Source organism: Bubalus bubalis, chromosome 16 (assembly GCF_019923935.1).
Source record: "Bubalus bubalis isolate 160015118507 breed Murrah chromosome 16, NDDB_SH_1, whole genome shotgun sequence".
NCBI classification, from domain to species: domain Eukaryota; kingdom Metazoa; phylum Chordata; class Mammalia; order Artiodactyla; family Bovidae; genus Bubalus; species Bubalus bubalis.
In genome coordinates this window covers 1,572,422-1,716,147 of record NC_059172.1, presented here as the reverse complement: position 1 = coordinate 1,716,147, position 143,726 = coordinate 1,572,422, and the positions used below count along the sequence as shown (strand labels likewise).

Genomic DNA, 143,726 nt, shown 5'->3' with positions numbered 1-143,726 from the left:
GATTAGGTTTGCTGTACCCCTGAAATTATCACAACATTGTAAATCAACTATACCCCAGTGAAATTTTTTTTGAAAGGTGCCATTTCATATTCACAAGATTGGCAAACTTTAAAAGTTTGGGAATACCATGTTTTGATAAGGAGGTGGAGGCAGTGAGAACTCCTGTTTCCCACTGTCAGAGGTGTAAAGTGGTACAACCATTTAGTAAATAATTTGACAGTATTTAATAATGGTGAGTATGTGTATTCCAGAAGTTGAGCTATTCAGCTCCTAATCTATTCCCAAGAGACACTCTTGCACATCTGCGCCAGGAAACATATGAATAGATATTCACAGCAGAACCGTACTACTGTAGTTGATAGAAAAAAAAAAAAAAAAAAAAAACTAGAAATAACTGAAATGCACATAACCAGTTAATTTCTTCAGTGGATTCTATTTAAGTGTGAAAGTGAATTTAAAGCTCCATCAACTGGAAAGAACGTTAAAAAAATAGTGGAACAAATCACAAAAGACATATTCATTTATGTGAGACAGCAAGAGAGACACAGATGTATTGAACAGTCTTTTGGACTCTGTGGGAGAGGGTGAGGGTGGGATGATATGGGTGAATGGTATTGAAACATGTAAATTATCATATGTGAAATGAGCCACCAGTCCAGGTTTGATGCATGATACAGGTGCTTGGGGCTGGTGCACTGGGATGACCCAGAGGGATGGGATGGGGAGGGAGGTGGGAGGGGCGTTCAGGATGGGGAACACATGTACACCTATGGCAGATTCAAGTCAATGTATGGCAAAACAAATACAATATTATAAAGTAAAATAAATAAAACTAAAAAAAAGAGACATATTCAAAAGATTCATTTGTGCAAAAATCAAAAACACACAAAGCTAAAGAGTATGCTACTTATATGTGTGTGTTAGTTGCTCAGTCCTATCCAACTCTGTGACCCCATGAACTATAGCCCACCAGGCTTCTCTGTCCATGGAATTCTCCAGGCAGGAATACTGCAGTGAGTTGCCATTTCCTTTTCCAGGGTATCTTCCCAACACAAGGATTGAACCCTTGTCTCCTGCATTGCAGGCAGTTCCTTTGCCATCTGAGCCACTATACGCATATGTCCCTAAAGAATTTGTTGCCAGCAGATTATCAAAATACTTTTTCCTAGGCTATTGCCAACTGATTATATAATACGTTTTGAATATGGATTTGTATACCTGTCCAATCCTGTGATTTATTAATCATGTTAGTATCTTTCCTTAGTGCTGTTGATACCATGTACAGAATAAACTGGACAGTAAATATTTCACAGGAATTTTTTAAAAGGTTGTACTTCAAATGTCCAAGTGATGTGTTAAACCAGCTTTGTTAGTAAGTAAATAAATATAAATGTAAAAAAAAGTCAAGCTATATCTCCCAGTTACCAAACCTTTAAAATGGTAGTACTCAAATCCTTTTGAAGAATTAACCATAATACTGATTTCCTTGGGCAATAAGGAAAGAACGGGGAGGGTGAATTGATGTGACCTTCCGACAAAGCAGTTTGGCAGTGTATGTGGTGAAGTACATTTATAATCTATTTCCACTGCTGGGAATCTAGCATAGGAAAATATTTTAAGACTTTAGACAAAGTGTTTTGTGTATAGAAAAGTTTGTCATATTTAGAATAGTAAAAAAATTAGAAATCTAAATAGCCAGCAACAGAAAAATGGATTAAAAACTATTGTACAGTGAACTATCATATAGCTCCTCAAACTGTGTTTTCAAAGGTTGTTTAATGATATGCAGAAGCACTGACAGACTGCTTAGTGAAACATGAACTCATATGCAGCATGGTATATTTTGATTTTATAATTCAAAAGGCATGGGACATTATTATTAAAGGTGATCCTTACTAAATTTTTAATCTTTCCTTTTCTAAGGATACTGTCATAGAGGAGGCATGTTCTGGCACACCTGTTGATCAGTCTCTGTCTGACATACGAGAATGTAACAGCACCATTAAAGTTAAAAGTGAAGTCAGTGAGCATGAAACATCCTCTGAACGACAGAACCCATGTGTGAACACCAGTGAAAAATGTCATTTCACCTTTAGTTTGAATGAACACTTCAGGAAGTCAGACCGTAGTGTGTTTACAGCATTTGGTGGACCCAATGAGAATATCTATTCAGTTCTGAGTGCTCATGACTATTTCAGTGAAAGGATGAAAAAACATGTAAATAAGAACATCATTGTTTATGAAGAAGAAATAATAAAAGCGTATATAAATTTAGGAGTGCCTCTCAGATGCCTACCTAGTGGTTCCCATTTGAAAATAACATTTGGTCAAAGAACAAGTAACCAGAAAGATGATCAGTTATTACGCCCATGTGAAAATCCAGACACTGAATGCATTCTTTTTCAAGTTGTTGCTATTAGGAAGACCATAAAGAAGATTGTTGTGATTAAGGAACTTCATGAACGAGGAACTACACTTTGTGTCTATGCCTTGAAGGGTGAGACTATCAAAGAAGCCCTTTGCAATGATGGCCGATTTCTCTCAGATCTAGACACACTTGAATGGACAGTAATAGAAGGTCACAATAAAATTTATGGAAAACAGTCCATGGTGGATGAAGTATCTGGAAAAGTCTTACAATTGGACATTCTTAAACTGTCTATCAAGAAATGTACCCATAAAAAAATTAAAACAGAAGATGAAAATGCTACTGAAGATATCAGTCTGCAGGCTTTAACACAGTCTAAGAGCAAAGTCCATGAACCAGAGAAAGATGGAGAAACTGAAGATGTAGAACACAACAGAGAAAAAATTCTCCCATGTCAGAGTCTAGGGCTTGATATTAAACATAAGACACGCCGGTCCATTTCCAAAATTAAACGTTATTACAATAATAATCTCTACAAAAGACTTAGGAGAAAAACCACGCAAGTTAGGCGAAGGCTCTCTCTAGGTAGGCAATATGCTATTCAGAAAATCCAAAGGGAGACAACTAATCTCTGGGTAAAGAATTTACAAATATTGAACAAAGTTACGATGCATCAGTATCCAAATTTTAATAAAGAGGCACTTCGGATACAAAAGCATTTTCAGGAAAAACGGAAGAGAATGAAACTGTCAACGTTTAAACAATTCAGCATGTATAAAAATTACTTTGGAAAAGTGACTGAAAATTCTGTTTAAGTTGTAATGTGTGAACGTCTTGTTCATCTTAATAAGTCAGTTGGGTTCATGAAATGGGACAATAATGGAAACACAGGCAATGCTACTTGCTTTGTTTTCAATAATGGTTTTATTCTCACCTGTAGACATGTTTTACACCTCATCGTGGGAGAAAGTACAGAGCCAAAGTCATGGCCAGATATAATAAGCACATGTGCAAAGGTCACTTTTGCTTATAAAGAGTTCTGCCCTAACGATGTTGATTGGCTTTCCTTTGAGCCATGGTTTATGGTGTCTGGTGAAACTCTAGTTTCAGACATTCAGTTCAGACATTTATAATGCTTTCCCTATGTTTACCCAGAGAAGTTTCCTGCCAGAGGCGTGGAGCACTAACACACTTAGTTATGATACTTATTTTTCTAGTGGGTCTTCTGGCTCCCCAGTGTTTAATGCATCTGGCAAGTTGGTTGCTATGCACAGCTTTGGGCATTTTTATAGCCGTGTAAATAAGGCTTATGCCCTTATTGAATTTGGCTATTCTATGGAATCTATTCTTTGTGATATTAAACAGAAAGATGAGAACTTGTACAAATTATTACAAGAAGAGAAAAATGAGAGCCACAATGAAGAGAAAGATAATAAACAAGAACTGTCACCTCAAGAAAATCAGATTGAATCCATGCAATATTAGGAAAAGGATGCTGCTTTCAAAAACACATGCCAATGATTTAAAGTATTGGGATGGCCAAAAGTTGGTTTGGTTTTTTTCTGTATGATGGCTCTAGTAGTGCTTAGTTGTCTTAAACTTCATTTGAAACGATTTCATTAGATTGTATTAATACTGTGACAGCTGTTGTATCAGCAGGCATTTTTAAAAAAATCAAAATTTATGAATTTTTGTGTAGCCATTTTAATACTGAAGATGGAAGAAAACATTGTTGGCATATTATGCTTTATTATTTCAAGTAAGGTTAAAACTATTGAAATTTAAAAAAAAAAGATTTGTGCAGTGTATGGAGAAGGTGCTGTGACTGACCATATGTGTCAAAAGTGGTTTGCTAATTTGTCTGCTGGAGATTTCTCACTGGACAATGGTCCATGATCTAATAGACAAATTGATGTTAATAGTGATCCAATCTAGACATTAACCGAGAGCAATCAGTGTTATATCACGCAGGAGATAGCTGACATACTCAAAATATCCGAATCAAGCATTGAAAATAATTTGCACCAGCTTGGTTGTGTTCATCACTTTGATGTTTGTGTTCCACATAAGTTAAGCGAGAAAAACCTTGACTGCATTTCCATATGGAATTCTCTACTGACACCTAACAAAAACTTGCCATTAAAACAAATTGTAATGGGTGGTGAAAAGTGGATACTGTACAATAATACGGAATGGAAGAGATCGTGGAGCAAGTGAAATGAACTGCCACCAACCCCACCAAAGGCCAGTCTCTGTCCAAAGAAATAATGTGTGTATATGGTGGGACTGGAAGGGTGTCCTCTATTATGAGCTCCTTCTGGAAAACCAAATGATTAATTCCAATAAGTACTGCTCTGAATTAGGCCACCTGAAGGCAGCACTTGCATGAAGTATCCAGAATTAGTCAACAGACAATGCATCCTCTTACATCAGGATGACACAGACTGCATGTTTCTTTGATAACCAGGCAAAAATTGTTACAGTTAAGATGAGAAGTTCTCATTCATCCACCATCTTCATCAGACACTGCAATTTCAGATGTCCATTTGTCTTGGTCTTTACAGAGTTCTCTTAATGGAAAAAATTCAATTCCCTGGAAGACTATAAAAGACATCTGAAACAGTTCTTTGATCAAAAACATGAAAAGTATTGGGAATTATGATGAAAAGTATTATAAAGTTGCCTGAAAAATGGCAAAAGGCAGTAAATACATTATTCAGTAAAGTTCTTGGTGAAAATGAAAAAAAAAAACCAACTTTTTGGCCAACTCAACATTTGGGGCTGTTTCTTTAAAGTATAATGAACATTATTTCTCAATTAGAAAAAAACTTTAAGAGAATCATGTGGATGTACAAAACACATATTAGAGCTCAAATGAGCATTGATTTTTTTTTCTCTCATTGGCTTTTTTTCTTTTCAGCAATCTCAAGCATCACTTAAAATACTTCAGTTCGGTGGTACAGTACTTACTGGATGTGAGGTAGACTACAGGATGTATTGTACAACACAGGAAATAGAGCCGATATTTTATAACTGTAAATGGAGTGTAACCTTTAAAATTGTATAAAATTTTTTAAAACTATAATCAGACTGTGAAATGTTGTATTTGTTCTACTTGACCAGATGCGTAGCCTAAATTCTAATACTGTGGAAGAAAAGGAAAATGGATATTGGGTAAACTAGCAGCCTTATTTATTTGGGGGGGGGGGGGGGCTCCAAAATCACTGAAGATGGTGACTGCAGCCATGAAATTAAGACGCTTGCTCCTTGGAAGAAAAGTCATGACCAACCTAGATAGCATATTAAAAAGTAGAGACATTACTTTGCCAGCAAAGGTCTGTCTAGTAAAAGCTATGGTTTTTCCAGTAGTCATGTCTGGATGTGAGAGTTGGACTATAAAGGAAGCTGAGCACTGAAGAATTTATGTTTTTGAACTGTGGTGTTGGAGAAGACTCTTGAAAGTCCCTTGGACTACAAGGAGATCCAAACAGTCTATTCTAAAGGGTATCAGTCCTGAATATTCACTGGAAGGACTGATGCTGAAGCTGAAACTCCAATACTTTGGCCACGTGATGCGAAGAACTGACTCATTTGAAAAGACCCTGACGCTGGGAGAGATCGAAGGCGGGAGAAGGGGACGACAGAGGATGAGATGGTTGGATGGCATGACTGACTCAATGGACATGAGTTTGAGTAAACTCTGGGAGTTGGTGATGGACAGGGAAGCCTGGTGTGCTGCAGTCCATGGGGTCACAAGGAGTCGGACGCGACTGAGTGACTGAACTGAACTGAGCAACCTTAATCACAGCCCTACCCATTCAGCCCCCCTAGTACCTTATATACACTTCCTTCCATGACAAGAGGCACACCTGCTCACTCTCCAAGATAGTCCAGCATTTCTGGGTAACGTGTGTTTCTCTTCATCACACCTGAATGCAACTCCTCACGGCCCAGAGACATATCAGCCGATTCCTCCTCATGCTACTCACACACCTGATATACCAGAGTGGAGTATGGCCAGAATCCAGGAATTTACATTTTTATTCAGAAAAGAGGATAATGGAAATTTTGGCAGTTACAACCCCATAACAATGATCAGATTATGTTTTGTAGGAATTGCCAGAATGCTCTGCTCCAGTAGGGAGTCTGAGTTACGACTGCTGCTACTGCTGCTAAGTCGCTTCAGTCGTGTCCGACTCTCTGTGACCCCATAGACAGCAGCCCATCAGGCTCCCCCGTCCCTGGGATTCTCCAGGCAAGAACACTGGAGTGGGTTGCCATTTCCTTCTGCAATTCATGAAAGTGAAAAGTGAAAGTCAAGTCGCTCAGTGTGTCTGACTCTTCGCGACCTAGTTCATGTTATAACTCTTGGTTACTGCTCATTGGAGTTGGAACAGCCTTGTACATTGTCACTCAAAACCCCAGGTTTGTTTTTTTTTTTTCAGGGTGTTCTTTCCTGTCTGTTTTCTCCTGTGGCCATTTCCTTCTCTTCGCAATGTGTAGTTTTATTAAGTTAGGGTTTATGTACAGTAAAATACATCTTTTTTCTGTACAGGTCTGTGAATTCTGACAAATGCATTGCTCAAGTGACTACTACCCAATTAAAATGCTAAGCAGCATCTTTAATATAGATACACTGCTATCAGCATGCTTATAAAATTATAGTGATCATTTCAGTCAGTGTATACCTCCCCCTGACTTCTCTTTAATTTGTTAATTTTTGTTTGTTTCACATCTGGATCGTTTGAATCAGAATCCAGTTTCCACATTGTATTTGGTCATATAAGTCTCTTAAGTTGCTTTTAATGTGTAAATTCCTGCTTCCTATCTCTCTTTTTCAGACATTTATTTATTGGAGAAACTGGGTCATATGTGTCCTGTAGAATATTCTACATTCTGGACTCCACTCTTTCATCTCTATCATGTCACTGAATGTGTAGCTGTACTCCCTCTATTTCCTGTAAACTGGTAGTTAGATCTAGAGGGTTGATTATATTCAGTTTGGACTTTTTGCTACTTCCTAAGTGGTGTCAAGGGATATTTGGTCTTCCTGTTATATTTACAATGGGCCAGTATCTGATCTTCATTTTCATTAGCATCATGAAATTTAGTATAAATCCTACTGGCTTCCTGTAACTGAGTGTTGAATACAGAATCTCTGGAAAGTATACCACTTCAAAGTACTAAGCCAACATCATTTCCCATCTTTTTGAATTAAGTTTTAAAATGCTCTCCCACAAATATCCCCTATTTTTTTGATGATGGAGTTTAATTCTAAAAATTCTTTCTGCATAAAACTTTTTTCTCACATATTCTGCAAATTACCTTCAGATCATAGTAACTTTAAATCTGGTGTGGCAGTTAATGTTGTATGTCAACTTGACTGGGCCACAAGGTGACTGGATATTTAGTCAAGTGTTATTCTAGGTTTTTCTGGGAGAGTGATTTTGCATAAGATTAAGATTAAAGCAGATAGCCCTTCTTAATATGGGTGGGCCTCGTCCAATCAGTTGAAGGCCTGAATACAACAAAAAGACTGACCCTCACCCGATTTAGGAGAGAATTCTTCCTGTATGACTGTCTTTGAACTGGGACACTGGATTTTTCCTGCCTTTGGACTTGAAACATTGGTTTTTCCTGGGTCTCAAGACTGCCTTGTTCTCAGAACTTCAGATGCTGACTGGAGCACACCATGGGATATCCCAGGTCTCTGGTTTTCAGGTTCACCCTACAGATGTTGGGGCTTTCCAGCCTCCACAAACATGTGAGCCAATAACATAATAAATGCATACATGCATTTGTACATAATCTCATAAGCCAATTACCTGTAATAAATGTACATATCCTATTGGTTCTGCTTTACTGGGGAACCCTAATACACTAACAGGACCACTGCAATGAAGCACAGGGCATGAGAGAAATCTGTTAGCTTTCTCCTACCAGAAGACAAAGCAGAACAGCAGAGAAAATGTCATCCAAGATTCCGTTCAGTTCAGTTGCTCAGTCGTGTCTGACTCTTTGCAATCCCTGACAGCACGCCAGGCCTCCCTGTCCATCCCCAACTCCCAGAGTTTATCCAAACTCAGGTCCATTGAGTCAGTGATGTCATCCAACCGTCTCATCCTCTACCGTCCCCTTCCCCTCCTGCCTTCAATCTTTCTCAACATCAGGGTCTTTTCCAGTTAGTCAGTTCTTCACATCAGGTGCCCAAAGTATTGGAGATTCAGCTTCAGCATCAGTCCTTCCAATGAATATTCAGGACTGATACCCTTTAGGATGGACTGGTTGGATCTCCTTGCAGCCCAAGGGACTGTCAAGAGTCTTCTCCAACACCACAGTTCAAACACATCAATTAATTCTTCTGTGCTCAGCTTCCTTTATGGTCCAACTCTCACATCCAGGCGTGACTACTGGAAAAACCACAGCTTTGACTAGACAGACTTTTGTTGGCAAAGTAGCGTCTCTGCTTTTTAATATGACAACTAGGTTGGTCATGACTTTTCTTCCAAGGAGCAAGCATCTTTTAACTTCATGGCCGCAGTTGCCTACTGCAGCAATTTTGGAGCCCCCAAAAATAAAGTCTGTCACTGTTTCCATTGCTTCTCCATCTATTTGCCATGATATGATGGGACCAGATTCCATTATCTTCATTCTCTGAATGTTGAGCTTTAAGCCAACTTTTTCACTCTCCGCTTTCACTTTCATCAAGAGGTTCTTTAGTTCTTCTTTACTTTCTGCCATAAGGGGTGGTGTCATCTGCATATCTGAGGTTATTGATATTTGTTCCAGAAATCTTGATTCCAGCTTGTGCTTCATCCCACCCAGTATTTCTTATGATGTACTCTGCATATATGTTAAATAAGCATGCTGACAATATACAGCCTTGACGTACTCCTTTCCCAATTTTGAACCAGTCTGTTGTTCCATGTCCAGTTCTAACTGTTGCTTCGTGACCTGCACACATGCCTCACAGGAGGCAGGTCAGGTGGTCTGGTATTCCCATCTCTTAAGAATTTTCCACAGTTTCTTGTTATCCACACAGTCAAAGGCTTTGGCATAGTCAATAAAACAAAAGTAGATGGTTTTCTGGAACTCTCTTTTTCAATGATCCAATGCTGCTACTAAGTCACTTCAGTCGTGTCCAACTCTGTGCGACCCCATAGACGGCAGCCCACCAGGCTCCCCCGTCCCTGGGATTCTCCAGGCAAGAACACTGGAGTGGGTTGCCATTTCCTTCTCCAATGCATGAAAGTGAAAAGTGAAAGAGAAGCCGTGTCTGACCCTCAACCACCCCATGGACTGCAGTCTTCCAGGCTCCTCCGTCCATGGGATTTTCCAGGCAAGAGTACTGGAGTGGGGTGCCATTGCTTTCTCCTCAGTGATCCAATGGATGTTGGCAATTTGTTCTCTGGTTCCTCTGCCTTTTCTAAACCCCGCTTGAACATCTGGAAGTTTTCAGTTCACATACTGTTGAAGCCTTGCTTGGAGAATTTTGAGCATTACTTTGCTAGCGTGTGAGATTAAGGCAATTGTGTGTTAGTTTGAACATTCTTTGGCATTGCCTTTCTTTGGGATTAGAATGAAAACTGACCTTTTCTAACCTATGACCACTGCTGAGTTTTCCAAATTTGCTGGCATATTGAGTGCAGCACCACATCATCTTTTACGATTTAAAAGAGCTCAACTGGAATTCCATCACCTCCACTAGCTTTGTTCATCGTGATGCTTCCTAAGGCCCACTTGACTTCACATTCCAGAATGTCTGACTATGGATGAGTGATCACATCGTGATTATCTGAGTCATGAAGATCTTTTGTGTATAGTTCTTCTGTGTATTCTTGCCACCTCTTCTTAATATCATCTGCTTCTGTTAGGTCCTTACCATTTCTGTCCTTAATTGTGCCCATCTTTGCATGAAAAGTTCCCCTGCTGCTGCTGCTGCTGCTAAGTTGCTTCAGTCGTGTCCGACTCTGTGCGACCCCAAAGATGGCAGCACCAGGCTCCTCCGTCCCTGGGATTCTCCAGGCAAGAACACTGGAGTGGGTTGCCATTTCCTTCTCCAGTGCATGAAAGTGAAAAGTGAAAGGGAAGTCGCTCAGTCATGTCTGACTCTTCACGACACCATGGACTGTAGCCCACCAGGCTCCTCCATCCATGGGATTTTCCAGGCAAGAGTACTGGAGTGGGGTGCCATTGCCTTCTCCGGAAAAGTTCCCTTAGTATCTCTAATTTTCTTGAAGAGATCTCTAGTCTTTCCCATTCTATTGTTTTCCTCTATTTCTTTGCACTGATCACTGAGGAAGGCTTTTTTTATCTCTTCTTTCTATTCTTTGAAACTCTGCATTCAAATAGGTATATCTTTCCTTTTCTTCTTTGCCTTTCACATCTCTTCTTTTCACAGCTATTTGTAAAGACTCCTCAGACACCCAATTTGCCTTTTTGCATTTCTTTTTCTTGGGGATGGTCTTGATCCCTGTCTCCTGTACAATGTCATGAACCTCCATCCATACTTCATCAGGCACTCTGTCTTTCAGATCTAATCCCTTGAACCTATTTCTCACTTCCACTGTATAATCGTAAGGAATGATTTTGGTCATACCTGAATGGTCTCATTTTTCCCCCTACTTTCCTCAATTTAAGTCTGAATTTGGCAATTAGGCATTCATGATCTGAGCCACAGTCAGCTCCCGGTCTTGTTTTTGCTGACTGTATAGAGCTTCTCCATCTTTGGCTGCAAAGAATATAATCAATCTGATTTCGGTATTGACCATCTGGTGATGTCCATGTGTAGAGTCTTCTCTCAACGTTAATGATTGATATTTTCCAAGTCTTAGGAGCCTCCCAAATACCAGAACTCCAATTCTAGGAAGCTTACCCTTTGTAAATGAAGGTTCTAAATTTCACGTATAAGACAGGAGAGGTTTTGAATTCAACTGCTATTGGAATTTAGCAATATGAAAAATTAGTCTCAGAATTCTGGTACTGGTGGAACGGGTATTCAAACCAATCTTCCCACCCTGCATACACATGCAGGCATACTGAATAACCTGAAAATATAGACAAAAAATAGGAAACACTTGTGTGAAGATATCAAAGCATTATGAAAGCAGGAAGTACAGGACCAATATTCAAGTGAGAAAATAGGTTCAAAGGGTGAGCTCTGTTGTTCATGTTGCTTTTACATTAGAGGCACCTGCCATTTTTGGAGGAGATGGTTGAGCATCTGACTAGCTAACCAGACATTTGAAACAAATCATGAAGCTGAGGGAAGCAGAAGCAAAAGTTAGAATTTAAGGCCTATCAAGTGGTGGGGGGTCTAGTAAACACTGCAAAATTTTATATAGGAAAAAAACAACCTTCACAGGGACTCAAGTCAGAAAACATTCTCGACCCCAACTAAGTTAGGATGATCTAACCTGGATGATCCCTGGTGACTCAGACAATAAAGGATCCGCCTGCAATGCGGGAGACCTGGGTTCGATTCCTGGGTTGGGAAGATCCCCTGGAAGACAGCGTGGAAACCCACACCAGTATTCTTGCCTGGAGAATCCCCATGGACAGAGGAGCCTGGTGGGCTACAGTCCACAGGGTTGCAAAGAGTCAGACATGACTGAAGCAACTAAGCACAACACAGCACAGCCTAGGTTAGGTTAGTGACTCCCACCTAGCCATCTCCCAGAATGGATGGCAACGTCTCTTTGGAAGAAGGTTATATTATCCTAAGTCTCATTTTTTTCCCCTACAGGACAAAATTTGCTACTGAAAAATGAAATCTTAGACTCGAAAGAGCTTTTATGGGAAGTCTATCAAGAAAATTGGCAGAGAGATAGACTTGATGAGAAAAATGTGATGATATTCTTCAATCTAATACCAATATGTGAAGACTTCCCTGGTGGTCCAGTGGTTAAGAAGCCTCCTACCAATGCAGGAGACACAAGTTTGATCCATGATCTGGGAAGATCCCACGTTCTGCACGACAACAAGCCCATGTGCCCAGGCCACCACAGTGAGAGGCCCACACCCTGCAACTAGAAAGTCGCCCCCACTGGTCACAACCAGAGAAGGCTCACACGCAGCAGCAGAGATGGGGCAGCCCAAAGTAAATAGTAATGATAACATGAGGTACACACGATAATTATTTACTGGGTTATAATTACTAATAATCCGAGAGCCCAAAGTACTTATTCAACAGGCAAGCGTTCTTTCCTAACAACTACTTGAATAACAGAGAATTAGGTTCTCTCAACATCCGACTCATTCTTTCTCTGCCAGGCAATGTGGACTGACATTTCTTGCTTTAGTATTTACTGAAACTGAAAAGAACAACTTCACAACAAAAAGTGCACTATAACTTTAACCAGAAGGATACTTTAAGACATTTTGAGAACAGTGGACCCTCTTGTCAAATCCTGGAAGCCCACGGCTCCTCCTGCTGCAACCACACTCAAAGATTGCAAATCACATGATCCTGATGTTGCAACTAAATCTACACTGAACATTATTCAGGGCAGCTCCAAATTAGCTGAATCAGATCCTCAGACTTATTTTTTTTTAACTGGCACACAAGTGAAGACCGCCTCTCTCAGTGTCCTGTGCCACTGCTTGCGCATACCTGCCTTGTGACCACTACCCCTTCCTCTGAACCAAAGATGGGTCCAATTGAGTGGGCCAAACAGTGGTTCTAAGTGGTTCTAGTAACATTCTCCACGAAAACTGTAGGTATAGCTTATCACTGGGTTATACAGAAATCAGACACACAGACCCTAGGATAGTTCTTAGACACAGGTCAATGAGAGATGCAGAACAGCTAACCCATAAAGCATGCTCATGGGAAACCTAACCCAACAGATAATTGTGCTGGAACCATCTTGTTGCTGTTCAGTCGCTCAGTTGTGTCTGACCCCATGTACTGTAGCCCGCCAGGCTCCTCTGTTCATGGGACTTCCCAGGCAAGAATACTGGAGTGGACTGCCATTTCCTTCTCCAGGGGGATCTTCCAGACCCAGGGAGGGAACCCAAGTCTCCTGCATTGGCAGGCAGATTCTCTACCACTGAGTCCCCGGGGAAGCCCCATATAAACCAGCTAAAGATGAGGCCCCTATGGTGGAGTTCCTCCAGCACTCTCCTTCCTGTCTTTGCTGCACAATCCTCGTGGACTTCATCCAACCTTGCCAAGGGCAGCAAAGAAGGAAGATCAGAAAATGGCCCACACTTTGCTGGTGAAATACATGTTCATCCAGCCTCATTGAGCATATTGGCTGCAGCCCTTTTTGTTTGTTTGGTCAGCTGGACAATTAAGTAGAACTAAAAGACCGCCTCAATGGACATGGGTTTGAGCAAACTCCAGGAGACAGTGAAGGACAGGGAAGCTTGATGTGCTGCAGTCCATGGGGTCACAAAGAGTCAGACACGACTGAGCGACTGAACAACAACAAAAAGACATCCACTCACCGTGAAATCTGGCTATTGAGTCTATCACTCCAATCATGTGGTTCAACTATTTCCACTATTGCCTGCAAGGGAGGAGAGGGTGGTAAAATACATTAATTGCCAGGCTTCAGGGCATAGATATGAAAGTCGCTCAGTCGTGTCCGACTCTTTGTGACCCCATGGACTATACAGTCCATGGAATTCTCCAGGCCAGAATACTGGAGTGGGTAGCCTTTCCCTTCTCCAGGGGATCTTCCCCACCCAGGGATTGAACCCAGGTCTCCCACATTGCAGGCAGATTCTTTACCAGCTGAGCCACAAGAGAAGCCCAAGAATACTGGGTTGGGTAGTCTATATCTTCTCCAGGGGATCTTCCTGACCCAGGAGTCAAATCAAGGTCTCCTGCATTGTAGGCAGATTCTTGACCAACTGAGCTATCAGGGAAGCCCTCAGGGCATAGAAAATGTCTACAATTGGCTTTGACACCAGCCTGCTTTTGCTGTTGTTGCTACTATAAAAAGGCTAGGAAGGAAAATTAAGGTTGGTGTTTTGTGGCCCATGTACTTTGTGCGTGGAAGTTTTGAATCAGTACTTTTTAATGGAGACAGCTTGGCCAAAACTGTTACAGAATTTGGGGACGTATTAAAACAAAGTTTAAGGAGGAAAAGAAACTTCCGAATATGTAATATATTATATATGTAATATAACTTAAAATGTATCTAAGGACTCAGCTTACTCTTTTCAGGGCCAGAAGTACTTTGCAGGTATTTGGAAAGAAGAAAACACAGTCGGTCCTATGTATCTGCATATCCATAGGCTGAACCAAAGGATGGAAAATATTTGAAAAAAAAATTCTGTGAAATTCCAAAAAGCAAAACTTGAATTTGCCACTCATCTTCAACTATTTACATAACACTTAAATTATATTTGGGCTTCCCTGGTGGCTCAGACAGTAAGGAAGGAACCTGCCTGGGTCAGGAAGATCCCCTGGAGAAGGAAATGGCAATCCACTCCAGTATTCTTGCCTAGAAAATTCCATGGACAGAGGAGACTCGCAGGCTACAAACCATGGGGTCACAAAAGAGTCCGACACGACTGAGTGACCAACACTACTAAGTTAATGTAAGTAAATTCCTTAATTCTGATCCAAGAATCCCTTTCCATTTTTACAGTAATCCAGGGTATCACCAGTGATGGAGAAACGGGTATTTAAGACCTCCTCCACCTACCGACTCGACGGACATGAGTTTGAGCAAGCCCAGGAAGTTGGTGATGGACGGGCAGGCGTGGCGTGAGGCAGTCTGTGGGGTCGCAAAGAAGTCGGACGCGACTGAACTGAACTACCTAGTGAGGGTGAGGCAGGTCATGAGTAAACTGAAAGGAGGCTGAGTCAGCCCCAAGAGGCCAAACCAATCCCAGGGCTGGCTCCTTCAGAGCAATAGAAGGGTCTCAAAAGAGCAGGTCATAGAACGTCCCAGATCTCCCACTTCACAGCTCTCTGCTATCCTCTCCAGCTCCCAGAGAGGGGAAAAGCAGTTTCCAGAAGGCTTCAAGCTCTGCCCCAGAGACCTGAGGCTTGGGAAGCCATCTCCCAGCAGTGTTGCCATTGGGCGTGGTGGATGTCAATCTTCGTCCCAGCTCCGTCCCCCCATCCCCCAGCCCCAGGTCTCTGTCTACAGGCAGGGCTCCACCCAGGGCGAGGAGACACCCCTGAGTAGGCCTCCCGGGACTTTCCTGGGAGGAAGCTGTGGGCGCTGATCTCATCCCCTGCATGGAGGGTCACGGGGAGAGGACTGCCCTAAGTGGAACCGACTGGATGGGAAAGGGCTGAGGTGGGGTGGCGTCCTGGAGACTGAGCTGACAATAGGAAGGAAGATAGTTCTAGAGGCGAAAGCCTTGGGGCCAGGTTCTTCCTCTGCAAAATGGGGGTGCTAAAAGTTGTCCCCACTTTGCAAAGGTGGTGTGAGGATTTAAACATTGTTAAGAGTTGACTCATTGGAAAAGACTCTGATGCTGGGAGGGATTGGGGGCAGGAGGAGAAGGGGATGACAGAGGATGAGATGGCTGGATGGCATCACCACTCGATGGACATGAGTTTGGGTGAACTCCGAGAGTTGGTGATGGACAGGAAGGCCTGACATCCTACATTTCATGGGGTCGCAAAGAGTCGGACACGACTGAGCGACTGAACTAAACTGAACTGAACTAAGAACATAGAACAGTACCTGACAGAGAGAGCAGGGTAAAGTTTGTTCATTAGAAACTGGCTTTAAGGATGATGGAACCCACACAAATTGATGCAGTATTTTATTTTATTTTTTTTTTTACTTTGTCCCCTAAGACAAAACAAAAGCGAAAAGAAACAAATGGGACTCAATTAAACTTAAAGCTTTTCCACAGCAAAAGCAGCCATGGACAAATGAAAAAAAAAAAAATGCCCTACTTGAATGGGGGAAAATATTTTTAAATGATATAACTGATAAGGGGTTAATATCCAGAATATATAAATGGCTCATATAACTCACTATTAAAAAAAAACCAACCTGACTTAAAAATGACAGAAGAATTGAATAGATATTTTTTCAAAAGAAGACGTACAGATGGTCAATAGGCACATGAAAAGATGTTCAACATCAGTAATACTCAGTAAAATGCAAATCAAAACCACAATGAGATATCACCTGGTACCTGTCAGAATGGTTATCATCAAAAGTCTACAAATAACAGGGACTTTCCTGGTGATACAGTGGGCAGGAATCTGCCTGCCAATTCAGTGGACAGCTGTGAGCACCTAAAAGCCCATGTACCACAACTGAGCCCATGGGGAACGGAAATGACTGATCCCAGGTGCTGCAACTACCCAAGCCCACGCATCTAGAGCCTGTGCTCTGCAACAAGAGAAGACACCACAGTGAGAAGCCTGAGCACCTTGAGAAAGAACAGCCTCCACTTGCTGCCACTGGAGAAAGCTCTCAATCATAAATAAATAAATACATGATTTTTAAGTCTGCAAATAACAAACGTTGGTGAGGATGTGGAGAAAGGGGAACCAACTCGATGGACATGCATTTGAGCAAGCTCCAGGAGTTGGTATGGACAAGGAAGCCTGGCGTGCTGCAGCCCATGGGGTCGCAAAGAGTCAGACATGACTGAGAGAGTGAACTGAACTGTACATTATTGATGGGAATCTAAATTAGTGCAACCAACATGGGAAACATTACGGAGTTTCCTCAAAAAACTAAAATTAGGACTGCCATGTGATCCAGATGGTTATATATCCAAACAGAATGAAGACGTTAACCTGAAAAGACACAATATGTGTAGTCCAGTGTTCACATCAGTGTTACTTACAATAGCCAAGATATGGAAACAATCTATGTCTATCAACAGACAAATAGGTAAAGATGTGGTATATATATTGAAGTATTAGCCATAAAAAAAGATTGAAAGTCTGCCATTTGCAACCACGTGCATGGATCTGGAGGGTATTAGGCTTAGTGAAGTCAGACAGAGAAAAACAAACCATACGATATCATTTATATGTGGAATCTAAAACATAAAGCAGTGAGTATAAGAAAACAGAAACAGATTCACAGGTACAGAGATCAAACTAGTGGTTACTAGTGTTGAGAAGAAAGGGGGAAGGGGCAAGATAGGGATAGTTCAAGAAGCACAAACTACTATGCATAAAATAAATAAGCTACAAGGATATACTGTAGAGAACAAGGAATAGTCTCTACTATATTATATATATATATATTATACGTATAAATATGTAATATATATTATATACTATAAAATATCCAATATTTTATAACAACTTTAAATGGAGTAAAATCTCTAAAAGTATTGAATCATTGTGTTATATACCTGAAACTAATATAATATTATAAATCAACTCTACTTCAATAAGAAAGTAAAATGAATAAGATGATCCAGTCCAGAGTTTTGCACTAGGGTAATATGTTTTTTCATGTTTATCTATTTGGCCATGCTGGGTCCTAGCTTCAGTACGCAGCATCTTTGATCTTCATTGTAGCACGCCAGATCTTCCGTTGCGGCTCTCAGTGCTTAGTTGTGGCCTGTGAAATCTACATCCCTGACCAGGGATCAAACCTGGGCCCCTTGCGTTGGGACCATGGACTCTTAACCACTGGACCACCAGGGAAGTCCCTCACCATGGTGATATGGAAAAGATGCAGATTATCAGGCCTCACTCCAGACTTGTTAAACCATAACATATTGTGTGGGCTCTGTGAATTTGCATTTCTAAAAGTTGGGGAATCTCTGGTCTGGGACAATCTTTTAAATCGCAAATGGAGGACCTGAAAGGTACCTCATCTCTCCGAAGAGCTCCAGAAGGCTGTGAGGCTCTGAGAGTTGAAGCCTTAAAACTCTTTTCTCTTCCAACTAGTTCCGTGGCCTCTAGGAAATTTACCTGATTTCTTCTCTGTGAAATGGGCAAAGGGCAAAAAAAAAAAAAAAAAAAAATAGAAGAAGAAGAAGAAGTGGAAGAAGGGGGTGAAAACCCACAGGAAATGACTCACATTTGCACACATTCTCAGTAGACTAACTGGTTGTATTTATTACCATCAGAGGTCTTCTTACTTTACAAGTGGTGGTTTCAGCAATATCAGTGCTTGTTTCAAAAAGGATGACTTCACTCATGTTCATAGCATTCTGAGATCCATTTCTTAATTTCCAGGCAATATCTCAATATCTCAAAGCCTATCAAATATTAATAAGTCAGATGGAAATCAGGACGCTGTTCAATGTTTAGAAGTCATCAGGATAGCTCAGCTCTCTCAGCAATTTCAACCCTAGTATTCTTTATGGGTGGCTGAGCAGTAAAGAATCTGCCTGCAATTCAGGCGAGATGCAGGTTTGGGAAGATCCCCTGGAGGAGGAACTGGCAACCCACTCCAGTATTCTTGCCTGCGAAATCCCATGGATGAAGGAGCCTGGTGGGCTACAGTCCATGGAGGGTCACAAACCAGTTGGACACTACTTAGCGACTAAAACAGCTACATTCTTTATTACGTTTTACTTGTCGCTGAATATTTGTTGCTTCAGAATCCACAATAAAAAAAGAAAAGGATCAGCTGGATACTAATTCTCTGGTGATTGTTGCACTCTCTGCTCTCAGAGATCCAGAAACCTATAATGATTTCGGAGGAGGACAGTAAGAGGTGGACACTTTTGGGCAAGTTGGTTTCATTGTTACTGTTGCCCTTTTAAAAGTTCCTCTATCCAAACCCCAGAGGACCCACAGAAGAGGAAGCGGTAACAAACTACTTTAAGTGTATTGAATGCACGTTAAGTCCAGTTCTCCCAAATCATCACGCAGATTGTAGTCACCAAATAACACTCTTCAACCCTGTCATCTTATACACAGCGGAGACTCCTCTGTCAAGCTGCATCCAAGTTGTCAGCTTTGCGACTTCGATCCCTTCTCAAACACGGGGTGGAATACTGCAAGCTTGCTCTCCGCCTAGCGTGCGGAGCTTTGCAAGCCCTTTCGGACGGAGATGTGTAACGGCCAGCTTTGAGATGCACAGTCCTGGCAAACGTCTGCACTTTCAGACCTTTGGAGAATCGATTTGTGACGAGGTCGTCCACGTCCTCTGCACCCGAGGTTTCTTCCTAATTGTCTTCGTCGTGGGTCCGATCCTGGCGGCTGGGAAGGACACCCCAGGAAAGCGCCCGGGTGACTCCAGCCCCATCGCCCCCACCCACCCGCCGCGTCCTCCGTGAGCTCCAGCGGGCGGAGCCGCGCCTCAAGTGCTCCGCTGTGAAGTGTCTCCAACCATCCTCTTTCCGCTTTCCCAGTTGTCAACAGAATAGAGGAACCCGGAGAGGCAGGGGAGGGGGCGGGGGGCGGTGGGCGGGAGGCCTAGGCTGAAAGAAGCCAGGAGGAAATGAAAGAGAGTCTCCAAAGGGACCACTGAGCAAGGGTTCCGAAAGTCAGCAGTTCCGAAATCTTAGCCCACCTCCCTCCATGACTGCTCTTCTGAGCAAAGGTGGGAGCACGCCCCTCGCCAGCCGCCTGCGGAGCTGGGAGGACTGCTCTTCCCAAGGGAGCAGACACCCGGGCGGGCGCGGCACCCCAGCCCTGGGCGAGGGGCTCAGCGAGAGGGCCGGGCCCTGGGCGGCCAGGCCGGACCCCGGCCCGGGGCTGGTAGGAAGGGGCTGGGCTGGGCTGGGGCAGACGGGTCCGTGTGGGGAGCCCAGAAGGCAGTGGCTGCATCCATCATGCAGTTTGCCGGTGGGAGCTAGCTGGCGGACCTAAAGGAAGCCCGGGGCCTGCGCTCTCTGAGTCCTGCCCCTGGATGAGGCCACGGCCAGGCTCTGGGGAGTCCCGGCCAGAGAAGAGTGTGGAGGGGCCTGGGGGAGGGAAGGAGAAAAGGGAAAAGCAGAGGAGGAGGGAGGGGGGAGGGAGAGGAGGGAAGGTGGGGGAGAGAAGGGAGGAAGGGAGAGGAGAGGGGAGGGGGAGGAGAGGGGAGGGGGAGGAGAGGGGAGGGGGGACAGAGGAGGGAGGGGAAGCGGGGGGCAGAAAGGCAGACTGAGAACCATCGCTCACCTTGCTAACAGTGAACTGAGGCTGAGAGAGGCTGAAGGGAGTTTGTTGGTAAGCGCAGTCCCAGGAAACGATGAAGCCAGCGCTCAGGCTCTGCTATGAAACAGTGAGTGGAATCAGCACAGTCTGTAGGTAACTTCTTGACCAGAAATGCAGGAGCTAGAAGCTAAGCACTAAGGTGAAGAAGCCACCCAGGAAGTAAACACTCTACAAGTCTCTGTTTTCTTCAATAAATCAATGTTGTTGTTTTTTAGAACAGGACAGACTCAAAAATTAAAGACAACTTATGTATCCTTCAATTGCATCTTGGTCTGAGTAAATGAGTTTTGTGATGATATAAGAAAAAGTCCAAAATTTTTAAAGAGGGAAAGTGGCAATTAGGGTGAACATGTCCTGACGTTTCTAACTGTAAATTAATGTAAAACACAAGGGTGATATAAACAAGCAAACATAAGGGCGCATTACCCTGTGTGTGAGCATCAGAGGCTCACTGTGCCATTGGGAGAAGGCAAGGGCGCCCCACTCCAGCACTCTTGCCTGGAAAATCCCGTGGATGGAGGAGCCTGGTGGGCTGCAGTCCATGGGGTCGCTAAGAGTTGGACACGACTGAGTGACTTCACTTTCACGCATTGGAGAAGGAAATGGCAACCCACTCCAGTGTTCTTGACTGGAGAATCCCAGGGACGGGGGAGCCTGGTGGGCTGCCGTCTCTGGGGTTGCACAGAGTCAGACACGACTGAAGCGACTTAGCAGCAGCAGCAGCAGCATTGTACCATTCTCTTGTTTCTCTGTTTGAATATGTTCATAATCAAAAGTTATGAGAAATATACTTTCTGGGGCTTTGTGACCTCAAGTAAATAGTTTGACCTGTCTGGATGTTCAAAGTCTTTATCAGTGACATAGGATTAGTGTATCTCAGAGGGCTGTAAAAATTACATGAGGTAGTCTATGAAAAGCAGTTCTAAAACGGCAGAGCTCATAGGCCACCTCATGCTCTCATTGACATGTCTGTGTGAATGTTTCTTTGCTGAGGGCTTGCCCTGTGCCAGGCTTTGTGACACATGTTGGGACTCTGAAGACAGATGGCTGCTGCCGTCCATGGCTTTAACTTTCTAGAGGTTTACATCACTGCTGAAAACTTCACTATTTCATTTACATCGTTTCTCTTCTGGGGAGGTGTCAGCGGGATGACAAACGGGGAAACACCTCCTTAAAACTAAAGCTGCAGCTCTTGGGCAGACTCTCTAAGTTTGTTCTGTCTTCATGGCACAACAGAGTTCTCTTCCCACCTGTCTTCCTATAATGATATCACCTCGGTATTGTCTCCGTCTTAAATGGAGGCTGAATTTTAACATTGGTGTATCTAGAACACACTTTTCAATGCTCCAAGAGAAAATCCATCTGTAAGGTATTTATCCTGGCATCTGAATTCCATCTCTGCTTTGTAGGTCTGGCCTTGGGCAAGTTATCTAAGTTATACTTTCTACGCCTGCAAAATGAAGGTATACCTACGTGGTATAATTGCACTGGCAATTAGAGATAATTTTTGTAAAGTCTGGTGTGCTGCTCTATAAAAAGGAGGTTTTATTGTTCAGGTCATTGTAATTAGTGGATAAACTGTCTACATTCTAAATTAACATCTCTAAGGAAAGTGAGGGTGGAGCTGAATGGGACAGGTGTGTTAGGGGGTCCCTGTTAATCTTAGTCTCTATACAATTAATGATAGCCTTGAAGATACTGCTGTAACTTGACGCTTTCTGAAACATGTTTCAGCTGAATTGTGTGTTCATCTTCAAGCCATCGTGAGCTCTGAGCAGCCCTCACAGAAGGACTCAGCTGAAAAGTGTAAGAGCTGTACTGAACACTGCTTTCCTAAGGTATGTTTATAAACACTATTTGTGGAATATAAACTTAAACTTATTAAACTTAGCCATCCTTGAGACTGGGCTTCATAGACCTTCTTGCCAATAAATGACTTCATTGTACGTAGGAAATAGTAAATAATTTAAAATCTGTCTCATCCATTTTATTCTTCTTGTTTTAGTTTGATGGTGGCAGGAAGATGTTTTAATAAAACTCTTTGCTAGATCAAAGGAAACTTCAACCAAAAAAAAAAAAAGTTGTAATACTTCCTGAACAACAGCCATAAAATAAAATATAACGTATTAGAATAAGCTATAGAGTGAAAATAACATGAATGCTATTGCAAAGCATGGAAATATATGTCGTTCCCTAACATGGCTGATCTGTTCAGTAACAAGCATATCTATATTTGCACAGTGCTTCACAGTTTATAAAGCAATTTTTAAGATGTTTGTTCTTACCATAGCCTTGTTAGGCAAGAAGAGAGAATTTTATTTTCCTCAATTTGTTAATAAGAAGCGAGGAAAAGTGACTGTTGCCTAAGGCAGAAGTGGAATGAAGACTTGGCCTTAAGTTTACAAAAGTGAAGTCATGGCTATCCCTACTAACTGGACTCTGTTATCATATCAAACCATCATCTCTTTTTCTGAGTCTACAGTGCTCCTTGAATTTTTCAACAAGAAGACGAGAATTTTTTGGTGCAAATCATCACTATGCTCAAAAAAAGTAAAAATTTTGAAGTTGAAAATTATAACCAAGACCTGAAGTAACAAACACTCAGATTTAAGTATCTCTGTTTTTGATGCACTTGGGGAAAGTTGCTTCTTTCCTTATATTTCTCTGAAAACACTGCACCAGTGTAGCTGTGTTAAGAACTTATCTAACTGATAAGATAGGAAACTCGGCTTATATGTTGGATCCCAACTCAGATTCTGATTTAATTCTATTCCCTGGCCTTTTCATATTCATTCTGCGTTTCCATGAAAAACTTTGTGAATGGTATGCAGCAAAGAGAAATATAAAAGACTATTGTTGCACTCATAATTTTAAAATATTTAACATTTCTGTTTACCTCAGTGAAAACCAGCAGGATAAGTCCAATACTCCTCAAATGGAGATGGACTCTAAGACAAGTTCAGAGAATATAGACAACATCCAGGTTGAAGGACCCAGAGACCAAACTGTGTCCCCAGAAGAGACAATTTATGTTATCCTTGATGTAAACATCAAGCCAAACAAGCGAAGGAAGCACAGGCCCCGTGTGATGGGGGAGCTTGTGGGAGACCCTCAGCACTCTGAGGTTGTCAGAAAGGCAGTGGGAACTCGCCCTGGCAGAGAAAGGCTGGTGTACAGCGCAGAAGGAACTGACACATTCTTAAACCTTGGAATGCCTCTCAGGTGTTCTCCTGAAAACCGCCACGTGAGAGTTACCTTTTCTCCAAAGAGAAGCGAGACAGGGAAAGAGGAACAGGTATTTGGTCGGTTTAACAACACATCAACTGACTGTGTCAAATTTTATATTCACACAGTTGGGAAGACCAGAAAAACTCTTCTCAAATGAAGGGAACTTCACAAAGATGAGTATAAACTCTGCGTCTATGCTTTCAAAGGAGAAAGCATAAGAAGGCTGTGTCTGCGGATGGCAGACTTCTTTCCCTTCTGGAGAAGAGTGACTGGACCCTCATTGGAAACCTGAGCTTTGTTTTAGACAGCTCACAGTTGGCCGATGTCTTAGAGGGCGAGCTCTTTCAGCTTGAGGTTAAAAACAAGCATAAAAGCCAGGGCACCAGCTGCTTCGAATTCTCAGATTGAGGTTGAAAAAAAGCATGGACGCCAGGGCACCAGCTGCTAGAAATTCTGAGTCACAGGAAATAAAGCCTTGTGTGTTGAAACAAACAATCATGGCAGACAAGCACCCTAGTTTGGAAAGAGAAAGTGATAAAATTAGAAAAACTTTGAGAATAATTTGGATAAAACACAGGGGAAAAAATTGTTTGAATTGCATAAAACAGACTTTGGGAAACTGACCAAAAACTGTGCTCGGGTTGAAGTGCACAAACTTCTTTCTGGGCTCAGTGACTCAGTCGGGCACCTTTCATGGTACACCAGGAAGAGTACATGTTCTGCCACTTGCTTTGTTTTGAAAGGGTTGTACATTTCCACTCATCAGCATGTGATATATCGGACCGTGGGAGAAGACATAGAGTCACGTGAGAGTGCACGCACACATGGTCAGTGTGTAAAGGGGACATTTGCTTATGAAAAGGCTGAAGATGAACATAAGCACTGCTTCTCCTTGAGCGTTGGTTTGAGACATCTGATGTAGAGCTTGACCACGAAGCTCTGAAAGTGAAGACACAGGGACAGCCAGCGCCTGAGGGGCTGTGTGATGGGAACGACCCTGGACCAGACAGCAGCCCGGTGTGTGTTCTTGGCCATCCAGCTGGGGAGGCGAAGTCTACTGATGCCTGTGCTGTGATCCCTCAGGATCAGCGGGAAGAGAAATACTTGGAACACATTCAGGCTAGAGCTGCAGACAGGCGTGGTGCTTGAACGCAGTACATCCATATGCACACCCAGAAGAGTTTCCAGGAAATAGTCCCCCAGCCTGATGTGGCGACCCATAACACCGCTTCTTACTTTGGGTCTCTGGCTCCCCCATGTTTGATTCTGAAGGCTCGTTGGTGCCACGTACACTGCAGGCTTCGCTTATAAGTACCCACAGGGGATTTCCAGCATCACTGAATTTGGCTGTACCCTGAAATCCATTATCCATGATGTTAAGAAAAAACACAGAATGTGGTAGGAAGGACTATTTCTAAACCTGCCAGATTCAAAGAAAGGTGAGTATTAAGGATGAAAAAGAATGACAATTCAGAATACACCCCAGCTGTTCAGGGAATCATCTATGGAATTGTTATTCCACAGGCAATGATAACAGGTTTCTAAATTCTGTAATGGTCAATCTCATCAACAACAATAATAATTAATGTTACTGACTACTTCCTATGCACCTAGCATTTTTCTAGGTACATGAAGGAACTGGTTTTAACAAATCTATGAGGTGGGCTACTATACCTATTTTAAAGTTAAGCAATGTGAACAAAGATTAATAATACTCAGTTTTATGACAATAAAAGTAAACATTATTTTTGTTTTTTTCATCTTCCCTATCTCCCCTTCAGAGAAGGCAATGGTACCCCACTCCAGTACTCTTGCCTGGAAAATTCCATGGACAGAGGAGCCTGGTGTGCTGCAGTCCATGGGGTTGCTAAGAGTTGGACATTACTGAGCGACTTCACTTTCACGCATGGCAGAAGGAAATGGCAACCCACTCCAATGTTCTTGCCTGGAGAATCCCAGGGATGGGGGACCCTGGTAGGCTGCCATCTATGGGGTCACACAGAGTCGGACACAACTGAATCGACTTAGCAGCAGCAGCAGTATCTCCCCCTAAGTTCAGTTGCTTAAAGGCAGGATCCAAGACTTCTTCTTCTCATTATCCACAATGTCTGGCACATGGAAATTAAGGGCTTCGAAAATATGTAGGTTCATCAGTAGCAACACTTAGGGCTGCTGTTAATCTTAGGTGTGTGGGTCAATCGCTCAGTTGTGTCAGACTCTTTGCAACCGCATGGACTGTAGCCTGCCAGGCTCCTCTGTCCATGGAGTTTTCCAGGCAAGAACACTGGAGTGGGTTGCCATTTCCTTTTCCAGGAGATCTTCCCAATCCAGGGATCGAACCCACATATCTTGCATCTCCTAAATTGGCAGGCGAATTCTTTACCACTGTGCCACCTGGACTGAGTAGCTAAACGCTTGGTTAGAAGTAATCTCAAATGAAATCTTTTAGAATTTCCAAAATCCTCATATGATCCAAACCGTCAGGATATATGTTTCCTGAAATTCAGAAAGTAATATATCCATTTTCCATGTATTTATAGGCTACTAGGGGGGCTATCTTAAATACCATGTTACTTTATAGAGATGTCCTAGTTTTTGCCTGAAGTTCTTTTCCTGCTCCAGGATGCCGGCTAGTGCCCACATTGCGTTCGCTGTTAGGTCTGCTTAGACTTCTCTTGGTCGTGACAGTTTCTCAGCCTTTTCTTGTATTTTATGATCTTGACAGGAAGTGTACTGGTCAACTATTTTGTAAAATGCCCTTCTATTGGAATTTGTCTGATGTTTTTTTCTAATACTCATTGGACTGGGGCTGTGGGTTTTGGAGAGTAAGATCACAGAGGCAAAGTGTCATTTTGTAACCAAGAGGTGGAGGCAAGCTAAATGTCCATCGACAGACGAATGGATAACGAAGATGTGGTACATACATGTAATGGAAATATGACTCAGCCACAAAAAGAATGAAGTAATGCCATTGGAAGCAACAAGGAGGGACCTAGAGATTATCATACTAAGTGAAGGAAGTCAGAAGGAGACAAATGTATGATATTGCTTATCTGTGGACACTAAAATAAAAAAAAAACCGAATGAATTTATTTCCAAAATGGAAAGAGACTCACAGACATAGAAAACAAACTTACGGTTACCAAAGCCAAGAGGGGGTCTAGGGAGGCATCAATTAGGAGGTTGGTATTAACCTGGACACAGTGCTGTATACAGCATGGATAACAAACAAGGATACAAAGGGGACTAGACTCAATACGTCAGGATTCTTGTAATAACTACATATACGCTGCTGCTGCTGCTGCTAAGTCACTCAGTCGTGTCTGACTCTTAGCGACCCCATGGACTGCAGCCCACCAGGCTCCTCCATCCATGTACACATATATAGGAGAAGGAAATGGCAACCCACTCCAGTGTTCTTGCCTGGGAAATCCCATGGGCAGAGGAGACTGGCGGGCTGCAGTCCACGGGGGTCACAAAGGAGTCATACACAACTTAGTGACTTGCCAGGAGCCAGGACCTCCGCCCATGGCAAAGGTCATGAGGAAGGAGGCTCAACATACGCAAAGGCGGGATCGAGCCTCAGGAGTCCCCCTGGAAATTCTCGAGCATCTACCCCCAAAACCAGAGCCTGCCTACTTTACTACTTTGTGCTCTCACCTACACCTCTGACTTTACGGGGGGCTGTCCCCCACCACCTCTTTCGGAGAAGGAGTTAACCTAGAGCTCCAGTTGATAAAAACCCCTGGGCGTGACAAGAGTGTTTTAACCTACAAACTCCTCTGAAGGTTCTCTAGCCTGCCTGACAGGCTTGTCCGGCCACATGTGATTGCTCACAGCCTCCCAACCATGAGAGGCACTGGATGCTTTAAACCTTCTAAAAACAGGTTCCTTAGAAAAGTTAGAAAACCATTAGTATAAGTATAGTGGGCTAATTAGAAATTGTATTGGTGAAGGGTTTTTCATTTGTTGAGCCAATGTTTGTTGCTAAGTCTCCACATCCCCTGCCCTTACACACATTAATGAATATATAGAAGAAATAAGTATTAACCTTTGATATTAATCACATTAGACCTTAGGCTAAGCAAATTCTTTCCTTAATTAAAACCCACTACAACCTCACCCTATAGGAATGTAACTTTATCTGGTACCTTCGGAAAGTGGAGTCTTTTTTAAGAATAATCACCCCTGGAGAAATAAGTGTCCTGGTTGACTGACCGCTGTCACAAGGAGAGGGTCATAAATTGTCAGCAGGCCCCCTGGCCAGAAGATGATGTAACACCCCTAAGACCTCTGTATACATTTGTATGAAGCACCTGACTTTGATAAAAGTCAGGACTGCTGACCCCGCGTGACTTTTCCTTAACATCTCAGTGTATAAAAGTAGACCATGGAAAATAAAGAATTGGGATCAGTTTCTCGAAATACTGGTCTCCCCATGTCGTTCTTTCTCTCAAACTCTGGCTGAGTCTCCATCTGGAGTGCAGAACCCGCCATGCTTACTAATTATGCCTGGGCTTCTAAGATCCGACCGGGGAGGCCTCAGTGTCTCCTCTCCTTCAGGAGAACGGAAGGACGCCTGCGGCCTACGTAAGTGGTGCAAGCTTCTTGTCTTGAAGTTTTATTGGTGTCCCATGTAAACCAAGCTACTCAGCCTCTTTTCTCCACTGAATTTTCCTACTGAGCTATCCTGATTCTATTACTCTTTATATCTCTAATTAATATCTAATTGAAGCTATTGTATCCTGATCCTCGCCGACGCCATCCCCGCTTCGAACTCCCTGGATCAGCTGGGGCTGGACCTCGGCAGTGACTAAACAGCAAGAACAACATACACAGATGTATCTACATAGACACGTGTACACACATATACAGACATATATATGCACGTAGAGATATGTGCGTGTGTGTATGTATCTGATGATGTGCTGCACACCTGAAACGAATATGATATTATAAATCAATGATACTTCAATTAAAATCAAATGAATAATAATTATTTGAATGATTATTATATAATAATTATAATTATAGTAAATATATAACTATATGATAATTGGATAAGCAAATGGCAACCCACTCCAGTATTCTTACCTAGAGAATCCCATAGATAGAGGAGGCTGGCGGGCTACAGTCAATGGGGTCTCAAGAGCTGGACACAACTTAGTGACTAAACCACCACCATCATAATAATTATAATAATAATATTGAATCACTCTTTTGTACCTGAAACTAATATAGTAAATCCACCATACTTCCATAAATAATATAGATAATAAATATCAGGAAATTAAAAAAAAATATTGTCATATAGTATCAGGGGTACATACTACCAAAATGCTTTGTGACCTGAAGTTAGCCTTGACCACCTGACCAAAGTCGTGTTTATCAGATTCTCTCCTGTAAATTTATTCTTTTCTCTCTGCTCTGTCTAATGTACTCTTTGAAAGGAATTCATTGTATACAACCCACAGGGATGGAGTGGGGAGTTATGCTTCCTCTCCTAATGTAAACACTCCTGGAGTATTTACATAATTTACTTGGCATCCGCCTGTGTGGGAGGCAACCTAGCACACGTTACTGAATGTCCCCAGCCAGGCTAAAATGGTAGTTGGCAAAGCCTGTCTTGACCAACACCAAAATGTCTCTAAGGAGGAAAGCTCTGAAACAGGATGGGCTTGGACATTTAGTACTACCTTGCCAAGAGACACCTGTGCCATCATCCAAGCCACATGTCTGTCTTCATACCTGACACGCCAACTAATGTTTCTTTGTTTATTAAACCACAGGAGGACACAAGTGAACATCCCCAATGCTCCACCCTCCAGCCTAGGGGACTTAGTGAATCCGGGGTCCAGCTCATGGGGCTCCTGGTGGGGATGATCGGTACTTACTTTGGGAATCACCTTAATCTGTGTGTTCTCTGGCATCTGGGTGCATCGTTGCTGTGATGTCTGCCTCCAGGGCAGCCAGACAGCGACCCCCTAGGCACCTCCATACTCAAGAAGCCTCTTGCTGACCACTCTGGGCACCTTGCGGGAGAGGCGGGCATGTGAGATCGTCAGAGCCGGTCACGAGGGGTGGAGTGCCAGTGGAGGACATCTAGAGGACATGACCGCCTCTTGGCCCTCGAACTGGATCTGGCCATCCGGGGGGCCTCTGTCCTCGGAAGGGACACGCTGCCTACCATTTCCACAGCGTGAACAGTAAAGTCAAGGGACACACCCTTCACTTTAAGACACCGAATGGCACTTACATGTGGAATCTAAAAAAGAATGCAAAGGAGTCCATGTATCAGTGCAAGTCAGAAACAGACTCACAGACACAGGAGACAAACATATAGTTACCAAAGAGGTGAGGAAAGAAGAGACAAATTAGGAGTATAGAGTCACAGATACAAATAGATACGAACCAGGGGTTACTCTACAGCATGGGGAATTATATGCAATATCTTGTAATAACCTATAATGGAGTATAATCTGAAAGATACAGCTGAGTCACTTTGCTGTACACCTGAAACTAACACGATATTGTATATTCACTATATTTCAATAAAAAAAAATTCTGGTGGGGGGAATGCAGAGACCACCTGTGTTTTGACTTCTCAACACAAGTCACGCATGCTGTGCCCTTGCTTATGAAGCTGCTACTCATCAGTTTGGAGAGGTCTACAGCTTCCTTTGCCCTCCTCCCTGCCTTCCGTGTACAGGGGCCAGTTTTCAGTCTAAGAACCATCCCCTCAACCCCCTGAGAAGTACTGGGTGCTTGCTACCCTGCTCTCTGTCTCCCTGCTCACTCGTGATTTTGGATAGAGGACCACCCTTGCCCTGGCTCCTCACCCCAGCTTCTGGGATCTGTAAGTAAAAGAATCTTGTGATCCTGTTTCCTTCATGTGGGTGTATGGCAACTCTGCCTTCGATACAAGTGACCCTGTGGGCTTCACTCCCTGCAGTGGGAGCCTGGATGCTTCCGAAGGAGCCCCCTGCCGACCCTGGGTGGCTGGTGCCCCTCTTTCAGCAGGTCACGATCTGCATCTTACAGGGATGTTGCAATGGTGCATTGGGTGCAACCTACAAGCCAGGGGAAGCAGATGAGATGGTTGTTGCTGTAGTCGCTAAGTCGTGTCTGACTCTTTTGCAACCCCATGGGCTGAAGCCCGCCAGGCTCCTCTGTCCATGAGATTTCCCAGGCAAGAATACTGGAGTAGGTTGCCATTTCCTTCTCCAGAGGGTCTTCCCTGTGGGTTCCACCACAGGGATGGAACCCACATCTCCTGCACTGGCTGCTGATTCTTTACCGCTGAGCTACCTGGGAAGCCTAAGGACATTTGGACCCACTTGATAATTAGAGCTTCCCTGGTGGCTCAGACGGTAAAAAATCTGCTTGCAATGAGGGAGACCTGGGTTTGACCCCTGGGTCGGGAAGATCCCTGGAGGAGGGCATGACAACCCATCCCAGTATTCTTGCCTGGAGAATCCCATGGACAGAGGACCCTGGCAGGCCACAGTCCATAGGGTCACACAGAGTCAGACACCAATGAAGTGATTTAGTACACATGCAAATAATGCAGGATACTTCCTATCTCAAGATCCGTAATTTATCACACCTGCCAAGTCTTTATCATATAAGACAACATTCACAGGTCCTGGGGATTAGGACATGGCTGTGTCTTCAGGGGCCATGATTCAGTCCACCACACATATCAGATGAAGATGACTTGGGAAACACACATTAAGATTGAGTGACCAGATGCTCTGTTTTCATTTACTTTCTGTTGCTTAAACTTGCTTTTTTTACTTCATCTTTTTGGGAAAGCCTATCTCTAACAAATGCAAATAATAATATAAAATTCATTCAAAATCACATAGTCTATTGGGAAAAGAAGTAAACAAAGAATTGGGGTTTTGATTCTCACTGTATTCATTGCTAATTTGTGACTTTGGGATGAAAAAAATTATTTTCTGTGTCCCAGCTTCCCCTTCAACCATTAGAGGTCATATTTGTCTCTTACCATTGACTTAATGACTAGAATAAAAAGTGCTGGGTAAATTTAAGTTATTACTAGCATAAATGACTAGGTTTCAATGCGATAAATATTATGCTTCAGTGTTTTGCTAACTAATTTTTCAAGGTGTATTTTGGGAGAAGATGAACAAGATCTGGATGGCATGGGTTAGGGTTTATGAGAAGACTCTCTGCCATCTTGGAGCAAATGCTATCCCCCAGTTGATGGGTGAGGGGGAGGATTAAGTGTTCCTTTCTTCTTCCCGCCACAGGCCCTCTTGTTAACAGTCTGGATGGCAAGAGGAAGGATTAAAACAAGTCATCCCAATGGTTCCTTGTTGTTACTCAGGCTGTTCTCTCTCCTCCAGGCAGGAACATTCCCGATGATGGTTCAGCAGGAAAGAATCTGCCTGTAATGCAGGAGACACAGGAGACTAGGGCTCGTTCCCTGAGTCAGGAAGATCCCCTGGAGGAGGAAATGACAACCCACTCCAGTACTCTCGCCTGGGAAATCCCCAGGACAGAGGAGCCTGGCAGACCACAGTCTGTGGGGTCACAAAGAGTCAGACTCGACTGGCATGACTGAGTGACTAAGCATCTAGACAGGAGCAGGAGGGAAGGTTTTCACGACACTGGGGCAGCAAGCCTCGTGGCCAGCAGAAAAGCCACGTGGCTCTGACTTCTGAGTGCAGGAGTCCCCAGAGTGGAAATCAACCGCACCATCCTTTAAACCTTACTATTTGCTGTCTGCCTTTGAGTGAACTAAAACAGGAGGTCTTTTGCTTGAACCCAAACTACCCACTAGCCACACAAAGACAGAAATAAATGCATGTCATCACTCCTGTTCTCTCCCTGCCTCTCTCCGTCAACCTCAGATGCCTTTGGGGAGACTTAGAGATGGAGCTGAAACTTTTCTGTCTCCCCAGGGGACCAAAGACCATACACCCTTGTGTGAATGTACTGGGAATTTCAGGGAGGGGAGGAGTTAAACTTCTGGCTGTGTTGGATCCAGGCACCCAAGTCCCTTTCTTGCCCTGAGAGGGGAAAAGATTCTGGCCCAGGTGCAGGCAGTCAAAGGCACCGAGGACTGAGGGATGGCATGAAGGCACGTGTATGGAGTCAGAAAGAAGTCCCTGACCTTGGTTTTCACCAGACACTGAGAGGGACATGAGAGAGGAATTAACAGTGGCACTTGGGCAATAATCCTGCAGAAAGGGGCTAACGGAGGAAGAGAGACCAACAGTTCACTTCTCTCTCTCCTACGTCCACTGTCCTCTCTTATCCACCCGAGCTAGACTTTCCCATCAGCTCATGGCAAGCAGAAGGGGAAAAAGTGGAAGAAGTGGCAGCTTTTATTTTCTTGGGCTCCAAAATCACTGCAGACAGTGACTGCAGCCATGACATTAAAAGACGATTGCTCCTTGAGTTGAAAGCTATGAGCAACCTAGACAGTGTATTAAAGACCGCAGCCATCGCTTTGCTGACAAAGGTCCGCACAGTCAACGCTATGGCTTTTCCAGTAGTCGTGTGTGGATGCGAGAGTTGGACCATAAAGAAGGCTGAATGCGGAAGAATTGATGTTTCTGAACCATGGTGTTGGAGAAGATTCTTGAGAGTGCCTTGGTCTGCAAGGAGATCAACCAGTCATTCCAAAAGGAAATCAACCCTGAGTGTTCATTGGAGGGACTGACACTGAATCTCCAGTGCTTTGGCCCCCACCAGCTTTTCCCCACCACTCTGAACTTCCCTGGGCAGCTTTAATTGTGCCCCCTGATTTGCACTGTGATTCTGTAGGAGGAAAGACATCTGATTCACTCAGTGGGGTTCAGGTAAGATGTGACGTGAGGAAGGAAATGTGAGCTCCTGGAGGAGGCGCTTTGGATGGACTCGGTATACTTCTGTCTGTTGTGTCTGTGGGTGTGTGCGTTCAGTCGTGTCCGACTCTTTGCGACCCCATGGACTGCAGCCCTCCAGGCTCTCTGTCCATGGGATTCTCCAGGTAAAGATACTGGAGTGGGCTGCCGTTTCCTCCTCTGGGATGTTCCCGACCCAGGGATTGAACCTGCATCTCTTGCCTCTCTTGCGTTGGCAGGCGGATTCTTTACCGCTAGTGCCGCCTGTGAAGTGTTGTGGAATGGATGCCTTGCACGCCTGCACTCCCATCTCATAAACACAAGACAGATTTCTCAGGAACTACTTCACATGAGACATGTAGACTAGCTCCAAACCATTTCCCTGTCCTGTCTGGATATTCCAGCAAAAATTAATCCAGAATCCCCAAAGAACGGGAGTTCCCAGAATAGCTTAAAAACATTGGAAGCTGGACTGCAAGCGCACGGTTTCCCGGTACCACATCGCCACCTGCTGGACGGAGCCGCAAAACGCACACCTTCCAAACCGAGGCCTCGGTCCTCTTGCAGCCAGAAGACGTTGAAATTTACCAGGGGAATTTCCATCTGCTGTCTCCTTTGCGGAGCTGTCCAACTCTGAATCACGGACTATCAACGGAAGGATCCAAAGTCACTCGCAGTCAAATGCAAATGGTATATTCAGGAGCTCCGTCAGCCCCCAGCACAGGCATCACTTTGGATTTAACGTGAAAAAATGGCAGTTGCCTTTCTGGGAGAAAACTTCTCCCCCACTTCATTCCCCATCAGGATTTTTTTTTTTTTTTTTTTTTTTGCCCTCCAGAGAAAGGTCACTCTGTCTTCTGATTGCGTGAATCAGATCATCTTCATCTTGTCAGAGATGAAACTGACTTGAAATGGAGTTACAAAATGTTAAGGTTTTGTCTACCTCTGGTCCACTCCAGAGTTTAACCTTCCGGGCGTCCAGCTGAGAGCCTGGGATGTTTATTAATGTCCTTCCCGTGTCAAATTCTGAACCCCAGTGTTTATCTCATCAGCACCATAAGTCTTTGCGGAGACTTTTCACTGACTTATCTACCCCCACTGGAGTGGGAGGGGAGCCTGGAAACTAGTGCAAGCTTCTTTAAGGACCTGAAGAGCACAGAAAGAGTGGCCTCTGTCACATAGGCCTTTGACTTGTCAGTCTGTCCCCTACAGAAACCTAGCAAGTCCTAAAGAATGAGAGTCTCGTTCCTCCAAGTCAGCCAAGTGGCAGGTCCAGGTGTAGCTTCTATTCCAGATGCAGTATCTTTGCAAAAGCAAATGAACACTGTCTTGGGTATATGGTTGTGGTCACTGATTGGATGAGTGTGGGTTTTTTTTTTTTTTTCCTTTCACTATTAGAGGGGATCAGAAACATTTGAACTCACACAAAGAGACAACAGTATATATTATTTAGTTTTGCCCCAAGAAATTGTATTAACACACTTTCTTTTTGTTACAGAGTGTGGATGATGTGTAATTCCCACTGCTGCCGCTGCTAAGTCACTTCAGTCGTGTCCGACTCTGTGTGACCCCATAGACAGCAGCCACCAGGCTCCCCCGTCCCTGGGATTCTCCAGGCAAGAACACTGGAGTGGGTTGCCATTTCCTTCTCCAGTGCATGAAAGTGAAAAGTGAAAGTGAAGTCGTTCAGTCGTGTCCGACTCTTAGCGACCCCATGGACTGCAGCCCACCAGGCTCCTCCATCCATGGGATTTTCCAGGCAAGGTACTGGAGTGGGATGCCATTCAGACCATCATATTTGTCAGCTCTATCAGTGATAATTAGAAAAGACTCTGATGCTGGGAAAAATTGAAGGCAGGAGGAGAAGGGGACAACAGAGGATGAGATGGTTGGATGGCATCACCAACTCAATGGACATGAGTTTGAGTAAACTCCGGGAGTTGATGATGGACAGGGAGGCCTGGTGTGCTGCAGTCCATGGGGTCCCAAAGAGTCGGAAAGGACTGAGCAACTGAACTGAACTGAACTGATCAATGGTATCATGCTAATCAAGCCAGATGAGCTGAAGTAGTCACCACTTTAGAGGCCCTGGCTCACATGCATTTCAGACATTGGGAGGTAATTCTATGAAGAACCTACTAAATCAGGGGCATGCCAGGATGTCTCCTCTTTAAAAAATGGTATACCCCACTATACAGGAGGAGGTCACAATGCCTCTGGTTCCTGAGGGTAGCATATTTCACAGCTGGGTATACTGCTTCTGCCCATTTATAGGGTGACAAAATAGGCTTCCATCTTTGAATGGGACTTAGATTAGGGAAGGGTTTTGCAGAAAATGCAGTCTGTGGTGAAAACAGTGCTGCTACTTGGATGATCCAGCTGAGCTGACCCTGTGGTATTAGAAGTATCAGACATGGAAGAACATTCTGTGTGGAGTTTACAGCACGTGTGGGAGAGTCACAATGCAGACCCCTGTGGCTCTGCAGCAAGGCCATGCCATTTTCAGTGGAAGGTATAAGTTTTCAGAATAACAACTTCTGGTGTTCTAGTGGACCCTGGCTAAAACAGAGCACCTGAGCGTGAGACGTCTTGTGATGATTCTTCCGGAACGGCTCATTGTGTGGTGAGTTCCATCAGGTTTGCCAAGTCATAATTCAGGTGTGGCCAAAAACTCCCTCTTGTAATTCAGAAGTGGTGTACCCAGAGCTGATGAATGAGAGAAAATGAGAGAATGAAAGAAAAAAATCACAAGTGAGTTGCATGGGCAACGTGGGGAGCATTCCTGCAAAGACATCTGTGGCCTCACTCCTGGAACCTGTGAAAAAGCAGAGATGTTACTTTGCCAACAAAGGTCCCTCCAATCAAAGCTTTGGTTTTTCCAGTAGTCGTGTATGGAGGTGAGAGTTGGACTGTAAAGAAGGCTGAGCACCGAAGAATTGAAGCTTTTAAACTGTGGCATTGGAGAAGTCTCTTGAGAGTCCCTCGGACTACAAGGAGATCCAACCAGTCCATCCTAAAGGAGATCAGTCCTGGGTGTTCATTGGAAGGACTGATGTTGAAGATGAAATTCCACTACTTTGGCCACCTGATGCGAAGAGATGACTCATTGGAAAAGACCCTGATGCTGGGAAAGATTGAGGGCAGGAGGAGAAGGGGATGACAGAGGATGAGATGGTTGGATGGCATCATCGACTCAGTAGACATGAGTTTGAGTAAACTCTGGGAGTTGGTGATGGACAGGGAAGCCTGGCCTGCTGCCATCCATGGGGTCGCAAGCTGAACTGATGAATATGTTATTTGGTAAATAGTAAATGTGAGGCCTCTCTGAGTGACCATTTTTAGCTTCTAAACTTCCTGTTGGGCAAGACTGTTATAATGTATAAGTTCAAAAGTCTCCAAAGACCACCTTTCAGTTCAATAATTTGCTAAAAGATTAGTAGAGCTCAAAAAACCATTATGCTCATGCCATGGTTTATTACAGTGAAAGAATACAGATAAAAATCAGCAAATGAATACGATTTAGTCTAGGCATGCAAGGCTGGTTCAACATCCAAAGTCTTATTCACGTGATTCATCCCATGAACTGACTAAAGAGGTAAAGCCATATGATCATAACAGTAGAGGCAGTAAAATCATTTGACAAAATCCAACACCCATTTGTAAAAACTATCAGCCAACTAGAAATAGAGGGCAATTTTCTCAAGTTGATAAAGAACATCTACAAAAATCCTATAACCAATATCATACTTCATGGTGAGAAACCAGATGCTTTCCTGCCAAAATCAGAAACCAGGCAAGGATGTTTGCTTTCCCCACATCTGTCCAACACCACAAACCTTTTATCTCAGTCTATGGCTTGTCTACTCATTCTTTCTCTTTCTCTCTCTCTCTTTCTTTAACCTCTAACATATTAATAGCTACAGTAAATGTAAATGGTTTAAGTCTATCAGTTAAAGGGCAGAGATTGCCAGAGTAGATTAAAACATAGCCTAGTTATAAACTGTCTTTAAAAACTCAGTTCAAATATACCTTTAGAGGCAGATTGAAGTGAAAGAATGGGGAAAAAATATGCATAATGAAGACACTGATAAAAGGAAAACATAAGTGCCTATCTTAATACTAGATAAAGTTGACTTCAGATCAAAGAAAATTACTGCTAACAGGGCTACTATATAATGATAAAAAGGTCAATCCATCAAAAAATAAAGTAATCCTAAATGTGCAAGCATAAGCAACAAAGTGGCAAAGTGTGTGATGTAAAACCTGATAGAACTAAAAGGAAAAATAGACAAATTCACAATTCTAGTTAGAGACTCCGGTTCACCTCTTTCAAAAATTTATAGAACAACTATACAGACAATCAGCCTCAGAAAAGAAGAACTAAATAAAGTCATCAACCAATAGCATTTAATGAAAATTTGTAGAACACTCCACTCAACAACAGAATACAGGTTCCATTTAAGCACCCACAGAACTTACCTCTTTTATCAGGTTTTGGCTTTTTCTACCTGGGAATTTCTCATTTAGTTGGTCAGGTGCTGTTTTTTACTCTGATACTTCCAACTCCCCTTAAATTGTTACTGATATTTTCTAGTTAATTTCTGGATCTTTGCCTACCCAGACCATAGGAAAGTTCCCAGGGTCTTCATACTCTTGGTCCCATGACTGAAAGTAAAAATAGCTCGATACAAGTTTATATGCATTTTTCTTCAGTTCTACTTTGTCCTTCCAGAACATTCTATCCTCTTTGTCTCCCTTCCTTTCTTTCGCACTGAGGCAGTTTCACATTGCTATATGTCTTGCCTTTTATCACACCATCTTCTCATCATATAATGTGTCACAAAACAATATGGGGTTTTATTTTGTCTTGGCTTTTTTTTTTTTTTTTGGTCTTGGTTTGATTTGGCTTTTTGTCCACTGAATTTTTGAATCTCAGTTTCCCCTCTGTTAAACATGTAACTGGGGCAAACTGCTCAAATTCCCAAAACTGTGTCATTTATAAAATGGGAATAATAGTGACTCTTGGTGGGACTGTGGTATCCTTAACTCCTTTTCCTTTTGTCCTTCAAACTCTAAAATTCTTTGTTTTAATGAATGACGTTGATTGAGTTGGATTGGGATACTGGTCCTGGGGAAGAGGTTTACTAGAGACTCTGGAGGTAACCTTGGGGAGATTTCTGGGCAAGGGGACCAGCAGGAACAAAGCTCAGAGGCAGCCTCAAGTCTGGTGCTTTCAGAAGCCCAAAGAAGAGCATGTTTGGTATTTTCTCATTGACTTCATATTTAGGACTCAGTGAAGAGGGAAGTGAGGGTAGAGGGATGAAGAGATTTGGAAAGTACTAGTGAAGGAAGAAAGGGCAGATATAATTCAAGGGAGAGCAAGGAACGGATGGAACACAGATCTTCCAAAACAAAAGAGATCATATGATGTTTTGGCAGAAAACTATTATTTCAGAAAGTTTCTTAATCCCCATTCTTAATACAGAAACTACTTTTATTTCTCCAGATCCTATCCTGGATCTTGATCATATGAATGCACTGTTTCATGTGGTTGCAGGTTTAGCAAAGCAAGTTTTGTGCTTTCTGGAAAGATTAATATGTAATCCTGATGTCAATCTAATCTTTTAGTCAGAACATATCCATTTTAGACTATTTTCCACGTTGACTGTTGATGACCAAACAACCAAGTCTAACTTTTATCTGTCCTGAAAAGGGTCCCATTCTCTGCAACCCCATGGACTGAAGCCCGCCAGGCTCCTCTATCCATGGAATTCTCCAGGCAAGAAGACTAGAGTGGGTTGCCATTCCCTCCTCCAGCAGATTTTCCCCACCCAGGGATTGAACCCGGTAGTCCTGCTTTGCAGGCAGATTCTTTACCATCTGAGCCACCAGGGAAGACCTGCTGCTGCTGCTGCTATGTTGCTTCAGTCATGTCTGACTCTGTGCAACCCCAGAGATGGCAGCCCAGCAGGCTCCCCCGACCCTGGGATTCTCCAGGCAAGAACACTGGAGTGGGTTGCCATTTCCTTCTCCAATGCATGAAAGTGAAAAGTGAAAGTGAAGTCACTCAGTCCTGTCTGACTCTTAGCGACCCCATGGACTGCAGCCTACCAGGCTCCTCTGTCCATGGGATTTTCCAGGCGAGAGTACTGGAGTGGGGTGCCATTGCCTACCTAGTGTCTCATTATTTGCGTCTCAGAAATTCTGCAAAATAAATCCATTTAACACATGCCTTCTTTATTTCAGTAAGGTAGTCTAAAGTGAAAGTGAAAGTCGCTCAGTCGTGTCTAACTCTGTGCGACCCCATGGACTATACAGCCTATGGAATTCTCCAGGCCAGAAAACTGGAGTGGGTAGCCTTTCCCTCCACCAGGGGATCTTTCCAACCCAGGGATTGAACCCAGGGCTCCCACACTGCAGGTGGATTTTTTTACCATCTGAGCCACCAGGGAAGCCCAAGGTAGTCTAAGTAGGCCAGAAAACCCACATTTGCCCTCTACACCAACAGTGTTAATCCATCATCTCTCCAATTTCTGCATGCCTTTGCAGGGGGTCTCAGCAGAGAGGCTGGTACGTGCTGAGTCGCTCAGTCGTATCCGACTGTGTGGACCGTAGGCCGCAGGCTCGTCTGTCCCCAGGGTCCTCAAGGCAGGAACACCGGGGCGGGCGGCAGCGCCGGGGTTGAGCCGTGGCCGGGCCGGCAGGAGCGCGCTCGGCCGGCAGGGGGCGGGGGCTCTGGGCTGCGGCCGGGCCCCGGGGCGTGGCCCCGCGTCCTTGACGGACAGCGCAGGATGCTGGCGAAGATGCGGGAATACGGCCCCCGCGGCGAGAGCTTGCAGACCGTGAGTGTGCCAGGCGCTGCGGGTCCCGGAGCTCGCGGTGCGGACAGCGATCACACTGCACTTAAAAAAAAAAAAAAGAAAGAAAGAAAGAAAGAAAAAAATTCCCTTTTGGGGAGAGAGCCTGCCAAGTTGAGGATGCTGACAGCGGCGGTCCCGGGCCATGTCCTGGTCGGGGGTGGGGGTGTCGCTCCTTCGCGTCTCGGGACCGTGGAGCCCCTCGCAGGCGCGGGTTTGCCCCGGCGCGGGGTTCGGGAGGGGCGGCTCCTTCCCGAGGCGGCGGCGCGAAGCCGCAGGGAGGGGGAGCTCTTGGCCCGCGCGGCGGGCGGGCAGGGGGGGCGGCGGGGGCCGCGGGGCGGGGAGGAGGGCCCGGCCAGCCGCCCCGAGCGCCGCCGCCCGCCCGATCCCGCCGGCGCCCGGTGCAAGGGCTGGAGCCCCGGCCGCGCGCCCGTGTGCATGAGGCCCCTCGACCCCGTGGGGCGCGCGATCCGAGCCGGCGGCCGGGCTCTCGGGGCCCCAGCGGACGCGCGGCGGCGGCGCGGCCCGCGGCCCGGAGCTGAGGCGGCCGGGGGCGCGGGGTGCGGGGCCGGGGCCCGCGGGCGGTCAGGCGCGCCATGCTCCTGGCCTCGGCCGTGGTGGTCTGGGAATGGCTGAACGAGCACGGGCGCTGGCGGCCCTACAGCCCCGCCGTGAGCCACCACATCGAGGCGGCGGTGCGCGCCGGCCCGCGCGCCGGCGGCAGCGTGGTGCTGGGCCAGGTGGACCGCCGGCTCGCGCCCTACATCATCGACCTGCACTCCATGAACCAGTTTCGCCAGGACACGGGTGAGCCGGCCGTCCCCGCCCCGCGCGCACCCTCCTCCGCAGGGGGGCCCCTCCGGACCTCTGGGTCCCCCATAAGCTGCCGAGGAGGGGGCGCAGTGTGTCCCCGCCCTGCGAGAGTCTTATGATACCTGCTGCAATAAACGTCCGTGCAGGTCTGGTTAGGCCGGCCGACTTTTACCCTCGCCCCTAAGAAAGCCCTTCACGGTCCTCCCCCCCCCCCCCTTTAAACGCTGGGTACCCCAAGTCCACTCTAGTAGGAACCGAGGGGCCGCGGCAGCATCCCGGCCGGTGGGCAAGTCTACCTGCCCGCCTTCGCCAGCATCACGTGGGCTGAGCCTTCGTTGCCTCGGGCACCCTGGGGCCTGCCACCCGCTTCCCAGGCTGCCCACGTCGCCGCCTCGGCCCTTCTCGGGGGCATGCCGTCCCCCCGGCCGCGTCCTGGGGGTGGACACCGGGCGCGGGGGAGGGTGGAGATTCCCGGGAGGCCGGCGCTGTAGTCGAGCCTGCGAAGGGACAGGCCTCCCCGGAGAGACCGATGGACTTGGGGGGCTGTCAGCGCCGGGCACGCCCTGGCGGCCGCGGGGCGGTGAGCGCCTCTGATCGCGCGCTCCGAGGGTGGAAGCAACAGGCCCGCGCAGATGGACAGGGGACGGGGAGGGCCGCCGCTCCGGAATGCCGGCGGGAAGCCAGGCGTGTGTCCCTGCGGGCGGAGGCGGCCGGGGCTGCGCATTCCTGCAAGGAAACTGTCCCCAGCTTCCTCCCACAAAGGTCCCCGATGAGGGGCACACTGAACTCCCATCTACTGGTGAGAAGTAAGTCGCGGCTGTGGCCACTACCAACCCGGCTTCCCAGCCAGAGTAAGGATGGCGATCAGGGTGCCCGGTCCTTGGCGTGAGGGCAGGGAAGCTGGGGAGACCTGCCTCTCTGCGAGGCCCCCGGGCCGAGCTCAGCTGGTCTAGTACGCGTCTATCCCTGAACAGCCTCTTCAGGGAGGTGGTGTTTCTGGGGGGTGTTTCTGGAATTCTGGCTGGGCTTTCCCCACGAGTGTGACTGCTTAGTTCAGTTCAGCTGCTCAGTCGTGTCCCACTCTTTGCCACCCCATGGACTGCAGCCCCCCCAGGCCTCCCTAACTGAGGAGCCCCCGGAAAGGCAGGTGTTGGAGAGGAGGGGCTGGAGAGGGGACGGGAGAGTCCCAAAGGGCCGGACAACAGCTGCCCGAGCAGGGCATGTCCGCCCGTCTTGGAAAGCCCCCACGTCCTGAGCGCTAATTAGGATGGTCATGGGAAAGGGGTGTTTTTCCACCCCCCGTCTTCATCTGTAGCCATGACTCCCAACAAACTCGCTGCCAAGGACTTTGCAGACACTCGCCTATTGAGGGAAGCCTTCTGGGGAAAGGATTCCAGAAGTGTTAGCATCTGGGGGGCTTCAGCCTTGGTGAGAGAGGGGGAAGGTAGATCTGAGAGAGACTGGGGGAGGAGGGGCTAAAGAGGGAAGTGGGGAGACTGGGGCAGAGGACAGTGGGGAGAGTGGGGCAGAGGGAAGTGGGGAGACTAGGGCAGAGGACAGTGAGGAGGCTGGGACAGAGGAGAGTGGGGAGACTGGGACAGAGGATTGTGTGGCCTGGGGGGATGGGGAGAAGTTAACTGTGGACTTGGGGTAGCGGTTGGAAAGGTCTATCCCTGTTGGTGGGTCCAGAGCGAGGATGACGGTCAAGACACCTACTGACAGGGAACTCCAGTCCTGCTCAGAATTCACGGACAGGTGTTTGCTGTTCAGTTGTCATTGTTGAGCCGCTAAGTTGTGTCTGACTCTTTTGCAACCCATGGACTGTAGTCCACCAGGCTCCTCTGTCCATGGGATTTTCCAGGCAAGAATACTGGAGTGGGTTGCCCTGCCCTCCTCCAGGGGATCTTCCTGACCCAGGGATCAAACTTGTGTCTCCTGGATGGGCCAGCTGGTTCCTTACCGCTGAGCCACCAGGGAGGCCTATGAGCTGTCCCATTTCAGATTAAATCTCAGCTGCACGTGGAGGGACACCTTAGCAACATAAAGGTCCCAGGCCTGGTCCCACATTTGGAAAGGAGGAAAGCTTACTCAGTGTTCGGGGATGTCTGCGGTGGGCCTGGTATGGGTCCTTTGTACAGAAGTGAAGTCTGGAGGAGACCCGGTGGAAGGACAGACCCTCCTCCCCAGGTCTGACCACTCTTTCCTGAGAACCAGCTGACTACTGCCTGGGGGTGCACAGGGACCCTGGAGGCTGGGGCGCCTCACAGGTTAGACCTGAGCTGGCCCTGGAGCCTTTTTCTAACTGCCTTGGGGTACTTGTTCCACTGTTCTCTTCCTTTTAGAGACTGTTGGTTTTACGCACTCATGCTAAGGGTCGGTTGGCCAACCCATCCTCCACGCCAGACCCAGTGCAGAAGGCCCTGGGCTGGATTCCTGGGAGTGCTGGGTCTGTTGGGGAGCTTGCCAAAGCAGAATAGCATCTTGGGGTGTCTGCAACCCCCTCTTCTGTCTTGTCCGCCAACAGACACACAATTCCTCTCCATATAGCTCATGGATGAAGCTGTGACAGGGTAGGGACTGGAACCCACTGGCTCCCCGGCAACCTTGGCCAAGCCCTAGCGATGTCTAATTAAAGCACCCACCATCTCCAAGCCACAGTTTGAAGCTGGGAACCAGAAACATCTCCATAAACAAAGGGGAGCTGGAAGCCCCTTGCCCAGAGGCGATTCCTCTCTTTCTTTTTTCATTTTTTTTGTTGTTGCCTCTACTCTGTGGGGACGTTTCCTGACACGGGAGCTTTTTTTTTTCAGAAGCTGCCTGCCTTGCTGCCAAGTAAGTCCTCCTCTCCAGTCCCCCAGCTCCAGCCTCATCCAGTCTGTCTCCAGGGAGATGGCTGGGGGGTCGCAGACACCTCGCCTGCCTCTGTTTGCCCTGGGCCCCTCTCCTCCCAGACTCTGAGCTTATTTGCATTCAGTGTCACTTTTCCTTGAAGCGAAGGGAGAAGGAGGAAAGAGACAGGGAGGTGGAGGTGAAGGAGTCTTGCCTGCTTCCCAAAGCCTTGGCTGGGTCCTCTCTGCCCCTGACCATTCGCCTTGACTGGGCTGACCTGTTGTAGGGCAGTGGCTGGAACTTCATCCCCTGTATCTTCCAACATCACTGTCCCCTGTATGTTTCAGCAGACCCAATCATTACCATTGAGTCCCTTGACTGCTTAAGCGTCATTCTCATCTGTAGAATGAAGGGCAGCCTTAAAGTTCCTTCTGGCTCCCTGCCTCCCATCATGCAGGTCAGCAGGTGGATGAGTCTGGAGCCGGCACCACTGAAGATGCTGATGAGACGTAACAGGGTGTGAGGGAGGGTTCCTTCCAGCTCAGTTTTCCAGGTGACATCCGTCTCTTTTATGTCTTTAACACAGTGAGAAAGGTCAGATGGAGCATGAATCAAGGGTTTGGTACGAGCTGATTTTTAGGCCTGCTCCCCCGCGATATTCCCCACCGTGTGTGAGCACAGGAGTGCTGGCAAGCGTCATGACCACAGGGTACTGTGGCGTGGGGCAGGCAGCAGGCACCCCGCATATAGTACCTGGTTCCATTCTCCATGGTCCTCTTATGAAGAACCCGCTGTTCTGGTTTCATAGTAAAGGAAACAAGTTGGAAAAGATGAAGTTGCCCAAAGTTTTACAGCAAGTGCACGGCAAAGCTGAGGTTCCCGATCAAGTGCGCATGCCCTGCCTCATCTGGGGAACACTTGCAGACTACCTACTTCACGCAGGCCCCGTCCCAGGCCCGGGGAATGTTGCAACAGCAAACCATCCAAGTCTCCACCCTCATGGAATGTTCGAGTGCGGATGAGGGCCACTGGTCAGAGAAGCCTGGGACGTCCTGAGTGCAGGGCCGCAGAGACGTGGATGAAATGCCCTGGGAGGTGTTGTCTCTCATTTCCCAGGAGCCAACAACTTGGGTGGTGCTTTGGGGTCTCGCTGTCTGAGTTGCCAGGGAAACCTCTTATTTCTCTCTTTCTCTTTTTTCCTGCTTAGTCTGTGTAATCCTTTATCCCTGTCCTTCAGTCACTGTACCTTGGGACCCAGTGGATTTCCTCTGATCATCTAGTTCAGGGTCTATAGACAGGTCCAGGACTACAGACAGGTCCAGGACCCGCCCATTCCTGATGGAGCAGTCTCTGAAAATCTTCAGAGAATGCAACCCCACCATCCCTCTTGTCCCCCAGCTTTGGTGCCGAGGTCCACCCTCGCCCTCCAGGGCTGAACTGAACGCAGCATCTTTCCCTCCAAAAGCCAGCTCTCCTTGTGATAGCTCTCTGCTTGGTGAATGGCATCACCATCTTACGGCTTGCCCGTGATCGAAGCCTCAGGAGTCTTTGACGCGTTTCAGCTTTGTGTTTGCATGTCTCATCTATATGGACATGTGGGACTTGAAAGTTGAGCAGTCACGATGAACACGGCAGGGGCTCACGTGCAGGTTTCTGGGCCCGGCCCCCGGCCAGGCCGACCCTCGGTGACTTGTCTGTTCCCTAGGAGACTCAGAAGCCGGCGACCCTGGATCACTTAGAAAGCATTCAGCTACTCAGGCTCATGCCCTGCCCGGTGCCCATCTGTGGGGTCTGTGGTCTGTCACCTGCTTTTCATTTCTGCTCCCAGCACCCTCTCCCACCTCCATCCCCTCACCGCCCACCCCCGCCCCACAGTACTCAATAAACAGAGCAGCTCTGGTGTCACTGTGCTTCCCCAGGGGCTCAGCGGTAAAGAACCCCCCCTGCCCATGCAGGAGACAGAGGAGACGCAGATTCGATCCCTGGGTCTGGAAGATCCCCTGGAGGAGGGCATGGCAACCCACTCCAATATTCTTGCCTGGAGAACCTCACAGACAGAGGAGCCCGGTGGGCTATGGTCCACAGGGTGGCACAGAGTCAGACTCGACTGAAGCGAGTTGGCACGGAAGCACTGGTGCGTCACTTCTCTGTGTCGCAAACCTCAGTGGTTCCTCGAGACCTGTAAATACAAGCCCTCACGGCCCAGCGTTTCCAACGATCTGTGCCCTGGCTCTCACACGCCTTTCCAGGTTTATCCTGTTCTCTGCCCATATTTTCCTCTACGCCTGCCGACAAGCGAGTCTTTTATTCAGGCATTCCCTGGGACCCCCCTCCACCTGCAGCAGGCTGCTTCTCCTGAGCTGCCCTGCTTTGGCCTTGTCACCTCCTGAGATTCCCCCTCTCCCCTGGGCCCTAGGCTCTTTGTCATGCTCTCCGCTTCTTGAAATGTTCTCCAAGTGGTTACTACCTCATGTGTTCCCTGGATAGGTACTGAGCTCTTAGGACATGCCAGGCATGGGGGCCACAGCCATGAGCAAGCTCCTGGATGCCCACCCTGTGAGACTGGGAGTCCCATGGGTTAGAGTGACGTTCATCAAATGAGTCACACAAAGAAATGTATGACTGCCCCTCCAGATCGTGTGTAAAAAATAATAATAATAGGGGCAGGAATTTGAGCCAGTCGGACGGCCCAGAGAGGCTTCCTTGAGAAAATGAACTGAGATCTGAAGGATGGGCGCCTAAGAGGGTGCGGAAGCCGGAGGCGGAAGTGCGGGCAGAGAGTATCACGGTGTGCGGAGGCCGTGGAGGGGCGGCTCTCGGTCTAGACCTCGAGGAAGTTGTGCCCGGGACCGGAGCTCCCAGGGCGTGTGGTTTACTGTTAACACTGCCCTGCTGGCAGCCTTCTCGGGCAGCCTCTGTCTCGTAACTTCCTTGCCTGGTTTTAGACTCCAGGCGCTCAAGGAGCGCCTGAATCGGCCTTCCTCACGGCCGCTGATACACACTCAGCAACATGGGATCCGGAATCAGATGCCAGCGTCCCCAGAGGTGCGTCTTCCACGCACCGCGGCGCGTCTGTGGGGCCCGCGTTACCGCCCGCGCTGCATTAGGTGCTGGAGGGCAAGGTGCTCTGCTGTGAAAAAGGCCGGGATGCTGGTACCCAGCAGACGGAAGGCGCCGTGCTCCCCAGGCTCCTTGAGGGTGGCACCCGGACCGGGAAGGCACGTCCAGAAACAAGTGACAAATGGCACAGGAACGATAAGGAACATTTCGGCAGATGAAAACAGCAAAGGAGGGTGTCCGCAGAGGCCAGGCCTGGTGACTAGGAGGCGTGGGGGAGTCAGGGAGCACTGGCGAGGGAGCAAACAGGTGGGGAAACGAGGCTGGACCAAGCGGCTGATGCGGCCGGAAGCTCCGCAGTTGGATCAGAAGGCCGCGACTTTGTCCCCCAGAGAGCTGGCTCCTTAGGGGGAAACCGGGGGGCTAACGGGGGCCTCCTGGGTGCCGCCCCTTCTCCCTCCTCTCCCGCGCCCCCTACGTCCCCCAGCAGAGCTCCCGGGCCTGAATAAGGGGCTTGTTCTGTCTCTCCCTCCAGCCTCTGCATATTGATGTTCTGGGTCATTAAGGGGCTTGGAGACAGGGCGGGAGGGCGGGTGACGACCTGGCAAAGGCCTCAATAGTCATTGTTCCTTTTCTTCCCCCTTTGAATGGGATTCTGTCCCCAGTCTTGGTATCTCCTTCTGGCTTGGAGGAGGGGATGGGTCAGGGGCCAGCGGAGGGGAGCCTTTTCCCACTGCTCTGATGGAGCCTAAGCTGACAGATGCAGAGATTCCAGCATCCTAGGAGCTCTCCCAGTCTCCCCCTCCTGCTCTGAGCCAGGCGTCCTCAGCCTTGAGCTTAATACCCATGAAATGAGCCTGGGGTGGACCTGGGTCTGCATTCAGGGTTCTGGGAGGTAGAGGAGAAAGAGGCAACAGTTACAGGCTTAGTTTTCCCCGCCAGTCCTGAAGGCTCATCTCTGCTCTAACTGTTCCCCTGCAATAACCCGGATCTCTTCCCTGCCCTTGCCACCCCCTACCCACCCACCCTGAGATGATCCAGATTGAGACTGTCCTATCTTTGTTTTATAATTACAGGAACTCTTTTTTATTATTATTCAGGAGGCAGGCAGAGTTATCTAAGGTTGAACAACATGATCTTTACTCACACATCTGGATTCAAATTCTTGACATGTACTTCACTTTGTCTCATTGGGCAGTTATGAAACTACCCTGGTGGCTCAAATGGTAAAAATCCTCCTGCAATGCAGGAACCCAGGTTCAATTCCGGGGGTGGGAAGATCCCCTGGAGAAGCCAATGGCAACCCACTCCAGTATTCTTGCCAGGAGAATTCCATGGACAGAGGAGGCTAGTGGGCTACAAAGAGTCAACAGGGCTGAGCAAGTAGCACCTTCACTTTCACCCTGCCTTTGGCTTTCCTGGGGGGTCAGCAGGTAAAGAATCCGCCTGCCAATGCAGGAGATGTAAGAGACTCAGTTTCAGTCCTTGGGTTGGGAAGATCTCCTGGAGAAGGAAATGGCAACCCATTCCAGTATCCTTGCCTGGAAAATCCCAGGGACAAAGGAGCCTGGTGAGCTATAGTCCATGAGGTTGCAAAGAGTCAGACACAACTTTTGACTAAACAGCAACTAAACAGCCACAACCCTATCTTTAGGAAGGTTGAGCTTCTTGAATAAAAGATGTTAGATAAATAGAAAGTTATTCTTAGGATCGCTGTTACTGTTGTTGATATAAGATTTAATGCTGGGAAATATGAGAGAGTTCTCCCACCCTGATCTTTTATTTTTTTACCACACCCATAAAAGTGCAGACAGCCAGCTCCATTACCACCTGGGCGGGCTTCCTGGGTGGGGACAGAGTCTTCCTATGTTCTCTAGGGTTCCCTGACCTGTGTTCTTTTCCTCTTAGCCCTCAGGGGCTTGGGCCTTTAGAGAGTCACGGAAGAAGAGAGATTATTTAAGAGCACCTACTATGTGTCAAAGGTGATATGCCTTAGTGCAAAGGACAGGGCGCTTGAGAAATCCCGGACTTGGCACAAATACATACATGTTGAATGAAAGAGCAACATCTAATTATGGCAAAAACTTTGCAAAGGAGCTATTATCTTATTTCTCCTGGGGGAAAAAAATAAGCAAACAAATGTGGCTGCAAACTAGAGTCAAGTCTCCGGACTCCAAATCAGGCAGTGCTCTTTGGGGTTCCCTGCAGCGTCACCCACATCCTTCCCTTGCAGCTCATCAGCTTCCCACCCTGCCTCCCACCCCAGCCCGCACCCCTGAACCCTCCCCGTTCACGGCAGACCTTAAAACGGCAGGAAGGAGCCTCCTTCAAAGCCAAGGCAGCCAAGGGCCGGCCACGTAGACTCGCTTACCGCGAGCCTCTTAAGGTAGCACCCGTGGGTTCCTGCCCTGGGTGCCGCTGACCGCCTCCTCCGTCCCTCTCCGGCAGGGACCCTCCGGCCCGTCCGGCGCAACTACTACGACCCCGCCTCGGCGCCCGGAAAGGGCGTGGTGTGGGAGTGGGAGAACGACCACGGCTCCTGGACGCCCTACGACATGGACGTGGGCATCACCATCCAACACGCCTTCGAGAAGCAGAGGCCCTGGATCGACCTGAGCCCCATCGGCTTCGGCTACGTCATTGACTTCGGCACCATGGGCCAGATCAACCGGCAGACGCAGCGCCAGCGCCGCGTGCGCCGCCGCCTGGACCTGGTCTACCCGCTGGTAACGGGCGCCGCGGGCCGCGCCGCGTCCTGGCCGGCCGCCCCCTGGGCCGCCGCCGCCGCGGGGCCGCGCGCGCCACCCTGCTCCTGCCCGCAGTGCGTCCTGGTGAGGAGCGTCAAGGCCGCGGCGCCGCCGGCCCCCGCCGCCCGCAGGAGCGCCGCCCCACCCGTGGCCCTCAAGGGGCCACCCCCGGGCCCCGGGGCCACGCCGCTGGACAGCACGGGCGCAGGCCGGGGCCCCGGGAAGCCGGCCCCGTCGTCGCAGGCGATCCGGAGACAAGTGTCCAGCGCGGCGGCAGGGGCGGCCCCCGCGGGCTGTCCTGCCAGCCCACCGGGGGCCAACGGCAAGGCCGGCCGGGTGGCCCTGGCGACCTTGAATCGGACCAGCCTGCAGCGACTGGCCCTCGCCCAGTCCCGGGTGCTGATCGCCTCTGGGTAAGTGCTTCTGCGGCGACACCCCTGAGCGCGTCCGGAGCCCCGGGCCTCAGACCTGAGGATCGCCTGAGTCAGAGAGCACCCAGGGGCTGCTCTGGCTTAAGCTCCTCCATGGCTTCTCCAGACCCCCTGGCTGCAGGGGAAAGGCCCGCAGTGGTGTGATGCGGAGGGGAGCCTTTTGGTCTTTGGCGTCCCGGCAGGTCTGAATTCTGAAGGAGACGTTGCCTCTTACTAAGAGCAGGAAACGGCAACCCAGTCGTGTTCTTGCCTAGAGGATCCCGTGGGCGGTGGAGCCTGTTGGGCTGCTGTCTATGGGGTCACACAGAGTCGGACACGATGGAAGCGACTGAACATGCGTGCTTTGGAGAAGGAAACGGCAACCCACTCCAGCGTTCTTGCCTGGAGAATCCCAGGGACAGGGGAGCTGGATGGGCTGCCGTCTATGGGGTCGCACAGAGTCGGACACAACTGAGGCGACTTAGCAGCAGCAGCAGCAGCAGCCCTGTGATAGAAGCCAGTTCCCTAACATCATAGATTCCTGACTTGCTCATCTGTAAATCCCGGCCATGGTGTTAGGGTTGCGGTGAGCACTATGCCTGCCAAGGAAGAGCAGACATCGTTCGTGGGCTCCCCCCACCTTCTAGTTTGCAGGCCTTATTGCTTTACTTTACTTAATCCTTGCAAGTCTACAAAGCACATATTTTTGGTCCCATTTTACCTTGGAAGACCCGAGAGGCTCACTTGCTCCAGGGTACATATCTGGTTATCCGCAGAGACGGGGACTCAAACTTTAGGGAGTCCTTCCAACTCTGCCACACTGCTTCCCTGGCAGTCGCACACGGCACGCGCAGGTGTCCCGTGAGAGTTACTCCCTTGCCTCCAGGGACTCCAGACTGGAATAACAGCCCATGTTTAGTAAATGCTTACCATGGGGTTTCCCTGGTGGCTCAGATGGTGAAGAATCCGTCTGCCATGCAGGAGCCTCAGGTTTGATCCCTGAGTTGGGAAGACCCCCTGGAGGAGGGCATGGCAACCCACTCCAGTATTTTTGCCTGGAGAATTCCACAGACAGAAGAGCCTGCTGGGCTACAGTCCATGGGGTCGTGAGCAGTTGGACACGACTGAGCGGCTTCACTTTCACACACTTCCACTTATATGTGCCAGACACTTTCCGTGCATAAGGTCAGTCATTCCTTGTGACAACTTGGGGGAGTTGTCCGTTCTGTTATTCCCATGTTCTATCAAGCTTCTTAGTCTTCCTGGTCATAAAATCAGAGAGACCCAGGTCCACGTGGTACCCACCGCCTTTGGCTGCTGGCCATGGATTTCATGTGAGATTGGGCATCTTGTACCTGCCAGCCTTCCCTTTCTCTGGAGGAGCCTGACTTGGCGGTCACCCCTAGCCGCAGATATTCAGGAAGGCTTAGAGTTAGGGTGGACACCAGCTTGCGAAGATCGAGCTGCCAGGAAGAGTGTCTCTGCACCGGAGGGCTCGGCCCTGGGCGGAGAGAAGACGAGAGGATGCTGAGGACTGGGAGGTGGCCCAGCTTACCTCTGCCTCTGCCGCTGGGTGAGCCCTAGACTGTCTGCACATCCACGTTCCTGCCTGTGTGGACTGGGGGTAGCAGGCTTGCCCTGCCCCCCACCCCGAGTCAGTGTGTAACCCTCAGCGAGGAGAGGGCGCTCCTTAACATCTGCCCAGACGCACTTGCCAGCAGGGACCCATTCCAAGTATCAGACTCAGGGAGAGAGCTGCACACTCCACGTGTTACAGAGGCGGGGCTGGGGCCCAAGACTTTGTCTCCTCATCTGATCGGTGCTCTCCTGGCTAAAGCCCAGCTTCTCATTGTATTCAAAGGCAAGTTATAAATGGTCAGATGCCGGTCAGGTGTCGAGGCTTTTCCTATGACTTCCGGATGGGTCCTGGCGCGATGCCGCTGGTCCTGTCTCCACGCTGGCGTAAGGCAGCCTCCTGGGGCCTCTCGCAGGAGTTCCTGGTGCGTGCCACTGTGGGAGAGGGACGCTCATGTGGAGGTAAGAGCTCACCCTCTAGAAGCTTCACCACCTGCGCTGGGACCCAGGTTTCTGGCTGCGTAACTCGGGGCAAGCTGTGCACCATCCGTCTTCAGTTTATTCATCTGTAAAATGGGGTAGGAACGGTTCCTTGCTCATAGGATTTGCCATGGGGATTATAGGAGGTTTTCAGTGAGATTTACCATAATGCTGGGCACGTGATGAGAATTTGGTCAGAGGCTGCTATTATTATTACTATGAACTGTCTGAGCTAGGCCCTCTGTGGTTGCTGAAGTCAGATCTAAGCTGACTCCACCACTTCATTTCTGGTGCCCTAGGCAAAAGCCAGGCAATGGCACCCCACTCCAGTACTCTTGCCTGGAAAATCCCATGGATGGAGGAGCCTGGTAGGCTGCAGTCCATGGGGTCGCTAAGAGTCGGGCATGACTGAGCGACTTCACTTTCACTTTTCACTTTCATGCATTGGAGAAGGCAATGGCAACCCACTCCAGTGTTCTTGCCTGGAGAATCCCAGGGACGGGGGAGCCTGGTGGGCTGCCGTCTCTGGGGTCACACAGAGTCGGACACGACTGAAGCGACTTAGCAGCAGCAGCAGCAGGCAAAAGCCAAGTGACCTCCTTGCCATAACTGAGGGTAAGGAAGCCCAGATCACTGTAAATCTCAGCTTTTATCTCTCTGCTTTAGTGTCAGCAGGGCAGATGGAATCTGAGGGACCCAGGAGGGCGGAGTTCTGGGCAGTTCAATTTGAAAAGGGCTATAGAAAGGAGCTTGTTTTTCTGTGCTGTCTCCCCCACAGGGGAGGCCCCCTCCACAGCGCTCTCCGTCTCCCAGCTCTCTCCTCTCAGCCTCTCCCCACCTCCCTCACCCCCGCGGCCACTTAATGAGCCCGTTGATTCCCTTTGTCTGACTCTGCCTTCGCCCTGCTGTCATCCAGCGGCCCCGGCCCCTCCCCTCTCTGCCCGTGACCTCTCCCAGCAACTTCCCCCCGGAAAAGAGGAAGACCCGGTAGGGTGGGAGAGGTGCCCTGGAGAGAAGGGTCTGGGAGGAACAAAAGACCCTGTGAATTATTCAGAGACACAAGCCGGGCAGTTTCTAAAGAGGGGGGGAGCTGTGCCCCCGAGGGCGGGAGTCGCCCCTCTTTTCTGGACGCAGGCGGCTCCATCTCCAGCGAGACCTCGGTGGCTGGAGAGACAAGAACACGGTTCTGCTGACCACCCCTGGTCTGGCTCAGAACCCCCCCGAACAAACACTGCTCTCCCGTGGCGAACAAACACTGCTCTCCCGTGGCGTCTGCAGAGGGGCTCTCCCCTCATCAATGCCTCCTTCCCCGCCACCCTGCCACTCCTCTCTCCATTTTGTATTCTCTGAGACTGAAATTTAAACGCGTACCCGGAGCAAGCAGGCCGGAGGGTCCGCCAAGGGGCCGACATGGGGTCGGGTCCCGCAGCCTTGGCTGAGCCGTGCTCCCTGGAGGACATGGATGAATGCTCGCCACCCTTTGTCTGGCCTGCTGATTTCTAGACAAAGGGCTCAGGCGCCTATAACCCAGGGACCCCAACGGGGTGTGACTGGTGTGGACCCTGAAGGCTGCTCTCCCGGGTTTTCACCTCCACCAGGAACAGTGCTGGAGGGTGATCCGGTGTTTCCAGCTCCACAGTCTGCCCAGCACTCAGCTTGATGCTTACCCTTGACCCCTTCAAGAATCTGAGAAAACTGGGACATTAGGCGAGGAGGGGAAAAGGGCTTCCCTGGTGGCTAGGCTGGTAAAGAGTCTGCCTGCCAGGTGACGTGGGTTCGAGCCCTGGGTCGGGAAGATCCTCTGGAGGAGGAAATGGCAACCTACTCCAGAATTCTTGCCTGGAGAATGCGGGGCCTGGCAGGCTGCAGCCCCTGGGGTCACAGAGTCCAACGCCACTGAGTGACGAAACCACCACCAAGCAGGAAAAGGCTTTCTCTGGAGCCCGCTTCCTCTTACCCTTGGGAAACAAGAATGTAAATGATCACCCAGATTCGCATAGGGCTGGGCTGTTTACAGAAGATGCGACCCAGATCCTCATTCCTCCTGGGGACTGAGATTTGGGGCGCCCTGTGTACTGCCACGGTAACACAGACGTGGCCGAGGATGGCAGAGAGACTGCGCGGTTCTCAGAAAGGCCCCGTGGGGTCAGCCTAGAAGCCAGGCCTCCCGACCCCCTGGCAGGCCCTTCCCCGGACCCTTCTGCATTTCATAAGCACATCCCCCCTCCCCAGCCCTGCTCCAGGCGTCCAGCACCGCCGACAAGCCCTTCCACCTCTCCTGCCATCAGGCAGTGGTGGGGATGCCCACCCGTCTGCCAGCATTCGGGGGCACACCCTCCCTGTCTCTCCAGACCCTCCCCCCAGCCCCCAGTTCTCAGGCCACCCTGGGCGTGCCCTCTGGGGAGGTTGGACTATTTCCTCCTTCACCAGACCAGGTAAACCTGCTGGTCCAGTTTGTGGGAACAAAGGTGGCTTTTGTCCTGCAGATCGCTGCTCCTTATCAGCCTGAGTGGGGGCCTCAAAGGTGGTGAGGGGGGTAGGCAGGTGCAGGGCTGGGCCGTGCCTGCCCCCCACAGTGGGCATCCAGGGAGCAGGCCCTCCCCCACCTCCTGGAGAGGCTGGAGGGGAACCAGACCCTGTGCAGAACCCAGCAGGGAGACTGCCCCCAAGGTTGGGTAGTCAGATTCTGGGGTGGAGAATCATCAGGAAGTCTCTCCCCGCAGCCTCTCAGTTCAGTTCAGTTCAGGTGCTCAGTCGTGTCCGACCCCGTGAATCGCAGCACGCCAGGCCTCCCTGTCCATCACCAACTCCCGGAGTTCACCCAAACCCATGTCCATTGAGTTGGTGATGCCATCCAACCATCTCATCCTCTGTCGTCCCCTTCTCCTCCTGCCCCCAATCCCTCCCAGCATCAGGGTCTTTTCCAATGAGTCAACTCTTTGCATCAGGTGGCCAGAGTATTGGAGTTTCAGCTTCAGCATCAGTCCTTCCAATGAACACCCAGGACTGATCTCCTTTAGGATGGATTGGTTGGATCTCCTTGCAGTCTAAGGGACTCTCAAGAGTCTTCTCCAACACCACAGTTCAAAAGCATCAATTCCTTGGCACTCAGCTTCCTTTATAGTCCAACTCCCACATCCATACATGACCACTGGAAAACAATAGCCTTGACTAGACAGACCTTTGTTGGCAAAGTAATGTCTCTGCTTTTTAATATGCAGCCTCCTACCTAAGACTTTCACAGTCTTACAGATAAGGAAATGGAGGCTCAATAAAGTTGATGGACATTGTTACTGGTGGGCTTCCCAGGTGGTGCTAGTGGTAAAGAACCTGCCTGCCAATGCAGGAGACGTAAGAGTCACAGGTTTGATCCCTGGGTAGGGAGGATCCCCTGGAGGAGGGCATGGCAACCCACTCTGGGATTCTTGCGTGGAGAATCCCATGGACAGAGGCGCCTGGAGGGCTGCATTCCATGGGGTTGCAGAGAGCCTGACACGCCTGAAGTGACTTAGCACGCATGTGTGATCCTGGTGGGGTTGGGTCTTAAACCTGGTTTTTCTGACTCCCACCTGCTGTACCACACCTGGCCCTGTGGGCAGGTTAGAGTCTGGAATCCAGTCTGTTCCTCTTTTTCTTGCTGACTTTCTTCTTCACTTTTTTTTTTTTTTTTTTCTTTAGTGTTTATTTGGCTGCACTGGTAGCTGCAGCCCTCAGCATCTTCTCGCTGCAGCGTGTGGAATATTCATTTGTAGCACGTGGGGTCTAGTTCCCAGACCAGGGATCGAACCCAGGCCCCCTTCACTGGGAGCTGGGGATCTTAGCCACTGGACCACCAGGAAAGTCCCCTTGATGACTTTCTTTCATGTTGAATTCAGCTTCCCCCCCACCCCCGCCCCAGTCAGGATTTGATTTATCTTGAAGCCGGTTTCTGAGGACAAGTGGCCTTCGGTGGCCTGTGGAGACACAAACACTCCCGCATCTGTTATTCTCACATCCTCTCACAAGCCTGGTGCGTGGTCACCATCCCCGGGAGGAGACAGAGGCCCCAGAGGACTCCGCGTGGCGGAGGGCGCACCCATCCTCCCGGCGCGTGGGGTTCAGATGCACCAGCACCCAGCCCAGCCTGCAGGTGCCGTTCTGGCCTCGCCTCTCAGGGTGGACTTATTCCTTAGGCTCGCAGCTTCACGCTTCCTGTCTGCAGCACGGGGGTGTGATAAGAACCGTACAGACCCAGGAGCATGCGTAGTGAGTGGCTGAGACCGTGGGCTCCAGAGCCAGATGAGCTGGCTTCAAACCCTTGGCTGTGTGGCCTCCCTGAAGCTAGCTTACCATCTCTGTGCCCCAGTGCCCCTGCCTATGAAAACGGAGTTCATGACAATCACACCCCTCGCATAGGTGGTTGGAAGGTTTGGATGGATGTGTCTATTCTGAGCATTCAGAATGGTGTCTGGGATCAAGCAGGCTGGACTCGTTAGGGATTTCAGCATGCAGATGAAAGGGTGTGTGGGCCACCGCTGTGTCCCCAGCATCCGGGAGAGTGTCCAGCACCAAGGGGGTCTCTATCGGGATGGGCATCGAAGCACATGAATGAAAAGTAAGCCAGCAAAATACTCTTTCCCGTCCCCTCTGCTTTCCCAGCACCCCCTCTGGCCACCCCCCCCCCCCACCCCAGAGCAGAACTGCTGGCTTCTCTGGTGGTCTGGCCCCTGGAGTAGTCTGTGACCCGGGCCATCAGGATCTCCAGCCCACGTCCCCCACCCCAAGCCCAGCTGCAGAGGCCTAGGTAGCAGGGGATGGCGTAAGACCGAGCCCCATGTGCCCCGTATTTTTGTCCTCAGCCCCGTGGGAGGCCCCAACTTTCCCGGGCAGTGGGGCTGTCTCCAGGCTTGTCTCCAGCCTGGCTCGAGTTGCTGGGGAGAAGGACAAGGGAGGAGACTCTGCCTGCTGTCTGTGTTTCTCTGGGTAAAGAGGTGGCAGCTGTTAGGGCAATGGTTTCCGCCTGTTGGGCTGGGGGTGGGTGTCCTCTGCCCACCTCTCAGCAGAAGCTCCTCCAAGTGCAGATGCTTGCACCCTGCAGCTGGCACTTCTGATTCAGGCAAGGGGCTCTCCCTTCCAGAAGCTTCTGAGGTGACTATACCCTGTGGGTTTGAACTCGCTTCTTCTTCTTTTTTTTTTTTTTTTTTCATTTCATTGCTTCCACTGATACTCATGAAATGCCATATTCATGAAGTGTCAGGCTCTGAATGAAACAGACAGCAGTATTTGTCCTGATAGAGCGTAGATTTCGAGAGGGGAGATAAGAAGTAACAATTTATTTTAAAAGACCATAAGTGGGACTTCCCTGGTGGCCCAGTGGTTAGGACTTCACTGCCGGGATCCCAGGTTCAGTCCCTGGTCAGGGAACTAAGATCCTGCAGGTCGACCAGTGTGGGCAAAAAGCAAAAAGGACCAAGGAAGAGGACTTGGCATCTCAGGGTTGGGTGGAGGGGTGGGTAGCCGTGTTAAATGAGATGGCCTCAGGGACATTGCTGAGTAGGGCACGTCGGAGCCCATACTGAAGGATCTGTAGCAGGGAGCCAAGCAGGGGTCAGGTGGAAAAACACTTCAGGCAGAGGGAACCGCAGGCGCAAAGGCCCTGAGGCTGGGGTGTGCCCGGCCTGCAGGAGGGATGGCGACATCACGGGAGGAGATGAGTGACTCAGGGCAGACCAGGGAGACCAGGGAGCTGGTGGGGGGTGCTCAGGCGAGCTGTTCGGTGGCTCTACAGGGTGGACAGGCCTCGCTGGGAACCTGAGGGAGCCCTGGTCCGTTCGGAGCTGTGAGGTTCTGAGCGGAGCTGTAACGTGTTCTGCTGGGTTTGAAGGGCTCAGCTCTGGCTGTGGGCTGACTGCGGCTTTAGTAGGAGCAAGTGGTTCCTGTAACAGGGGAACCCCTGACGCTCTGGGGCTCCCAGCACTGCGGCCCTTTTTCCCGCTTGTCGAAAGCGTGATGTGTCTGCTCTGTGCTTCTGCAGGGTCCCCACTGTCCCCGTGAAGAACCTGAGTGGGTCCAGCCCCGTCAACCCTGCGCTGGCAGGTAAGGAAACCCCGGCCGAAGGGAGAAAAGGGAGAGACTAGGAGGGCCTTTGGGATGGACGCGTAAGCACTAAGCACAGTGAAAGTCGCTCAGCTGTGTCCTTTGCGACCCCGTGGCCTGTACGGTCCGTGCTGGTCTATGATAAATGGACAAGTAGCAAGGACCTACTGCAGAGCACAGCGGACTCAGCTCAGTGTCGTGTCAGCCCGGGAGGGCAGTTTATAGCGGGATGGACGCGTGGAAATGTAGCTCCCCTGAGACTGTCACCACATTGTTCATCCGCTGCACCCCAACACGAAATGAAAAGTTTAAAAACATAAAAAGACGTTAAAAACAAGAAGAGCAAAAGCAACAGGTGTCATGGACGTTTGTAAAAAGAGAGAGAATCCTGGTGGTGACTGAGACAGACGAGGGCCTGAGGGGGTGGACGGGAAGGGCAGGAACAGTTTGGGCGAAGTGATTGCAAAACGCAAAGCTCACTGTTGAGAAGGGGGGATGGACGCGTTTCTTGGAGGATCCGTGTGGAGAAGGGGCGAGCGGGTTACTGGGAAGGGAGTGTGGAGCGGGTTACTGGGAGGGGAGTGTGGAGCGGGTTACTGGGAAGGGAGTGTGGAGCGAGCTGGGGGCTGACCCTCCGCCCTCCTCCCTGGTGCCCTTGTCTTCCAGGAATCACTGGGATCCTCATGAGCGCAGCAGGGCTGCCTGTGTGTCTCACCCGGCCACCAAAGCTGGTCCTTCACCCACCCCCCGTCAGCAAGAGCGAAATAAAATCCATCCCCGGGGTTTCCAACACAAGCCGCAAGACCACCAAGAAGCAAGCCAAGAAAGGTATCAGCCTCCTTGTCAAAAGGAGTCCTGGGGCGGGGGTGGTCACAGATTGGCTCCCAGCCCAGCTCTGTCTCCACCACTGAGGGTCACAACCGTGCCTTCTGTGCCTCGGTTTCTGCATCTGCTAAATGGGCTAACTAATTCCCACTCTGAGGATTACACCAAAGTGGATAGGTTTGGATCTGATGGAGACCCTTTGAGAAACAGAGAAATTCAGGGCAACAATACAGACACATGAAGATACAGCGTGTGACACAGAGAATATACACTAGAGAGATGGAGCACCTTGGCATGGGAACCCGAACAGCCTGGATTCAGATCCCAACTTTGTGCCCTGCAAGTCACGAGACCCCAGGCTGTCTCAATTTTCTCCCCTTTACAATTCGTACAGCCGGTACCCAGCAGGTGTGTCCTGGAAGGCAGTGGAAGTCACTTCTCGTGTCCCTCGGGATACTCCAGAAGCTCTGGCTGCTTGACCCTCCTTCAAGAGCTCATCCCCCTCCTCACAGTCCCGCAGCTAAGAGGTCAATACCTGTGCCTACCTGGGCCCCAAGGACCCAGCCTGACCTCTACGGCTACTCTCTCTAGTTCTGGGGGTATGTGTGTGTTTGTGTGTGTGTGTTTGTGTGTGTGTGTGTGTGTGTGTCATGGCTAAGTCATGTCCAACTCTTTGTGGCCCCCCTGAACTGGAGCCCACCAGGCTCCTCTGTCCAGGGCATTTCCCAGGCAGGAATCCTGGAGTGGGTTGCCATTTCCTCCTCCAGGGGATCTTCCCCACCCAGGGATTGAGCCTGCATCTCCTGCTTTGGAGAGCAAATTCTTAACCACTGACACCACCTGGAAACCCCTGGTCTCTAGTGTCAATTTCTAAATGATTCGACCGTCAGCCCTAAGCCCTCCCCTTGCAAACTGGTGAGGTTTCAGTGGGATCGTAAGCATGTTATAACTTATCTCAGCAAGCAAGAGGCTCTCAGTCCACAGACGCTTAATTCTTGTTAGAGGAGCAGGGCAGCGGGAAGGGAGGGCCTGCGCCACAGCTTTTGGACGTCGGAGGATCCACTTCATGAAACGCTTGTCCTACTTTTCCAGTCTATCGACGTTTCTCTGCTTAAATGAACTCGCTCGTCTTCCTGGCGGTCTCATAGGAAATGATGGGATTTTGTGCTTTCCCATTCTTCCTGTTATTATTAATAGCACTTATCCAACTCTTAGCGGGCTAAGTGCCGCAGGGCTGTAGGTCCATTTAATTGTACGTCGTTTAATTGTCCAAGCGCCCCTCTGGGCAGGTGCTGTTGTTCTTGCCCGCTGTCTAGGTGAGAAACAGAAACTCAGAGAAGGTCAAGGAGTCGCCAAGGAGGCTCTAGCCCTTTATTCCTCCCTGCCCCTTGACAAGGCTGTCTCATGCCAACCTCTGCTTTTAGTCCAGGGTGCCTCCTAGGGGCCTGGCTCCCCCTCCACCCAAATCCCAGAGTCACTGCCCCTGCCAGGACGCATCATCCTCTCCCTACTGCTGGGCAGCAACTGCACCGTCGACAGGAGAAAGGCCGGCAGAAAGCTGCGGTCGTCAAGTCCCAGTTTCCCGTAAAAATGATGGCACTTTGAAGCAACATTACAGATCAAGACGGTCCTTAGCACATTGTGAAAGGAATGCCATAAACCGGCCCACCGGCTTAAGACGTGAAGCTGCTTACAGAGAGTTTTCGTCACTGTTAGCTCGGTGCAGCCTTTGGGCAGGTCCAGGCTCTTTGACGCTGGGGAAGGGAAGCCCGCTGGCCCGTGCCAGTGAAAAAGTGAGCTTGTTGCGATTAGGCAGGCTGGTGTCAGGGAGGTGATGGCAGGAGGTGAGGCGAACGTAAACACCCCCCTCCTCAGACCACCTGGCTCCCGCGTCCACCCCGTGTCCCCTTTCCATCCTTAAATCCAACTGCGCAATGGTTCCTTGTCTTTTCTGAAAGCTCTGAGCCTGGCTAACAATGCCCCCCTCTCTGGCATGTCCAGCTTGTCTTGGTGGCCCCCTGATCATCCTGTCCCCACAGGGAAAACCCCAGAAGAAGTGCTGAAGAAGTATCTGCAGAAAGTCCGGCATCCGCCAGACGAGGTGAGTCCAGGGCTGGCGGGGGGTGGGGGGGTTCACCCTCCCCAGCCCCCAGTCATCTCCCCGGCCAGTTTTCTGCAGGAGGCAGCTGGCACTGCTTTCTGGGTCCCAACCGATGCAGAGCTGGTCGGAGTGGATGTTCTGGGCCACAGCTGTGGCTTAACTTCTCACACCTGCCTGTTCAGCAAACTGCTGACTGATGCTCAACTGTCTCACCGTGAATTTAAGCAAAGTGGTGTGATAAGCTATGGGAACCGACTTAAAAATGGGCTTGATGGTGATCAGAGATTCTCAACCAGAGGCGATTTTACAGAACTGGAGGGAAGAGGAGACGCTGGTGGCATCCAGCAGGCCAAGGCCAAAGATGCTGCTAAACCCACCGCCTTGCTCAGGAAGGCCCGGGACAGCACCCGCAGTGAAGAACTGTTTTTGTTCAGTCGCTGAGTCACGCTTGACTCTTTTCAGCCACGTGGACTGGAGCCTGCCAGGCTCCCCTGTCCTCCACTGTCTCCCGGAGTTTGCTCAGAGTCATGTCCACTGAGTTGGCGATGCGATCTATCTGACGTCTCTTCTGTGCCGCCTCCTCCTTTGTTCTAGACCAGAGGCTCTGGACAGAGAAGGCAATGGCACCCCACTCCAGTACTCTTGCATGGAAAATTCCATGGACGGAGGAGCCTGGTAGACTGCAGTCCATGGGGTCGCTAGAGTCGGACATGACTTAGCGACGTCACTTTCACTTTTCACTTTCATGCATTGGAGAAAGAAATGGCAACCCACTCCAGTGTTCTTGCCTGGAGAATCCCAGGGATGGGGGAGCCTGGTGGGCTGCCATCTGTGGGGTCGCACAGAGTCGGACACGACTGAAGCTGCTTAGCAGCAGCAGCAGCAGCAGAGGCTCTGGAACACAGGGCTTCAGTGGTTGCCGTGTGTGGGCTTAGTTGCCCTGCAGCGTATGGAATCTTTCCGGACCAGGGATCAAACCCGTGTCCCCTTCATTAGCAGGTGGATTGTTAACCACCGGACCACCAGGGAAGTCCTCAGCAAAGAATTATCCAGCCCCAAATGTTGAAACATGCTGCAGCCTCTCCAGGGCACCTCAAATACAGTTCCTTTACAAACGTCCATCTTAAATAAGTAAATGGTCAGTGGGTCAAATCAGCAAGTGTTGGTTTCCTGCACAGACCTCTGAGGGATCCCACGGAGGGATAGTCACAGCCCCCAAGGAGGGGCTATCATTCTGTTTGGCAGCCTAAATTAACATATATCACCATCAGGTATTTGTTCAAGAGTTACTCTGCTGTGCCAAAAAATACAGAATTCTGTCTAGATTCCCAGAGGCGCGTGTTCCCCGGTTTGTGGGCTTTCTGGAGGAGCAGCAGCAACAGCCCGCTTGGCCGCTGAGATCATGCTGGAAGACCGTGGAGGTGCTGTGGCCTCCCAGGCCAAGTGGGAACTGACGGTCTTTCTCCTCTGCCCCTTTCCGCCCCCAGGACTGCACCATCTGCATGGAGCGCCTCACGGCCCCATCCGGCTACAAAGGCCCCCAGCCCACGGTCAAGCCGGACCTGGTGGGCAAGCTGTCCCGGTGTGGCCACGTCTACCACGTCTATTGCTTGGTGGCCATGTACAACAATGGCAACAAGGTGGGTGCCAGCTCAGGGGGTGCCACCACCTCCCAGGCAGCACCCAAGCCTGGAGGCCTTATTAGAGTGGCACCCAGGTGCTTTGGGTGGGTCTTAGAGGCACCCCCAGGCTTCCCTGGTAGCTCAACAGTGAAGAATCCACCTGCAATGCAGGAGACTCGGGTTTAATCCCTGGGTGGGGAAGATCCCCGGAGGAGGGCATGGCAACCACTCCAGTATTCTTGCCTGGAGAGTCCCATGGACAGGGGAGTCTGCCGGGCTAAGGGCCTTAGGGTCATAAAGAGTCAGACACGACTGAAGCGACTGAGCGTGCGAGCAGGGGCAGCCCAGAAGAGCAGGAGTGATGATCTTTGTTGTTCTCAGCCTCATCAGTTTTCCCCAAAATTACTATGTTGGCACAATCTGTCTGCACCTTCCTTTTGGGCTATGCTGCCTACCTTCCCGGAGCTTCCCTGGTGGCTCAGTGGGAAGGAACCCACCTGCCAATGCAGGAGACTCAAGTTCCATCCCTGGGTCAGGAAGATCCCATGGAGAAGGATAATGGCAGCCCACTCTAGTATTCTTGCTGGGATAATCCCATGGACAGAGGAGCCTGGTGGGCTACAGTCCATGGGGTCACAAAAGAGTTGGACAGGACTGAATGGCTAAACAACAACCACCAACCCAACTCCTCCCAGTGTCTACACTGCGTGGTGGTCTGAGAGGTGTAGACGTCTGTCCCTGAGGGTTTGGAAGGGAGTTTTCTACAGTGACGGGCCCATGGTGAGTGTCCATTGTGCTGGCACAGGACTCGCCCGTCACCCTTCCTTCTCCCAGGCCTCATGCTTCTCAGTCACATTCATGTTCTTTGGGCGCCTTTCATTGTCCTTTCAAAAGCACTAAAGGTTTTGTCAAAGGATGGCTGGAAGGCCCTTAAGGTCGACTGTTGGAGAGGAGGGCTGTGTGATCCTGTCTTACCCACCAATGATAGTGGAGTGGCAGTCCCCTGTTAGAGCTGGTTTCCAAGAACCTGGATGTGTCCTCAGATGATAAGTCTCTCCGTACAGCACCTAAAATGAAAGTGAAGTCACTCAGTCGTGTCCAACTCTTTGTGACCCCATGGACTGTAGCCTACCAGGTTCCTCCGTCCATGGGATTTTCCAGGCAAGAATACTAGAGTGGGTTGCCATTTCCTTCTCCAGGAGATCTCCCCAACCCAGGGATTGAACCCGGGTCTCCTGCATTGTTAGCAGACACATTACCATCTGAGCCACCAGCGCCTAAAGCCCTTGGCTTTTCTCATGTTCTGTCCCAGACCTGGGTCACCTTGACTCTGTCTATGGGATTCCGAATTCTCATTTCTCCAGGCCCACCTGGGATTACATCAGAGTCTGGGATTTTTGTGATATCCTCCCACCACTTATTCATCCAAAAGTATGTCGGCCTTCAGGGGCTGCCCTGTCCTTATCCTGCTTGAGGAAAAGAGTAAAGGTGGCCTACCCAAGTGCAAACCCTAGCTGAGGAGCCAAATGACTGTGGGCAGCAAGATTTTCAATCTCTCTGAGATTTCATTTCCCATCTGGAAAATGGAAATAGAACAATCCCTGCTTCCTAACATGCTGAAAGTGAGAAGAAAAAGGGAAAGGGGCTCCCCTGGTGGCTTAGACGGTAAAGAATCTGCCTGCAATGCAGGTAGACCTGGGTTCGATCCCTGGGTTGGGAAGATTCCCTGGAGAAGGGAAAGGCTACCCACACCAGTATCCTTGCCTGGAGAACCCTCTATGGACAGAGGAGCCTGGCAGGCTGCTGTCTGTAGGGTCACAAGGAGTCCAACGTAACTGAGCGACTAACACTTTCAACCCTTTTTATTCAAATTGACACCTCTGTACTATGACTATTTTTTTTTCTTCATCCTAATGTAGTCCTATGGTTGAAATTCCCAAAGTGCCAATGTTGGGATCTTTCTGTGTCTCAGAGAGCTCAGTTATTGATGGACGCTGTGTGTCTGGATTCCCTGCTCAGTTTCCTGACACTGCAATAAAAACTTTCACTAGGACTCAGCCTTTGAAGAGGTTATTTCGGATTTAAAGGGGTTTCTTAGCACCTTCGTTCTCCTTTTGATAACTGTGTATAAGAATAATCTCGTACCTTTGCGTTTATTTCCATGGTGCTTCAAAAAGGGTGCGGACACGATCTTTTATCCTCTTTCGCACTTACACTTTGAAGTATGCCTTTTTTATTTTCTTTAAAAGGGGTGAGAAGGGCCCAGAGAGAAATGAGGTGATTCATCCAAGGTCATGAAGCAAGTTAAGACCAGAGCAGAGAATGGAACCCTGACCTTGGCTTCCCACCCTTTGATCACAGGAACACAAGCTGAATGCAAGCTGTTTCTTTAAATGAGTGGAGTTGGGGTTGAAGTGTCCTTAAATAGCCCCGCAGTGAGTTCCAGTCTTCCCCGAGGAGACCCGGATGTCCTGGAGAGCTCTGGTCCCAGCTGTGTGACGGCACTTTGTACGCACGTCACTCTCTGCCCACTCACAGGCTCCTCCTCACCCCCTGTCTGTTTTCAAGCCTGGGAATAGGGTTTACTGTCCAGGCTCTACCCCAAGACAGCACTTTATGAGGTCCTGCTGTGAAACCAGGACTCCTCACCTCACTGAATCCAGAGTCCCCCCGCCATTGCCCCAACAGAACTCTGAAAGTCAAAGTGTTAGTTGCTCAGTCACCTGGGAAGCCCCCCAGAGCCCTGATGAGCAGGGTAAATCCTGGTCCCCTTCTTAAGGATGCTGCTACTGCTGCTAAGTTGCTTCAGTCGTGTCCGACTCTGTGCAACCCCATAGACGGCAGCCCACCAGGCTCCTCCGTCCCTGGGATTCTCCAGGCAAGAATACTGGAGTGGGTTGCCATTTCCTTCTCCAATGCATGCTAAGTCGCTTGAGTCATGTCTAACTCTGTGCGACCCCATGAACAGCAGCCCACTAGGCTCCCCTGTCCACGAGATTCTCCAGGCAAGAACACTGGAGTGGGTTGCCATTTCCTTCTCCCTCTTAAGGATGAGGTCTTTCATATATGTCCCCAAGCATGGAGCCCGGTGCTGGTATGGAGTGTTCCTCCTGTGGCTTTGGAGAAAACTTCAGCGTTCAGTAGCCCTGATAGCAGGCAGGGGAGCAGCTAAGATCTAGTACTGGTGTGGATGCATTTTGCCCCTGACCCCAACTTCTTGGGGCTTCCCTGGTGACTCAGACAGTGAAGAATCTGCCTGCAATGCAGGAAACCTGGGTTCCATCCCTGGATTGGGAAGATCCTGGAGAAGGGCACGGCAACCCACTTGTCTTCTTGCCTAGAGAATCACATGGACAGAGGAGCCTGGCAGGCTACTGTCCCTGGTGTCACAAAGAGTTGGACATGACAGAGTGACTAACACACCAGCTCTTTATCTCTGGTACCTTTTGAGGTTGGGTGGGGTGGTCCTGACCAAACCTGTTTCCCACACTGAAGTTCGGGCCTTGTCTCTTCAGGATGGGAGTTTGCAGTGTCCAACCTGTAAGACCATTTACGGGGTGAAGACAGGCACCCAGCCTCCAGGGAAGATGGAGTACCACGTCATTCCCCACTCCCTGCCTGGCCACCCGGACTGCAGAACCATCCGGATCATCTACAGCATCCCCCCCGGCATCCAGGTCAGCCCACCCTTGGCCATTGGCTTTTATGACTTCATATTTAAATGTTTGCAGGTCCGTGTTTGTCTTTAGTCCACTTAGGCTGCTGTAACCAAGGAAAAACACAGAATGTGTTCATGTCTAACCCAACTTTCTGTACACCTGAAACTCACACAACATGGTTGATCAGCTATCCCCTGGGGCTCAGCAGTAAAGAATCTGCCTGTAGTGTAGGAGCCACAGGAGACCCCAATTTGAGCCCTGGGTTGGGAAGATGCTCTGAAAGAAGGCACGGAACCCCACTCCAGTATCCTTGCCTGGAGAATCCCATGGACAGAGGAGCCTGGCTGGCTATAGTCCCGGGGGTCACAAAGAGTCGGACGTGACGGAGGTGACTCAGCACACACACACCAATGTAAAATTTTAACAGAGAACAACAAACACAGACTTAAAAAAAAAATGATTGGAGTGCAGTTGATTTCCCATGTTGTGTTAGTGTCAGGTATACAACAAAGTGATTCAGTTGTTGCTGTTGTTCAGTCGCTCAGTTGTGTCTGACTCTTTGTGACCCCATGAACCGCAGCACACCAGGCCTCCCTGCCCATCACCAACCCCCAGAGTTTACTCAAACTCATGTCCCTGCCATCCAACCATCTCATCCTCTGTCATCCCCTTCTCCTCCTGCCTTCAATCTTTCCCAGCATCAGGGTCTTTTCAAATGAGTTGGCCCTTTGCATCAGGTGGCCAAAGTATTGGAGTCTCAGCTTCAACATCAGTCCTTCCAATGAACAGCCAGGACTGATGTCCTTTAGGATGAACTGGTTGGATCTCCTTGCAGTCCAAGGGACTCTCAAGAGTCTTCTCCAACATGACAGTTCAAAAGCATCAATTCTTTGGCACTCAGCCTTCTTTATGGTAAGGACCTAACAGAAGCAGAAGATATTAAGAAGAGGTGGCAAGGATACACAGAATACACAGAAGAACTGTACAAAAAAGATCTTTATGACCCAGATAATCATGATGGTGTGATCACTCACCTAGAGCCAGACATCCTGGAATGTGAAGTCAAGTGGGCCTTAGAAAGCATCACTATGAACAAAGCTAGTGGAGGTGATAGAATTCCAGTTGAGCTATTTCAAATCCTGAAAGATGATGCTGTGAAAGTACTGCACTCAATATGCCAGCAAACTTGGAAAACTCAGCAGTGGCCACAGGACTGGAAAAGGTCAGTTTTCATTCCAATCCCAAAGAAAGGCAATGCCAAAGAATGCTCAAACTACCATACAATTGCACTCATCTCACATGCTAGTAAAGTAATGCTCAAAATTCTCCAAGCCAGGCTTCAGCAATACGTGAACGGTGAACTTCCAGATGTTCAAGCTGGTTTTAGAAAAGGCAGAGGAACCAGAGACCAAATTGCCAACATCCACTGGATCATGGAAAAAGCAAGAGAGTTCCTGAAAAACATCTACTTCTGCTTTCTTGACTATGCCAAAGCCTTTGACTGTGTGGATCACAATAAACTGTGGAAAATTCTGAAAGAGATGGGAATACCAGACCACCTGACCTGCCTCTTGAGAAATTTATATGCAAATCAGGAAGCAACAGTTAGAAATGGACATGCAACAACAGACTGGTTCTAAATAGGAAAAGGAGTACGTCAAGGCTGTATATTGTCACCCTGTTTATTTAATTTATATTCAGAGTACATCATGAGAAACGCTGGACTGGAAGAAGCACAAGCTGGAATCAAGGTTGCCGGGAGAAATATCAATCACCTCAGATATGCAGATGACACCAGCCTTATGGCAGAAAGTGAAGAGGAACTCAAAAGCCTCTTGATGAAGGTGAAAGAGGAGAGTGAAAAAGTTGGCCTAAAACTCAGCATTCAGAAAACGAAGATCATGGCATCTGGTCCCATCACTTCATGGGAAATAGATGGGGAAACAGTGGAAACAGTGTCAGACTTTATTTTTGGGGGCTCCAAAATCACTGCAGATGGTGATTGCAACCATGAAATTAAAAGACGCTTACTCCTTGGAAGTAAAGTTATGACCAACCTAGATAGCATATTCAAAAGCAGAGACGTTACTTTGCCAACAAAGGTCCGTCTGGTCAAGGCTATGACCTTATAAAGCAGACACTATAGACAGTTCTCTCACACTACTATCATGCTAGGATGCAGTGAGAGGATGGTCTACGAACCAGGAAGAGGGTTTCACCAGACCCCGAGTCTGCCAGCACTTTGATCTTGAATGTCTCAGCCTCCACAAGTATGAAGAATGACATATATGCACCACTATATATAAAACAGATAACTAATAAGGAACTACTGTATAGCCGAGGGAATTCTACTCAGCACTCTGTAATGACCTATATGGGAAAATAATTTTAAAAAGAGTGGAGATATATATATATATATATATATATATGTATAACTGCAACCATGAAATTAAAAGACGCTTACTCCTTGAAAGGAAAGTTATGACCAACCTAGACAGCATATTAAAAAGCAGAGACATCATTTTTGTCAACAAAGGTCCATCTAGTAAAAGCTATGTTTTTTCCAGTAGTCATGTATGGATGTGAGAGTTGGACCATAAAGAAGTTCATTTCAGTTCAGTTCAGTTGCTCAGTCGTGTCCGACTCTTTGCGACCCCATGAATCGCAGCACACCAGGCCTCCCTGTCCATCGCCAACTCCCGGAGTTCACTCAGACTCACGTCCATCGAGTCAGTGATGCCATCCAGCCATCTCATCCTCTGTCGTCCCCTTCTCCTCCTGCCCCCAATCCCTCCCAGCATCTTTTCCAATGAGTCAACTCTTCGCATCAGGTGGCCAAAGTACTGGAGTTTCAGCTTTAGCATCAGTCCTTCCAAAGAACACCCAGAACTGATCTCCTTTAGAATGGACTGGTTGGATCTCCTTGCAGTCCAAGGGACTCTCAAGAGTCTTCTCCAACACCACAGTTCAAAAGCATCAATTCTTCGGCACTCAGCTTTCTTCACAGTCCAACTCTCACATCCCAGTAGTCCTCAAAGTCTTCGCACAGTCCAGCATCCACTTTAATTCTTTTTTTAAAGTGTTTATTTGGCTGCTCCGGGTCTTCCTTGCGGCATATGGGATCTAGTTCCCTGACGTGGGATCTGGTTCCCTGAGCAGGGATTGAACTCAGGTCCCCTGCTTTGGTAGTGCAGTCTTAGCCCCAGGACCGCCAGGGAAGGGCTCCAGCATGCACTTTAAAATCTAGGTCCAAAGTCTTTTAAAATAGCATCTAAACCAGAGTGAGATGAGACTGAAGGTATAATTCCTCCTGAGGCCACTTTGTCTCCAGCTGTGAACCTGTGAAAGCAAACAATTTACGTGGTAGAGTCTCATCAGACACCTAGTCTGCCCACACCTTGGTCTTAAACTCCCCAGCCTCAGGAACTGTGAGAAAAGAATTCCTGTTGTTTTTGCTGTCATTCTGTTAGAGCAGCCTGAGCTGCTAAGACAATGTTACCCTGTGGAAAGTCTCCTTCCCACTCTGGGGCCCCTCCATCCAGTCTCACCCTCCCCCATCACCACCGCTGTCCTTACTTTCTTATGCATCCTTCCAGGGTTCTTTATGCATTTGCAACAAAGACTTCTTCCACTCCTCCCGGCTTCACACAAAGGGTGACGTATCAGCCACATTGTTCTGCACGCTGTATTTTCAATGCACAATATAGTGTGTAGATCTTCCCAAGTCCATAGAAGAGAACTTCCGCATTCTTGCTTAGCTTTGCATAATCATCCCCTGTATAAAGGGGCCATAATTTGTATTCAGCAGTCTCCATGTGATGGGCGTATGGATTGTTTCCAACCTTTTGCTTTAACAAATAATGCCATAATGAATAACCTCTCATGCCTGTGAGTATCTCCATAGAATAATTTTCTAGAAGTGGAATCTTTTTTGTCAGACGGTATTTGCATGTGTAAGTTGATAGTCCTTGACTTTTGTGGGTGTGTCTTTCTTCTTGTGAGTCTTCTAAAGACAGTCCATAGGAAGAAACTGAACAATTTCCCAGGCAGTAAATACAAATGTGGGGTTTCCCAGGTGGCTTAGTGGTAAAGATTCCACCTGCTAATGCAGGAGATGTGGGTTTGATTCCTGGTCCAGGAAGATCGCCTGGAGAAGGAAATGGCAACCCACTCCAGTGTTCTTGTCTGGAGAATCCCATGGACAGAGAAGCCTGGCAGGCCACAGTCCACAGGGTCTCGAAGAATCAGACATGACTGAGCGACTGAACAACAACAGATACAAATGGGTCCCTTCCTTCATAATTGAAGCTTTTTCTAAATGTTCGAGGGGACTCCCTGGATTCCTTTATTTACCAAATATTTATTAGTATACCCTCCTGTCCTCCTTCCTCCTCGCCTTCCTCCCTTTTGTCTTTTATTTAACAAATATCTGAGTGTCAACTGTAAGCCAAACTAGGTGCTAGAGGAAGAATGGTGAGTGACACAGACACCATCTTTACTCCTCCGAAGTCCCCATTCTAGTGGGGCTGGGAAGAAATAAAACAGGGAAACGTAACAGCCTGCAGAAGAACTGAATAAAACACACGGTTCTTCTTTGAAGGAGTTAGCAACCAGTCAAGAAGAAATAGGTACACGTCACTGAGCTCTAGAGTAAAAACTGATGGGCACCGTTGATACAAGCCGTGGGAAGCAGGGTGGGAAAGGCACAGGGGCAAGACAAGGACTTCAGCATCTGATGGGCCCCAGTTCTGATCCTTGGCTGATTTCCTCCTTCGCAGGGGATTTTGGACCTTGACCGCTAGACTCTCCTGAGCCCTGTTTCTTTATCTGCACAACCATGAAGCCAATATGCAGGGGGTTTGTAAAGATGGGTGATAATGTTTGTGTGTGTATATGAAGGTCCCGGGCACAGGACCAAGGTGCTCAGTACCTGGCCCCCATCATTTTTGAGTATCTACTTGTCAGGACAAGGAAGGGGGCCTATGTCTGTCTGTCTGTCTGGGACGGTCAGAGGAGCCTTTCTGGGGCAGGGCCCTCGGTAGTAGAGCAAAGACATGAAGAAATGGAAGAGAAAGTTTTTAGCGTTTTATTATTTCTTTGACTTTTTAGTTTATACTGGGATATAGAAAGTGAAACTGAAAGTCGCTTAGTCCTGTCCAACTCTTTGCGACCCCATGGACTATCCATGGAGTTCTCCAGGCCAGAATGCTGGAGTAGGTGGCCTTTCCCTTCTCCAGGGGATCTTCCCAACCCAGGGATCGAACCCAGGTCTCCTGAATTGCAGGCAGACTCTTTACCAGGTGAGCCACAAGGGAAACCCATACTGGGAAATAGCCGATTAACAATGCTGTGATAGTTGCTGGTGAACAGCAAAGGGACTCAGCCATACATGTACGTGTATCCATTCTCCCCTCCCATCCAGGCTGCCACATAACATTGAACAGAGCTGCATGTGCTGTCCCTTTTAAATACAGCAGTGTGTGCATGTCCATCCCAGAGTCCCTAACTAGCCCTTCCCTCCATCCCTCCCTGCTGGCGACCATAAAGGAGAACATTTTTTAGTTGGCAGGCACAGCAGAGTTTCAGAGGAGAGACAGGAGGGCTATAGGAGGCCCGTAAAGAAGTTTAATCTGGGTTGGGTTGCCCGAGTGGTGGAGAGGAGGAGGGAGCAGGCTGAGGGGTGGGGGATGAGACAGTGACCTGGTCCAGGGAGGCCCTGACCATTGGGGCAGGGACCGCTGACTCTCCTTGGCAGGCTGGGGGCATAGCTGGTCCTTGAAGGTCGTTGGGCAGGTGGCTAGGATCATAGGAGGTCATGTGGTTGGGATGATGCTTTAGCAAAGCCAGTCTAGCCAAAGAGTCGAGATGACCTCACCACCCCATTAGGGGACCACTGCTTCCAGCAGTGACCCCAGGAGGACTCTGGACCAGGGCGATGCCATTGGACGTGAGGACAAACGAGACTTCAGGGGTGACTCTAGGGCTGCCGAGGGGGCCAATGGGGAAATGAATGGAAATACGGGAATCCCGAGAAACAGCCCGCGGCCTTGCTGGGAAGCAGGACAGACTGCAGGGGGCAAAGTTTGGGGTGGGGAAATCACTTGGGAGGATGCGTTGTTTTTCCAGCCTTCAGGACCAGATGCTGGAGAGCCCGCATGAGTGTCCAGAGATGCCCACCTGCTGCCCCTTGTAGGCGCCACAGCTCCCCCAGGAAAGCCCAGGCTTGTGTCGAAGGGCATGCATCTGGGCACTGTCCTGACAGCCGGTCCATAGACCTCCCCTGAGAGTCAGTGCCTGTATCCTCCATGCCATGTCCATCCCTGGAGACTCCAAGGGCCATGCGGGCTTGGGCTGTCATGCGAAGTGAGGACTTGTGAGCTCTGCCTTCCCTGCAGGAGATGATTCTTTGGGGGAGAAGCTGTGAGCAGGCCCAGGGCGAGTCATGACTGCTGAGCTTAGCTGGTGCTAGGCAGGCTTCTGCATTGGCCACACGACAGAGACGTCCTGGGCGGGAGAGGGGAGCGGAGCCTTGGTCAGAATCGGCCACCAGTCATCCAGCCACGGTCAGAATCTGCACCAGTCATCCAGCCTGGCTTAGAAACAGCCTTGGCTGTGGGAATGTTGTCAATGTGCTTTCACATGAACATGGAATTCAGAAACTTCCGGTCCCGCGTCTCCCAGAAGACACTGCCGCCTCTTTCCGATCCCTGTAATCTCTCCTTCCCTGAGGCCTCATTGGACTCCTGCTGCTCAGTTTGCAAAATCATAGACAGTCTGAACCATGGGATTCATTTTTGTTTTAATCACGTAATTTTTAAATTGTTTTGGAACTGTCATGTTAGTAAAGGAAAACGGGAAATCCGTGTTTTTTCTTGCAGTTTGGTTACGACTCATTCGCTCACTCATTCACTTGTTCAGCTGGGAGATAGTTGCTGGTCTCCTGTGTGAGAGCTTGTGCCAGGAGCAGTGTGGAATCATCCATACACTATTGGCTTCGTCTAGAAGGGATTTTAAAACAGGGTTTCATACCCTCTAAGGAGGGACCGGGCTGCTCAGAAATGATACACAAGCATGTGGGTGTAGGGGAGAAATATGTGTATTGATACTGGGAGGAAATCCCTCATTTTTCATGAGCTTCTCATACAGGCCTATAGATTGTTCTGAACCCTGATTAGGAAGACTGGCTTTTGGCTAAACTCTGCTTCAGTTTCTTTCTCACCTGGTGGCCTGAGATGGCTTGTTTCACAGGGGTGTTGGGTGATTTTTAGTCATGCAGATGCCAAGGCATATCGTTCAATAAGGAAACAGACCAACACCCGTGAGGACCGAGGAGAAAATCCCCAAGAGTCATTCAGATCATTCTAATCTCTCGGCTCTTGGCTCAGAGCTCAGAAGCACTTGGGTCATTCTGAGCAGTTCAGCAGTTAAACAATCCAGAGTACAAGCCAGGAAACCTGGGCTGAGGTTCTGGCAAAGCTGTTAACACTGTGGAAGTCATTTAACCTCTGGGGCTGCAGTTCTCTTTTGTGAAACAAAAGAGCAGGAAGAGATGCTGACCAAGGTGATATAAACAGCTCCTGGGCTCTGAGAGTGAGCCAGGCTCACCTAACATCACGTCCTACAAAGTGAGCATTGCACGTATTCCCTCCTTGAGGTCTGGGTCACCGGCAGCCTCAGAGATGGCAGCTCCAGCTCACACAGCTGGGAGGCCCCCGCTCTGAGTCCTGACCCAGGTCCAAGGACCCCGGTATGTGTTAAACCACCGCCCCATCGCTCCTTGGGTCTGTTCTCTGTCTAGACCCGATGGCTATTATTATATGGATAATAATATTTGGATCCATCAGTATTTGGATCAATCACAGCCCTTATCTGAAACACTTTTAAAAATGCTCTTTGCTTTCTTTTTGCTGCTTTCAGGGGCCGGAACACCCAAATCCTGGGAAAAGCTTCAGTGCCCGTGGCTTCCCTCGACATTGTTACCTCCCGGACAGCGAGAAAGGGAGAAAGGTGAGGGCAGGTGTCAGCGTCCCCGCCCCAGCTCTGCTCCCAGTGGTGCTGAGCAGAACTGGGTCTCTTAGCTCTAGATGCCTGTGTAATCAAGTCACCATAGAGAGACTTCCCTGATGGTCCAGTGTCAAAACTGCCTTCCCATGCAAGGGTGCAGGTTCGATTCCTGGTTGGGGAACTAAGATCCCTGACGCCTTGCAGCCAAGTCACCAAAATGAAAACAGAAGCAATATTGTAACAGATTCAATAAAGACTTTACAAATGGTCTGGGTCCAAAAAAAAAAAAAAAAAAAATGTCCCAAGTCATAGTGGAGTTAGCTAAAGGAGTGAAGAGATATGACTATAATTTTGCTTTTGTAGTATGGTGGGGGCTGGACTTTTGGCTCTTTTCTCTCCCGGATTTTACGGGCAATAATTCATCTATTTTAGGTTCTTCCTCTAGAGCTTTGCTGCTTACTGGCAGGTCCTGGGAAGAGCAGCAGTAGCAACATCTGGGAGCTCGATGTAAATGCAGGACCTTAGAACTACTTCATTTAACCGGATCTCAGGGGGCCTGACAGCACCTGAGTGCTTGGGAAGCACCGCTCTGGGCAGGGATCTTAATCTGTGGCATTTTACTGTTCTCTGTAATGAAGATTTGTGTTGTTATTTAGTTGCTAAGTCATGGCTGACTCTTTGTGACCCCATGGACAGTAGCCCACTAACCTTCCCTGTCCATGGGATTTCCCAGGCAAGAATACTGGAGTGGGTTGCCACTTCCTTCTCCAGGGGATCTTCTCGACCCAGGGATCAAACCCAAGTTGCTGGCATTGGCAGGCAGATTGTTTACCACTGAGCCACCAGGGACTCAGTCAACGAATGCTTTGACTTTCTCCAAAAGAGCAGAGGGAAAAAATCGCTGGGTTTCTGGATTCCTAGTGATCCTGGGGGAGGCTTCAGTGGTCCCATGAACTCAAAAGTTAGAATTACAACTTAATGTTCATTTTTTCTGCGGATAAGCCCAGAAAAATAACTGGGTTTTTTAAAACCTTTCCTGATCTCAAAAGCGAAAAGAACTGTTGATTTATTGGCCAAGAGGTGCGTCTTGGTTAGCTCTCTCTAGGTCATGGCACATAACAAACAGCCTCTAAATCTCGGTGGCTTCCTCCAGCCAGCGTTTATTTCTCATACAGTTTGCATTTTACTGACTATGGCTCAGTGGCTGCTGTGGGTCAGCTTTCAAGGATCCGGTTCTAAAATTCAGGGAGAAAGAGATTTGCTTCCCTGGTCCATTCCCTCCCCATGGAATGGGGCAGAGGACCAAGAGAGAATGCAAGTGGATTATACAATCCCATCAAAGCTTCCCCCTGAAGCTTGTCACTTCTGCTCATGCTGTTCAGTTGTTAAGCTGTGTCCGACTCTTTTGTGACCCCATGGACTATAGCCCGCCAGCCTCCTCTGTCCATGGGATTTCCCAGACAACAATACTGGAGTGGGTTGCCATTTCCTCCTCCAGGGGATCTTCCCAACCCAGGGATTGAACCCACATCTTCTGCATTGGGAAGCAGATTCTTTACCATCTGCACCACCAGGGAAGCCCCGTGCCTTTCATAGGCTCCCGCAAGTCACAAGCAAGCCAGACCAGGAGCTGGTGTCCTGCTTACCAGGAGGCTCCTCAGCAAAGAGCGTGCCTACAGTCTCTCACAGCGGGAGAAGCAGAGAGTCTGGGACAACAAGAGAGTCAACCACGTCATCCTGAAGAGGTGCCCAATGCAGTGTCCCCAGATTAGTCGTCAGGGCCAGTCCTGGTACCCATTTGCTCAGAAGCAACAAGTCTCTACACCCGAGACCTGCAGCCCCAACTGCTGGATAAATGACCCCACCATCAAGTCCTGTGGTTAAAACGTGAATCCTCTTGCCAAGAGCTGTTTCTCCGCCAGGTCTCCTTCTTTTTGTTAATGACATACACTAAGTCCCCTACATGTGAACCTTCAAGTTGTGAACTTTCAAAGATGCGAGCGTGTGTTCCACCAGCATCAGGCGTGAGTGACATTGCAGCTCACCCCCCGTCTCCTGTTGCTGATGGTCCCTCAGCTCCACCACCTCCCACGTCCTCTCCCTGCTCTAATCAGGGACTCTTCTTGCCTGTCCACTCGATGCCCGCCCCTGTGTGCCAGCTGTCGTACTATGATTTCAAGGTGCTGTTCAGTTCAGTTCAGTTCAGTTGCTCCGACTCTTTGCCACCCCATGAACTGCAGCACACCAGGCCTCCCTGTCCATCACCAACGCCCAGAGTTTACTCAAACTCATGTCCATTGATTCAGTGATGCCATCCAACCATCTCATCCTCTCTGTCATCCCCTTCTCCTTCTGCCCTCAATCTTTCACAGCATCAGGGTCTTTTCCAATGAGTCAGCTCTTTGCATCAGGTAGCTGGAGTATTGGAGTTTCAGCTTCAACATCTGTCCTTCCAATGAACATTCAGGGCTGATCTCCTTTAGGATGGACTGGTTGGATCTCCTTGCAGTCCAAGGGACTCTCAAGAGTCTTCCCCAACACCACAGTTCAAAAGCATCAATTCTTTGGCATTCATCTTTCTTTATAGTCCAACTCTCACATCCGAGGTACTGTACTGTAAGATTAAAAATGTTTTCCTTATTTTTTGTTTGTTTTTTTTTAATGTAATATTTGTGTGAAAAGTATTATAAGCTACTATTATGGTATAGTACTATATTGCTGTCTGTGTTAGTTGAGTTGGACTTATGGATGCACTGGACTTAACGGATGTGCTATGCGAACAGAACTCACTCATATCTTGGGGACTTACTATGCTCTGTATCCCTGGAACCATGCTGGGCGCATGAACATGGCCCTGAGACACACACTCCTCCCTCCACTGCCCTCTGAACCACTTGAATCTTTTCCTAATCCTCCAAACTAGTTATCTGTCACCAGAATAGTGATTCTAAAACACAGTTTCCCACACCAGTCTCCTTTGTTTAACAGAAATAAAGTGAGAGAAAACAACACAAAACTGTTAGGATGGTTTTCTCAGTTCAGTAGACAAGACCTCCCACAGTTTGGGTCTGAATTGTCCCTTCCCACCTGTTCCTCGCCTTTATCCCCCATGCTTGCTGTTCTCAGACCCTCACCCTGGGTTCCTTTGCAGAGCAAGGTGATAGAGCGTAAGTTTTGAAGCCAGACCAGCCTGGCTTCAAATCCTAGTCCTGCCGTTTACCACATATGGGAAATGGACATGAAGTTGATTTAAGTCTCAGTCTCCTAATCCGTGAAAGAGTGTGATCATTTCCAGCTCTGTGGACAGGATGTTGTAAGAGTTAAATGAAGAATTCTTTCTTGTGAAGAGTTTCTTCACATTTGTGAAGAATCTGCCTGCAATGCGGGAGACCCGGGTTCAATCCCTGGGTCGGGAAGATCCCCTGGAGGAGGAAACGGCAACCCACTCCAATATTCTTGCCTGGAGAATCCCATGGACAGAGAAGCTTGGCGGGCTACAGTCCAAGGAGTTGCTGAGTAACATACAGCTGAGCGACTGGCACATATAGCATTGATGAAAGGCTTCCTTGGTGGCTCAGTGGTAAAGAATCCACCGGCCCAGGCAGGAGATGTGGGTTTGATCCCTGGGTTGGGATGATTCCCTGGAAAAGGAAATGGCCATCTACTCCAGTGTTCTTGCTTGGGAAATTCCATGGACAGAGGAGCCAGGTGGGGTGCAGTCCATGGGGTCACCAAAGAGTCAGATACAAGGTAACAACTGAGCAACAATGAGGATAAGCATTTGTGAAATGCCCAGTGTGCTGGCAGCGTGGTCTATGCCGTGGATGGCGTCTCCCTGCGCCTGTGCATTCTCCTCTATCAATACACCGCAAATCCTCCCCGCTCTCTGAGACTCAGCTCACAAGCATCCCCTCCATGAAATCTATCCTGACGCCCACGTGTGGGTCGGCAGAGTCATGCCTGAGACCAGAATGTAAAGGCAGGCAGGTCTGAAGTCAGGGCCCACTCTGGCACTTTTGAGCTGCATGACCCAGTCACATCTGTTACCCTCCGAACCTGTTTCCTCTTCCGCAGAGAAGGGATAATGAGCATCCTGTCATAGCCAACTGTTAGGACCATTAGATGAACCAGAGCCTGGCAGTTAATAAGTAAGCACTCAGGAAACGGTGGCTCTTAGTTTCAGCATCTTCCAGCCTTTTCTTTCTTTCTTTTTTTTTTTTTTTTTTTACTGTGCTGAGTCTTCATGCTGGCTCTTCACCACACAGACTTTTCTCTAGCTGCAGGGCCTTCTCTTATTGCAGAACAGGGGCTCTGGCATGCAGGAGCTTCAGTCATTGGGGCACAAGGTCTCAGTAGTGCAGCTCCTAACGGTCATGGCTCATGAGCTCCGAGGCATGTGGGTTCTTCCCAGCTCCAGAATCAAACCCACATCACCTGCACTGGCAGGCAGATTCTTTACCACGGAGCCACTAGGAAGCCCCTGCCGATCTGATCACTAAGGTTCCTCACCTCCAGTTCACACTATGTTTACAGTTGTTCAGTTTTGAACCCAGTGCATTTCTATCAGGTGCCTTCTTCACATTGGGCAGGGTGTCAGGCATTTGTCTCCCTCAACCAAGATTGTTTTTCAGTGTAGCTGAATTGAAACATTCTGCACGTCCTCACACCTCTCTGAGCCTCACCCATAACTCAGAGGTAATAATAGCACCTGCCAGACCTGGTGCTAGATTTCCCATCTGAGCCTCACAGCCAAGGCTGGTTGTGAGGATCGGATGAAAAAATAACTATGAAATGGCCTGGAAGAGGTCGAACACTTCTACTGTGTCCCTGGAGAAGCACTGCACAGCATTAGCTGTGAGTCAGTTAATGCCACACTCTTGTGCTGGTGGCGATGGGCACGGCTCAGAAGATCTCAGACTGCTCCTAAGAGCTTCGAATTCCTAGATCCCAGCTGCTATGATGTTGGTTTCCCGGGTGGTGCTTGCAGTAAAGAACATACCTGCTAGTGCAGGAGATGTATGAGATGTGAGTTTGATCCCTGGATAGGGAAGATCCCCCAGAGCAAGAAATGGCAACCCACTCCAATATTCTTGCCTGGAGAATCCCATGGACAGAGGAGGCTTGTGGTCTACGGTCCATGGGATCACAAAGAGCTGGACATGACTGAAGTGACTTAGTGTGCGTGATGCTGGGCCCTGACATTAGTTGAGTGGATATGCCAGGTACTGCTGTGAAAGCACTCTTCGTGTAGGGCCCCCTAAGACGCTCACAACCTTTGGAGGTAAGCAGTACCACTGAAAGCTCAGAGAGGTCATGTAACTTGTCCAAGGCCAGACTATTGGTCCGTGACAGAGTCAAGACTGAACCTACCAGGTCCTTGAGTCCACTTCCCAACTCCTGTCCCTTCCCTGTGCTTCTTGGAGCACTGTCGTGCGGGCAGGGCTGGGACCCATGGGTGGGGAAAGCGTCCTCCCTGTGGATGGTCTTTGACCAGCACAGCCTGTCTGGCGCTGATCTCCCCTGTTTTCTCTCAGGTCCTGAAGCTGCTTCTCGTGGCCTGGGACCGCCGCCTCATCTTTGCCATCGGGACATCCAGCACCACGGGTGAGTCAGACACTGTCATCTGGAATGAAGTCCATCACAAGACAGAGTTCGGCTCTAACCTCACCGGCCACGGCTACCCAGACGCCAACTACCTGGATAACGTGCTGGCCGAGCTGGCCGCCCAGGGCATTTCCGAGGACAGCGCTGCCCAGGAGAAGGACTGAGCTGGGGGGGATGGGGCTTCGGGGTGGCAGGGGTGTGGGAACCACAGGGCAGGAAGGAGGGAGAGTCAGGGTAGAAGTTGGTGCCGTGCCCTCCCAAGCCCCTTGTGCAGTCTCCATCTCCCATCCTTCCGGCCACAGTGGGGAGCCAGATTGAATAAGGGAGTGTCATTCACAAACCTCATCCAACACACAGGGGCCGCGGGACAGGGTGAGGGCCGCCCTCCATCTGTTCCGGTGGAGTTTCGGTGCTGGGTAGGCAGGGACTCCTCCCCTCATCGCCCCCCACCCCCCAGCAGGGGGCACGGTCAGCACACTTAGGGTATGGGCACCTCTTACACTGGCCTTGTGAAGCCAGAGGCGCCCGCCTTGGCTGACTTCTCCCTGCTTCCACTCTGCTTGGAGAGCGGAGTTTCTACTTTTCTCTCATCCCCTGGAGGTGAGGAGCTCTCACTGTGCAAGACTGAGGGGCAGAGGGGTGAACCGCTAAACCACTGCGACATGGGCAACCGATGCCTCGATGTACATCGAGGAAGTGCTTCTCACCAAGAGGGTCTGAGCAGCGAGGGCTTCCGGGAGCATCTCAACTCCCATCGCGGTCCTGGCTGCTCCCGCCTCCTGCTCACCCCTCTTCCCTGTCCAAAGAGGCATCCGATTCTCTTATGCAGATGGAGGGACTCTGGGATTCCTCTCTGGGTCGCTATGTCTCCCGCCCTTCTCTGATCAGACCAGAGCCTACGTCCCACTTAGCATCTGAATTAGTCCTCAGGGAGAGGAGCCCAACTCTTCCAACTCATCCCAGACCAGCTCAAAGATTCCTTGTGATTCATCCAGTCACTGTGAGTGGAGCCCAGGCTGGGCTCCGTGCCATCTGTGTGTGTGTGTGTGTGTGTGTGTGTGTGCATGCGTGTGTGCACAGCGCTGGGCCAGGCTCTGCCGCTGGGCCAGGTTGGTGTAGGGTCCCTTCATGATCTCACACTCTGGTTCTGCAAGCTGTCGGACCCCAGTCTGATGGGACTGAAACAGCCAGGCAGCAGTTCATCGATGTGCCTCACTGTCTGACATCCGTCCCGTAGTCAACATGAACCCAGACCGAGACAGAGCTGTGCTTGGGGTGGGGGGAGGTGTAGGGTGCGGGGTGGATGGGCCCCTTTGTATATCTCTCTCAAGGTGGGATCTGAGCCAGTCCACGAGGACCTCAGCGGGTCTCCATGCACATTGTCTAATGAGCCTGGAGGGGGTGCAGGGACCCTTATCTCCCTCTGCAATGACAGGCTGGCCCAGTGCATGAGGGAGCCTCCAGCCCTTTCCCAGCAGGGTTGGGACTACCTTGGGGTCCAGTCCAACCTGTGTCAGGGTTGTGGCCCAAGACCCTGCCTGTCCCCTCCCCCACATTCCCTTCGGCTCCCATGAAGGAGACAGTTGGGGGTCAGGGAGGAGAGACGGGGGGTGAAGAAGGGAACCCCAATTCTGCCCCCTTTGAAAGTGGATTGTCTGAACTCCGTGTTTGGGGGAAGTTGCTCTGGATCCTGATTCGAATTTATATACCTCGTGTCTGGGGGTCTGACATATATATATATATATGGTTTTCGATGCTGGAAAAATGGAAATGGAAAAGCCCTCAGACACGGTACTGAAGTTAGAAGCCCCAGCCAAGCTTTTCCAAGGGTTGGCTCTGAGTGTCCTGCTCTCAGGCCTGCAGGCATTCTGACGGGGGGCGGCCAGTGGGTTCGCTCCTGGCGCACTGGTGCTGAGCTCATCCTCCTCTTCCACGTGGCAGAAGACGTGAAAGTGTTAGTTGCCAAGTTGCCCTGGGGATATTAGTTAGCTCCAGCGAAGGGCGCTCTGGCAGGAGGCCTTCCAGCCTCACCCATCGGTCATTTATTTCACCAGCAGACCAGGAGACTGGCCCCCAGCCCACCACACAACGGGGCAGTTTCCTGCCGCAGCCGGGAAGGAAACATCCGAACTCAACGGGAGAGCCCTCCCTTAGCGTTCGATGTCAGCCCATGCCTGTTGCCGGACCACCCTGTGCCAAAGACGGGCCTCATTGTAAGCCCGGCTACGCCCCCACCCTCCTTCGGCATCCTTGTCCGGGATCCTCTGGGCTCCTCACCCACAGGAACGCGGAAACAGATCCAGAGTCGGCGGGTAGACAGAGCGGTGTGGCTAGATGTGGGGAAAGAAGGGAGGCTGGTAACTAGCAGAGGGCCGGGTGGAGAGACTGATTTCCCTGGATCTGGAAGAAGAAGGTGCGGGTGGAGAAGGAGACGGGCCCAGGGCAGAGAGAAGAGGCTGCAGGGGAAAGGCAGGCAGGCGGTGCCCCTTTGAGAGTCGTCTTCACATCTTCCAGCCTTCCCCTCAGGATGCTGATAGTACTGATGTGTCTCTTCCCGAGATGCTTGTAGGTCCCGAGATGCTTGTAGGGGCTACCTCATCTGCTGCTCTTCTAGTGGGACTTTCTGGGCAGAAGGAACCGTTCATGTCCCTTCTAACACTGTGCCAGGCAAAGGGGGTGGGAAGGGCATGCCTCTGCCCTCTCTCTCATGCCAACCTGAAAAGGTACAGCCCTGGGTTGAGCGAGAACCCCCACCGGCAGAGGTCCTGTGCATCCATCACTCGGACGCAGGAAGTCTTCCCGCCGGAAGCCCTGCTGTGTTCCCTGCCCGGTGCAGGGAATCCCACGCCTGTCCTCTCATCGTCTTAGCACCAGCAGCCTCGTTTCTCCCCTCCTGAGTCTCCAGGGAGGACACGTGGGACTGGAGACAAACCCTGTTAGTGCTCATCCCTTGAAAGGTGGATCGTGTGTGTGTGTGTGTGTGTGTGTGTGTGTGTGTGTGTAGTTGCCTTTGTGTTTCCATACCCTTTTGGGGAAGCCTGGACTTCTCTGTGGTTTCACGCCTGGTCCAAAGTGCTCGTCCTGGTGTTGTGGGCATGAGATGGTTGGGGGGAGGTCCTGTGTAGTACAAGGAAGGGCCCTGTCCTCTTTTCCTGGTCTGTGTTCCCTGGCATTGATGGTGGGGCGGGGGGCGGGGGGTTGGTGGTTCTGGGGAGAGCGGGTGACTGTTCTGTTGTAAATCACTGTAACTGGTGTGTTTTGAAGTCCTTGGTGTTGCTCTGTGAGTGGATATCGCCACCTGGTGCTCATGAGGTTTACGTGCGGAACAATAAACGGCAAACAACAACCGCAAAGTGTCCTCAGCTTGCTTTCCGTCCATCCGTGCGCCTACCGGTGAGGACTTGGGGAACCTCGCCAAGTCCGCGAGCAACCGCAAGTCCTTCCACTGAACGGGAGAGTCCCTTTTTCTACTCCTTTTTACATCTTTACCCACACATTTGACCAAGTAACCTACTTTGACTTCTTGTTCCTCCAAAGAAACAGACCACCTGGCAGGGGAAACAAGTGAAACAGTAGGGGAAAGACCATCTTAAAAACCACAAGTGTTTGCTTCTCAAAGTTCCCTTCACTTGGCCACAATATCGGGTATGTTTCAATAGCTTACAGGCTGTGTTTTTCAGATGTACTCAATTGCTAAGCGGGGTCCAACTCTTCGACCCCAGGGACTGTCGCCCACCAGGCGCTTCTGTGCATGAGATTTCACAGGCAAGAATACTGGAGTGGGTTGCCATTTCCTCCTCCAGTTTTTCAAATCCCGATTCGAATGAGAACACAAAGATAAAATGCAATTGCAAAGGGGCTTTTGTCACCCAAATGTGTCCTTGTTTCTGACAGTCCATGGAGTGTGGTTTTCTTGGAAGTCTGGATCAGTGTTTCCACAGACTCCAACCTGAGCTAGCCAGTCAAGAAAGCAGGACTCAGAGAGTAGAACCTATGTAACCCCCATCAGGGTTTGGATTTTGTAAAGTGACTTGATGAATGTAAACCTCAGGCCGTCTCATTCTGATTTCCTGTGGATGAATAGAGAACACATTCCTCAAGTACACATTTTTGTACATATTTATGTGCAATGTTGTTAGAAGCATAAGTTGGTGATGAACTTTTCATTTCAGTGGGCTGTTAGTACATTAAAAGTCTCAGAGTTTAAAGGTATACTTTGTTTATCCGATTCAACAATCTTCAAGAACTCATAGGGAAGTCAGTATCAGCAGGAAAGTGGTTAGCTTGGCTGAAACATACCCACAAAACCCCCAGAGGTGAGGGAAGGCATTTTAATGCTTAAGAAGCAGGGGTTTAGTACAGAGGTTGTAGAAATCTCTGTCTGGCTGAGAGCACAGCTCCAGTTCTGTGAGTCACTCCTCTGTATCGTAGTGAGAGTGACTGTAGGACCTCCCTCTTGTCTTCCAACAATCTGGGACAGTTCAAGCTCCCAGGAGAAGGACCTGGTAGAAGCCAAACTTGTGACTGCAGGTGTTAAATGAGGACAGGACAAATTATCCTTCATCCAGGATAACTCACCCATGACATTCGATTTGGTGAAGAAATACATAGCTTTAAAAATACAGTGCAGACTATTAACAGAGTCACCCTAATAATTACAATTAAATGAGATCATTATTAAAATTAGGCAAAACATCAAATGCCAGGTGACAATCATGCATCCTGTGAGGTGTCCCAGGGGAGTCAGTGTGGGACTGAAATAAATGTGCCACAAATGATATTGGGTGTCTTTTTTCTTTTCATTTAAGAACATTGATTTGATCACATCAACCTCCTTTCCGCTGGAGAAAAGAAAAGGACAGGGTACATGATTGGGTTTTTCTATCTTGTCCAGATTTGGGGGATGCAGTGATAATTAGATGTGGGTTTACTTTGATTTCTTGCATCTTTCTTGTCTTCCACCCCCAGAAAAATTTTGGAATGTGGGGTGTGTGTACGTGTGTGTTGAGGTGGGTGTGTGCACGTCATGGGAGAGTAGAAAGGGGGGATGGTCATCTATGGAAGAGGGAGGGACCGTACCTGAGTAACAGAACACAAGAGGGTCATGCTTGATCTAGCCAAATTCTTTGCCCCACTTAGGATAAGCTGAGAGGACGAAACCAGGCAGCTGGTTGTGGGTAAGAATTCCACTTCCCCATAGTACCAGAATCTTTTCTAGCTTTAACCCTTTCTTCACTCCCTGCTGGTCTCTAAACCACCCCTTCCCCCTTGACCTCCTAAGAGAAGTTTAAATGTTACAATATTCTCTGAGGACTTCACGACACTAGTCTGAAGTCCAAGAGTGGCCTGGTCTCAGTAACTCTTAATTGTGGGGAGCTTGAAAAGAGTAGGCTTAGTCTAGGCACCATCTCCTGGTTCAGAGGATGCTGAGATTGTCCAGAGGAGATGACACAGTCATCAGTACCTCAAAAAGAAATGTGATAGCTAAGCAGGACCTCCTGTGTCTTCTGGGGGCTCTTCTGGGAGTGTGAAATCCAGACAGCTTTCAAAAAACACAAAATAGTGGGGGGGGGGGGGGTAATGTTTAAAGACATCCTTAGAGCTCATGAATTGGAAACCATGGCTGACCTCAGAGTCAATGCATCCTCAAATCCAAATATGAACATTCTCCCTTGTCCTTCTTGCACATAAGCTTTCAGGTGAAGATAATGGCACACACGGAGAAGAGACGACTGCCTCAAGTTTTAGGCTCCAGGATGACTTTTGCTTAAAAAGTCACAACTGCCCTTCAATCCCTCTCCCAACTTTGTCCATGTTTATTTCCTGGCCCAGAGACCTAGAAAGTCACAGTTCCACAAGGACTTCTGTTGCACTTGACACAGCAATACTTAGGAGGGCAGAAGTGGAGAGAAAAAGAAATGAAAGCCATGCTTGAAGGCCTGACTGGGGAGGAGAGAAATGGTGTCCTTGGAGAGTCTAGGCAGGGTTCTGTGCCTGCTCTTGGTCAAGGGCATCTCCATTCACAGCAGCGCCTGCAGCCAAACTCTGCTTCTCATCCTGGAGGGCCTGGTATCCCTTTTTCCTGGACTTCCTGGCACCATAGATGGCCAGGGCAACAACCCCTGCCAGGGCGATGGTCACCCCCAGGGTGAGCCCTGCAGCTGCTCCTCCAGACAGACCCTCACCATCTCCATGGATGACTCTCATGGCCCTGCGAAGCTCTAGGGGCTCCCCCAGCCTCCACTGGTGGGTCTGAGGATCTTTAATCCAGGAGCTGGCCGTCTCGGGGTTAGTCACCAGGACAGTGTTGGTGGCCACTTGACTCATGAGGGGTGGTCGGGTGTAAGGAGGGAGCCTGACAGGAGGCAGAGACCCTCCAGTAAAAAGCCCGGCTTTGACACAGTAAGACACTTGGCACCCATCACTGATGAGGGCTAGGTGTTGGCTGAAGCCCCCCGGACACTTTCTTAGAGAAGGTGCCCCCAGATCTTTGGATGTGGCAGAATCCACCAAGGGGTTCCCCACTGCACAGCTAAAGAACCCACCAAAGGGGACAGAAAATCTATATCCCAACTCATAGTCCAGAGAGGCACATACCTTAAGGTTTTCAAAAAGTCTCAGTTGAAAATAGCCGGCTGGGCACGACTGGGCATTGGTCAGAGGATTTATGCTCTTCCCACTGAAGAGCCCGCCAAAAAGGAGCCCAGAGTTTTCAGATACTTGGCCACTGGCTGCGCACCAAAAAGCCCTGAATTCAGCCCTGGCTACTCGAAACACGTCTTCACACACCGTCTTGCAGAAGATGTAGAGGGTACACTTGCGGGAACACTCCAGGTGGTTGTAACCCTCCTCGTGGGTCTGAGCGAGCAGCTGGACTGGGGAGTAGCCAGAGGGGCAGGACAAGCTGCCAGTCAGAGGATTCTTCTGCTCCAGGTTCTGGCAGAGTTGGACAACCTCATTCCCTGAGAACTGGGTGCATTCCTGGTAAACTCCCCCGAAGGAGAAATTGGTCATCTTCCCCTCGCAAGAGCCATCGTCAGTGTTGGCTTGGAAGTTGAAGTTGGGAGAGCTGAGATCTGTGCAGCCAGGGTAGGTGTTGACCGCATAATACCTGCGCATGGCCGCTTCCACCGTCTTCGACAGCTTTCTCACCAAGGGCCCCGGCAGGTCAGGCAGTCGTTCGGGGTTGATGAAGAAATACAGAGGCAGGCCAGCTCGGTCCATGGCCACCAGGTGGTTGCTGACGCCCTGCTGCCAGGCCTGGAGGGTGATGCCTGGGTAAAACGGAAGTCCTCCGATGCTCTGAACTCTGGAGTTAGTTCGGTTTGAGAGGTAGCTCTTGGTGAAGGTGTTCTGCAAGGTGTAGTTCTCCTCGAATTTGAAGTTCACGATGTTCAGGAAGGTGATTCCAGCGGACGCGGTCACGGCACTGCGGCTGCTCTGGCTGTCCTGCAGGAAGGACGACCTGATGTGGTCCTCCTGAATGAGCGCGGCCCCTGCGTCCACACTGGTGATGACATGGGTACCATAGTTGAGGACCAGGAGTTCTGCCAAGTAGGTGGCCATCCGGGTCTGGTTGTTCTCCAGTTGCTCTGAGATGTCCATGAGCGCCTTCTTAAACCCCACGCTTAGCTCTGCATCTGGGTTGATTTTGACCGTATAGACCAGGTTTCTTACCTGAACCTGGGTAGTTACAGCTTGGTCCTTCACCTGAAGGGTCTTTATCCTTTGGAACTCAAGGGAGAACTTGCCATTGACTTTGGAAAAAAGAGAGAGCTCCATGTTGATGGAGTTGGAGGTGCTGCTCTGGTAGTTTACCCAGGACTCCAGGATTTTGGAGTTCATCTCCAGGTTGCTCTGCTTCTGGGGAATGGTGAAGATCTCATCCGGGATGATGTACTGCCCATCTTCCGTGGTCCTGCAGTGGCTGTAAGCCAACTCCATCACCCGTCCCATGTCCACATTTCGCAGGTTATCCCAGCCGCCTCCGGGTAAGACAGGCAGAATGGGCAATTTTAAGGCATTCTTGCAATTTTGAAACCCAGGCTCATTGGTTGCTCCCCAAGATGTGTCCGTTTCAGCCCATGTTGCCACTGCCCAGATTAGAAAGGCACCCCTGAAGCTGTTCATGGCTCAGACAGCCCCAGCCTGACCCACCGGTCCTAAGCTGTGGCCAGAGGGCTTGGGGCAGACTGAACTGATGGGAAAGAAAGCCGTTGCTGAAACAAAAAGTTTAGCAGTTCTCCTAAAGCCACCAGTTCCTCTTTGGGCTAGTCTAATCTCGAAATGGGGAAATGAGAGTCGATTCGAACACTAAGGTCCATCAGGACTGAAAACATTGTGTGGCACCAGATAGCAAACCCAGCCCTGTATCCTTAACAGTCAGCTGCCCCCTGACCCCCCAGCGCCCAGCTGGTTACTCTGCACAGCAGTGGGCACTCAGAAAAAACACAACCACACACCTTACCATTACCCCCATGAGAGCATTTCAGCTTTGAAAGAAAGCTTTGGTTTCATTTTTTGTTCACTCTCTTGATGGTTCTGCTTTCCGCTAATGACTCTCTGCTGCGACTTCAATATCACTCTCTTTTTCCTCTGTGTATAGTTGGCAATAACTCGGTACCTGCTCTTATAACTTTAATTTTTTCATTCCGTGGTTAAGTGCATGTAACTTAGACAGATGTGTAAAAATGAATGCAGTCTTCACCACTCAGATTTTTAAAGCAGCAATTCATTTGTTGTGTCATAAGGAGAAGATAACTTCATGAATTTGCATTTGTGTACTAATGCTAACGGAGAAGGCAATGGCACCCCACTCCAGTACTCTTGCCTGGAAAATCCCATGGATGGAGGAGCCTGGTGGGCTGCAGTACGTGGATCGCTAAGAGTTGGACACGACTGAGTGACTTCACTTTCACTTTTCACTTTCCTGCATTGGAGAAGAAAATGGCAACCCATTCCAGTATTCTTGCCTGGAGAATCCCAGGGACGGGGGAGCCTGGTGGGCTGCCGTCTATGGGGTCGCACAGAGTCGGACACGACTGAAGCGACTTAGCAGCAGCAGCAGCTACTAATGCTAAGTCTATTAAGCCTCATTATTTAAAGCAGTCTTTTCAGGCCCATTGACCTAAAACCAGGCTCAATTGGAGCCCAGTTCTGTTGGTTCTTTGGGACAACTAGCACAGTGAGTGGAAGCCAGGGAATCCAGAGGAGTTAATGGAAACTCCCAATTGCACCCTTATGTCACCCTGATAGCTCCCAGCTGCACCCTTACACAGTGAACCAAACGCAGGACTGAGACTGCAAAAGCCATGTTTCAATTCACAGGCTGCCCGTCTGCATTCTGGAAAGGCAATTTCAAGGAATCGAATCACCACAGGATTGTCACTGAGGCAGCTGACAGGTGTTTTCAGAGATAATGAGGCCGGTTGCCTAGCTTTACAGGCGGAGCATCACTAGTTGCTATTAAAACCTTGACACAATCTAGAAAAAATGATGCAGATGGACCTGTTTGCTTAGAGAACAGACACAGTGAACAAACGCATGGGCACCAAAGAGGGAAAATGGGGTGGGGTGAACGGGGCTCACATGTGTGTGAGTCAAGTAGATCGCTAATGAGAACCAGCTGAAGAGTACAGGGAAAAAGAGAAGATACATACAGTCTGTAGGACACATATCAAGCTAACCTTAGAAATGTGCTCCAACATACATTAGATGAAGACAAATACTGCTTGATTTCACTGATGCGAAGTACCTAGAATAGTCAAATCCACAGTCAGAAAGTACACCGGTAGATGCCAGCGGGGCAGGAGTTAGTGTTTACTGGGGACAGAGCTTCAGTTTAGGAGGGTGAAACATTCCAGAAATGGATGATGGTGAGACTGCACAGCAACGTGAATGCATTTAGTGCCACTGGACTGCACAGGGAACTACGGTTAAAGTAGTATGCTTTCTATTCTGTGACTTTCACCATGGTGGCTCAGATGGTAAAGAATCTGCCTCTGTTGCAGGGGACCTGGCTTCAGTCCTTGCATTGGGAAGGTTCCTTGGAGAAGGGAATGGCTAACCCACTCCAGTGTTCTTGCCTAGAGAATTCCATGGACAGAGGATACAGTCCACGTGGTGGCCAAGAGTCAGACATGACCAAGCAACTAACACTGCCACAATTAAAAAAAAAAAAAGCCTGATTTGTGTGGCCATGTGATACTGCAATCCTACTCCTAGGCATATATCTGGAGAAAATTCTAATTCAAATAATACATGCACCCCAATATTCATAGCAGCACTATTTACAATATCCAAGACATGGAAGCAATAAGTGCCCATTGACAGAAGAAAGGATAAAGTATATGGATTTTGTGCATGTTCTCAGTCACTCAGTCACGTCCGACTCTTTGCAACTGCGTGGCCTGTGACCTGTCAGGCTCCCCTGTCTGTGGGACTTTTCAGACAAGAATAGTGGACTGACCGGGTTGCCATTTCCTCCTCCAGCAGATCTTCCCAATCCAGGGATTGAATTCACATCTCCTGCATTGGCAGGTGGATTCTTTACCACTGAGCCACCTGGGAAGCCCATATAGATTTACATGTAATGGAATACCGTGTTTTAGTTGCTAAGTTGTGTCTGACTCTTTGCGACCCCATGGACTTGTAGCACCAGGCTCCTCTGTCCATGGAATTCTCCAGGCAAGAACACTGGAGTGGGCTGCCATTTCCTTCTCCATATTTTCTAGTCATAAAAAAATGAAATAATGCCATTTTGCAACAACACTGATGGACCTAGAGATTATAGGAAGTGAAGTAAGTCAGACGGAGAGAGACAAAAATCATATGATTTCACTTATTTGTGTAATCTAAAGAAAATACAAATAAACTTAACAGACTTGTGGTTGGCAAGGGGAAGGTGGGTGAGGGAGTGATGGATTGGGAGTCTGGAGTTAGCAGATGTGAACTATTATGTATAGGAAGGATAAACAGCAAAGCCCTACTGTACAGCACAGGGAACTAGAGCAGTATACTGTGGTAAATCATAATGGAAAAGATGTGAAAAAGAACACATATATATATGTGTCTGAGTCATTTTCCTGTATAGTAGAGATTAACACACCATTGTAAATCAACTGCACTTTAATAAAATAAAATTCAAAAAACCTTGATGGTATTCTGTAAACCCAGAAATATCACATTCTGGCTCTATTGATGCCTCAGTTATCATGCTCTGCGGAATTCACTTACACTCAAGTTCAGTTCAGTTCAGTTCAGTCGTGTCTGACTCTTTGTGACCCCGTGAACCGCAGCACATCAGGCCTCCCTTTCCATCACCAATTCCCGGAGTTCACCCAAACCCATGTCCATTGAGTCAGTGATGCCATCCAACCATCTCATCCTCTGTCATCCCCTTCTCCTCCAGCCTTCAATCTTTCCCAGCATCAGGGTCTTTTCCACTGAGTCAACTCTTTGCATGAGGTGGCCAAAGTATTGGAGTTTCAGCTTCAACATCAGTCCCTCCAATGAACACCCAGGACTGATCTCCTTTAGGATGGACTGGTTGGATCTCCTTGCAGTCCAAGGGACTCTCAAGAGTCTTCTCCAACAACACAGTTCAAAAACATCAATTCTTTGGTGCTCAGCTTTCTTCACAGTCCAACTCTCACATCCATACATGACCACTGGAAAAGCCATAGCCTTGACTAGATGGACCTTTGTTGGCAAAGTAATGTCTCTACTTTTTAATATGCTGTCTAGGTTGGTCATAACTTTCCTTCCAAGGAGTAAGCATCTTTTAAGGGTTTAGTTTATGAGTCAGTTTCTGGGCTTCCCAGGTGGCTCAGTGGTAAAGAATCTGCCTGACAGTGCAGGAGACATAGGAGATGTGGGTTCAATCCCTTGGTCACGAATATCCCCTGGAGGAGGAAATGGCAACCCACTCCAGTATTCTTGCCTGGAAAATTCCATGGACAGAGGAGCCTGGAGGGCTACAGTCCATGGGGTCACAAAGAGCGACTGAGCAAACACACACCTGGTTTCTACTTGGCTAGAGAAGCAAGCCTCTGCCCAGGTTATAAATTAATAACTCAGTAGAGTGATCACAGATTTAGAATTAGAAAAGTTATAACTGAATGCCCTTGAATACTTCCAATAAGTTTGCAGAAATATTCATATACTTTTCTTCAAACTATCTCAGGGCTAGTTCATCAGAATCAGAAAACTCACTTACCCTGTTTTGAAGACATGCTGACAATTTCTTATTTTTTCTTTTGGCTGTAATAGATCCTGATGGAATCTCACTCTTCTTCAATGAGAATACAAGTAAGGTGAATATAGATAACTCTACATTTAGGTGTTCCTATATCTCTAAACACCTAGTCATTGTCATTTACTTTTGGACCACCTTCTTCTTCATTTTTATTATAGCAAGAAGAAAAAATGAAATAGCTAAAAGAGCCCAAAAGAGTGAAATTACATCACATTCATATGACAAAATATTTTGCAGTCATCATAATTATATTTTCAAACAGTTTTAATAACATAAGAAATTCTTATGCCATAATGTTAAGAGGAAAAGCCATGACAAGCATTCAATATGATCTCAACTATGTACAAATATAATGAGGAATATACACCAGCTGACCCATTGACAGTAGATCTATCTAGTAGGTAGGTTTTATGAGGAGAAGGCAATGGCACCCCACTCCAGTACTCTTGCCTGGAAAATCCCATGGATGGAAGAGCCTGGTAGGCTGCAGTCCATGGGGTCGCTAAGAGTCGGACACGACTGAACGACTTCACTTTCCCTTTTCACTTTCATGCATTGGAGAAGGAAATGGCAACCCACTCCAGTGTTCTTGCCTGGAGAATCCCAGGGACAGGGGAGCCTGGTGGGCTGCCGTCTATGGGGTCGCACAGAGTCGGACATGACTGAAGCGACTTAGCAGCAGCAGCAGGTTTTATAAATTATTTACTTCTTTCCACTCTTCTACATATTTTGAGTTTTCAACAATGAGCATGTTTTTACTCATTTAACAAAACTTTATTTAGAATCTACCAAGTCCCAAACACAAGGATGAGTAATCATTACTTCCGTATTCAGAAAAATAAGCGACAAATATACATTTAAAAATCAAAAGAAACCAAGTAGTTCCGGAATTTCCATACACCTGAGATGATCCAAAGCCTATGACTGTGTTTGCTATGCTCAAGGAAGTTCTTTTTTCAATTCACGGAGAAACAATGAAAGAAGAAGTGCAAATTTGGGAATTTCGGCTCAACTGAAATTTGCATGCCACCAGCAGGAATTGCTGCTCATAATGGTCAGGCAGGAGGAGGTGACCTCCAAGAGGTCATATCACCCATTCCTTTCTTGCTTTACTCTGCTCACCAGTGATTTCTTCCACTTTGCTTGTACTGAAAGGCCCAGGCACCTCCATACACTCTCCAGAAGGCTGCTCTCAAGGGCTTGTGCCTAAAAGCCAAACTTTAGTTTCTAAAAAGAAAAAGGCAACTTTTCTACAAAAGTTGGGCACCTGCTTTGCAGCAGAGTGGTTTCACTTCCTACAAAAAGAGGCAAGAGGGAAGTCCCAGGTCCGCTTTCTTTCTCAGTGTGAACACGTGCTTTCTGACATCAGCTCACGCAGAGCCACACCATGACTCACTGTCTGAGGTTCAGTTCTGTGTGGGCTTGGAGCGGATCCAGGTGTCCCCTATTTCTGCATTTCACCTGCAGTCTGAAATAGAGACGAACGTTTGGCTGTGTTTGGAGTGACGACCCCCTTTCTTAGTTTTAACAGAAATCTATGGATGTATCAGGAGTCTGAAATCTGACAGTCAAGTAGTCTAAATGGATCAAAGAGCTGTGACTTCTAAAGACTCTGGAATAAACCTGTTTCTGGAAAATCCAGGAGGAATTAGTCAAAATGTGACAGTGTTTTCTTTTCTGAGCAGTTGACGGCTAACCTGGTGTTTTGGTCTTTGCTTTGTCAGCTCCTTCTCCTCAGAGACCGTTCTTCCCATCAGGACTGTTTGTGTCCTGACCACAGTGGTTTCTTGATTCTTTTTCGTCAAACTTCATGCTCTTTTAAGAGTCTAGCTGACAAGGTGAGCCCTTGGAATCACTGCTTCCTTTTTTCTACCCTCCAAGCTAAGATCCAAGCTAAGGATACAACCAGTCCATCCTAAAGGAAATCAGTTTTGAATGTTCATTGGAAGGACTGATGTTGAAGTTGAAACTCCAATACTTTGGCCACCTCATACGAAGAACTGACTCATTTGAAAAGACCCGATGCTGGGGAAAATTGAAGGCATGAGGAGAAGGGAATGACAGAGGATGAGATGGCTGGATGGCATCACCGACTCAGTGGACATGAGTTTAAGTAAACTCTGGGTGTTGGTGATGGACAGGGAGGCCTGGCCTGCTGCAGCCATGGGGTTTCAAAGAGTCAGACACAACTGAGCGACTGAACTGAACTGAACTGAACTGAAGCTAAGCTCGAGTGGATTGAGCAGTTAAGACCAACCTTACTCCCGCTCCGATCAGTCCTCAAGTTTCCTAATGACACCAGTCTAATATGAAGAGCGCCTCTTGCATTCTCGTTCAGCTGAAGACAAACAGAGAGCCTTGTCCACCACAGGATCAGAAACACCTGGGATTCCTCTCATGCTCTTGTTTCTTAGTCCCGAGTCTTTCCTGTGATGTAACTCCCTTTTGGAGGAAGACTTGAGCGAAAGAAGTGATTGGGTGGAATCTCGCCTCTCTGGGTTAACTGCTGGCAGGAATTCATATTTCTATATTTGTTTTATTTTTGAATAATACAAACCCCATCTAACATTCAGTCTTTCCCTCTTTAGCTGCAGGATCTTCAGACAGATGTCGAGCAGAGATGAAGTGAAAATCGCCACCATTTTTCTTCCTGCTTGAAATAACCATGAAAACAAGTGAGCTAGGGGAGGTGGTTCTGCCATCATGGAATTATGTGGAATCGAGAGCTTTGGGTCCTCTGATGAAATATTCCCATCGTCATGACTACTTTTCTGTGATCTAAATATAAGATTAAGCACATGGGCTGGGCTGTGAGTCTATTCAGTCTCTAGATTTTGTTGTGCTTTGTACAGTCACTCAAAATATCTCAACAGCTAGACTGATGTACATATATGTGAAATAGAGGTTTCAGAATTGAAATGTAGGCAGCATTCTGGCTCCATAGGTGACTCAGGGCAAATTCTGGAGTCTCCCTAAGTCTCCACGTCCTCAGCTGTGACGTCCTCTACGCAGTAGATGAAGTTGTTAAGAGGATTGACTGAAACTCTCCATGTGAAGCTCTGTACAACCCAGCTAGAAGCTCCATGTGTATCAGCTTTCAGCTTTGCTGAGCTTGTTGCTGCAGTCTTCAGGCTGACTCTGAAGCTCAATTCTCGCAGAAGGGGAGTGGAAGAAAAGCCACCGTATTAGTGCACCTCAGGAGCCTTTTTTTCCTCTCATCCATTTGATAGCATTGATAGGGAAGTTATACTGACTCAGAGGGAGCACCTGAATCTTTTTTGTTAATATCCTGAACAAAGACATGCATATCTTTAAGGAAAACAATCAAGTAGCCTTGCCACACAGATTAACGGCATAGGTAAATTGGAGATAATTGGAGGCTTTATCAAAGACTTCATCCCAGGAGTCTCTTAGAATGAGGTTCACAAGCTTTTCCTATAAATGGCCACCAGCTAGTGAATGTCTTAGGCTTTGCAGCCAAACGGTGTCTGTGATAACTACTCAACTTTGCCATCAGAGTGCGAACTACGTGCGGATGATGCACAAATGTAGAGCATGACTGTGTTCCAGTAAATTTCTACAAAAACAGGCAGAGGCTGGGTTTTTCCTGGGCTCCGTAGCTTACTGATGTCTAATTTAGAATCCAAGAATTATGGAATCTCATGATTGGAAGGGACAAGCGCTCTCAGCCCAAGGCTTGTGCCTCCTCCAGTACTGTCTTGCAAACTGGTCATCCATCCTTTGCTTGGATGCTTCCAAGGCAGGGTGGCTCCCTACATACTATCTCTGGACAGCTCTGATTCTTAAAAAGCTGTTGCTTCAGCTGAGGCCAAATTGTCTCTGTGATCTCTGTGGCTGAGGTCATACTTCTGTGCTGTGGCCATCTTTGCGGCAATGGTGTATTCCAGATGCAAGCGAGGGAAGGTGGCTGACTTACATACTCACCAGCCTAGAGGTCCTGGAGGGGGTGACTATTTCTATCTTGTTTAAATGACAAAATGAGAATGGATAAAGACCATGCTCAAGGCAAGGGTCCTAGTAGCTTCCTTCATTGTTGGATTGTGGGGAATTTCCAGGATTTCCAGGGCAAGCATCAGGATGGAGAGGGTACTTGGTGAGCTTCAGTTCAGCTCAGTTCAGTCACTCAGTCGTGTCCTACTCTTTGCAACCCCATGGACTGCAGCACACCAGGCTTCCCTGTCCATCACCAACTCCTGGAGTTTACTCAAACTCATGTCCATTGAGTCAGTGATGCCATCCAACCATCTCATCCTCTGTTGTCCCCTTCTCCTGCCTTCAATCTTTCCCAGCATCAGGGTCTTTTCCAATGAGTCAGTTCTTCACATCAGGTGGCCAAAGTATTGGAGTTTCAGCTTCAACATCAGTCTTTCCAATGAATATTCAGGACTGATTTCCTTTAAGATGGACTGGTTGGATCCCCTTGCAGTCCAAGGGACTCTCAAGAGTCTTCTCCAACACCACAGTTCAAAAGCACCACAGTTTGGTGAACTTGGAAAAGCACATTTAACTTATAAGGAGAAAATATTTCATTATTCTTGCAACTTGTCTCCATAAATACCAGCCTTCCCTAGAAAAGCATCTGGCACCCACTAGGTAGTCAACAGATATTTGTTGGAAAGATTAACTGAAGAATGGATAAATGTAAAAACTCTGCAATCTTAGGACTCTGTTAGCAAGATTCAAAAATAGTCAATGGTGGTTTCAAGGCCTAAGGTAATAGGAACAAAAGGACAAGACGTTCCATTTAGGAAGGACACCTAGTTTATGTTTGAAGCTGACAATCCACATTCCACAAATAATTTTCTGCCTGAGGCCTGTCAAGACTGGGGCTAGACAGATGCGAAAGGGCAAACACTATATGGGTCCCACTTACATGAGGCGCTGAAACCAAGCAAGACCCTGGTGGAGGTGGCTCCTGGGAACCCCAGCTCTTCTGTCTCCCCCCGTTTCTTGATTGTAGGAAATAGGCTTCAGCCTCCAAGACCTACCTTGAGTTACAAAGGAACAAACTGTCCAAACAGTTGCTAATCAAGGAAGAGAGGGGATGGAGAGACAAGGAAGGAGCAGCCAAGAAACAGCAGCACAGCCCGGGGCAGGGCCCTGGCTCTGACTCAAGGGCTGCACGCAGCACTGTCTGTGAGCTCCTCTGCAGAACTAAGACCCCAACACACGGAAGATGTTGACTATTTGATGAAGGGCTCTTCATTCCAGAGAGAAGGTCACAGTTTGATAACCTCTAGAACCACAGAAGCACAAGCTGGAATCAAGATTGCCTGGAGAAATATCAATCACCTCAGATATGCAGATGACACCACCCTTATGGCAGAAAGTGAAGAGGAACTAAAAAGCCTCTTGATGAAAGTGAAAGTGGAGGGTGAAAAAGTTGGCTTAAAGCTCAACATTCAGAAAACGAAGATCATGGCATCTGGTCCCATCACTTCATAGGAAATAGATGGGGAAACAGTGTCAGACTTTATCTTTTGGGGCTCCAAAATCACTGCAGATGGTGACTGCAGCCATGAAATTAAAAGACACTTACTCCTTGGAAGAAAAGTTATGACCAACCTAGATAGCCTATTGAAAAGCAGAGACATTACTTTGCCAACAAAGGTCCGTTTAGTCAAGGCTATAGTTTTTCCTGTGGTCATGTATGGATGTGAGAGTTGGACTGTGAAGAAAGCTGAGCACCGAAGAATTGATGATTTTGAATTGTGGTGTTGGAGAAGATTCTTGAGGGTCCCTTGGACTGCAAGGAGATCCAACCAGTCCATTCTGAAGGAGATCAGTCCTGGGTGTTCTTTGGCAGGAATAATGCTGAAGCTGAAACTCCAGTACTTTGGCCACCTCATGTGACGAGTTGACTCATTGGAAAAGACTCTGATGCTGGGAGGGATTGGGGGCAGGAGGAGAAGGGGACGACAGAGGATGAGATTGCTGGATGGCATCACTGACTCGATGGATGTGAGTTTGAGTGAAATCTGGGAGATGGTGATGGACAGGGAGGCCTGGCATGCTGCAATTCATGCAGTTGCAGACTCGGACACGACTGAGTGACTGAACTGAACTGAACTGAGAACCACAGAAGCTCATCAGGAGACCATCTGAGGCCAGATTACAGGAGTGCAGGCCCTGCACACACCCTGATCCTTATCAGCAATCTTGCCCTTAAATCATCCCCAAGAAAAAGAAATGCAAAAAAGCAAAATGACTGTCTGTGGAGGGCTTACAAATAGCTGTGAAAAGAAGTGAAGCAAAAAGCAAACGAGAAAATGAAAGTTATACCCATTTGAATGCAGAGTTCCAAAGAGATAAGAAAGCCTTCCTTGATCAATGCAAAGAAATAGAGGAAAACAACAGAATGGGAAAGACTAGAGATCTCTTCAAGAAAATTACAGATACCAAGGGAACATTTCATGCAAACATGGGCTTGATAAAGGACAGAAATGGCATGGACCTAACAGAAGCAGAAGATATTAAGAAGAGGTGGCAAGAATACACAAAAGAACTGTACAAAAAAGATCTTCATGACCCAGATAATCACGATGCTGTAATCACTCACCTAGAGCCAGACATCCTGGAACGTGAAGTCAAGTAGGCCTTAGGAAGCATCACTACAAACAAAGCTAGTAGAGGTGATGGAATTCCAGTTGAGCTATTCCAAATCCTGAAAGATGATGCTATGAAAGTGCTGCACTCAGTAGGCCAGCAAATTTGGAAAACTCAGCAGTGGCCACAGGACGGGGAAAGGTCAGTTTTCATTGCTGTAAAACTCCTCACCAGATCCCCCAGGTTGGGTCACTCAGTCGACAGGGCATTGACACCCTGTAGTCCCTTTTGTTTTTCTTTTCTGCTTCACCCAAAACTCTGTCTCTGAGATGCCATTTGGCACCAGTGCTCAGGGGCTGAGTTTTGGCATCAGTACACAGAAGCAGTAAATTCATAAAGACATAAAGTAGAAAGGGACTGGGGCAGAGAGGAAAGAGGGTGTGAGGCCACAAGAAAATGTTGATGATGTGCATTTATTTATTTGGGCTGTTGCAGAGACAAACTCAAATAGAAGAGTTGCCTTTTGAGGTGCAGACCAAACTACAGCTAAAGGCAGTTACACAAACTTGAAGACCACTGTCTGGGTGCTGGACAGTTCAGTTCAGTTCAGTCGCTCAGTTGGGTCCAACTCCTTGCAACCCCATGGACTGCAGCACGCCAGGCCTCCCTGTCCATCACCAACTCCCAGAGTTTACTCAAACTCACATCCACTGAGTCGGTGATGCCATCCAACCATCTCATCCTCTGTCGTCCCCTTCTTCTCATGCCCTCAATCTCTCCTAGCATCAAGGTTTTTTCCAATGAGTCAGTTCTTCGCATGAGGTGGCCAAAGTATTGCAGTTTCAGCTTCAGCATCAGTCCTTCCAGTGAACACCCAGGACTGATCTCCTTGAGGATGGACTGGTTGGACAGTGGATGCTGTTTATTCAGACGGAACTACTCCACAAATTCTCCGGGCAAATTCTTGCCAGTCCTTAGTATTTCAGTTTAAACATGATTTCCTTCTAAAGGCCTCCCAGAACCCACAGGCTTAGGTTGTACCAGGTGAATTTATTGCCTCTCTAGATATCTCCAGCTGCGTCAGCCACCACAGCCCTCCACTGCTTCCTCTGTGAAGAGCACTGGGTGGTCCTCCAACCCCTCACCTCCAAGGGCACTCAACCTCTCCCAGGAGGGGGTCCAGACTCTGCCATGGTCTCCACCCACCCGACAAGAGGAAGGTTGCATGACTTAGCAGACGAAAATACGGGATGCCCACTTGCATTTGAATTTCAGGTAAACAACAAATAATTTTTTAGTAGAAGTATGTCTCATGCAACATTGGGGGCATATTTATATCAAGAAAAATATTCACTGTTTATCTCACATTCAAATTTGGGAGTTCACTGGCCATCCAGGAGTTAAGACCTGGTGCTTTCACTGCCATAAGCCTGGGCTTCGATCTCTGGTTGGGAACGAAGATCCCACAAGCTATGTGGCCAAATAAATATATTACTTAAAAAAACAATAAATGACATCCGAATTTGACTGAGTACCCTATTGTGTCTGGAGACTCTAAACACTAGGGAGGACTTCTCTGGTGGTCCAGCATTTAAGACTCCACCTGCCAATGCAGGGGACACTGGTTCAGTCACTGGTCCAGGAAGATGCCACAGGCCATGGGACAACTAAGCCCGTGGCCACAGCTACTGAGCCCATTAACTCTAGAGCCGGTGAGCACAGCAAGAGAAACTCATGCGCCACAACTGGAGAGTCGCTCCCACCTACCGCAGCTAGAGAAAGTCCGAGAGCAGCTTCAAAGACCCAGGACAGCCGGAAGCAGATAAATACATATTTAAAAAAAAATAATCACTACTGAATCCGAAGAGACTTTGGCTCCTTCCTCACTTTCGAACTCAAGTGAAGCCCCAGGCCACCAGATGTGGGCCGTGGCTCCTCCAGTAGTTGGTCAGAGGATGCTGGCAAACACAACCCAGAAATACAAAGGACTTCTGAACTAGTGAACACTGACAGACAGGAGGAGCCGGGCACGTGAGCGGTTCCTCCTTTCTCCCTCCAGCGGACTACAGTGAAGACTGGTGGTTTCCTAGGCTCTGTCGGAAGACATGTACATGACTCAGCAACTGTCTGTGTCTTTCCTCAGACTGTGATCAGCTCAGGAATCTGAGTCAGGAGATAGATGGGCTCCCGATCAGACATTTACAGCTGGCCTCCTGTCCACATTTCATGGGGCCCGCAGACGGGGACTTCAGCCTGGATACTTAAAACCGTTAGCATTTCCTGAGACAAGAGTTAGGTGGGGTCCCGTTAAGGCATTGACAATCAGCCTCCTGTTTGCCCTCTGAAAGGGAAGTAACAGACACAGGGTAATTAGCTAGTCTTTGTCTCTTGTCAACACCTTACGTTAATAGTCACGGCAATAGCCACGGCAAGGACAAAGAGGCACAAACCCTGTCTGAGTAAAGGGTTAAGGGATCTCCACTCCCTGCCCCTTTTTGGGAAAAGGAGATGCTACACTTGTGCAGAAAGGCTCCCTGTGGGTCTAACGTCAAGGGATAACGCCAGGCCATAATGAGCCTTGCTCCTCCCAGAAGTTTTCACTCCAAGACCCATCTTGGCTGTGGGTGGGGTGGGGGGGAGGCTGCGGTTGTGCACACCCAGGGGAGGGTCCCGGGTAGGTCAGTGTGGAAAGAGAAACCAGATAATTGGCTAACGGTAAACAAAGGCCCAGAAGGACTGACCTATGAAAATGACGTAGCCGCCTCTTTACTGCACTCCTCACTGGGGGACACCCAGACTCTTTCTCTCTGGGTGTATATCTCTGCCTTGCTTCTGTCTCAGCTAAACAAACCATTTCTCTGTGCACTCTCCCATTTGTTGTTATGCTATATTTCTAACAGCTTACAGTTTCTGCCTCTGTGATAAATGCATTTTTCCCCAGGGGCAAAGATCCAGGAGAAAATAACTTCTAGCCTCTTGCCCGTCTGGTGACTAAGATTCTGGGTTTTCATCCAGGCTAAGTAAGTGTTAGTCACTCAGTTGTGCCCAACTCTTCTCAACCCCATGGATTGCAGCCCACAAGTCTCCTGTGTCCATGGAATTCTCCAGGCAAGAATACTGGAGTGGGTTGCCATTTCCTTCTCCAGGGGATCTTCCTGACCCAGGGATCAAATCTGGGTCTCCTGCATTGCAGGCAGATTCTTTACCAACTGAGCTACAAGGGAGGCACAGGCTACCTTGGTTCAGTTCCTGGGCAGGGACTTAAGATCTCACTTCATGCCACTGCTCACAGCTGCCTCGCTGAGATCAAACTCACCCCTTGATTTGCTTTGTCTCTTCTGCTGCCTTATCTCCTTTTTCTTTTGACATTTGCTTCACTGGGATTGTACCTCACAGGGAAACATTAATGAATGCAGAAAATTGATGAATATTAATGAAAAAACACTTGCTCCCTGGAAGAAAAGCTATGCCCAACCTAGAGAGCATATTAAAAAGCAGAGACATTATTTTGCCAACAAAGGTACGTCTAGTCAAAGCTACGGTTTTTCCAGTGGTCATGTATGGATGTGAGAGTTGGACTATAAAGAAAGCTGAGCACCAAAGAATTGATGCTTGTGAACTGTGGTATTGGAGAAGACTCTTGAGAGTCCCTTGGACTGCAAGGAGATCCAACCAGTCCATCATAAAGGAAATCAGTCCTGAATATTCATTGGAAGGACTGATGCTGAAGCTGAAACTTCAACACTTTGGCCACCTGTTGTGAAGAACTGACTCATTGGAAAAGACCCTGATGCTGGGAAAGATTGAAGACAGGAGGAGAAGGGGATGACAGAGGATGAGATGGTTGGATGTCATCACTGACTCGATGGACATGTGTTTGAGTAAACTCTGGGAGTTGGTGATGGACAGGGAGGCCTGGCATGCTGCATCCATGGGGTCACAAAGAATCGGACATGACTGAGAGGCTGAACTGACTGATTAATGAATATTATATTGTTCCTCTATATGCTCCACAGCATCCCTTGCATTTATCACTATTTGAATGGATGTTTGTTCTCTCCTCTAGGTTAAACTGTGGACTTCCCTGGTATCTCAGATGGTAAAGAACCTGCTTGCAGTATAGGAGACCCACGTTCAGACCCTGGGTCAAGGAGATCCCCTGGAGAATGGGATGGCAGCCCATTCCAGTATCCTTGCTTGGAGAATTCCATGGACAGAGGAGACTGCCAGCTACAGTCTATGGGGTCGCAGAGCTGGACAAGACTGAGAAACCAACATTTTCACTTTTTAGTAAACTGTAAGCTCCTTATGGGAAGAGCCTGGGTTTTATCTGTTCGTCACTGTATTACTCAAGGCAAATGCTATATGTGGTACATAGCAAAAGCCTAATCAATATATGTTACTACTGCAAGAATAAACAAGTGAATAAAGCCAACAAACCTGCTAATATTTTGAGAACATTTCCCTGGTAAATCAGATCTTTTTAAAAATTTTTATTGTGATAATAGTCACATAAAACATTCTATGTTAGCCATATTTAACTGTACAATTCAGTGGCACTAAGTCCGTTCACTTCCTACTTTGCTATGCAGCTCTCTTCACCATCCATCTCCTGAATCTTCACCCTCCTGAACTGAAATTCTGTCAGCATTAAACACCAACACCCCATTTCCCCTCACCACTCTGCCCCCGGACCCTGACACCTACCAACGTACTTTCTCACTCTGGACCTCGCTGGTGGTTCAGACAGTAAGCAATCTGTCTGCAGTGCAGGAGACCCAGGTTTGATCCCTGGGTTGGGAAGATGCCCTGGAGATGGGAATGACAACCCACTCCAGTATTCTTGTCCAGAGAATTCCGTGGACAGAAGAGTCTGGCAGGCTGTAGCCCATAGTGTGACAAAGAGTCAAACATGACTGAGTGACTAACACACACATGCACACACACACACACACACACGCACACACACACACACACACATACACACACACACACACTTTCTGATTGAATTTGACTGTTCTAGGTATGTCGTACAAGTGGGATCAAACAGTATTTGTCTGCACCTAATGTATATTGCAATGCATTTTAAGGTTACTGAGTGGTTGATAATGAATTTTCAAGCTGAAGCCAAATGATTACAGGATTTTTGTTTCGATTTGCATCAGTATCTTTGAGCACTTACTCAGCCTAGCTTGTACTGCTTATATTTGTTATTGCAAAGTTTACTCTGGCTTTCTGGTCTATAATTGTATCTTAGTGAGTTGGGGAGAGTGTAAGCCTAGTGTCTTGTGTAACACATGAATTATAAGAGCCCAGAGGGAATGTCCCTGTATGAGCTTCTGTCTTATTTATATCTGATCTGGTATGTAAAGCTCAGATCCTGCAGGACTGAACTCATACCTGTTTCCATACCCACCTTGGTCCCCATCCCTTCCAAGTGTCTGCATCTATTGAAGGTGGCCTGGAGGTACTTGGTCCTCACTTGTTCCTTTAACCACTCCCTAACCCTCCTACACAGTGTGCAAGGAGGGCTTGCCCAGAGGGTGGGGCAGAGGTTGAGGAAGAAGGAGCCAGGATCACAGAGCTGACTTGCCCCATCTGATAACAGGTCCACCAGCTGACAGTCAAGAGAAGGACTAAGGAAAATAGGGGAAGAATGGGGGGGGAGTGGGAAGAAAGGTCAGTATAATGCAAAGTGGAGATAGGAGGGGCTTATTGAAAAGTTCTCATTATGAAAACACCAAACTTGAGTTTTGCTAATATAGGTCAGAGCCCTGATTTGGGGTTTTCCTAGGTCTTTTTTTATTTTTTCTCACTGTATTTCATGAGGGATCTTAGTTCCCCAACCAGGGATTGAACCTGTGCCCACTGTAGCAGAAGTGTGGCATCATCCTAACCACTGGACCACCAGAGAATTCCCTTCCTTGGTCTTAAGTAGGCCTTTCTGTCCTCCTTTCCTCCTGGTCTTCTCTTAAAACTAGGATTTTATTTATTTATTTATTTAAAAATTTTCGACCACTCTGGGTCTCTGTTGCTGTGCACGGACTTCCTCTGGTCGTGGCTGTGGCTTCTGCTTGTGGTAGCATCTCTTAGAGGCAGAGCATGGACTCTAGGGAGCATGGACTCAGTAGTTGGGGCCCACAGGCTTAGTTGCACTGAAGCATGTGGAATCTTCCCAGACCAGGGCTCAGACTTGTGTCCCCTGCATTGGTAGGTGGATTCTTAACACTAGACCCCCAGGGAAGTCCCTTCCATTTCTATCTTGGCGAATTAGGGCAACGTGGGGCAGTAAAAGTAGCCCAGGGTTAGAAATCTGGAGACTTGGATTCTATTCCTCATTCTGATCTAACCTGCTGGTGACCACAGACAAGTCAGTTCCCCTCTCTGAGTCACTGTTTCCCAACCTGTAAAACAAGACGGTGTGTTGAACTCCTTTCCAGTGTCTGCATGAGTCTGCAATCCAGTCCCAACCTGCCTCAACTTGAAAGCCGTGGCTCTGATCTTCAACTGGAAAGTTGAAGAAGATTCTGTTCCGTGCTGGTCTCAGCATGTACATTCACCCACATGTTGCTCCTGCTGATGCTTCCTCTTGGTGATTATTTCCCTGTGCAGCTTGTCATTTGTGACTCCTGGGCTCCTTTTCCACCAGGGCTTGCTGTGGGAGGCTGGTTTGCCTTGGTTTGTTCAGCTGCCCCTCCAAGATGGTCTTAACATTGTCTCTGCTGAGGCCTTACAACCCGTGGACCAGTGTTTGTGTTAATTGCTTGGTTCGGAGTCTCTGTGACCTCAGACCTCACACCTGTGTCAACATAAGCCTGTTGCCACAGATCAGTTCATAGGTTCTCTGACCTCGGGGAAGAGGCAGGCAGCCTAGTCATTTTCTATGGGCATGTGAGTGGAGGTTTCCTAACCCACAGGTGCAGGCAGCCCTTCTTGACCCCCATGAGCACTGCACTCAGGACCAGTGGCCAACATGACCTCCCAGAGCTCCCCAAACCCCAAACCCCTGCTCTGAGGTCTGCATCTGGCTCAGAAAGTCCCCAAGCCACAAGGCTTCTGCACGCCTCCTGCTCTGATTTTGAGTTCTCTTTCCAGCACCCACGGATTGCCCTTTCTGGGTTTTCAGCTTCAGTCTTCGTGTTTGCAGAACAGTGCCTGTGCCCATGTGCCTCGGGGAAGGGGAGTCCCCCGGGTGGGCTCGGCCAGCCCAGTCCTCTCTTGCTGTGCCCGTGTGCCTCGGGGAAGGGGAGTCCCCTGGGTGGGCTCGGCCAGCCTAGTCCCCTCTTGCTGTGCCTGTGTGCCTTGGGGAAGGGGTCCCCTGGGTGGGCTCGGCTAGCCCAGTCCTCTCTTGCTGTGCCCGTGTGCCTCGGGGAAGGGGAGTCCCCCGGGTGGGTTCAGCCAGCCCAGACCCCTCTTGCTGTGCCTGTTCGGCCCAGCTGCCTTTTCCATAGACCCAGGGAACGGTGGCATGCACATTGCGGCAGGAGGGCTTGGGAGGCAAACTCTCCCGCTCTCATACCCCTTCCCCCAGGAAGAAAGCCCCTTCCCTGAGCCTGAGACCCTTCTCCAGAGCTAGCTCTCCTTCCACAGGGCGAGTTGGGGGTCCAGGGGGACCTGCTTTCTCTCTCCCTGCGGTCCTCGGAGAAAGATGGAAAACAGCTTGCTCATCAAGTGGAGAGAACAGGGCAGGGGCTGGGGACAGGGGCTGGGGTGGCGGGCGCCTGGCTGATGTGGAGAGAGGGCGAGAGGGCAAAAGCTGAGGTCCTGGGGAGAAGGGTTAGGCCAGCTCACAGGCAGTACGATGCTGCTGCCGTTCAGTTGCATCCAGCTCTTCGTGACCCCAAGGACTGCAGCACACCAGGCTGCCGTCCCAGCTTCCCCTTCATTTCCTTCACATTCCCCTTCCCCCTTCCCCTTCACACACAAACCTGGTGTGTGGTGTGTGTGTGAGAGAGAGTGTGTTTGTGATTGTGTATGTGTGTGAGCTTATCTATGCGCGTGTGTGAGTTGTGTGTGTGCGTATGTGTTTGTATAACTGTGTATGTGTTTGTGACTGTGTATCTATGTGTGTATGTATTTGTTAGTGTGTATGTGTGAGTATGTATGAGTGTGTATGTGAATGTGTATATGTGTTAGTGTGTGTTTGTGACTGTGTCTATGTCTGTATGTGTGAGTATGTGTGTATGTGAATGTGTATATATGTTTGTGTGTGTGTTTGTGACTGTGTATCTATGTGTGTATGTGTTAGTGTGTATGTGTGAGTATGTGTGAGTGTGTATATGTTAGTGTGTGAGTATGTATGTGAATATGTGTATGTGTTAGTATGTGTGTGTTTGTGACTGTGTATCTATGTATGTGTGAGTATGTGTGAGTGTGTATGTTAGTGCGTGTGTATGTTTGTATCTGTGTTTGTGAATGCATATATGTGTTAGTGTGTATGTGTGTTTGTGAGTGTGTATGTGAGTGTGTGTGTGCATGTGTAGAGAGAAGTTCACGGTCAAGTCACAGGGAGTCAGGAGAACTCAGGTGGAATCCTCACCTCGTCTTCTTGCAAATTGATGCTCCTCTCTGGACTCCCATTTCCTAATTCTAATTCTCCAAGTTAGAGGACTGTATTAGGTTTGTAGATTGTAAATGTGATTTTAGCAGTGGAACCCTTACTTTCCAGTGCAGGCCTTCATGGAAACTAGTCCACAGAATGTGTAAGAGAGCTGCCACCTCTGACAAGCAAGGACCAGCCTCCACGCCCAGCGGCTTCATTTCCTTCATGGGGTCCCTGGAACATAGTCTGAAAACTGCCAGTCTGTGTACAATTTCTACAGTTTCTCCCAGCTGAGGTTTTATAACTCTGATTAGAAGGGGAAAAGTTCACAAGGCAGAGCTGAAGCGGCATGATTTTCCTGAAAACAGGAAGTCAGAGCTACCAAACTGTGAAGCCAGGGCTTTTAGACCACACCGCATTCTTTCTTAAGGAACCTTTCACCTCCTTTTGGGTGAATTGTTGACAGCAACGGCCAGCTGTTGTGTAGACATGGGAAGATTGCTGGGCTGAAAGGGAGCGTTCTCAATAGCCAGCTGTGACTCATTTGCAAATTATTTCACCGCTTAGAGCCTCAGTTCTTTGTGAAAAGAGGGGAGTGGAACAAGCTAGTCCTCGGAGGTTACTGATGGCTAAGAATGTTCTGAGATGGAGAAAGTTATTAATGTGTTCACAAAAATTGTGTGTTCAAGTGCTATGTTTCAGGCACCACTTGCTCTGCATGGGGATTATAGCCTAAGAGGAGGACAGACACCGAACAATGATGCATTATGTGAAAAAGAAAGTACTGGCTGACAAGTGACCAGAGAGGAACATCTCAAGTTGGACCAGAGGGTCCGGGTGGTCTTCCAAGACAGAGGGAGATAGAGACAGAGTCACAGTGAAACACGCAGGTAGAAAGAGATAGAGAGAGACAGAAGAGAAGCAGAGAGACAGAATGAGGAAAATGATGCAAAGGGCATCTGAGATGACTGCAGATTAGGGAGAGAAATTTGATTTCAGCTGAGGTTAGAGATATGTGTGACCCAGAGAACCAAGTGAATTCACTGTCTAATGCACCAACCTGTGGGCAAAGCAAACTCTTTGGTCATCTTTCTACTCAACTTGGCTCCAAAATGTTTGAGCAAGCAGCTTGCACAAAATAACCCGAAATAACGGATTAAAAGAATGGTGGAAGAAAAAAGGAGAGATCAGAGCCAGGAATAAGAATAAAAGTGCTCATCACAGTGACCTAAATTCTGGCTACAGACGTCACAGATTTTACTCAAAACTTGTCAGCGATCAAAGTAGAAAGAACTTGTGTTTCCATGTTCAGTGGTACAATTCACAGTGTTAATGAAATTATTACAGTAAAACTGTTGATAGGAAAGCCATCAGAGTGTAAAATTCCTCTGGGGTCCTCCAGTATAAACCATTCATTGTGGATGTTGATACAATGTTGTCTGCTAAACTCTTCTTTAATCACTCTCTTTTGTCTAGCTTAATCCAGTGGGAGACTTAAAAGCATCAACCACCACCCTCCTTGCAGTAATATTATGCCCCAACCCTGATATCCTGATACATTGCTCTCTAGACTGTTCTACTCCGGAGCCTGCAGCACAACTGGTCCTTTCTTTACCTGAATACAGAAACTTAAAGTCTTCATCACTGAGTCGTGTTTGAGTCTTTGTTTCTCATGGACTGCAGCCCGCCAGGCTCCTCTGTCCATGGAATCCTCCAGGCAAGGATATTGGAATGGGTTGCCATTTCCTTCTCCAGGGGAATCTTCCCGACCCAGGGATTGAACCTGGAGTTTCCTACATTGCAGGCAGATTCTTTACCTTCTGAACCGCCAGGGACCTTGGGTTGAAGCTTCATTACTACTGTTACCTTTGAAGAGCATTATTCATTCATATTAATTTAATTAACTCAATTTTAATATCTTGGTTTCTCCTCGTTTCACAGTTATTTGGGAGTAAAGCCATTTATAAGATTGTTCCATTAACAAATCCACTTTTGAATAATACTTTTTGAATTGCTGTTTTAAAAATAAAGTTCCTGGTCTAGAACTCCTCATATAGAACTTCATGGTGGTCTTATTGAAACTAATCCTAACTATTTAACAGAAGTCAGTCAGTCCTCCTTTCTATCATGCCATGAAATCATGCCTGACTTGAGAAATTAGTCTTTTCTTTTTTTTTTAACAGAATTTGTTTTAATATTTTCTTCATCTCTGGATGATGCCAAGCATACGTGTGAGAATATGTATTCAATTAATGGACTTGGTATCATGTAGACATACACTTAAGATCTTAGCTTGTGTGCCTTCGGATATGTTATGTAACCTCCTTCCTGAGCCTTACATACTTTATCTCTTAGATAAAGATGATTCAAACCCATCTCATACTTTGGTTGTGAGAATTAAAAAAAAAAAATTGTGTATATCAGAGACTTTCTGTAGTACGTAAATGAGGACAATAAACAATCCTGTCTAACAGGGTCATTTCAAGGATTAAAAGAGTACATTTGAAGAAACATTGGGGAGGGAAAAATCAGTTTGATGTTGATAGTGGTCACCCTTCATCCAGGGTACGATATAGCTGTCCTATTACATTGCTGTCAGGAGGCTCCATTTGTAGCCACTCTAGAGAGAACTTGGCAGTGTCTATAAAAACTTTTAAATATGCATGTCCTGTAAGCAGCAATTCAACTTCTCAGTTTGACCATAAAAGTGCATATTAGCAGGAAGGGTGTATACAAATGTGTATGTTGCAACACTCTTTGTAATAAATTAGCCGAAACTGGAAACTCCCTAAATGTTCACGGAGGAGTAGGTACGTAGATTTTGGTGTGTCAGTTCTACAACAGTGGAAAAGACTGAGGGAGAATTATATGTATAACATGGAAAGAGGTCCAGGAAGTAATGATTAAAATTTTTAAAAATCAGCATATAGAAAAACCAATCAATATGCATTTCACTTATGTGAATACATATAGAGCCACATAAAACAGCACTATATATTTTTGACTGGTACATATAAGAATATTATTAAGCAGAAAAAGTATAAATTTACATGCCAGTATAAACCATAATTACCTCTTGGGGAGTGCAGGAAGGGGTTGACATGGAGGGTTACTGTTTAAAAGAAACATTTGGACTTCCCTGGTGGTCCAGTGGTTAAGACTTTGCCTTCCAATGAAGGTGGTACCAGTGTGATCCCTGGTTGGGGAGCTGGGATCCCACATACCTCCTGGGCAAAAATCCAAAAAGCACAGAACAGAAACAATATTGTAACAGACTAAATAAAGACGATACCAAAGAATGATCCAGATCAAAAATATTTCTTTAAAAATAAAAGAAATATTCCCTTACCTATGGTGTTCCAATTTTTTTAAATGGAGAATCTCCACATATGTTATAGAGTTGGAATACAATTTTTAAAAGCTTTGAGAGCAATGCCTGGCATATAATAAGCTTCTAATAAGTGTTAATTCCTTCCTTTGACATAAAATTTTTAAATCATCTGCCAAGTGAATTGAGATTTATTCATTAATTAAGCAAATACTTATTAACACAGAGTTTGTCCCAGTCATATCCTATACTTCAGGGACACAGTAGAGAGATGTTTACAACTTGAGTAGAAGACAGATAAGTAAAAAAGAAAAACCTGCAGTCTCACAGGAGCTGATAGATGAAATAGAGGATGCTACGGGAATATACCACAGTAATGCGGAACTTCCTCTGAAGGAGTCAGAGACCAAGGAAGGTTTCACAGATGAACTTCAAAGTCATAGCCCCTCCTGTACATGTTGTTGCTATTTAGTCATTAAGTTGTGTCCAACTCTTGTGACCCCTTGGACTGTAGCCCACCAGGCTCCTCTGTCCTTCGGATTTCCCAGGCAAGAATACTGAAGTGGGTTGCCACTTCCTTCTCCAGGGGGTCTTCTTGAACCAAGGATCAAATCCCCATCTATTGCATTGACAGCCAGATTCTCTACTGCTGAGCACCCAGGGATGCCCCCTCCTACGTATAAACTGCCAATAACCCAAGTGGTCAGAGAATGGATCAAATCCCAGCATGAATTAAAAGGACTGAGGCAGAAGAGCTATAGCCAAAGTTAAAGGAGCTTAAGGATGACTGTCATGGTTCACCATGATCTGTACACATAACCACTAAAGAAGCAAGACTTCATAAGTGTTTGTTCTTTGCTCAAGAACTATCTTGTAAAATAGGATCAGAGACAAATTAAAATCCACATTCAGTTCTGCTGCAGACTCACTGAGTTGGCTTTCCTATCTCAGACAATGTCATAGTGTGGGGCCCCTTCCGAAGCAATTCATGAAAACGACAGGAGGGTTATCTGAATCATGTTCCGGGCTGCAATCAAACTCTGGAGAAACAATAGAAAAGATACAAATTCTAATACATGAAGGGAAATTCAACTGGACATGAAGTGAGAACAGAGGGTAAGCCAAACATCCATGCAAGACCAAGAGTGAGAAGTGGTCTAGGGAATAGACGTGGAGTCAGAGCTGCCGGAGGCAGTCTGTCTCCTCTGACTCTGTCTCTTAAGTCAGGTCCCACCCAGTCACTCGGTGGTTTCAGCCATGAGCATTAGCCACATGGCACTCTGATCTCCTTCAGAGCTTCTGCACTATTTTTGCTCTTTGCTCCCTGTGACTTGCTCACAGCTTTGGATCTGCTGGTTTACGTCCCTATTTCTAGCCCCAAGGAACCCTATGACCCTGCAGATGTGACCTTAATCTCTTTTCACACACAGTCTACATGTATCTTATTGCTTTGCTGGCTCTGAGTAATCATTTCTAAACCCAATTCAGTGAGGGCTCTCAGGTTCCTAGTCTAGAGTCAGCCTTCCTGGTCAGGATCAACCTTTGGATAGATCAGTACCCAAAGAAAGGGGAAGAAAATGTTTGTTCCAAGTCATGAATGGGTTGGTATGAGTGGTACTTTGTAAAGAGGTCTCTAATGAATGTTCGTGGTCATAAGGCCATGCTCCAGCTGGCTCTAAGTTATCAGCCACACAGCGCCTAAGGCCATAAAGCTAAGGGGTGTCACCAAAAATACCTGAACACAACCTAATTGTCCATTGACAGAGAAATGGATAAAGAAGATGTGCTGCACATATACACTGGAATATTTCTCAGACATAAAAAAGAATGAAATCATGCCATTTGCATCCAGCCACATGGATACTGTCACCCTGCTTATTTAACTTATATGCAGAGTACATCATGAGAAAGGCTGGGCTGGAAGAAACATAAGCTGGAATCAAGATTGCCAGGATAAATATCAATAACCTCAGATATGCAGATGACACCACACTTATGGCAGAAAGTGAAGAGGAACTAAAAAGCCTCTTGATGAAAGTGAAAGAGGAGAGTGAAAAAGTTGGCTTAAAGCTCAACATTCAGAAAATGAAGATCATGGCATCTGGTCCCATCACTTCATGGGAAATAGATGGGGAAACAGTGGAAACAGTGTCAGACTTTATTTTGGGGGGCTCCAAAATCACTGCAGATGGTGATTGCAGCCATGAAATTAAAAGACGCTTACTCCTTGGAAGGAAAGTTATGACCAACCTAGACAGCATATTGAAAAGCAGAGACATTACTTTGCCAACAAAGGTCCATTTAGTCAAGGCTATGGTTTTTCCAGTAGTCATGTATGGATGTGAGAGTTGGACTGTGAAGAAAGCTGAGTGCAGAATTGATGCTTTTGAACTGTGATGTTGGAGAAGATTCTTCAGAGTCCCATGAACTGCAAGGAGATCCAACCAGTCCATTCTAAAGGAGATCAGTCCTGAGTGTTCTTTGGAAAGAATGATGCTAAAGCTGAAACTCCAGTACTTTGGCCACCTCATGCGAAGAGTTGTCTCATTGGAAAAGACTCTGATGCTGGGAGGGATTGGGGGCAGGAGGAGAAGGGAATGCCAGAGGATGAGATGGCTAGATGGCATCACTGACTCGATGGACTTGAGTCTGAGTGAACTCCTGGAGTTGGTGATGGACAGGGAGGCCTGGCATGCTGCAATTCATGGGGTCGCAAAGAGTCAGATACGACTGAGCGACTGAACTGAACTGAACTGACATGGATGGACCTACAAAGTGTCATACTGAGTGAAGTAAGTCAAACAGAGAAGGAGAAATATTGTATGACATTTTTATATGTGGAATCTAAAAAGAAATGATATAAACAAACTTCCAAAGTAAAAAATACATTATTTTCTATCACAAATAATCAAAATGGAAACCCCATCAGTCTATGACCAGAAGAGTAAAAGGAATAAACAAATCTTTGTGGGGCCTAATTATGCAGTAGACATGTAGGTTGGGAGTCTTATCTGAAATAGCTTCTTTAACTTATTATTCAAATTCCTATTATGACTAATAATAAGTGGGCCATTTATTTTTTATGCCAAGGTACATATAGGAAAATTAAATTGTTTTTTAATTCAAGGAACTATAACACACAGAGTGAACATCGGCTTCCTTCCTTGAGTTTTTTCAAGGTATCTTTTTTATCTCCTTGTTTCTCAAACTGTATATGATGGGGTTCAGCTTTGGGACTCACAACTCCATAGAACAAGGACACCACCATATCTTGGCCCGGCGAGTAGCCAACACCAGAGTGGAGACATGCGAAGAGACCAGGGCCATAAAAGAGAGTCACTGTGATCAAATGAGAGGCACAGGTATTGAAAGCTTTTGTCCACCCTGGGGTTGAGCGGATCCTCGTGACAGCAGCGATGATGTAGCCATAGGAAACCACGACAACAAGAGCTGATGTCTTGAACGAGCGAGGTCACTCCCTGGCTGAGGAAGGGGCTGAACCAAGACAAGACCAGCAAGGGTGGCAGGTCACAGAAAAAGTGGTGAATGACCCGTAGCCCACAGAATTGGAGCCCGGATACAGAGCTGGTCTGGACCAGTCAGGTGAGGAGGCCTCCAGGGTATGCTGCGACGGCCATGCGCACACAGACGGCTGCGCAGAGCAGAGGCTGCAGGGCTGCGCGTGGCGGCGAACCGATCGTCCGCCGTGGCTGCCAGGAGGCGGACCTCCGCGTCCCCCAACCCGATGAAGAAGAAAAACTGGGCGGCACAGCCCACGAGGGAGATGGTCTTCTGCTCCCTGAAGAAGTCACAGAGCATCTTAGGGGCTATGGAGGAGGTATACGAGAGGTCAATGACGGACAAGTTACCGAGGAAGAAATACATGGGGGAGTGGAGGTGTGACTCCACCGTGATCAGGACGATAAGGCCCAGCTTCCACGCTAGAGTCATGAAGAAGATCCCCAGAAACAGACTGAAAAGGATAACCTGAAGCTCTGGATGCTCTGAAAATCCCAAAAGGATGAAATGTGTCATCAGGTTGATGTTCTGGCCCAGGGCCACTGTCTTCTCTCTCCTGCCTTCAGAGCCCCATGCAATTCCTGAGGCAATGAAAATCCAGGTAAAGAAACCATTTGGTTCTGTCATGGAATCCTAGACCCTCAGAGCCCGAAGAGACAGTGAAAGGCAAATGTCTTACCTCCACCCAATGCAGAAATCCCCTCTACAGCATTTGTTGGGGTTTTCCAAAAGATTATCGTCACCCTCATCTCATTTTTTATGCAAAAGTGACCGGCCTCAGAATAGACTGCCATGTTTGCATTATCTGGATCATCACCTTCACTGTCCACATCACAGCTTTATCAAAGGCAGTTATTCATAGCATTGGGATTAAATACCACCACCCCCTTTTTTTCAGTTGTTCTAAGCAACGCTATGACAAATTTAGACAACACACTAAAAAGTAGAGATATTAATTTACTGACAAAGGTCAGTATACTCAAAGCTATGCTTTTTCCAGTAGTCATGTACAGATGTGAGAGTTGGACCATAAAGAAAGCTGAGCACCAAAGAATTGATGCTTTTGAACTGCAGTATTGGAGGAGACTCTTGAGAGTCCCTTGGACTGCAAGGAGATCCAACCAGTCCATTCTAAAGGAGATCAGTCCTGTGTGTTCATTGGAAGGACTGATGCTGAAGCTGAAATTCCAATACTTTGGCCACCTGATGTGAAGAGCTGACTTATTTGAAAAGACCCTGATGCTGGGAAAGATTGAGGGCAGGAGGAGAAGGGGAAGACAGAGGATGAGATGATTGGATGGCATCACTGACTCAATGGACATGAGTTTGAGCAAGCTCCAGGAGTTGGTGAGGGACAGGGAAGCCTGGTGTGCTGCAGTCTATGGGGTCGGAAAGAGTTGGACACGACTGAGTGACTGAACAACAAGCTTTGTGATTCGATTATTGAGCCACTCAGATTTATACTAGATTTTTTCTTTTTTGAAAATAAATTCCTAGAGAGGCAATTTTGTTTCTTATCATCATTGTCTATTCTGACCAGGCTTTATGGAGTCAAGATGTTCTTTTTCCTTAAAGCAGAGCAATGAAGCACTTAGAGATGTGAAAAACCGGCTTCCCCTTTAGAAATTAAAGAAAGGGTAAGGAAAAAAAGCTCCATGCTGTGAAATATTTACACTCAACATTATCAACACCGCGTGTTTGACAAAGAAATGAAGATGATGTAGAAAGTAATAAAACATTGCTATTAAGTTCAATATATTCAACATATTGCATGAGACAGTCAGGAAATAAATGAATCACACCCCCGTGCTTCAGGGGCGCCGAGAGCAGTGTTTGTCCAGTGCCCTGGGTCTGGGGCACAGCATCTGAGAGGAAATGCCTTTGAGGACTCCAACAATGAGGAAAGAGTAACCAGAATGAAAATTTTGTGTGTGAGTGGTTGACAGGTGGTTCGCTCAAGAGCTTTGTGTTAAAAATGAAAAAAGCGTTTGCAAAAGCACAGAGACCATAGCATTTGAGGAACACTTAAAGTGTTAGCATGGCTGGAGCACAGAGTAATCAGAATTAAGAGAAGATAATTAAGTCTACCTTTGAGAGATGGGAGGGGCTGAACAAACTGTGAAAGGGCTTCAAAAGTGAAGATGATGAGGACATACGTTGAAATGTTTCATATATATAATTGCATTTATTGCATATATAATGGTACCTATTGCATATATAATGGCACATACTATATATATATATAATTGTATATATGGATTTACACGTTCATATTTAATTTCAACCTTCTCTCCACTTCTGGGCTTCTGTCCCCTTTGCCCTGCTGTGTTCTTTTGATAAGACTTATCTCCTCTTCTGGGCTTCCCTGGTGGTTCAGATGGTAAAGAATCCACCTGCAATGCGGAAGACCTAGGTTTGATCTTTGGGTCAGGAAGATCTCCTGGAGGAAGGCATGGCAACCCACTCCAGTATTCTTGCCTGGAGAATCCCCACAGACAGAGGAGCCTGGCAGGCTATGGGGTCTCAAAGAGTCAGACACGCCTGAGCGACTAAGCACATACACATACCTCGCCTTCTACATAGCGTATAGTTCATTGCTTTATTGACTACCAATGGTCTCTCTCCCTCCACAAGAATGTAAACTCAATGAAGTCTATGATTTTTTGGCATTTTTGTCTCTTTTGCTCATTGAAGTATCACGAGCACCTAGACCAGTGCTTGGCACATAGTGTGTATTCAATGCGTATTCGTTGAATAAATATCACGATAAGGAGTTTGACCTTTCCCCTACGGCCAAAAGAGAAAGCAAGAACATTTTATTTTTGCTTGTTTTTTAAATTTAACTTTTTCTGTAAACAGGGAACTAGATGTCAAATACTAATTTAACAATATAACTGAGAGCAGAACAGAAGCAGTGGAGAAGGTGGATGAAAGTGAAAGAGGCTGAGAAGGAAGACTAGAAAGTTGCCTCCCAGGCAGCAAGAAAGCTGATGATCATTTGAATTAAACAGGTAGATGGAGAAACAAACCCACCCTGGAGATGTAATGACATCATTCATTCTGTAGTATGGAACCACATCTAGCCAGACAACTAATCTCCCTGCTTCAAGTCTCACATTTACAGTCATTATCAAAGGTATGTTTTAGCAAGTTTCATCCTGATTCTTGCTACTTTAGCCTCAAGGTTCTAAGATATCTAGTCTATTACATTTTTAGAGTGAGATACATGTTGACTGCCAATTATTTTATATGATTACTATGTCGATAACTTGGTTTCTTTGACCTGAATTATCTGAAGGTGAAGATAAAGAAATAGAGTACATGACATACATTAAATTGCATTATAATTATTTAACTAATATGCATATATATACACACTTACACACACACACACATTATTTTGTGTGGTCTGAGAGTGACTATATAGTTGTTTGGTATCAGAGGTGAAATTAGAACCTAAATCTCATTTTCCAGGAATAGCCCTTTCTGCTTTACCTTATTCTAAAACCTGGAGCTTCAGTGATCCCTAGAGAGAATCCAAGGAAACTAGATGATATTTTTACATTGTGGGCATACACATGCACATATTCATGAGTTTAGAATAGGCTAGAAACAAAATTGCTCATTTGAGTCCTGTTGCTCCTATCTTTTGGCTGTGTGACCTTGGGGAAAGATATTTGCCTTTCTGGATCTTAATCTTCCTATCCCCTACCTATACAAGAAATTAACTCAGATCATTGTCTTCTACTCCACTTCCCTTCCGTCTTTCTTTCCATCTTAATTTCCATTAGTAAGTAGCAGAAACTTTTTAAAAATGAGATCCTCTGTAGAATTCCAGATTTATAAAATAGGTCTAGTCCAGCTCCTCTAGTTAAAGCCAGAGCAGTAGGGAAGAGCACCCCTCCACCTTGCCCATTTTCAAGGGTCTTTCCAACCCTCCTATTCTGACATTCAAGGATTCACTGTGAACTATGTCTTAAGTAAGGCAAAGAGCAGACTCACCTAAAACTCCTTAAACTCTTAAGTTTCAGTAGGATATCGAAGACCAGAAGCTTGTAGCAAGGATAAAACTCATCTCTGCTGGCACCTGGAGCATTGTGGTGTTGGTCAAAAAGATAAATGAAATTTGAATGTGGCTACTTTAAATTGGCCAAGGGAAGGACTCAACAGGACTCTAAAGCAAGACCCATACTCTCCAAGGTACCACTGGGTCTCTAGTTAAGGGGTATGACAGGTCCCAGAGAGAACCGATTAGCAACTTGGCTGCCCATCTGGGCTCAGAGAAAAAAAGGATGCCAGCTTTGGTTGGGTGGAGTTGATTTCCATTGGCCCTGCTTCCATTATATTTCTAGTCTCTGATCTGGGTCCAATAAGGTTTCCCTAGAGATAGGGAAGCCAAGAGTGGCTTTTGGCTTCAAAATAGGTAACTATATCATCAACCACAGTCACCTTTGTGTGGCACCAAATATTTTACAGAACTTCTTCAGTGTAAAAATATCTTTTGGATGACTCCAAGGGTTGGAGTTAGGACTGAATGGGTAAAACTGAAGGAGAGAAAGAGACAGAGAGATTAAAATGAAACAAATAGGATAGTCCAAAGGCAGAATGGATGCTTTGGAATGGAGTAAATTCTCCATCACTAGAAGTGAGGAGAAGACAGTGATGATCTCACTTACACATGGAATCTAAAAACAAGCAAACTCATAGAAACACAAACCAGATTGGTGGCTGCCAGAGGCAATGGGTGAAGGTGACCAAGGGGTACAGATTTCCAGCAATAAGAGAAATAATTTCTGGAGATGTACATCATGGTGACTAAAGTTAACAAAAACGCATCATATATTTAACAGTAGCTAGGACGGTACATCTTAAAAGTTCTCCTTGTGAGAAAAATTGTGTAACTATGTGAGGCGATGTATCTTAACTACATAAACCATGGTAATCCATTCACAATATATGCATATACTGACCCATTATGGTGTACACCTTAAACTAATGCAAAGTTATATGTCATTTGTATCTTAATAAAACTGGAAAAAAATAAAATGAATAGGCTATGAGAGAGAGTATATTCCAGGTTATTCATTGGAAGGACTGATGCTGAAGCTAAAGCTCCAATACTTTGGCCACCTGATGAGCCAACTCACTGGAAAAGACCCTGATGCTGGGAAAGACTGAAGGCAAAAGGAGAAGGGGGTGACAGAGGATGAGATGGTTAGACAGCATCACTGACTCAAGGGACATGAATCTGAGCAAACTCCAGGAGATAATGGAGAACAGAGGAGCCTGGCATGCTGCAGTCCATGGGTTGCATAGAGTTAGACATAACTTAGGGACTGAACAACAACAGAGAGAGGGACAGAGTGGATCTTAATTAGTTGACCTTGTTGTTGCTATTGCTGTTGCTAAGTCGCTTCAGTCATGTCCGACTCTGTGTGACCCCATAGACAGCAGCCTACTGGGCACCTCCGTCCCTGGGATTCTCCAGGCAAGAACACTGGAGTAGGTTGACGTTTCCTTCTCCAATGCATGAAAGTGAAAGTGTCCAACTCTTTGCGACCCCATGGACTGCAGCCTACCAGGCGCCTCCGTCCAAGAGAGTTTCTAGGCAGGAGTACTGGAGTGGGATGCCCTTGCCTTCTCTGTAGTTGACTTTATTGGTTCTTTAAAATTCTAAACTCTATGATTTTGTACAATAAGGAGGAAGAAGAAAGAAGACCAACAGGTACTACCATTTTTGGCTGTGTGGATCGCACCTTTCATATCTTTTATTTCGTAACATCCTCATAGTAGCTCCCAGTGAAAAACATTCTTAAATGCACTTTCAGATGTGAAAATGGAATTTTGGAGAAGTGCCTGACAAGGTCATGCAGAGAGGCTGTGGTAAAGCTGGAATTTGTACTAAAGTCTTCCAGAATCCAAAGTCCATGTTCAGTCCTCCATACCCCATGGCTGCACACCGCACCCCGCCCCCATCCCTGCCCTGCCAACATGAGGACTTGAAAAAATGGATGGCAATGGGGAAAATCACCTGACAGACTTCATTAAAAAAAAAAAAATCTATGTGCAGGGAGTTTAATGCGAAAATGATAGTTTGGTGTTTGACTAAGACCAGATTTCCTTCACGTCCATGTTTTGTTTACGGTTTATGGAATGTCCCACTTGGAAAGACCTGAAGTCTATTTGTGTGTTTGGTAAGAAGAAAATGCAAAAAAAAAAAAAAAAAAAAAAAAAACAGAAGGAAGTGGGTACTGTGCAAACCCATGGGGCCCTGTGGCCTCGTTCAAGGGTTTGTGCAAGATGGCAGCTGCACCGTGTTTGCTGGCGGCTCTTCAGGCTGCATCCAGGTGAGAAAAATCTGCTCCCTTTTCCTGTCTCCACTCCCAGGCCCCACCCACTGCTCTTTCTTCAGGGTCAAAACCTCCCACTGTGAAACAAAAATTCACATGCCTTCCCGACATTCCCAGCTCTTGGCCTACGACCTACATTCTTGGGGACCCTCTAAGGCTTAATACTGGGGCAATGCAGTAGTTTGTATGTAGTTACTCTTTTCTAGATTAAAAAAATATGTGAATAAAATCCCCAAACCCCTCTAGCCTCTTACTCATCATTGCAGAGTGAAGGGTATAAGGATGAAATACTGGAAGACTGGCAATTTTTAAAAAATCCCTGCCTATGTCCCTCCCTCCTTTTCAAGGAAAAATTTCAGAAAGGACTCTCTTTTTTTTTTTGATACTTGCAGAATAAGCAGATCATCAATAGAATCAAATCCTTCTTTCAAGGCATCTCCGTACCAGCCCCTTTTGGTCAGGCCATTTGAACATGATTGTTCATGGTCTACCAAAGTCTTCCAACTGCCTTCTTTTTCCCTTCACACTGTCTCTAGTTCACCCTTTCCTCCTTAACCTGAAGAAGGGCCTCCATAAGCACAGGTCCAATCATGTCATGCCTTGTCCAAGAATACTCATCAGTACTGCTGTTCATTAATAGCCTGATGACATTCAAGTTTCTTAGCCTGATCCTCAAAGCCCTTACCACCCAGTGATGCTTGGGGAACCTGTCCTGGAAGTCAAAGAAAAAATATGAATGAAAGGCCTTTGGATGGGGCAAGAAGAAAGTGGTGATCTTCCAGCAGTCTCAGGAGCCCATCAATCCCAGATGGGGTGTCTAGAGTGGGGTTCCAGAGGGGCTTTGAGTAAAGCCATGTGTGGAAATGAATGAGATCCCAGTTTAGCAGCAAGAGAAGAGAAAGGAATGGGAAAACAGGAGCCACAGCTGGCAATGTCAAGGGAAAGAATTCTCAAGGTGGGGAAACTGGAACAGATTTGCAGACTGAAGGAAAGACCTTGGAGAGGAATTCTCCACAGCAGTGGTCCTCAGTCATGGCTGCTCACAGAACAGCTGTTCATGGGCAGAACCAAAATTTAAGCCTGTGCCTCCAGTCATGAGAGACACAGAAAGGCTGGACAAGAACCACAGAGGCAAGCATGATGGGAGGAACATGGAACCCAGAATCAGGAAGGGAGGGACTTAAACAGGGAAGAGATGGCACAGAGGACACCATGTAGGACTTTATGTTTTTGCTTAAAACTGGTCTTGTCTGCCTTTGCCCATAATTGTTTTAGCTCATTAAAAATAACATGCATGCGTGCGTGTGAGCCTCCTCAGCTGTGTCCAACTCTTTGCATCCCCATGAACTATTGCCTGCCAGGGTCCTCTGTCCCTGTAAATTTCCAGGTAAGAACACTGGAGCAGGTTCCCATTTCCTTCTCTAGGGGCTCTTCTGGACCCAGGGATTGAGTCTGCAGTCTCGTGCATCTCCTTCATTGGCAGGCAGGCTCTTTACAGCTGAGCCACCAGGAAGCCCCCAAAATAACATAGAAATTTATTTTGGGGGGATCCAGGGTAAACGGAGAAGGTATTCTCTGAAATCCATTATGCAGTCTTAGAATAGACCTATAAACCAGCATGGTAAAACCTAGAAAATAGTTGCCTAACTCCATGTGTCAGGCAGATGTGGCCCTTCAGACACACACAGTATCTATTGTCTATTCTTTTAGAGACTCTGATCCTGTTTGGAGCACTGGCAAGGATGGAGGCTCTTCTGGGAAGCCACATTGCTGTGGTATCCCCTGCTGAGACAGCCCACCCCCAGACTTCCCTAAAGAAGTTTTTCTGGGACACAGAACTCACACAAGCATGGAGCCACTAGAAATCATGCATCCAATTAACTGTGTATTGCCACGTGGAGTTGTCCCTTAAAAACAGACCTTAAAATGACCCAGAGCCGATGTCGCTTTGGCAAACGTACAACCTCTCTGAATTTCCTTGAGTTTAAAAGTAGCAGTTTGTCAGTGGGCTGAATTTCAAGGAGCAAAGACAGCTGGGATTGGATTCAGGCAGTCATGTTGATAGATGTTCTCTGGAGAGGGCTCTCCAGCTGGAGCCCAGATGGTGGGAAAGGCCTCGTCTATGAAGCCATAAAAAAGCCAGATGAATAAGGAACATTTTATGCTACGTGAATGTTGATGGTTTGGAGAGGGGAGAGGAAAAGAGGAGACAGTAGGACATATTTTACTGAATCACTCATTGGTCTTGAAAATCTAAAATTGTTCTTCATTCTCTCTACCAGAACCTAGAGAGCCTATTAAAAAGCAGAGACATCACTTTGCTGACAAAGATCCATCTAGTCAAAGCTATGGTTTTTCCAGTAGTCATGTATAGATGTGAGAGGTGGACCCTAAAAAAAGGCTAAGCACCAAAGAACTGATGCCTTCAAACTGTGGTGTTAGAGAAGACTCTTGAGAGTCTCTTGGACTGCAAGGAGATCCAACCAGTCCATCCTAAAGGAAATCAGACCTGAATATTCACTGGAAAGACTGATGCTGTAGCTAAAGCTCCAACACTTTGACCATCTGATGCAAAGAGCTGACTCATTGGAAAAGACCCCGATGCTGGGAAAGATTGAAGGCAGGAGGAGAAGGGGACGACAAAGGATGAGATGGTTGGATGGCATCACTGACTGGATGGACATGAGTTTGAGCAAACTCAGGGAAATAGTGAAGGACAAGGGAGTCTGGTGTGCTGCAGTCCATGGGATTGCAAAGAGTCGGACATGACTTAGCCACTGAACTACAGCAACTCTCCATCGGATGTGGCAGAGAGAAAGATAGAGAGAAATACCAACAGGCTGCCCCTGTGCACTGCCTCTATTATATTTTTGATTGAAGTCTCAAGACATCACTCTTCTCAAGCTGATTACTGACGTGTTTGGGCAGTCAGTTTAAGGGCAACCACACATGGCTAGGAATGGCAAGAAAGGACCTATTACTCACTCATTTGTTACCTCTTCTTAGGACCAAATTTTGAACTCAGTAGTGCTTGGAATATTTCTGGATTGACTTCACCTCACTCTGATTCTTCCATTCTTCTGCACGCTCCTTAAGCCAACACTGTGGTACTGGAGAAGACTCTTGTGAGTCCCTTGGACTGCAAGGAGATCAAACCAGTCCATCCTAAAGGAGATCAGTCCTGAATATTCGTTGGAAGGACTGATGCTGAAGCTGAAACTCCATTACTTTGGCCACTTGATGCGAAGAGCTGACTCATTGGAAAAGACCCTGATGCTGGGGAAGATTGAAGGCAGGAGGAGAAGGGAACGACAAAGGATGAGATAGTTGGATGGCATCACCGACTGGATGGACATGAGTTTGAGGAAGCTCTGGGAGTTGGTGATGGACAGGGAAGCCTGGCATGCTGCAGTCCATGGGGTTGCAAAGAGTCAGACAGGACTGGGTGACTGAACTGAGCTGATCAAGGACAACCAGAAAGATAAGTCAGATGGTTTTCAGGTTGATGCCTTGGCATTGCCTAGCTGCACTCTGTCTTGACCTCTAGATCTCCACTGACTTCCACCTCTAGGCCACCCCAGTACCACCATGTGGCAGCCCCAACCTAGACCTCACCATAATGGGAGACCACTAAGTTTTCTAATCTCAAAGCCTAAATTCCCCTTGACCAAAACTTCCTGTTTTTCTACTGGGCAACTCTCAGCGAACCTATTCATGGTGACTTCTTGTTCCTTAAACCCTGCCAGGTTCTTCAGTCCATCACTCTGGCTCTAAGATGTTCCTACAACCACTCCTTGTGGTTTTCTTCTTTTCTTCCCCCCTGTACTATTCTCAGTCATAGGTTGCTGATGAGATCAGCTATCTAAATGAGTACAGTTCAGTTCAGTCACTAAGTTGTGTACGACTCTTTGTGACCCCATGGACTGCAGCACACCAGGCCTCCCTGTCCATCACCAACTCCGAGTTTACTCAAACTCATGTCTACGGAGTCGGTGATGCCATCCAACCATCTCATCCTTTGTCATACTCTTCTCCTCTGGCCCTTAGTCTCTCCCAGCATCAGGGTCTTTTCCAATGAGTCAGTTCTTCACATCAGGTGGCCAAAGTATTGGAGTTTCAGCTTCATCATCAGTCCTTCCAATGAATATTCAGGGCTGATAGGATGGGCTGGTTGGATCTCCTTGCAGTCCAAGGGACTCTCAAGAGTCTTCTCCAACACCACAGTTCAAAAGCGTTCGGTGCTCAGCTTTCTTTAATGAGTACAGATGAACCTATTTGCAGGGCTGGAATAGAGACTCAGATGTAGAGAACAAACATTTGGAAACGGGGGGTGGGGGGGATGTTGGGACGAGTTGGGAGACTAGGACTGATGTGCATACACTGCCTTGTGTAAAGTAGACAGCTGGTGGGGACCTTCTGAAAAGCTCAGGGGGCTCTGGTCAGTGCTCTGTGATGACCTACAGGGTGGGATGGTGGGTGGGGAGGAAAGCCAGGACTCATAGGAATACATACAGCTGACTCACTTCATCGTACAGCAGAAAGGAACACAACATTGTAAAGCAATTAGACTTCAATAAAAATAAATCAAATCTAAAAATAAAAAATAAATGATGTCTACAACCCCACAAAGGTGTTCACGGCTGCATAAAATCCTTCCCAAGTCTTTTGTTGACCTGCTGTCTTATTCCCCACAGCCAGCCCAGGGCAGCCTTTCTTGTTACCTTTGACTGGGTGTGGATTCTCCTCGTTCTAAACTTCCAGAGCTGCTACTTGCTAATCCCTCATGGCACCGTTGCTTTCTGACTCAGATAACAGTTACACGTCTACTTGTATTACTTCTGTTTGAGGTCCCTCAGGGTTTAAGCTCCTCTGCATCCCAGTGCCCGGCACCAAACAGATGCTTGGTGACTGTTTTCTGAATTGAAAAGGACAATTTTTCTACACGGGAACTTTTAAAGCTTCATCAGGGTATCAGCTGCAAAGCTCAGAGGTGGGTAGTTTTCCAGAGAAGCAAACTAAAATGTAAATGAGGATGTTAGTTTCCCATTGTTGTGTAAATGAATTAACACAAATTTAGCAGCTTAAAATTATAGGCCTAGTATATTACCTCTCAGTTCTGTAGGTCAGAACCTGGGCACAAAGTGCCTGGGTCCTTTGCTTATTGTCTTCCTCCTGAACAGGGTGGGAGAAGATATTGGGTTTGTTTGTTTGTTTGTTTTTAGCTCTACCCACCAAATGGCAACCCACTCCAGTATTCTTATCTAGAGAATCCCCATGGACAGAGGAGTCTGGGGGGCTAGAGTCTATGGGGTCACCAAGAGTTGAGCATGACTAAGCAACTGAGCAGGCACACACCTCTTCAAGTAGAGTGTCCCCATTTCTTGCATCTTATGAAGGAGGGTGGGAGATGCTTCAACATCCCTTTTGCAGATGAGAGGTAATAGGTTGAAGTTGCTTAGAAAGGTCTTGTTGCTTTGTTCAAGGAGGAATTTTCTCATAGTGAGAATTTCTTACCTTCATTCACAGGTATAAGAGACTGAGAGGTTGTGGACCCTTGGGGTGAAGAGGAAGTATTCAAGAGAAGTATAAATGTCTCCTTTTCATACTGTTTGAAAAGGAGACATTATGAAAAGAAATATCATATACCGGGAGAAATATCAATAACCTCAGATATGCAGATGACACCACCCTTATGGCAGAAAGTGAAGAGGAACTAAAAAGCTTCTTGATGAAAGTGAAAGTGGAGAGTGAAAAAGTTGGCTTAAAGCTCAACATTCAGAAAACGAAGATCATGGCATCCGGTCCCATCACTTCATGGGAAATGGATGGGGAAACAGTGAAAACAGTGTCAGACTTTATTTTTCTGGGCTCCAAAATCACTGCAGATGGTGACTGCAGCCATGAAATTAAAAGACGCTTACTCCTTGGAAGGAAAGTTATGACCAACCTAGATAGCCTATTGAAAAGCAGAGACATTACTTTGCCAACAAATGTTCGTCTAGTCAAGGCTATGGTTTTTCCTGTGGTCATGTATGGATGTGAGAGTTGGACTGTGAAGAAGGCTGAGCACCGAAGAATTGATGCTTTTGAACTGTGGTGTTGGAGAAGATTCTTGAGAGTCCCTTGGACTGCAAGGAGATCCAACCAGTCCATTCTGAAGGAGATCAGCTGTGGGATTTCTTTGGAAGGAATGATGCTAAAGCTGAAACTCCAGTACTTTGGCCACCTCATGCGGAGAGTTGACTCATTGGAAAAGACTCTGATGCTGGGAGGGATTGGGGGCAAGAGGAGAAGGGGACGACAGAGGATGAGATGGCTGGATAGCATCACTGACTCAATGGACATGAGTCTGAGTGAACTCCGGGAGTTGGTGATGGACAGGGAGGCCTGGCGTGCTGCGGTTCTTGGGGTCACAAAGAGTCAGACACGACTGAGCAACTGATCTGATCTGATAAATGTCTCCTAGACACAAAGCAGAGGTGGATGTGTTTAGCCTGTCTCAGACATGTGTGCCAAGATATTTGAAGAGATAATTCCAGCTAAAGTGGCAACTATTGAGAGAAACAGTATCCTATTTGGACCACTGTGGGAGAAGGGGTAGTATTCTGTCCCCTTGGGTATATACATATACATATATATACTTACTTAGATGTTCCTATTTAGAAAGTGAAAGTTGCTCAGTGGTGTCTGACTCTTTGCTACCCCATGGATTATATAGCCAGTGGAATTCTCCAGGCCAGAATACTGGAGTGGGTAGCTGTTCCCTTCTCCAGGGGATCTTCCCAACGCAGGGGTCAAACCCAGGTTTCCCACATTGCAGGCGGATTCTCTAACAGCTGAACCAGCTAGGAAGCCCGAGAATACTGGAGTGGGTAGCTTATCCCTTCTGCAGGAGATCGTCCCAACCCAGGAATCAAACTGGGGTCTCCTACATTGCTGGCAGATTCTTTACCAGCTGTGCTACTAGGGAAGCCATATTGGATTTACGTTGCTGTACAGCAGAAGCTAACAAGACATTGCAAAGCAACTATACTCCAGTAAGAATTAATGAAAAATTCTGTTCCCTTGGATGACGTAGTTGCACATGCATGCCCTGTCCCTTGTCTGTTGCCCATTTCCTGGGTCATCTTTACAAACATGTGCTGAGGTCCTGCTTTTTCATCTGTAAAATGAGGGCCTCAAAGCCAAGCTGTCACGAAGACCAAACGTCTAACCCTAACCCTAACTGTAAGCAGTTACTCTGATGTCAGCATCCTCACTCTGCCCAGGTCAGTCCGCTGCTCTCCTGGTCTTGCATTAAGGCCTCCGTGACAGCAGAGTCTTGAGATGGATCGCCCTCTACTGGTTAATGAAAGCCTAACAAGACATCTCCGCTGGTGGCTTAAGTAGTGAAGAATCCACCTGCCAATCAATTCGGAAAATAAGGGTTTGATCCCTGGGTAGGGAAGATCCCTTGGGGAAGCCTAGCCCTCCAGGCTCCTCTGTCCATGGGATTCTCCAGACAAGAATTCTGGAGTGGGTAGCCATTTCCTTCTCCAGATCTTACTGACCGAGGAATCAAACCTCAGAAAGGCAATTTCTTTTGTACGGCCGCTTTACTCAGAAACAGAGGTAGGTTAGTGTTTTGCTTGATTTTAAAATTTTTCTTAGGACCTTTAATTTCTCTGCCCACTCGCTTTTTCTCTTTCATTACCAAATCTTTAAGGAATACCCATCACAGAAAGAGTGTCTTCCCAAGAATGTTGCCTTTGCTCATGTGTACTTCCCAGCCTCTTTCTTTAAAAAACAAGCAAACAAAATACAGCCTTACTGAGGTTTATGGGAATAATTTTCTATATTATAAAATTCAGCCTTTTAAAGCATGCAGTTCAGTGACTTTCAGTATATCCACCGAGATTTCCAACCATCCCCACAATCTCATTTTAGAATATTTTTATCAAATATGTTCATGTATATTCACTAGGATTCACCTCCCATTCCTCTCCATCCCCTTATCCCTAGGCAACCACTAATCTGTTTTCCGTCTTATAGATCTGCTCATTCCAAAAATTTCACTGAAGCAGAACCATACAGCACGCGGTCCATGGTAACGGTTCTTTCAACTTGTCAAGGTGTTTCCAAGGTCATCTACGTGGCAGCACGTGTCAGTATCTCACTCCTTTTTGTGGCCAATTAATATTCCGCTGCATGGATATATCAACCCCCTTTCGCTTTTTTTTGAAACATCATTGACATAATATACTCGTTTCAGTGGTACAGCATAATGATTCAACATTTGTATACATGGTGAAGGGCTCACCACAGCATCTAGTTAACATTGAAGACCACATAGCTACAGATTAATTTTCTTATGATGAAAACTTTTTTAATGTTTTTAATTTATTTCCCATTGACTGTTTGGGGTCTTTGTTGCTGTGTGGGCTCTGTCCAGCTGCAGCAAGTGGATGCCACTCTCCAGTTGGGGTCCGCCAGCTTCCCACTGCAGTGGCTTTTCTCGTTGCAGAGCAGGCTCTAGGTGCGTGGACTTCAGTAGCTGTGGCACATGGGCTCAGTTGCCCCGTGGCATATGGAATCTTCCCAGACCAGGGATCCAACCCATGTCTGCTGCACTGGAAGGTGGATTCTTTACCAGTGGACCACTGGGGAAATCTATGATGAAAACTTTTAACATTTATTCTGTTAACAATACTCTCAAACATACAGTGCAGTAATATAGTCACCATGCTGTGCTCTCTCTCCTCTTTCTCTCTCCAGTCGCTCAGTCGTGTCCGACTCTGCCACCCCATGGACTGTAGCCCGCCAGGCTCCTCTGTCCGTAGGATTCTGCAGGCAAGGAGACTGGAGAGGGTTGCCATTCCTTCCTCCAGATGCTGTGCTCTACATCCCCATAATTTATCTATTTTATAAGTGGAATTTCATACTTTTCAATTCTCCTTACCCGTTTGCTTACTCCCCACCTCCTGGCTCAGCAACACCAATCTACTGTATGTGTCTGCAAGGTCACTTGTTTTTAGAGTTCCCACAGTGAGACCACATGTGCTTGTCTTTCTCTGACTTACTCGCTCAGCACATGTCTTCATGCTCCTCCCGTGTTGTGGCAAATGGCAATCCTCTGCCTTTTAATCCCCTAGTTTTCAGTGCTCAGTCACCGGGTCTCTGACCTGTTCTCAGTATTTCTCCCTTTGAAGAGGAACTATCTCTTCTGAGGGGAGATTTAATCTGTGTCTCACCGTAGCTAGTCCCAACTGCCTTATCTTCTTTTACCAATAAGGCCAGTATCTGAAGATGTTACAGATCTGTTTATTGGGTTGTAGTTTGCCAGGCTCCCCTGTCCATACATTTTCCAGGCAAGAGTCCTTAAACGTGTTGCCATTTGCTCCTCCAGGGGATCTTCCTGACCCAGGGATCGAACTTGCGTCTCTTGCACCTCCCGCATTGGCAGGCGGATTCTTTACCACTGCACCACCTGGGAAGTCCAACTGATACTGAATCTGTGTTTCGCCATAGCTAGTCCTACCTGACTTATCCTCTTTACCCATAGTGCCAGCATCTGAAGATGCTGCAGATCTGTTTATAGGGACTATTCTCCCCCCTGCCAGTTCTCAGTGTTGGGGGTTTCACTCTATATAGAGGTCTGTGCTTGTGCTTTATTTTTCCCCTGAACTGCTCTCTTTGTTCTTGAACGTAACCTGTGGGATACTTGCCACTTTATCCTGAGGGTGTAGCCTTCCAGTTCACCCGGGACATGAGCTGAGTCTTCTGAACCCTCAGCAGCCACACAGTCAACAAGGCAGAAGTCAGGGCCCAGCTCTCAGCAGGCTCTCCAATGTGAAAGCTATTTTTAGCGCTTGTTTACTTTCCTGGGTTCCTGGTTTCACTTCATCTGAGGGCTTAGCTTAGTCCTCCTTTTCATTAAGTTGACTGGAAGTTCATTTAAAAGATGATTTTTATTTCAAATTCAGCGTTTCAGTTGTTTCACTTACAAGGGTCATTCTAGTATATAATTCAGCACATTGCCAGACGCAGAAATCCTCAGTAAGCCTCATTCTCCTGATCTTTAAAGATATTTTCAGTTCCGCTTCCTATCCTTGACCAGCCATGTATAATTTATCTGTGTTTTGAGACAGTTGCCGTTCCTGACTTCTTCATAGTTTTGACATGACCGACCATTAGGTCTTATTTCTTTCTGTACTTTAAGATTTGTGCAACCTGCTTTTCTTCAGAAAGTTGTTTAGGAGAATTATCTGAGCTTGGGTTTCAGATTTTCTCCTAAGAATCTGGAGAGAATTTGCATTTGCTTTTGATTGGTTCTTGGGGGTACTAACAAGCTGAGGTTGCTCTAAAATTAATTCTCAGGTAAGGCTGCTTTATCTACACTGGTTGTGTAAATTCAAACCACAAACCTCCCTGAGAGTCTGTGATTACAAAGCCTCAGAAAGTTAAGATCTCTTTTTCCTGAGATAGGATTTTTTTCCCCTTAATTTCCTCTCCTACCAAAGTCTAGTCTGCTGGACTCTCGTATGGATGTCTGGGTCTCCAATTAAATTCTCCCTGAGAGTTTGGGCTTGGTCTCTCTCTCTCCCCCCAAGTCTCTCTTGTGTGCTTGTCAAAACACAGGCCAATTTGTAGTGACATGGATTGTCACACTGAATGAAGAAGTATGTCAGACAGAGAAGGAAAAATATCATATGATGTTTCTTACATGCACAGTCTCAAAAGAAATGATACAAATGAATATGCTTACAAAACAGAAGGAGACTCACAGACTTAGAGAAAGAATTCATGGTTGCCAGGGAAAGGGTGGATGGGGGGGGGATAGTTAGGGAGTTTGGGATGGACATGTACATACTGGGGTACATATTTGAAAGGGATAACCAAGGACCTACCGTATAACACGGGAAACTGTGCTCAGTGTTATCTGGCAGCCTGGGTGGGAGGAGAGTTTGGGGGAGAATGGATACATGTGAATGTATGGCTCAGTCCCTTTGCTGTTCACCTGAAACTATCACAATCTTCTTAACTGGCTGGCTATACACCAGTAAAAAGTAAAAGCAAACAAGCCAAATATTACTAGAGTTCAACAAATTTCCCAATGTGAAAGTCATATTCAGGGCTGCCTTTACTCTCAGGATTCCTGATTGTTCTTTAGATTTGAAAGTTGGAGATTTCCTTTTCCTTCTTTGCCTGCTCATAAGTGTATTTAAAAATATTTTCTAAAACCATTCTGTCCAATGTCTTTAGCTGTTTAACAGTGGTGGGTACATCTATACCATCCAATCTGCCATAATAACAGAAATGCAATCTTTCAGTTGGGCTTCCCTCGTGGCTCAGTTGGTAAAGAATCAGCCTGCATGTGGGAGACCTGGGTTCAATCCCTGGGTTGGGAGGAACCCCTGGAGAAGGGTAAGGTTATCCACTCCAGTATTCTGGCCTGGAGAACTCCATGGACTGTATAGTCCATGGGGTGGCAAAGAGTTGGACACAACTGAGCGACTTTCACTTTCAATCTTTTCAATCTACTTCAGAATTCAAATGATCACTTCTTTTCTTTGTATTTTAGCTCTCCCAGGTCAGCATAAAGTGAAGTGAAGTCGCTCAGTCGTGTCCAACTCTCAGCGACCCCATGGACTGCAGCCTACCAGGCTCCTCCGTCCATGGGATTTTCCAGGCACGAGTACTGGAGTGGGTTGCCATTGCCTTCTCCGTCAGCATAGTAGCATGGAAATCCCCTTGTTCGTTCAACTGTTGACATTAGGTGCTAAAAACAGAAACCCAGAAAACGAATTCTAGACTACACTACGCATGGTGTTTTCCACAGCAGGCGAGTTATGTCAAAGTGTAAAGTTATGCTCCTCTCCACGTCTGTCCTTTCATCCTGGAATCGCCTAGGCACCTGGAGAGTTTGCAGTCTGTGACAAAGCGGTCATTGTTCTACTTGCAATGTTGTGTATGAGAAACATTTTTTCCTGAACTCGTATTTAGTCCCATCCCCTCCAGCCTGCAGTCTGAAATTCTGAAAGAGTATGCAAGGGTCAAATACTGAGAAATTGAAGGTTATATGGACATAAAAATTACTATATCAAGTGCTTTGTGAAGTCATTGCTGGTGTAAGAAAGGAGAGTCAACAATCAAGACTTAAAGAAACTGCAGGATTTGCAAGGTGCTGAGCCAGTGTGGATTTAGATGGATTGACTCACTTGAAACCCTTTTGAATAATGTTAAATTCATTTCCCTTGCATAGTCTAGAAACTTCTAGTCCACAGGTCATGAGGCTCCCAGACCTTTAATTAACCATGACAATGGGAAAACATTCCCTTCTTCTTACACCTCTTAAGAGCATCTTTGATTTCCTTGTTCCTCAGACTGTAAATCAAAGGATTCAACATGGGGATCACCACTGTATAGGAGACTGACGTCATAGCCCAGAGAACTGCCAGCTCTGGGGTGCGTGTAGACGAAGAGACCTGATCCAGAGAAAAAGATCGCTGCTGTCAGGTGGGAAGCACAGGTGTTGACGGCCTTGGCCCTGCCTTCAACAGAGTTGATCTTCAGGATGGTGGCAATGGCGTAACCATAGGCTATCATGATGATTAAGATGGAGATCGCACCAAAAATCACTGCTGTCACGAATTTTATCATTGTAGGAAGAAGGTGTCGGAGCAGGAGAGGACTAATAATTGAGGCAGGTCACAGAAGGGGTGATGGATAACATGTAGTCCACAGAAGTGGAGCTGAAGTAAGGCACACAACTGAATGAATGAGCCAAGGAATCCAGTTATAAAGATCCTGCCACCGTCTGCACGCAGAGAGAGGGGCACATGGTGGCTGTGTAGAGCAGAGGACTGCAAATGGCAACGTAGCGATCATAAGCCATGGCCGCCAGCAGACAGCACTCAGTCAGACCCCAGCTAGAGAACAAGAAGTGCCACACGGTGCACCAGTAAAGGAGGTGAGTGCAGGCTTCCTGAAGAAGTCCGAGAGCATTTTGGGGGTTGTGGAAATGACATAGCAGAACTCTAAGAAGGATAAGTTGCTGAGGAAGACAGACATGGGTGTATGTAGGTGGGAGTCCGTCCGAATCAGGATGGTGAGACCCAGGTTCCAGGCTGCTGTCAAGACGTAAGTCCCCATGAACACGGCAAAGAGAGCAATCTTGAACTTGGGAGAATCCGAAAATCCTAAGAGGATAAATTTGGTGACTGTTGTATAGTTCCTTCCTGCAGCCATCGTCTTGAAGTTTCTTCAAACTGCAGAAAGATTCTTGGGTTGTAATGATTGTCTATTTTAATATCATGAAACCTACTTGTTTTGAATAAAGTTTCATATTTTTGGAAAAAATTATTCATAGTCAATATAAGAAACTATAAAATTAGTTAAAAATACATTGAGGATCCCATTTCTCAGCACACTTGATAGTTTGTGATATATTTTTGCAGTTTTTCTGCACATACATGTGTGCACACATAAACACACAGATGTTGCCAAACTGTTGTCTGAAAACTGGTACTGCTGCTGCTGCTGCTAAGTCACTTCAGTCGTGTCCGACTCTGTGCGACCCCAGAGATGGCAGCCCACCAGGCTCCCCCGTCCATGGGATTTGCCAGGCAAGAACACTGGAGTGGGTTGCCATTTCCTTATCCAATGTATGAAAGTGAAAAGTGAAAGTGAAGTCACTCAGTCGTGTCCGACTCCTAGCGACCCCATGGGCTGCAGCCCACCAGGCTCCTCCATCCATGGGATTTGCCAGGCAAGAATACTGGAGTGGGGTGCCATTGCCTTCTCCAAAACTGGTACTAGTCTACACAAATTCAAGATTTTATGATAAAATATCTTACCATCCCATTCAACACTGCCCATAATTATTTAGCTTTACTCTTTGACAATCTTGCAGGTTAAAAAAAAAATGTTTTCATTGTTTTTATTTCCATTTACTTTATTGACTTGCTTGTATATATGTTTTCACTATTTGTTTAGTATGTTATTATTGATTTATAGGAGCTTTTAACATATCAAGGATCATAATTCTTTCTCCCTTATATATTTTACTAAATCTTTTCCAAGTGTATCATTTAATATCAATATTTTTTATGTTGGATTCTGCTATATGGATTTCTTTCATTTTTAGGTGCTCAATTGTGGTTCAGACAGTAAAGAATCAGCATTCAATGCAGGGGATCTGGGTTCAACTTCTTGGTTGGGAAGATCCCCTGGAGGAGGAAATGGCAACCCACTCCAGTAGTCTTGCCAGGAAAATCCCATGGACAGAGGAGCCTGGTGGGCTACAGTTGATGAAATCCCAGAGTCGAACACGATTGAGCGACTAACACTTTCACTTTTTTCACTCAATTTTCTATGATATTTATGGCACCTGGCTTTGGTATTACACACACAAAAAAAACATTGCTCTACACAATCCAAAAGTCTTTTTAATATTTTCTTTGAATTCACTTGCATTTTTATATTTACATTTAAAATTTCTGGAGTACTTTAGTACATAGTGTCAAGTAAAATTATGGGATAATTTTGGTTTTGTTTTTCCAAGCTCTCTGAACACAATTAACTGAATGGTATCTCCACTGATTAAAGTCACTTCCATCATGAAGTTGTTTATAGAGTTGCCGTTCTGCCCAGTTTTTAAGCTAATCGTCCATGTACTATGTGTCCAGTGCTGCACATTTTATAACTACTTATGACTATGTTTTATTTAAAATAATGAAATATTTTGATACGTGGTAAGAAAAACATTCCTCACATTTTCACTCTGAGATCGTTTTGATGGTCTTCATAGTTATGTCTTCAAAAGACCTTTATGATGAACTAAAAAAGTAAAATTGACATTTTTACTGTGTTTAATTATTACATTAACTTGGGAGAAAATAACAGATGATTTTTCTTTGCTAAGTTGTTTCTATATATAACCAAAGAAACACTGACAATCTTAATACATATTATAATAGTAAGATTATTAACTTGAGTGAGGCACTTGGGCCGTTCCAAGCTCTGTCCCTACGTTGTCTCAGCTTCTCTGTGTCCTCAGTTTCCTCATCATAAAACAGGTAATTTTAGCTATTCTCCTTATATGATAGGGGCCTTTTTTTCCAAATAAGGGAGCAGTAGTCACGGTGGGAAAACACACGAAAAGAAAAGTAACTTAATATTCTAAGACATTGTTTTTATTCCTGAAAGAGGGTCACTTGAATACTAGGAAAGGGAAAATCATATTGACTCAATACCATCCATCAATGTCCCTAGTGAGATCACAAGATCCAGACCTTGTCCCTACAGTAAGACCTGAATCATAAGTTGATGTCTTTAGAACACCTTCAGTAGAGATAGAATGAGTGCATCAGCTGCATTGATAACATATTTATATCTCAAGCAGTTAAACAAAGATTTTTTTGGGAACACTAGTTACTGCGGTATTTCTATGGTCTATTTTGCCATCTTTGTCCTGAAGGAACTTGTACTCTGGAGATCTTGAGGCCATAAGATTATGTTTGAAATTTTAGAAAATCCTTCAGTGAAGTTGATTGGTTTTTTGTTTTGTTTTAATTTTATTTTTAATTAATTCTTATTGAAGCATAATTGCTTCACAATGTTGTATTAGTTTCTCCTGTGCAGCAAAGTGAATCAGTTATCCATGTACATATGTATCCATGTACATATAGCCCCTTTTTTCCTTCCCATTGAGGTCACCCCAGAGCCATGAGTGGAGTTCCCTGTGCTGTGCAGGAGGTTCCCATTAATTATATGTGTTTTTTACATATTATCAATAATGTATGTATGTCAAGCCCAATCTCCCAACTCATCCCATCCCTCCTTTCCTTCTTGGTATCCATACATTTGTTCTGTACATCTGTGTCTCCGTTTCTGCTTTGCAAATAAGATTATCTCTGCCATTTTTCTAGATTCCATGTATATGCATTAATGTAGGATATCTATTTTTCTCTTTTTGATTTACTTCACTCTGTGTAGTTTTTCATCCCTGTATTATTGACACATTTTAAATAAAAAGTTTTTTAATGACAAGGTAGAAATAATAAAGTGAAAGTCATTCACTTGTGTCCAACTCTTTGCAACCCCATGAAATGTAGCCCGCCAGGCTCCTCCATCCATGGAATTCTCCAGGCAAGAACACTAGAGTGGGTTGCCATTCCCTTCTCCAGGGGATCTTCCCAACCCAGGAATGAAACCCAGGTCTCCCACACTGCAGGCAGATTCTTTATCATCCGAACCACCAGGGGAGCCCAAAATGATAAAGTATTGTAATATACATTTTCTAATTCACTGGTAAGAGAAAACGAAGTAAAGTTGATGGTGATAATGATTAAAACTCCCAGAAGTAGAGAAAGCTTACATAACTAGAAAAATAAATAGAAAACTTCATATTTATTCAATTATTTTTATGTCACTTCCATTTGTTATCTGCATTCTCTCCCCATTTTTAATTCAAGACCAAACATATAGCAATCAGAATCATTGGTTGTGATTAAAAATAAGAGTTTCAGAATACAATAAATACTGCTTCCTCACTTACCTTAAAGCCTGTGAAATGGGTGGACTGGCCAAGCAGCCTTAGTGCAATCCTGCCACCTGTGATGTCAAAGGGTGGCATTGAGATCAGCAGAGTGAACCTTTTAAAGGGCAAGCTTACCATTCTTCCAGGATTCTTTTATTATGGAAATTCACTGCATACACAATGTTTTCAGAATCTCATATAAAACTAAAATTTATGGGAAAACAGCTTAGAAGTTCGAAAATAAAAGTGGATGAGCAGTCACTTAACATGGAAATGCCATTTCTAAGATTTTGGAGAACAAATAGGATAATAAATTACTCGTCTTCTTAGTATTAATACACTTACCAAGAGTAGCTTAACATTCAGTCAAGAAACAAAGTCATTCTCGTATTCTTGTTTTCTTTCTCTCTTAATTTGATACAAGAAAATGTTATATTACCAAAATAAAGTTTACATCCCATGAAGTAGGTGTTTTACCTTTATTTCCTTTTAATAACAAAGCCCAAATTAAGTAACTGTTTATAAGTCACAGAAAATGTTTCTCTGTTCAGCAAATAATCTGATATTACTGAATATCTAACGTCTGCCAGGCACCAAGTAAGGCTATCATTTGGGAAACAGTGAAAGGAAGATCAAATAAGTATTTCAAATGGCTCCTGGGCCAGTTCACTATTGCTCTTCACATATTTTCAAGGAGGAATGCAAGAAAGTAGGTGATTTAATATGAAGAGGGAAATACACAATGTAAAAAGGTAACCACATTTTTCCTGCCTCCCCTGGTAATCTGTCCCTCTTATGATTATGAAGCTCCTTCTTCTATGCTCCCTCAGCCCCTTCATATTTTTCTAGTTCAATAAGAATCTCATTGTTCTTATTTTTACAAGTTACACCTTTTAGGAGTTCTTATTTTTCCCATTACACCTTAAACTGTGCTTTTAGGCAAGATGAAATGTATTTTTAATATTCCTTTAACATCTAATATGGACTTCCCTGGTGGCTCAGTGGTAAAAGAATCCACTTGCAATGCAGGAGATGTGGCTTCAATCACTAGATCAGGAAGATCTGCTGGAGAAGGAATGACAATCCACTCTAGTATTCTTGCCTGGGAAGTCCTAGAGACAAAGGAGCCTGGGGGGCTACAGTCCACAGTGTCGCCAAAGGATCAGACAGGACATACCGACTAAACAGAAACAAAAAATATTTAATGTATAAGTTATGTACTGATGTGTAACAAACCGCTTCAAGCTTATTGACGTAGATCAGATCAGTCTCTCAGTTGTGTCCTACTCTTTGCAACCCCATGAATTGCAGCATGCCAGGCCTCCCTGTCCATCACCAATTCACTCAGACTCACATCTATCGATTCAGTGATGCCATCCAGACATCTCATCCTCTGTCGTCCCCTTCTCCTCCTGCCCCCAATCGCTCCCAGCACCCAGCATCAGGGTCTTTTCCAATGAGTCAACTCTTCGCATGAGGTGGCCAAAGTACTGGAGTTTCAGCTTTAGCATCATTCCTTCCAAAGAAATCCCAGGGCTGATCTCCTTCAGAATGGACTGATTGGATCGCCTTGCAGTCCAAGGGACTCTCAAGAGTCTTCTCCAACACCACACTTCAAAAGCATCAATTCTTCAGTGCTCAGCCTTCTTCACAGTCCAACTTTCACATCCATACATGACCACAGGAAAAACCATAGCCTTGACTAGACGAACCTTTGTTGGCAAAGTAATGTCTCTGCTTTTCAATATGCTATCTAGGTTGGTCATAACTTTCCTTACAAGGAGTAAGCGTCTTTTACTCCAATCTGTAGTGATTTTGGAGCCCAGAAAAATAAAGTCTGACACTGTTTCCACTGTTTCCCCATCCATTTCCCATGAAGTGATGGGACCGAATGCCATGATCTTCGTTTTCTGAATGTTGAGCTTTAAGCCAACCTTTTCACTCTCCACTTTCACCTTCATCAAGAGGCTTTTTAGTACCTCTTCACTTTCTGCCATAAGGGTGGTGTCATCTGCATATCTGAGGTTATTGATATTTCTCCCGGCAATCTTGATTCCAGCTTGTGTTTCTTCCAGTCCAGCGTTTCTCATTATGTACTCTGCATATAAGTTAAATAAACAGGGTGACAATATACAGCCTTGACATACTCCTTTTCCTATTTGGAACCAGTCTGTTGTTCCATGTCCAGTTCTAACTGTTGCTTCCTGACCTGCATACAAATTTCTCAAGAGGCAGATCAGGTGGTCTGGTATTCCCATCTCTTTCAGAATTTTCCACAGTTTATTGTGATCCACACAGTCAAAGGCTTTGGCATAGTCCATAAAGCAGAATAGATGTTTTTCTGGAACTCTCTTGCTTTTTCCATGATCCAGTGGATGTTGGCAATTTGATCTCTGGTTCCTCTGCCTTTTCTAAAACCAGCTTGAACATCAGGAAGTTCACAGTTCACATATTGCTGAAGCCTGGCTTGGAGAATTTTAAGCATTACTTTACTAGCGTGTGAGATGAGTGCAATTGTGTGGTAGTTTGAGCATTCTTTGGCATTGCCTTTCTTTGGGATTGGAATGAAAACTGACATTTTCCAGTCCTATGGCCACTGCTGAGTTTTCCAAATTTGCTGGCATATTGAGTGCAGCACTTTCACAGCATCATCTTTCAGGATTTGGAATAGCTCAACTGGAATTCCATCACCTCGACTAGCTTTGTTTATAGTGATGCTTTTTAAGGTCCACTTGACTTCACATTCTAGGATGTCTGGCTCTAGGTCAGTGATCACACCATCGTGATTATCTGGATCGTGAAGATCTTTTTTGTACAGTTCTTCGGTGATATCTTCTGCTTCTGTTGGGTCCATACCATTTCTGTCCTTTATCGAGCTCATCTTTGCATGAAATGTTCCTTTGGTATCTCTGATTTTCTTGAAGAGATCCCTAGTCTTTCCCATTCTGTTGTTTTCCTCTATTTCTTTGCATTGATCGCTGAAGAAGGCTTTCTTATCTCTTCTTGCTATTCTTTGGAACTCTGCATTCATCTGTTTATATCTTTCCTTTTCTCCTTTGCTTTTCACTTCTCTTCTTTTCACAGCTATTTGTAAGGCCTCCCCAGACAGCCATTTTGCTTTTTTGCATTTCTTTTCTATGGGAATGGTCTTGATCCCCGTCTCCTGTACAATGTCACGAACCTCATTCCATAGTTCATCAGGCACTCTATCTATCAGATCTAGGCCCTTAAATCTATTTCTCACTTCCACTGTATAATCATAAGGGATTTGATTTAGGTCATACCTGAATGGCCTAGTGGTTTTCCCTACTTTCTTCAATTTCAGACTGAATTTGGCAATAAGGAGTTCATGGTCTGAGCCACAGTCAGCTCCTGGTCTTATTTTTGCTGACTGTATAGAGCTTCTCCATCTTTGGCTGCAAAGAATATAATCAATCTGATTTCGGTGTTGACCATCTGGTGATGTCCATGTATAGAGTCTTCTCTTGTGTTGTTGGAAGAGGGTGTTTGTTATGACCAGTGCATTTTCTTGGCAAAACTCTATTAGCCTTTGCCCTGCTTCATTCCTTATTCCAAGGCCCAATTTGCCTGTTACTCCAGGTGTTTCTTGACTTCCTACTTTTGCATTCCAGTCCCCTATAATGAAAAGGACATCTTTTTTGGGTGTTAGTTCTAAAAGGTCTTGTAGGTCTTCATAGAAGCATTCAACTTCAGCTTCTTCAGCGTTACTGGTTGGGGCATAGACTTGGATTACTGTGATATTGAATGGTTTGCTTTGGAAATGAACAGAGATCATTCTGTCGTTTTTGAGATTGCATCCAAGTACTGCATTGAGTTAGAACACCAACAATTCATCATCTCTCACGTTTTTTCTTGGAGCATCTGTGGGTTTCACTTGGAACTCTAATGGGGCTGTATTCATCAATGGCTTGGATGGTCTGAGATGACCTCACCTGTTTTGGGGCTCACCTGGGATGACTGAATTGTTGAGATGGCTGAGATTCTCTCTCCACGTGCCTTTCACCCTAGACTCTTCTAAGTGTGACCTCGGGATTCCAAGAGAGCCAGTCCCAAGGACAAGCACTCATCAGGCCTCCTCTTGCATCAAATGTGGTGATGCTTCATTGATCAAAGTGAGTCACATGGCCAAGCAATGACTCACTGTGGAAGGGGACTATACAAGGACATGGAAGTAAGGAATTGTGATTCACTGGTGTCCATTAACATAACAATGTACCACCCTGAGGTTTAGTTTAGTGGCCGAACCAAGCAATGTGAGTACATAACAAATATTTGTGGACTTGTAATTTATTCAACTATCCCTTCTGAAACTGTGTAGAAAAATTGCTTACTCTCTGAAATGGGAATTATATTCTCCAAACAAAAAGCTAAGATGTGCCTTCAGTTAGCGGGGAATGAGGAGATGTGTCTACAGTCTATCAAAAACTCCTAGTAACTAATGTGCATTCAAAAAGTTTACATGCTATGAAATCAATTTGTCAATATGTTATATCAGTATATAAATATGCATTTCTAGAAACTGACAGAATACATAAAAATCCAAATTAGAAATAAATGCTATATTATACATATGTATTTGGTTTTTTCCTCATTTTATTTTTGATTCTCTAACTCATTGTAAGTTTGCAAAAGTTGTTTCCTATAATTATATCACAACAATGTACCTGAAAACACAGCTCCAGTATCCCGCATGGATATCATGATTGGTAGTAGGGTCACAGTAAAGATAGCATGAGTTCATATACCTATAGTTCCCTACACAATTCCTGGAACAGGGTAGAAAATTGCTTTATTTTGGTTACTAATATTATTATTAATTTATCTTGGACAGAATAGTCTTTCAATAAATGTTCCTTTATTTGCCTCTTCTCCATGACTCAACTTATATTAAAATTCCAGGAATTTTTTATCTTGCCTTTTTTATGACAAATAGATAACATATAATGATTTCCCAAGCTAGTCTTTAATTTCCTGAAGACCACAGATATTTTCATGCACTTTTGCTCCCTAACCATGAATATCGGTCCCTAGACAACACTGAACATGCAGAAATTGATGTAGTTGAATTTTTCTATTATTTTATGATATAATGATCACATGTATTTTAAAATCATATAATAGCCAGGACATGGAAGCAACCTGGATGTCCATCAGCAGATGAATGGATAAGAAAGCTGTGGTACATATACACAATGGAGTATTACTCAGCCATAGTCCAGGTTCGATGCACGATGCTGGATGCTTGGGGCTGGTGCACTGGGACGAACCAGAGGGATGGAATGGGGAGGGAGGAGGGAGGAGGGTTCAGGATGGGGAACACATGTATACCTGTGGTGGATTCATTTTGATATTTGGCAAAACTAATACAGTTATGTAAAGTTTAAAAATTACAATTAAAAAAAAAAAAAGAATACATTTGAATCAGTTCTAATGAGGTGGATGAAACTGGAGCCTATTATACAGAGTGAAGTAAGCCAGAAAGAAAAACATCAATACAGTATACTAACGCATATATATGGAATTTAGAAAGATGGTAACAATAACCCTGTGTACGAGACAGCAAAAGAGACACTGATGTATAGAACAGTCTTTTGGACTCTGTGGGAGAGGAAGAGGGTGGGATGATTTGGGAGAATGGCATTGAAATATGTATAATATCACATATGAAACGAGTCACCAGTCCAGGTTCAATGCACAATACTGGATGCTTGGGGCTGGTGCACTGGGACGACCCAGAGGGATGGAATGGGGAGGGAGGAGGGAGGAGGGTTCAGGATGGGGAACACATGTATACCTGTGGCAGATTCATTTTGATATATGGCAAAACCAATACAATATTGTAAAGTTAAATAAAATAAAAATTTAAAAAAATAAACTCATAAAATGTACTTAACTATTTCAAATGACTTAGGGATTACCTTTTTTGAAAATAAGGTAAAATCTTATGTGTCCATCAACAAATATTTCATTTCTATTCTCAATTCTACTACTAATTAGATGAGTTTAGAAGTCTCATTCTCTATAAGCATCCACTGAGAATCAAATGCTTCCAATAAAAATTCACCAGCATTTTCTGAAGTGAATATGGTTGATGATAACATTTTGTAGCTGAGAAGTCATTGTTCTAAATGCTGTAGACAATCAGTCTATTCTGGAAAAAGAAGTTAATCAAATTAAATATTTGGTATCATTGTAGACTAGTTTTTAATTGAGTAAGCCATTTTATTTTTCAACTAGGCTTTGTAGCATGATTTAGTGAGTCTTGGTAAAAGTTATATGTTACTATCATTTAAGTTGATACTGTGGGTTCTTATTATTATTGTTAATCTTAATTAAAATTACTGTTTAAAAAGCCTTTCTTAAAGGTGGCATCACTGACTCAGTGGACATGAATTTGAGCAAACTCTGGGAGATAGTGAAAGACAAGGAAGCTTGGCGTGCTGCAGTTCATGGGGTCAAAAAGAGTC

The 143,726-nt window shown here is 46.9% G+C and overlaps 3 protein-coding genes and 2 pseudogenes across 7 annotated transcripts in view; 2 read left to right on the top strand and 3 right to left on the bottom strand.

Annotated features, from left to right (window-relative positions):
- The window catches only part of FAM111B (FAM111 trypsin like peptidase B), a 10,806-nt gene extending 7,295 nt beyond the window's left edge, over window positions 1-3,511 (top strand). The window contains exon 3 of the mRNA XM_025266001.2: window positions 1,924-3,511. Within this exon, the coding sequence (XP_025121786.1) occupies window positions 1,924-3,183 (1,260 nt within the window). The 3' untranslated portion in view covers window positions 3,184-3,511. The remainder of the gene's footprint in view (window positions 1-1,923) is intronic.
- Window positions 3,512-40,239: 36,728 nt separating this feature from the next.
- Window positions 40,240-83,505, top strand: DTX4 (deltex E3 ubiquitin ligase 4). 5 transcript variants are annotated; one of them, XM_025266000.3, is made up of 9 exons: window positions 40,240-40,341; window positions 49,504-50,215; window positions 58,281-58,342; window positions 59,009-59,170; window positions 61,207-61,268; window positions 62,756-62,908; window positions 66,406-66,567; window positions 74,467-74,556; window positions 80,088-83,505. In XM_025266000.3, the coding sequence occupies exons 2-9, from the start codon at window positions 49,611-49,613 to the stop codon at window positions 80,319-80,321; spliced, it is 1,530 nt and encodes a 509-aa protein (XP_025121785.3). In that variant the 5' UTR covers window positions 40,240-40,341; window positions 49,504-49,610; the 3' UTR covers window positions 80,322-83,505. The 5 variants fall into 5 exon arrangements, with proteins under 5 accessions (XP_025121785.3, XP_025121782.3, XP_025121784.3 ...); XM_025265997.3 differs by lacking the exon at window positions 40,240-40,341 and adding an exon at window positions 40,739-41,163; XM_025265999.3 differs by lacking the exons at window positions 40,240-40,341; window positions 80,088-83,505 and adding exons at window positions 41,401-41,975; window positions 74,986-76,818.
- A 755-nt stretch (window positions 83,506-84,260) lies between these two features.
- Window positions 84,261-88,378, bottom strand: LOC102392787 (macrophage-expressed gene 1 protein). Its single transcript, XM_006068077.4, has one exon. It carries the CDS (start codon window positions 88,285-88,287, stop codon window positions 86,134-86,136), a length of 2,154 nt encoding a protein of 717 aa, XP_006068139.1. The 5' UTR covers window positions 88,288-88,378; the 3' UTR covers window positions 84,261-86,133.
- Window positions 88,379-114,024: 25,646 nt separating this feature from the next.
- Window positions 114,025-114,996, bottom strand: LOC102397242 (annotated as a pseudogene).
- A 17,945-nt stretch (window positions 114,997-132,941) lies between these two features.
- LOC112579400 lies at window positions 132,942-133,946 on the bottom strand (annotated as a pseudogene).
- Between the last annotated feature and the right edge of the window lie 9,780 nt (window positions 133,947-143,726).

Excerpts from the sequence above, each read along its gene's own strand:
- DTX4 (XM_025265996.3), top strand. The coding sequence starts at position 41,699 with ATGGACTTGGGGGGCTGTCAGCGCCGGGCACGCCCTGGCGGCCGCGGG. Across the intron at positions 58,343-59,008 it reads CGTCAACCCTGCGCTGGCAG|GAATCACTGGGATCCTCATG; the intron begins GTAAGGAAACCC and ends CTTGTCTTCCAG. Across the intron at positions 66,568-74,466 it reads GCATCCCCCCCGGCATCCAG|GGGCCGGAACACCCAAATCC; the intron begins GTCAGCCCACCC and ends TGCTGCTTTCAG.
- LOC102392787 (XM_006068077.4), bottom strand. The coding sequence starts at position 88,287 with ATGAACAGCTTCAGGGGTGCCTTTCTAATCTGGGCAGTGGCAACATGG.